Here is a 144179-nt window from a genome sequence, read left to right on the forward strand (position 1 = left end):
TCAGTTGGCCAATCTCACAATCAAGTCTACTACATTCATCAGATCTTTCTTTCAAGGACTGATTAAGATTCTCTTCATTCTTCTTCCTTCCCTCAATTTCCTTAGTCAACCCCATCACTATAGATTCCATCTCATGTTTCAGGACTACACTATCTTTTGCAAGATTCTCGCATTCTTCTGACTTCTCCTTCAAGGCTTGACTCAGGTGATCATCTTCCATGCTTTTTCTTTCTTTCTATTTTAGCTGATCATAGAGTTCGTTTCTCTTTTCCCTAGACTTGTTCAAATGCTCTTTCAACGACTAAATAATTTTTTTAGCATCCTTAAGGTTCGCCTGCAACTCTCAGACTTGAATTTTGGACTGATCAATATCTTCTAGCATAACTAGGATTTTTTGATGAATACCACCAAAATCCATTGAATCACCTTCCCGAATCTTCCTCAAGCTGTTAGACTTCTTTCGAGGATCTAGGCTTTGAAACCAATTGTTGGAATCAAGGAACACTAAGAGGGAGTGGTGAATCAATGTTTTGCAAACTTTGATATTATCAACTTGTTCTCTCAACCACTCAACACATTTAATCAAAAGAAAGATGCAAGAACATAAAATGAACAACCACAACACCATAACACATATTTTATACATAAGGAAACCTAGTTAAGGGAAAAGCCATAGTGGGGATGAACCCACAAAATGAGTATACTCAAATAAAGGTTTTATAATGGGAACACATATGCATTCAGGCACACTGCATAGAGCTCACTTCTCAAAAGGAGGCTCACTGCCTACAAAATCTTTAACAAAAGATAATTGAAATTTCTAAACTGAAGAACAAAATCTACAAATGCCAAAGTACAGTTCCAGTTAAGCACAATACATTGATTTCTTACACTTCATCTCTCACTGCTCTGTTACACTACTTTGTCACAAATCTAGAGCATGGATCTCTAACCTACACATGTGAAACTGCGCACAATCGATAAAAACACCTTTTCTATGCCTAAAATGATTAATTTCATTGATTATATATATCTACAATATGAAATCATATCCATCGCTAGTCAACTCATGAAGACTTAGAACATTATTGAAATGTGTATGAATTGTCGACTGAATTTGAGCACAAATACTAATGCAGACCAAAACAATTGCTCACACGTTACCAAAATTGTCGACTAAACCTCCTGGATCACAAAACCAATCACCAAAATCGCTCCATCAAATCCGCACAACGATCAACTACACAAGTCGGCTTGTTCTTCACTTTCAGACCGGAACCCGGTATTGAGGAGCTTGTAACTTGCACACCAATCATCACCAAAGACCAAAAACTCTAGAATAAGATGTTCCAGACATCCATCTACCTTCGTTCAGATCTGCAACATAAAATGGTAGCCTAAAAAGAAATCTGGACCAAAATACTAAACACTGTTAGATGCTCTATTCTAGGCTTGCCGAACTTGAAGAAATCACCAAACTGACTTCCAGTATGATCAAAACATTTAATACAGATAGGAGAAACAACTTGGATTGCCATCAATGACAACACTTGACTACTTGTGCAGTGTCTCTTGCCAATAGATAATTGTTTGTAGCCAACGTGGGCCTATTTTGTTCTACCTTAGGAAAACAAAAATTTATAGTGTAAGAACCTTTATTTTCTCACTTATCTAATAAATTTTTTTAGAAAGCATTATATAATTTTATAAAAAATAATTGACAAATTTTATACTAGAAATTGTATAAATAACGTCATTTAACAATAGCAAATCTAAATAGCATATTATAACTCTTATGAAATTTTCTGGATTCGATGGGAAAAAAATACACACAATCGAATCCAGAAAATTTCATAAGAATATAACATGGATTGTGGAAATCTCATAGCTTTAATATTATAACTCATTTTAATATCATAACTCATTATAGGATTACAAATTTCTTTCAAAAAATATGCAATAAATATTTTTAATGAAGCTATGATAGTCTCTCCTTGTAAATTATGCACAAATCATACTTATAAAACTTAATGATTTTGAATAACTATAAATAATGAAGAAATGACACTTTTTCTTCCTTTAACATACAAATAATGAATAAATTCTTTTCTTTATTCCTTCAATATATTAATAATAAATAAAGGATTCTCTCAATCCCTTTAACATGTAAAAATAATCTCTACGAGCCAATTATCCTTCAATAAATCCTTGAGCTTATCTTTGTATTTTTATTTGTTGTGCCATTATGATAAATATCAACCTCTAGTTGAAAATGTATAGTGAAGGTGCCCTCTCCAATATACATATTTATTTTTCATTCACAATTTGTTCCATCACAAGTGACATTGATAATCAAAAGCAACCTACTTATTGAAATATGTATAATTTAATATCTCATCAATCTCCTAACATGTGTCAAAAATATCCTTAATACTCAAACACATTGAGACACCCAAATAGAGAGATTATGTTCTTTATTAAATGTATACAAGATAAATATTAATATTTAAAATTAGGTGAGTTTTTTAACATTACATATTATAAGTATACAAAATATAAATATAAATTGATAATTTTAAGATTTCTAATGGGTATTTATAATAGTAAATTCAAATTTTGAATTATATATTATATCGTAGACATTACATATATACAAGACAAATATTTACGCTATAAAATTAGGTGGATTTTTTTTATAGCTTTCTAATTTTTAAATATTTAATTATAAAGTACACATTTTGAGAGGATGGAATGCGTATTTAAATCAGTACTAATAATGGTGTTCAAAAGATATGTATATTTTTATATGTTCTTGTTTTAAAAATATATGTAAAGTAGATACAACAAATTTGAATGTTTTGGTGCAATTATTTCATGAAAGGGGGAAAAGAGAAAGTTATTTTATCCTTCTCATTACTATTTATGGAAAGATAATTTTTCATGTCAAAATGCTTTTTAAATTATTGGTTAAAGAGATACCAATTGATCTTCAAGATGAGTAACTTCTAAAACAGATTATTTATTGATATTTTTTGTTTTTTTAGGGAGATTGGAAGTATTCTTGACAGATATATAAAGTATCAAAATGAAGTTGAAGATGGTTCAACTTTTATATCAGATCTTAATGTATGCCTCGATACCCTCTCTCCTAATAAATTTCTAATTTCTAAATTGCAAATCGTAAGAGAATAAAATGAACTCATGAAATACTTTATTTTAATTTGTAGCATGACTTAATAATACATCATGAACGTCAAGGTAATCTAAAGTGGGTAATCCCAAGGTAGTATAAAGTGGTCAAGTATTGTACCTGTTATTATGGAGACTCGTGTATAAAAATACCTAGAATTATGTTATATGTTCACCTAGAAATTGTAAACTTATAATTACTTAATTTGACATACCCTAATGAGATACCATTATACTAATTAATTAAAAGAGTTTTGAGATCTTATGTAAATAAAATTAAATAGTAATGGGTTTTTATATAATTGAAGTAATTTTTGGTAAAGTAAACAATTATTACACAGAACCCCACCCATTACAAAATGCCAAAAGGTAAGTAAAATGGAGTTTTGTAAATGGTAGAATCTACATATAAACACACAAAAATATATAGAAAATAAATACAATACAAACCACTAAGAGGTGGAGATATTAGTTACCACTATTTAGAGAATTGAGATCCTTGAGGCTAGTAATCACCTCTAATTCGTCCATCATCATGTTTTCCTTCTTTGATAGAAGAGTAGTTTCCATATTATCCATAACCTTATGTTTTTGACCTAAAAGTATTTTATCTTTGAGGCTAATAGGAGGAAATTGGTTAGATTTCTTGATTTTGTCTATCTTTAAGTGAAACATAAAAATGTTGGTAATGGATCTTGGATCATTTATTTGATGAAGATAATAATAGAAGAGATTTAATCTATAATACTATCATGATTACTAATAATATTGTTTATATTAGTTTACAACTTATTGAACTTATTTATTATAATATACTAGGAGTTCTAAATATTAGCAATGCATATATTGTAGTGTATAGAAATAGTCGCACAACTCAATTTAGTACCACCATCTACCTGGTTAGATAAATATTTGGAGGGTGGTTTTCCTATAATCTAAATATAGGGGGAGCGGAGAATTTTTTTTCTTCAAGTTATCCAATAGAGAAACTTGAGTGTTAATATGGATAACAATGATGGATCATGACTTACATAAAGTTGATATTGGTTCATGAGGATAACATTTAAAAGTAGTAAGCTTAATATACATGTTCTGTATTGCCTATTTTATCAAACTAAAATCATATAATAAAATTATATATTCATATTTCAATTAATCATGAATAATCATCAAGGTAATAAAGATATCATATCCATGAATGCTTTGAATAAAGGTGGTGGTATGCCTTGTTCTGGGACTAGAGATTGTAATCAGATAAGAGAGGAAGAAAAGAAAAGAATTCCATTATTGAGAATGTAACTAAAGATTTTGCACACCAGAAGATGGATTATGAAGGCTAGTTAGGAATTTTGGAGGCTAAAATAAAAATAATTTATGACAACCTCATGAACCTAGTGAATATGAGCTACAAAACAATTCACAACACTAAAGGGATTAAAATATTTGTGGATCAGTGGTAGAAAATATTGTCTTTGAGATCTATGGACAATATTTTTATTGATCTTGATAAAGAGGATACGAGTAAGTAGGTCAGTGATAATAATGACCTTTGTACTTAGAACCAAGGGAATCTCATAAAGACCAAGGAGTAGGCTAAGCTCAAACTAGAAGATCTAAGAAACTTGTCTCAGAGTCTAGACTAAATGGAAGCCAAAGTTACTGATGCACTAAAAAAATTGTGTTAATTTTTTGGTGTTCCTTGTTTTAGGCAGACTTTTTGTATTAGAGTTCTATTTTTTTGGTTTTTTGTTGATGTTGAGCTATGGGTTGGCTATGTGTTTCTTGTTGGAAGCTCTTTGTACTTAGGGTTTTAGGGTTCCTTTAAAACCAAAATTTCCCTTAATAAAAAACAAAGTTATTATGTCTAGAGGCATGTTTAAAATATGTTGATTAGATAAAATAAATAAAACAAAAAAAAGTCATTTTCTAAAAAAGGATAAAATTATTGAATACGATGGAAGAAAAATAGTAGTAAAATTAGTGAATTATTTTTAAATAGATACAATTTCAATAAATTTATTAAAAATATTATAGTTCTTAAATAATTATAGTTAATTGATAATAATTTATAATTCGACACTAACAGACACTAAAACAGAGGTAGAAAAACAAAAAAAAATTATGTTCTAATAAACCGATTATTGTTGAAAGAAAACATTCAACCATAAACTCAACCTTCTTGAAGATGTACATAATACCTCTATAAAGATGATACTCTTAATTTTTAAAATATAATAGTTCATTATAAGTTGACCTTTGCTAGTACTATAAGTAATGACCCTAATGTGAATCATATTCTAGTCATTAACTAAAAACTATACTGATTAGGAAAGGTCATATTTGCTCCACAAAATTTATATCAAACCTTATCCTAGATGACTAAAACTAACTTGCATCAATTTATAATTAAGATGTAATTTTATATTTTATATCTTATCATTATAAAACAATATAATGGTATGTATGGATATATAATAATATGTCAAACCTCATATTAAGTTTTTGATATTAAGGAGTAGAAAAATGAGGGTGATGTCCCTATTACATCCACAACCAATCGACGTCAAGAACAAAAACAATAAAATAATACCAAAAATAGCTAGTTAAGCAACAGTTCGTAAGCAGTAATAAACCACAAACCAAAAGGAATAAACCATAGTCTAACAGTGAAATAATACCTAACAAATGACATACTATAAATAACCAGAGTGTTCAAGATGGAAGCCAAACCCCATAAAAGATAAATAAAAAAAATAAAAAAATTTAAAGTAAACCCTAAAAAGACATTACACATGACCATAATGTTTAACTCGATAGCCTACTTCTTGTAGCACATTGTTCTAGTCTTTCAATAGGAACATGAAGGATTCCTTATGAGTGCCTTCCTCCTCAACCACCTCTCCTAGAATATTTTCCTATATAAGAAATGGTAAGGTTTTAGAATCACCTAAAGACTTAACTTGGAGATGCAACCCATCTTCTTTTTGAGGTCGAGAATCTTAGTTGGTGCAGAAGCACCTAGTGAAGCTCATGGAGCACTTCATCAAATTTTGGTTTGAAATGGACTATGTTGGTCTCAATTGAATAATGGAATTTTTGTATTTCCAAAGGGTGTGTTTAGTGTGTTTAAGTTTCCTTTGTGTCTTAGTTTTGTTGTTTGTTGAGTTTTTGGTCTATTTTTGACATTTTATGCTTTGTAAGCTTGGAATGGGCAAAATGTGGAAAAATGGTCAAAATGCCTTATAAAGCCTTGTTAGGCATTGAAATATTTTTTTGTGGTTCTAGTAAACCATTTCACATGGTGGAGTTAAGTCTATTTGGCTCACAAGTAAAACATGCTCAATGTACCAAAAATTGTCAATGTTGTCAAGCAACATTTTGACAATATTTGGAAAATTTGTAAAAATAAGGCAAAAGGTGGTTATTTCTCCATACCTGGGCATGATTTGGGTGGTGAGTGACTATTTAACAACTCACACAACTTTTTATCAGGTTGGCATTCGAAGAAAAGAAGAACTCAATACAAAAACTAAGAATTTTGTCCTTTTTCTTGCATTTTTGCTCCATATGCTATAGCAGTTCGTACTTCCTGAGCATTTGGCCGTACTATTTTCATTTTTGAAGTTATTCAATATTGTGTTGAATATATTTCATCTAGGTTTGTGTGTTGGTGTGGAGTTTTGGCATTGTAGCAAAATTATTTTGTTTAACCCTGTTCTTGGTTGAGTAAGGGTTTGGCTTCAACAATGGAAGCAACTTGATTTTCTTTGGCTCTTTCTCCATGGCTCCTAAGAGTAAAGTTTTTGTACATATCCCTCTTGTATATACAATTTTTTTTTTGATGTAAATGGCAAAAAAAGTGGTTTTTATTTCTTACTAGGCAAGCTCCTATAACCCGACTAGTGAACGACTAGTGAACCTTCATGGTGTAAAACAAAGTTTCTTTGCAAACCCCAACCAAGTGGAACTCATTTTGGTTTCCTAAGGTGGATTGAAGTTTGGAAAAATATTTTATACCAGATGGAAGGATGTTTCAATGAATAGTTAGTTGGAAATGTATTTTGAGTAGCCAAAGTGTTGTAATACAATGGTTTTTTAGCACTTTTCCTCTTGAAACTTGGTTTCACATCAATTGTTTGACTTTATGCTTGCAAGGAAGGAAGTTGGAAGGATTCCTAATATTTTTACATACCTTCTCAAAATATTTTGCGGTGTGAAGAAGAGTTTGGAATGGTGATAAGGTGTTAGAAGACTTAAAACCCTTGAAAACCCTTGTTTTTAGGCACATTTATAGGAAATCAATTGTACAGTCTTGTCAGATGTCCTCATAGAACAAGTTTGAAATATCTCCATAAAGGGTATCGAGATATGAAAAGTTTTCATGGAATTTTTTGGCTATTTATGGAGTTATAAGCATTTTTGTAGTTTTAGAGGGCTAATCGGGGCTCTTTCCTTGTAGCCCTATTTCGAGCTTTTCTTCAAATCGAGTAAGAAGAAAATGGGTAAGAACACCAAACCAAGTTTAAATAAGTCTAGTAGGATGTTAGAAAATTTCCTAGACCTCCTACAACTCTTGGTGAGTGATCTTGGTGTTTGGAGCTAAAGAAGCAAAGTCTCACCTTTGTGAGGTGTGAGAACAAGTTTGAATGAAAACAATAACTAACATGGTAGGGAGATCTCAGGGTTGGTATGAAGCATAGAGAAGGAAAAAATAAAAGGAACCTTACCTAAAAAAGTGACAAAACCTTCAATAATTACCCTTGAGGAAACTTGCAAACTAAAATTGATTACAAACACACAATTTGGGCCAATTTTTTAGTACCTCCCTATCATTAGTCTTCAACGCCCATAATTTAGTTTCTATCACCTTCAACTCCTTGTCAACCATTAAAAAATATATACACCTACATCTAGTAGGAATCACCTTAACATCCTCCTCTTCCATTCTAACTTCATTAGTTGGGTTCACATGCTCCAGCTGCATGCCATTAGAAGCATGGGTGAAGCTGTTGTTAGTTGGTTTCTCAAGGTTATCTTCCAAATCACCCCTACCACCTTCCAAATTTTTCTCCTCATCCTTCTCCTCATTTCATTCCACTGTTCCTCCTCATCACCCTTAGAATCATAATCAACCAGTTTTAGCTATTTACCTTTACTAGTGCTACGAGAGTCTAGACTGTTAGACCTTCATCTACCCTCCTTCTTACTATTACTCTCCCTCATCTCATCCTCCTCCTTGTCTAACTCTTCTAAAATGGTTATTTTTTTATGATGGATGATACTTTTTCCTTTCCTCTTATTGGCCAAAGTTTTTTAATCCTTTGATGGACATAGCTTTGTAATGACCACCGAGACTGAGGGGGTTTTAGGGGAAGCGATAATTGCAGCTATAGGGTGATGAATACATTAATTTTTTTTATAGTCAGGAGTGTTTGTTATGGTAGAAAGAGGGGGAAGCTCAATATTGGGGTTTCCAACACCATTATATTTCTAGGTGCACAAAAATACAAATAGAAGTTATAGAGCCTATAGATAAGACACTGGTGCAAAGGTACATATTTTTTACCCTAATTTTTGGTGGGATCAATACTTTCCTTAATAGAACCTCATTTTATGCTTTTTATAAGGATCAAATGGATTTTGAGGGGACCGGAAACCCCTTATAACAAATTTTGAAGGGACCTAAAACCCTTAGAATTTTCATGGGTCCAAAACCCATAGAAGAATGCTACAACAAGATACAACATAGACAACTTGCAACCCAACCACTACCTAACAACAAAGAATAAACGATGAAGAACTAGCTAAAAGAGAAAAAGGTCTAAGCCATACACAAGAATACTTAGATAAATATGACCTTAGGGTTTTTTAATACTCCCTTAACCATAAGCTTGAACAACGTTGACTTCACTTCGCCCATCGAGATCTCCTCCTCAATAGGAGATAAAGGAAAGAAGTCAAATGGAAGGGCGACAATAGCTCCCTTACATTGAATAAATAGTGCACCATCGCCCCCCACCCCCCATAACACCTCCTACCAACTCCAAAAGTATCCATCTCCACTTTAGTAGGAGATAGATTACCACCAGCCAAATCCATTTCCACATCGATAGGAGATTGGTCCACCTTAATAGGAAATACTATAGGAAACTAAAGAAGCAAAAGCAAGGAGGTCAAAGCCAGATACATCGATCTTAGCACAAAACATGAGGATAAGACCCTTAATGAGAAACAAAAAATACCTACAAAGGCAGGCCCAAAAAGAAAGGAAGGGATCAACAAAGAGAACTCATTAGCATCCCTTCTAGAAGAATCTTTACTATATTCAAACAAAAACTAGGATGAGGCCAAAAAAAATAGTAGACAAAATAGCCGCCATCTAGAGATACTTCCACAACCAAAGAGGCCACCACAAAGAAACCATGAAAAGGCTTCTATATTTGTACCAAACCAAACCAAAAGTGCAAAGTCTGAATGGAAGAAGCAAAGAATACAAAACCCCAACTAAAAGATAAACCACAAAACCTCAAGAAAGGCCTAGATCAGGGCACAACTAGCAAGGCACATTGTTGTGCCATCTCCAACAACATTGCCTTCCCCCATGAACACAAGTAATGAAAAATAGTCCATCTGAATAGGGAAAATAAGAAAGTACGAAAAATAATTTTTTCCCTTGCATCAAGCATTGGAAGAGATGAAGAGGGAACACACTACAAAAGAAAGAAGAGCACACCCACCACCAAAAGGGATAGCTCCAAGGCAGCCAAACACTAGCCACAGGTGGCTAAACAACTAGTAAAGAACTGCCCATCTCCCTCTGCATCAGAACTCCTAGCACCGCTCCCACCACTCCTGCCTCTCTCACTGCTCCAACCTCTGACTCCCATTTTGAATTTATAAATGAGTTAATAAAAATAATCCATATAAATAATCTTATACTATGTTTGACCTTTTTCAAAGTTAATATTCAAGATTTAAAAAATAATAAAAATTATTAGAAATATATGTTTTTATTAGAGATAAATGATAGATTATAATGCAAAAACTTAAGGTAATATGTTAAGATAAAATTCAATAAAATTTTCTAAATCTATGCGGTGTAGTTCCCAGTTTAAGGTATTCAAAATAACTACCAAACTAAAAATCTTGTCAAAATATCTATTTATTGTCATGAAAAAAATACTTTAATAGGGTTCAAAATTATTATAAGGCATTTATAGTTTCTTGCATACATGTCTCGATCTTCAACCTTATCAATGTGAAAGTATTTAAAATAGTAGTCATTCTTAAAATTACTCACATCAAATTTCCTAACTCCCCGTCTTGTAAAATAAATTTTCAGTCCACCTCATGTGTGTAAGCCTAATATAAGTCTCTAAAAATATCTCAATATCTTTCCATGTGTAGTTTTCAATTGTTAGTCATATCCTATTTACATGCTTATCCATATCCTAATATGCTAGGCCATGTGATGACTTCAAAATTACACCCATAATTTCACAACTTGGCCATTAAAACTATCTTTGAAATCCTATTTCTTAGTGTAGCTTTCCTTTCTGGGGGTTCATATGTTCATTAAAACCTTAAATCACTTTATCAAATATTTGAGTCATTGCAAGTACTAATGAAAAATAAATTGAGAGTCTCAATGGGAGAAAAAACTCTAAGACAATGACTAAAATATTCTCTATCATGGATTGAGCTTCATTGAGAACATAAAACATTGTTAGTTGAGGCTCTTATGGATCAATGATCTCCTAAGATCCTTATCTACAAAATCTACCATCTTTATAAGGACCATAGGGGCTTCACTTAGTGAACCTGGGTTATAGCATGTGCATTCATGGAGGCATACTAAAGAATCCCCCTATTTTCAAAAAATATTGCCCTAAAATCCTTTTTTGTCAACCTCTCCCAATACATTACCCAAATTAAAACCCCCCTATTTCCACCAGATATTGCATTTTTTCATAGATTGAATTTAAAAACCCCCTATTTTCATTAGATGGGCAATATATTGAGTTCATTTTTGGGGATATTAAACCCCCCAATATGAATGCACATAATACAATATTGCCTAGATAGTGAAGCCCTCGTGATCAGGACCCAGGTCAAGACCTAGAAATATTGATGGTTTTGATGGTTTATAAAATTATGGAAACCTATAACTCAATTAAAAATACTAGATACTTAATACTTAAGGATTGTGATAAGAACTACAACTAGGTTAAAATATTTTCAGTTCCCAAATGTATTTCTGGAAAAAGACTTAAGTTTTGAAGCCCATTTGTGATTCCACTTGAAATAAGAACTATTAGTGGAAGTAGTAGGAACTGAAACCATCTATGGTTTTGTTTGTTCTTGAAACCATTGAAAGCTCCAATTTGTTCCTAACATGACCCAAGTCTCCAATAGGCCACAACTTTGCCAAATTTGAAATACACATACTTATAAAGCCCCTATTTAAGATAACTCAATTTGTTAGCCTTGAATAAATTGAAATTATTCAAAATAATTTGATTAAGCCATATAAGGAAAAATGAAGAAGAAACACAAAAATAAGCAAGGAAAATACACATTTTTATTTACATTGAATTTGTTTTGGTCCTAAATTCTCTTGCATTAAACACACTGGGTAGGTGAAATGTTCAAATTACATTTTAAATCTAATTGAAATTGACATATCCATTCCACATGTTTCCTCTTCCCTACTATAACCTTGTTAACATGACTCATTTAATGAAATAAATTGGTTTCTCAATACCATTAGTAAAGCTCCTTAGACTTTATAAATATAAGGTAGTTTATTCTTACATAGCTAAAGACAAATGGATCCCATCTTGAACTTTAATCTTCATTCTCTTTAAATGTCCTAAAAGTTCCATCTTTTTTGAGGTTTTATTATTCATAATCATGATCATGCATATATGATTATAATCTCATGAAGCTCATCAATTGTTAAACTAGTTAGATCTTTGGCTTATTCTACTACAAATACCTATGAATCAAAACTAGAGGTAATGGATTTGAATACCTTTTTAAAAATCACTAATTCTTTTACTTCATCATGAAGTCCTTTGATGATATGAGAACTTCCTCAACTTGGAGTAAGTATGAAGGAATATTTTGTTCCTCCATCCTTCTACATTCAAATAGTCCATAGAAGCTATAAAGTTTGTCTTCCTCAACTTTATCATGCCCTTCATAGATATTGTAAGGCTCATGCAAAATCTCTTTTGTAGTCCTATAGTGCAATATAGTTACAAACTCAAAGTTAAATAAATAACATAAAATCTATAATTCCTTGATTTTTTATTTATTTCACATGCTCTCCTTCCTACCTAATTTTTTGGAGAATTTCTAAGAATCTCATTAACCATTCCCAATACTTTCCAAACATCAAGCCCTAAAAATACAAAGTAGGCATATATTCTTACTCTCCAAAAAAAACATAATTGGATCCATTAACCAAAGGTTATTTGTTTTTGAAGAAAGAAATTCTTTAAATATTTTGTGTGCCATCTTGGATCTACCTCAATGATTTAAACTTCTTCCAAGAAAATTATCTCTAATACTAATTGTTAAGGACATGAATCTACTAAAAGGGGGAGAATAAATATATACTAAGATTAACCTTAATTGAATACAAGATTTAAAAAAATTGTCATTTAGGACTAAAGTAGCTATGTGAATTATAAAAATAATCACACATCAACATATGAGAACACTAGATATAAATGTGCGGAAACTCGGTAGGAAAAAACTAGGTGAGAATAACTACTTTGATCTACTGCCCAAATCTAGCCTCATAAATATAATAAAGAACTTACAATATTTTGTATGCACCAACCCAAAATAGTTGAAACCTTAGATGGAGACACAAATTCCCAATCATATTTATAAGCACCAACCTACATGAGACACCAATCCCCTTATTCGAAAATACAACACCAACTCAAATAATGAGGCACCAACAAGACAATATAGATAAGAGAAATTAAATATATTATTTGAGTTTTCACTAATAAAAATTTAATATTTGTCTAATCTACTTAACATCAAAATACTCTAAGTGTGTATAGGATTTGTAATTTTATTTATGCACAAGAATTCATGTTTTCCCTTTATTGAATGTAAAACTTAAACAAATTTTGCCACTTGCACCAAATTTTACACATGGAATGAACCTAGATTAGGATTATATATTATTACAATATTAATTAGATTTACATGTCGTCTTAGTAAATATCTACAAGTCAACCACAAACATATTCCTTATACCAAACATGTAGTTGGATCAATCCTAAATTCAACATGTTATACTAGGAGGAGGGACACAATATGCATTACCCCACATAAACTCAACTAGTCCCAAAGTACCTTTAGAGGTTTCTTCTAGTAGGTACACATTACCAATGTTTGGTGCATCTAGAGAAACATCAACATAGTCAACATGGAGACATGGTGCCCACTTTATTACTAATAAATTTCTATCTTCTTAAGCTTCACATCTAAAACTCTAGAATAAAAAAACTCGTGTCATTCTCCTTTACATTCAAAAGCAAGCCATAATAGATATGTATGGTAGAATGTATTACCAAATACCATATTGATACAAATAGGAGTACATACTATATATGAGAAAAAACCTTAGAAACCTATCATATATACCCTTTTAGACTTGTGTAAATATGATAGACAATCAAGAATAGCTAATGCTGAAATACAATGATAACATCAAGGGAGATAACACAAATACTGGAATATGTCCTTAAAATGATTTTCATGTCATGGAAAATAATTAATTCTTCAATAAGCTCTAGAATTCCTTGACATCAATGACATAAATGACAACACCTTTGACATCAAGGACAACACTTTGTTTAACAATATCATATATATCCAAGAGAGATAAAACATCATTACATGAATCATTGTATTTAATGTATCAATAGTATAGAAGGGTATAGTTGAGTCAATTAAAATATCTTGTAATGAATATAGTTATTATGTATTTTGTGAAAAATAAAGTCAATTCATTGACATATAAGGGAATGTGATAGCAAGTTCTATAAGATGGGAAGTTATAGAAATTGAAACTTGATATATTCATAAACATGGGGTACCATCCTTTTGGTAAAGAACTTAATCAATAATATTAAGAGTCAAGTGACTTGATTAAGTAAATTTTAGAAATCCATTGAGATCATGATAAAAATGTGTGTAGCGATATGGTTGGTTTCAATCAATGGGTGAATTTTAGCAATCAAAATAAATATAGAGATAAACACAAAATATATTAATAGATGCACATAAATAAATTGGCTCTAGAAAAAATATAGATGAATTAAAGGAACCTTAAAATATAACTTTAAATGGTAAATGTATATTTAGAGAGAATCTTTGGTGGGTTCTACAAATTGCCCATTAATATAAAATGTTAAAATAAAATGCCATATATGAATATTTAGACCTAATAAATTAGATAAATCTAAATAAAAACTTAGTATTGATAATTATAAATAAATTAAAAAGATTACAATAAATTTTCATAATTTAATATACACTAAATAATACTTATCAAATTTTATTATACATTTTACTGTTTAATAATCATGATAAATTGCACCACATTTTTCAATTTTTATTATTTAGACTATTTTGTAAATAGGATACTAGTTTAATTCTTATTAAAATTACAAATTCTGAAATTTAATTTCAATATTGATATAGTCATACTTTTATATTTCAACGTTGACATATGATTTGATCAATTTTTTTTATAAATTATAATGAATATAATACATGAAATAAAATTCCAATATCTTAGAAGCATATTCAAGTTGTATATATTTTAAAGATGTTTATCTAATAAATTACCAATTTTATTTATTTTAGTTATTTATGATGATAAACATATTTTAAATGTTTCAGATCAATAAAAATAATATTGAAGAGAAAACACAACCATATATTGATCTCAATCATGCATGGAGGTAAGATAAATTAAATTTTGTATAGAAATTCTTAATTTTACTTTATTCAATCAAAAAAAAATGTATACACATATTATGAATATGTATTTTCATATATTTTTGTTTAGACAAGTGAATGCAGATGACAATGAAGGTATTTCATTAGAAAGATTACATGAGATTGGAGAAACCTTTAACAACGAATCTTGGATAAATCTTTCGAACAATGTAAGTATAATATTTTTTCCTATGTAATTTGAGATTTCTCATTTGGCTTAAATATAAGAAGTGAATTATAAAATCATAAATAAAAATTTAAATGAATAGATATATTTTTAAGCAGAGTAAGATTTCGTTGTGTAAATCTTTATTCTATCAATTTACCTAATTTATATTTTAACTAAACTCTAACTATTTGTATTAATTGACAATTGAAAATGAATAACAAAGATATTTCTATAGATATGAGAAAGTCACATCCTATAAAATATTGACAATACTAAATGAATATTTGAGATTCTCAAAAGTTTTTTTATTTTATACTATTCTTTATAATTAACTAAGAAAAATTTAAATTAGTATTTAAATAAAATTTATGGTGAATAAATTGAAGTAATAGTCCATACACATATGTATTGAGAATTTTTTATTAGAGTAAAACAAGTTTTATAGGGACCTGAAACCTAGATGAAAAAAACTAGTCATGAGGATGAACCAAACACTGAGCCACAACGAACTAGTAGTCAAACAAAAAAACAAAATAGGGTCCAATGACCCAAAAACTACATAATATTGTTCAACATTTTGACAGAATTAACATTTTTTATTTATAAAATTCTTATTAATCTCAGATAAGTCCTCAATAATGTTGGCATTCACCAACCTACCTTTGTTCTTGCTATGGGTGTGATTTGATAGTCCCAGAATGGCCTCAGTTTCATTCTCTTGATTAAGCACCTTTTTCTTCTTTCCTTTACCACATATCTGTTGGCAAATGCACCCTCCAATGAGAAATTGTAGGTGATTGAAGGTATTGTCATTGATGGCAACCTTACAATCATGTTATATCGGCAAGAAAACATAGGCACCAACACTGATAGACTACACCGACATACAGATCACCGATACCGAAAAAGAAGATTACCGACACCCTGGCCGACAAGAATTTTGTATAAATATATTTTGTAATTAATAGTAAAATCTTTTGAAAGATGACATAATGGATTGTAACATGACTCATATATGTATGAGATCATTGTAGATCATTTTAGGAGAGAGAGATATGGAAGGATTAATGCAGACCTAATATGTGAATTGTAAGGCAGATATAGGATAAGGGTTTATGTATGTAGCAGAGCTTAAACTGGTATTGAATCTAGCATAGTAGATGCTGATCTGAAGCACTACAAGACATTGGATTTGTATAATCCAATTTTTGTAAGTTAGTGAGACTTCATTTTGTATTTGAGCAGTGAGCTCTAGGCACTTGGCCTTCCTGCATGTGTAGGCCCCTATTGTAAATAGTAATATTCCCTTATTGGCCAGTAAGTGAATATTGTGGGTCACAAATCCCACCGAGGTTTTTCCCACATCGGGTTTCCTTGTTAAAATATTGTGTGTTATGGTATGCTTTTCATATTGTGGTTTTTGTTCTTATTTGTTGCATTATTTCTGGTTTACCGGTACGCAATTTTAATATGTTTTTCATGTTATAAGTTAAGAAAATTCTTTTACTGGTCAGATATTGATTCACCCCCCCCCCCCCCTCTCAGTATCTCTGGGAATCCTAACAATTGGTATCAGAGCTTTGTCCTCTATTTTCAAAAGCCTAATAGCTTGAGGAAGATCTTGACACTGGTAGAGATGGAAAACTTGAGAAAGAAATTGGAAACAACTCTTTCAGACTATGATGCAGAAAAGGTGAAGAATATCAAACTTGAAGATGATTTGAAGGCTGCATAGGATATCATTCAAGGACTTCAAGAGAATTTCACTATTGCAAGGAATAAGAGAAGAGAACTTTGTAAAAAGATGTAGAATGACAATGATGAAAAGGAAACTCTTAATGATTTGGTAAACAAGCTGAGACAAGAAATCAGTACAACAAAGAATGAGATGCAGGATATGACTATGAGATTTTATAAAGAAATTGAAGATAGAAAGAAGAATGAAGATGACTTGGTTAGAAGACTGAATGATGCTGGAAATGAAAACACAAGACTTAGTCATGAAAATGATATGTGAAAGACAAATTTGATGCATACACAAAATGACACAAATGAACTCATGAGACAGAAAGGAATTTTGGAGAGAGAACTGGCTACTGCAAATCAACACAAAGAAAAATTCAAGAAAAGTTCAGAAGAACTTGTTGACATACTGGACAATCAGAAACCTAAAGGTGATACAAATGGCCTTGGCTTTGAAGTTGGTGAAAGCTTCGGTACTGCAAACAATCATGATCATAGAAAACTGGTAAGACAACCTAATGCTTACAAATTTAATGGGAAATGCTTTAACTATAACAAGTATGGTCATAGAGAAAATCAATGTAGATCCAAAAACTATCAGAACACTAATACACCCACCCGTCAATGTTCTAAATGCAACAAAGTTGGTCATAATTCAGAAAATTGCAGAATGAATGTAAGATGTTATGTTTGTGGAATATTTAGACACTTATCTAATCAATGTAGAATACAAACCGGCATAGGTTATGGGAAAGCTATTCAGAAAAAAAATGTGACTGGTTATGCATGTAACAAGATTGGGCATATTGCAAGATTTTGTAGAAGTAAGGCATCACTGACAAATAACAAAGGTCCTAGCTTGAAAGGTAAAGAAAAAGTTGAAGAGGTAAAGCAAGAATTCTCACAACAATGGATCAGAAAGTCAGATTAGAATGTTGATGGGAATACCCCTCCACCAACAAAACATAGCAATACTCCACCGGCAGGAGAATCTTCATCTAACTGAAGGAAAATCCTTTGGGGGTTTAGCATCAAATTTAAAAACATGCTAATATACCCTTGGTTGATGGTGAGAACCTGAATTACTTCTTTACCAACAAATGAGTTAAGTTGTGACTTAACCGACAAACATTAAATGTGGTAGTTGGAGAAAATAACATTATAAAACAAGTGTTTTGGCTCCTCTTTTATTCACCGAGCATTCAAATCTTCGAGAGCGCGAAAATTCCTGAGCGAAGGCATCCTTAACAAAAAAGTGAAGCAGTTCATCCAAGCACTCATCCTTAAGGTAGATTGAGGTATTTATAATCATGGAATCCTCCTCTACACCTGAATTTATTGCAAACCCTACTGTAATTGAAGTTATCAAGCACCCTAGACCCGTATTCAAGCTTTTTCCTAAAATTGCGAAGAAAGATGATATCATAGGTGCATTTTCAAAAATACCTAAGGGAGTAGTATATGCTGAAGATCCTAGGATATACATACATTGTCATATAGAGGAATTAGGAGATGATGAAATCAAGAACATGTATCAACCTGTGATTTGTGATGAAAATGACAATATCATACCAGAACACAAGGTAGTAGAAACCTTAGATTTTATGGATATTCTTAGCATTCCTGATTTTCCTAAAGATGTGATAAGAATAGTCCTAAGTAGAGTCCATGGTGAATTCTTTTGGTTGGATTCAATTCATAAGATCACCAAAGAAGTGGTTAAGGCAGTAACAGGGTTACCTTCCACCGGTAGCAAACCTGACAGAATTAAAAGGGTCTCCAATGATACAGTAATGGACCTAACCAGAGCAACATTTGACAAAACTACCACTGTTAGATTTGTTAGTATGATTTTAGGATACAAAGCTACCATGCAAGTAGGTTAAACTCAGTATCTAGCCTATGTATTAAAAGTGCATATGACATGGTTAATGATAATGCTAGAATAGATGTATGTGAATGGCTCAGAGATGAATTAATAGACAATATGAAGAAGATCAAAGGGGATAAGAAAGGAACCTTTGGACTTGGAAATTTGCTTGTATGTTTAATGTTGTATATTACTAAGCAAGTACCCGCTATTGGTAGAAAATATTTTGGCTTTATATACCCGTAGGAAAGAAACTATTGGATCTATTAAACAACATGGGAGAAGACAGAGAGAAAAACTTAAATGAACATTTTCAAGCATTGAAGGCTCTAATGAAGACAAGAATAAGACTATCATAGGCAATTGTAGACAATTATAAGAAGGAAATATGCTTTGTAATTAAAAAGGATGAAATCTGGATGGAGGCACTTGTCCCTAGGACTATCTGGGTAACTGAAATGGGATATGAAATAGATGACAACATCATTGAAACTTATGAAAAAGCCCTCCTTGAAGCACCAAAGGAACCATCTGAGAAAGTCTTTGGAAATGCAAAAACAATTGAAAGTGGAATTCAGTCTAGGAAAAGAGTTAAGAAAGATGAACAAATAGTAAGGGAAGGCATTAGACAAGTAAAAGCAATTAAGGAAGATGTATTGAAGAAAACTGGTATCAAGGAAAGTGAGTTGGAAGGACTTCAACTGGAAGCTCATCTTTCACTAGTTGGAACTTCTTCTGAGAGTGATATATTGGTGGTATTCAAAAGGGTATAAAGGAAAAGAAAACCCTCACCGGTACCCTCATCCACACCTAGATGAACAAGACAAAAGCAACAGGCAGTGAGGCCTCCAGTTAAGAAGATGAACCCAAAGAAGAAGAAGGTAAAACAAGATATTGCTCCACTAGATAAACTCCTTAGTGAAATGACAGAAGATGGAAAGTTGAAAAATATTAGCAAACTATATAACACACTTTCAACTGATGAAAAAGAAACCATAGAAAATAGTGTAATTTTACACTTGGATATATACAAGAAATTTTTGATGGAAATTGTTGATGAAATACCCAATGATTTGTATAGAAGACTAGAAGCTAGAAGGGTAGCCATTGTTGAGCTAGATAAGAAAATAAAAAATTGAAAAATTACTTGCAGTATATCCTGTAAACTCACCAGATGAAATAGACCAATTAATCAGTGAGGCTAACCGGACAGTGTTTTCAACCGCTCACTGGCATGTAGCACTAATGACAGGTAGAGTGAATGAAGTTTCTGAAGAAACAACAGATGCATGGGACATATTCTTTATTGAAAAAGAAAAATGGGAAGAACTCAAAAGACCTAAGACCATCAAGGTATATCAAAAGGACAGGGATAAGGGGAAAGGTAAGGTAGGTGGTCCTCCAAGCCTAAAAATAACCAACAACTTACCCCCACCTCTTTCTGATACTCCACCAGCACATACTGCTGACAACCAACCGACTACTGAGAGTATAGAGACTCCTATAGAGGATACAAATCCTGAGTCAGAGATTTTATATACTATGAATATAGACACCCAGGAGGTGAATATTGTGGTAGATAAAGAAACCACTAAGGATAAGAAGAAAAATGTGACTACTGAGTCACTGACTGCAGATGTTGAGGTTGAGGTCAATGATATTGTAAACATAAACACAGAAAAACCTACTTAGATAGAGCAACCGATAGAGGACACAACTGGTAAACCATTAGATGAACCAGTAGATAAAACTAAAAAATAATCAAGAGAACCGGCAATGGACAGTGCAAAGGTACAAACTGAGAAACCAGAACAGAAACAGGCTCAGACACAGGTTCAGACCGATACAGTGCGACCAACAAAAATTGAAAAGCCTAAACCTTTGCTAATAGAAATTCAAACACAAACTGACCTACCAAAGGTCAAAACAAGCAAGGTTATTACTACAACCAGCAACAAGGAAATTGTGAAAATAGTTGGGGAGACATCTAGTACTTCAATATCAGAATTTTGGCCTACAAATGTGACAGAGGTCTTATTGGACTCAATAAAGAAAATCAAAGAGTGTAATGCACAAGCCTGTAAGGCTATTGATGACACAATTCCTATTCTTAAATTGATAGCACTGAAGTGCATTGTGGATAATAAAGATTCTTTAGGTCAACTAGACACATTGTCTAAATTCATCACTGGTAACATCTTGATAGTTGATCAGATAAATGAAGAAATTTAAAGAGAAAATGAATAAGGAGAAAGGAAAATTCTTTGAGGAAATGGTGAAGAAGAATAAGGAGAAAATGGACACCTTATTACCAGAACTAGGAGAGACAATTTTGGATTTCAAGAAACTATATAGAGATACTTGTAACACAAATATTTTGAGAGAAGGCCTAGACAAGGAAATTAGCAAAGCACAAGATGAAATAAACAATATTGCTGATAATTTAATAGGAACATCAGATTCATTCTTGGAAATTGAAAAGAAAATTGCAAATCTTGAAGAGAAAATGGAGAAGTTAGAAAAGGATAAAGAGAAAATAAAGCACAAGGCAAAGAACTTAAAATGTAAACTAGGTCCTAAACTAGATTACCTCACTTCTTTGAGAAAAGAAATTTTTGAGGCTTTGGTTCCCGGACTTAAGACACCGAAAGAGAAAATGCACATACTCACCGATATAGTTAAAGAAAACACAAGCGACATTAACAAATAGCAAGAGATTCTGTGATAGTCAGAATTTGGTATTGGCAGATCTTTTCCAAATTGTAACCCACCAGTTACAAGGATCTAGGCAGAAACCACACTCTACTGACAACGAATGACAATCTTTGCCATTGATTTTAGAGGGGGAGTAGTGGAGATGAGAAAAATGATCAAAACAGGACATCATCTGCTCAGGAGGAGCACTCAATTTTGAAACAACATTTTGAGCACACAGTTTTGGTAAGACAATTTTGGCAAATCATTTTTGGATTTTTCTCATGAGTGTTGCCATCAATGCCAAAGGGGGAGATTGTTGGAAAATGCACATTCCAATGAGAAATTGTAGGCGATTGAAGGTATTTTAATTGATGGCAACCTTACAAACATGTGATACTGGCATGAAGACATAGGCACTGACATTGACAGACTCTACACCGACATACAGATCATCGACACTGAAAAAGAAGATTACCGACACCCTAGCCGACAAGAATTTTGTATAAATGTATTTTGTAATTAATTTTAAAATCTTTTGAAAGCCAACATGGTGAATTGTAACATGACTCATATATGTATGAGATCATTGTATACCATTTTAGGAGAGAGAGATATGGAAGGATTAATGCAGACCTAATATGCGAATTGTAAGGCAGATATAGGATAAGGGTTTATGTATGTAGCAGAGCTTAAACCGGTACTGAATCTAGCATAGTAGATGTTGATCTGAAGCAGTACCAGACATTGGATTTGTATAATCCAATTTTTGTAAGTCAGTGAGACTTCATTTTGTATCTGAGCAGTGAGCTCTAGGCACTTGGCCTTCCTGCATGTGCAGGCCCCTACTGTAAACAGTAATATTCCCTTATTAGCTAGTAAGAGAATATTGTGGGTCACAAATCCCACCATGGTTTTTCCCACACTGGGTTTCCTCATTAAAATATTATGTGTTATGGTGTGCTTTTCATGTTATGGTTGTTCTTATTTGTTGCATTATTTCTGGTTTACCGGTACACAATTTTAATATGCTTTTCATGTTATAAGTTAAGAAAATTATTTTACTAGTCAGATACTGATTCACCCCTCCTCTCAGTATCTCTAGGAATCCTAATAATATCAATATGGAGGGGGATGAATGAGTAGCCAAGGGGGAGACATTGAGGGATTGATCTTTTTCATTAAGTCTCTAAATTCCCTCTGTGTTGTTTGCCATAACTGCCCTACTAACTGCAATACCCATTCTCAGGTTTTCATTAATATTTTCCATTTCCATCTTTAGGTTCTTGATTTTCTCCTCATGGTCAATTTCCATGGCCTTCACATCCATAGCTAACTTCTTATTGAGATCTAGTAGCTCATCTACACTATCTAAAGAAGGGGTATTCATAGTGCTCTATCTAGGAGTCAAATAATTGATTTTACATTTCAGCACCAAAATCTCCAACACCACCCATTTGAAAAAAAAAATTTGTCCATCCAACACTTTTTTCCACATCCCCTGCATCTGTGACCAAGGATCCCATGTCCTTACCCACTGTGGAACCCTTTTCTACATCAATTGGGATTACAATTTGAATGTCCATGTCTTGTTTTTCTCCATCAAACCTTGGTGGGCCACTATTATCTTCTTTATCCTCCCATTTGTTCTTTTTGACAATCATATTATCTTGATTGTGCATTGGAAGGTGGGAGTTGAATTTCATTTTCTCACTCAACACCGAGGTCTTCTCTTTTTTATTTCTTTGATCTAAGGAGATTATGGACACACATTATTTGCCTTTCTCAGTAGAGAAAAGGCTTAAGGAGTTAGGGACAAACTCTACAGATAGGGTATAGTCACAGTTTTCCTTATCTAAATTCTCCTTGTCAGTTTCATGCTCGTTACTGTAGGTCCTTGTTAAAAGTTTGCTTAAAATGAATTATACGATATTTTAAAATTAAAATTATGTCATAATTTAGTTGTATTATGGATCAATCACACTTTTGTTAATTATTTTATAATTTTATTATATTTACATTATAATTTGAGTATATTTCATTATAAGGTAATATAAATTCATTTTATGGTTTGATTGAAACTTTACTAGTATGAATACATAATATTTTGGACTAATAAACATCTCTTTTTATGTTTATATTTAATTAAAAATTTTGAAACTAGGGGATGAATTTAAACATTGGGTGCAAATATATCTTTGATAAAAATCACAACTTGTTTAACTTTCTTCATCAATTTTACCTATCTTAGGATGAAATAGAAAAAAAAAAACTTGTGAAATCAATATAAAGAGAATTTTAGGGACTGTTTTATCATGAAGGAATGAGAACATGGAATTCCCTACAAAGAAAATGTTGGCTTAGAAATTAGGGTATAATGTACAAGTCTATTTTTAGGATCAGATTGAGGAATCCTTGTGTATCTCAATTCTAAGCCAAAACCTATTATTCAAAGATGGTGAAAAAGAAAGACATTTTACAAAGAAACTATTGAAATCTACAAGATCAATCATGATAAATAAGTCTATTTATCATAGTAGAGATTAATTTTTTGTGATAAAATAATAAAATAAACTAATTGTGTACATAACAATGTAGATTAGGAAAAGTGAACCATTGCAAAAGGTGGTCAAACCTCTCAAGGACTCATTAACCTCCTTTAAACTTTGAGAAAACATTGAAGGGCTTGGACCTCTAAGTTAACTCACTATAATATAGATAATAGTACAAAACTAACTACTACAAATAGATAAAAATATTCTAACCAGGGAATGCAAATATGCAGGTTATAGGGACCATTTGGTAGGCTCCACTAGATCTCTATCAAGGACACACACAAGAGTCATAGACAACAACACAACACACTGACATCCTATCTGAATAAATGATAGAAAGTGTACAAAAAATACAACATTAGCAAGGTACAAGTTTTGATTTTTCAGTGTAATAAAAATGACATTGGAAGGCTAACAACTAGTTGAAATGAAATAATAAAAACCTTGGAAAGGGAAAGAGAAGCTTAATTTTTTCAATGATTGTAGCTTCCAATAACACTTATCTTTCAACAAATTGGCATACATATTAGAAAGGACAAAATATTGAGGCTATGATTTAAAGGTCTGTTGTGGTCAGGTCCCCATTTCGATGTTTCTACCTTCATAGACATCCCAGATGGATAAAAAGATAAAATGATAAAAGAGATATGATGAAAGAAGAAAAATAATATAATGATATACTAATAGAGATACATTAATAGAAAAAGACATGAGAGGAAAACACAACTACCCTCCAATAACATGGAGTAGGAAGCTTGCCAAAGTCAAGATGAGTGCCAATACCTCTAATATGCAAAGCTAAAATGGTGATGGAAGTAGTAGATAAAAAATATTGATACAGGTGAGAGAGATGCAAAAAACTAGCAACAAAATATCAATAATATCAATCCTAGAGATTGAGAATATCCAAGAAGAAAAGTGAAGCCCCAAAAGGAAAGGAATATATTCTCAGATAGAATATCGATATTTTTGTGTATCAAAAGAGGCATTAAATTACCAATAACAATAGGTATAACATCTCAATGACCACCTTTGAATTACAAATTTGTGGGATGAGCACATGATGTGTAGACATCTCTGCAGTGTGTAGATGTCCCTAGATAAAAAAATTGACATGGTCAAGAAGATTCATAAGAAGGATGACTAATAAAGAAAAGCATGTGGATGAGGTGGAAGCCAAGGGGATATATCCAAGTTAGGTTATATAGGAGGTGCTATGTGATGTGCAATTGCATGAAGTGAAATTAATGACGTTTCATTTTCTCCCACTGCAATGAGGATATCATTAAGATGATGTGAGCTAAAGTAAAAGAGAAAAGGTTGAGAATTTTTTACCAATATACAAAGGGAAAGAAGAATCCTCTATTTGTGTGGAGTTTCCCCTAGGGAAAATACCTAAACCTTCATGAGATGTTTCTAAGCTTTATATTCACATACATGTAAGCTACATGCAAACATGTTAGATGAAATGGGAAAGTTTTGATAGAAAATTGATTCATGATTAGACATAGATTTCAAGATAGTAATCACTGAGATAAAATATTGTTAGATAGTGATAGTAAGCATAGTAAGAAGTGTTATTGTAGATAGCCATACGATAGGGCAGGATGTGATTGATACAAAATACTTTTTAGAACATGGACATAAAATATTGAAGATTAATTTAGATAGTGATTTGGCACCCATGAAGGGAACATATAAAATAAAAGATCTAAGATATACATGAGATAAATATAATATGAATTCACATATGAAAAATGCAGATATGATAGGCCTCCCTTAAAATGATATGTGTTACAAAAAAGGAAAAAAAGTCGTTCTAAGGAGAAGAGATGTTGTTTAATGTCAACATAGCTAGATGTCTACATAGAATTCCACCTTGTAACAAATGACATATGATACCCACAACATCAACAAGAACACATAGAGATAAGGGGATCCAATTATTCAGTGTTAGAAGAACTCATAATAATGAAATTAGATATTCTGAAGTAAGATATGCCTAGCAGGTGTCATTGGCTACCTAACAATCATTTTTTTAAAAACAATAGAGTTTGGCACCCTCTTGATAGAATTTTTCATCGAAACCATCATCATAGACCTCATGGACCCACATGTGACTTGGAAAAGTATCATGCAGATAAAACAATTGGTAACAAAGTACACATAAAGAGGTTCCATTTCTCGCACTTTAACTAGGTACCATTTCCATATCACAAGGTTTTGAATAGAAATGGACAAAAAATTGTAGACATCTATGAAAGGGATACTTTGTATAACAAATATTTTCTAAATAAACCTTATGAGAAAGAATCAACTTTCTTCCAATGGTCATTATAGGAAGTGGAGGCAGATCTCAAGTCATTCAGGGATATAGACTTCAAATTTGTGCAAGCTAAAGGTCAAGGTCAATTACAACAAGTAAATAAGGGTCATAGGAGTTTGCAAGCTAACAAGACACAATCTGCAAAGTCTGCAGATGTACCAAAATTAAGAGATGCTCCAGAGAAGATGAACCTTGATTTACAAAAGAAAACAATAGGGTTTGAGGCTCTACTTCCCACCATTAAGGGATAGAAACATGGCTCTCCTATAAAGGAAATAGATTGGTGCTCCCTTCAAACAAGAGTCACACAACCCAAAATCCATGCAAAAGAGTTGTAAGGAATAAGCTCAAGCTCAAATTAAGAAAATGACTCAAAAAGAGAAAAAATCAAAAGTCAAAAAGAAGAAGGGATCAAAGGCTAGGGGAGTACATAAGAAAGTTTGGAAACATAAGAAATCAACAAAGGAAGAAAATTCTTCATTTAAAAGGTCCAATCACTAGGAGGCCACAACTCAATCGTCAGCAGATTGAGATGTGCTCAAAATCACCTTTTCAGAAAACATGTTGTAGGTACGACTCCAAGATTTAAGGGATACAACCATAACATGTAAGTTTTGGAACCTAACTTTTCCTTCACCACAATTAAAAGATTTAATTTTAGAATACTAGGAAGGGGCACAACAAGTTTTTTATTTAAACTTTGGAAAGGGAATATTTGTAGTCATATTTGAAAGTAAAATTCAAAAAGATGTTATATTTAGAATCAAATCTTGGGCTTTTCAAGGATCAATGTTAAGCATGCAACCTTGGATCCCAAACTTCAAACTAGAAGAAGATTCATTTAGATTTTTCCCTTTTAGGTTTCAAATGCTAGAGCTACCTCTGGAATACAGGGAACTCAATTTGATTGAGATAATAGCCAATCATGTGGGAATCTTCCTCATGCATAATAAGGATTTCTTTAAAAACCCTTTGAAACCTATTAGAACTTGTGCTCCTTTTTATATCTCCAAGGAATTTCCAAAGCATATCCAATTAATATCAAAGTTTGGTATTTGGCATCAACAGACTCTTTCTGAAACCCCTAAAAAGTCTTGCTCTTATTTTCATATTATGTGTCATCCTACTTCTCAATGCATGTCAGGACTTTCTTCAGAAGAAAATAATCGCATGTTAAATTCTAAGTGTGATTTGCATAAAGTTAGCATAGATCAAGAGGTTAATCCAAAGCCAAGCGCACTTATTCATTGAACAAAAAATGCATGCAATAATACATCCAAGGATTAATGCAAGTAATATCATCATGCATAAGATAAAGCGGGAAGAAGTTTGCATAAACTTGGGGCTTATTGTAAATACAAGAGCAAATGAAAAAGTTACATTCCAACTTAAAGTACCACAAAGAATATGGAGTCTTATGCAAAATTTCTCTACTGTCTCACTTAGAATATACTCTTCGCAAGAAAATCTAAGTTCAGAGAACCATTTAGAGGAAATAGCTAATAAGTTAACGTTTTAAGGCACTAAGGATTATTTAGCTATTTGGATATTAAATGATAATATGCAACAGAGTCAATTAATTACTCAAGAGGTGTTTCCCTCAGATGGAAAAGATAAATGGCTCTCATTGAGAAATACAAAGATGATAAATGGTGCTGACCTTCAATATTTGGTATATAAAATGTTATTTTCAATTGGCACATATTCAATTGATGAAATCACAATGGAAGAGGATTTATAGGAAAGCGTATCTCCATCAAATCTTCAAGGAGATCAACAAGAAACGATTGTTGAACATTGAGTACCATTGAGAGGGGGGGGGGGTGAATCAGTGGTTCCTAAATTTTGACTTTCAAAGCAACTTCAGAATACCAGTTAACCACTTAAGAAGTAAATAATCAAACTGGTAAGGCAAGAAGGAAAGCCAAAGAGATCAATAACACAAATGCAACTCACAACACCAGATGTATGAGGAAAACCCAATGTGGCAAAAAATTCGGTGAGAAAAGCTGCTAAAGACTACTACTGTAATCCAACCTCATAGGTAAAACACTGAATTACAAAGATTTAGGGTACCAACCCAAGGAGAACCAACCCTTTTCTACTTTAGGGCACCAACCCAAGGAGTACCAAGCTCTAACTTGGTGATGTATTTTGAAATACAATTTGGATACTGTTAAGGCTTCTTGTTGCAAATGAATTCTACAACTCTTGATTAAATATCCTACTGCTGGTTGACAGTATTTTCTCCTCCACTAAATCTCACACTATCAGTTGTGAGATCACTCTCTCTGATTCTTGGCCTTTCTTATCTCTCTCTTTCTCTCATAGTCTCACAACACATTGTGTCACACTTGGATGTTGTCTACTCTACCACACTGCCAGTTTTGCTTAACTGTGAAACTACAGTTATACCAGAACTCAGTTATTGTCAGTTAAACCCTTTCATTGGTTTTGTAGCTCACTTACTCCGCAACTTCCTTAGAATGAGTTCTAAGGCTAACAATTCTTCTTTGCACTTAATCTCTCTTTTCTCTTCTTCTTCTCTACAACATAATCTTTCTATATCTCAAGCTCATATCTTTATCCCATGGTTTCCCATCAAAAAATAATTCAAATTCGGTGTGGTTAGGGTTTCCTTTTCATGACACAATTTGTATGAGATCCGATCCAGTCTATCTTGGGTTGATCACCTATACCCCAGGGATGCATCTGTACACGTTTCCCATTATCCAATTCATACTTGCTAAAGATAGCAATCACGTACAATATTTCCTACTTTGAAATCTGTCAACTCATAGAACGCTCAGCTTTTTCCTTTTCAAGGTCTTCTTGTGATTGGATTTCCTTTGCATTGATCCAAGCACCAAATACTCCCTGATCTTCGTCTATCATTCTTTCTTCCTCAAGCCACATTAGTCAGTTACAATCTTGTGATTTGTGGTTGTTTCATTTATGTTGACTAGCTATTTGACCAACCATGTCGATGGTGGATTTGCTGACCTCTGCATATTTTCCACTTCGGCTCCACATGGCATCACCATGATCAATCACTCATCTCACCGACACACAGTCAGTTCATTCTTGAACATTCAAAAAATTCATACCGGTACATGCCTTTACCGGTGAGACCTTCTTCTTCTACTAATTGGAAATTCATACTATATCGGTAACACATCTTCACCTCTGGTGGATTGTGATAACTGTAACATTCTGCCTCTTCATCATAAACATGTAGCCAACCTCCAGACTAGTTTATTTCTCTACTGGTTGTTTCTCAACATGTTAAGACACACACAACCTTCATCCTGGTTTATGCCTTACCGGTAAGCCTTCATTTTGTCTGCTCACTCTCATGTGAATTTCCATCATGTCGGTCACTCCTTCTTTCTTACCAGTTGACATCAATGATAACTTAATGCCAAAATTCCAACAACGATAGGCCAAGAGGATTTGGTAGAATTTTTCAATGTTCATAATTCGATAGAAAAGATAAGCCAATTTCATAAAGAAGAGTTGCTAGGGGATAGTTTTATAGAATCAAAAGGTGTGATACCTGAAGGGGCAGAGTGTATCAAAGCTCTCTTAGTATCACAAACTTGTTATCAGCCCTTTGTGAAGAAATACCCATGTAAAAGAGGTAGAAAATGAAACCTCACAAAGATGAAGGAACAAATAGAGGTAGGAGTATAGAAAACAATCTTTGAATCCATGTCAAGTAAGCGTCCAAGGAGAGAAGGTTTCCCTCCTCGGGCACAATGAGGATATCATCATGGAATGTTAGGGGCATTAATGCCCCTAACAAGTGTGCTTGCATCAAGCAACTAATAGATGCTTGTGGAGTAAACATTTTTCTCTTACAAGAAACAAAGTCTTCAACAGATGTATTTGAATCTTCAATAAAAAAGTGGACCAGATGGGAATCAATGCATTCACTAGCTCAAGGATATTTAGGAGGCCTACTCATCTTGTAGAACCCAAATTTGGTTACGGTTAAATCACATATAAATGAGAATCATTGGCAGCTAGCAGAAGTGTCTAAGTTTGATCTACATGTTTGGCTTATAAATGTCTACAGTCCCATATCTACTCTGGACAAGAAAAATATGTGGGACGATCTAACTAGGAAAATTGGTTTGATTCATAGTGGGAAAGTTAAATTACCAGGAGATTTTAATGCAGAAACATCTCTACAAGAAAAGAGGGGAGGAATATACACAACACCAAAGGTGATGTCTAATTTTAGCCTGTTCATATCATCCAATTCCTTAACGGATATTCAACTAGTTTCAAGTAGTTTCACCTAGACCAATAAAAGGAAAGGTTTTTTCCAAATAGCAGAGAGGCTAGACAGGTTTTTTGTGTCCCCTAACTAGTTTACTTCATCACACAATCTAAGTTCAAAAATTATTCCATATCCTAGTTTGGACCATTATGTAATTTGTTTGAACATAGCAAACATAACTGCTCCTAAAGAAAAGTCCTCTTTTAAATTTGAAGGCATCCTTAGTTTATGGATCTTTTGAAGCAATGGTGGGTTAATGATCCTTATGAACAAAGTACCAAAATATTCCAATTTTATAGAAAGTTAAATTTTGTGAGGCAGCAAATAATAATCTGGGACATACAAATGTTTAAAAATATATTTCAACCTAAAGATATAGTGATTAAAGAATTAACAATAGTTCATGAAAGTATAACTCAAAATGTCTTGAATGCATATCTATATGACAAACATAAAAAATTGCAAGAGGAATGGGAGGAGTTATGTGCGAGAGAAGAAATCTATTGGAGACAAAAGTCCTGGGAATTATGGCTAAAAGAGGGAGACCGTAACACTAAATTTTTTCATGCTTCTGCGCAAATAAAAAAGGCAACAAAATCAATTCATTCAATTCAGGAGTTGTCTTTAGGCAACTGGATCTCAAAGGAAGCAGACATTAATAATGAAGGTGTTATGTTTTTTTTAGAACTTCTATCTTCCCCGCCAAGCATAGATGCCAATAGAATAAATGATCAACATGAATTGTTGAGTACAATTTCACATCTCATCACTAGTGAAGACAATAGTATTCTCATGAGATCCTTTATCATGGAGGAGTTGAAATTTGTAGTTTTCTTACTGCCACTTAATAAGGCTTCTAGTTTGGATGGATTCACAACCTTATTTTTTCATAAATGTTGGAATTTTTTTATGTTTTGAGCTTCTCTGGGCACTTGAAGAGTCTCGAAGAATATGTTACATGTTTAGGAAATTTAATGTAACCAATATTGCAATTTCGCCAAAAGCTAAAGAGCCTAAAACATTTTCTTAATTTAGGCCCATTTCATTATGTAATACTATTTACAAAATATTCACGAAAGAAATATACCTAAGACGCCAACTGCTCATCCCAAGGATTATCTCTCATGAGAAAGGTGTATTCTTTCCTAGAAGAGAGACATATGAAGGAGCAATTGTTTCACTTGAAGTGTTGCACATAATTTTAGCATCAAAGTTGCCATCTTTTATTGTTAAGTTAGATATGATGAAATATTGTGATAAGGTTGATTGTAATATTCTCAATAAGGTTCTGTCTAAATTTGGATTTTGCTCTCAATGGCGTAGGTAGATAATGTCTTGTTTATTTGGAGCCAAGTTTTCAGTGATCATAAATGGTAGTCTGATAGGTTTTCTCAATGCTTCACAAGGGGTTAGACAAAGAGATCCACTTTCACTATTTCTTTTCATCATTATGGTAGAAATTTTAAGTAGATTAATTCTATTGAAGCATAATAAAAACTTATGGCAAGGTGTGCAAATAGAAAACTCAAGCATTTCAGTCACACATTCCCTCTTTGATGATGACACTCTCCTATTCAATAAATCAACATCATTGAAAGCCAAGTAAGTTAAAGAGGTTCTTGACAAGAATTCATCAGCATCAGGAAAAAATCAATCCAGCTAGGTCAAAGATTTATATTTAAAATAATCCTAATTATTTGAAGAAGAAAATAGTAAAACTTTTGGGATTCCAAGAAGCAGAGCTGCCTTGTACCTACTTAGGGATCCCATTCTTTAAAGGCCCCAAAAAAGCTCATTACTAGGATATAGTAATAAATATGCTTAAAGCGATAATTTTGATATAGAAAGTGAGATGGATTTCATTGTCAAGCAGAATTCTTCTAATTATATCAGCTTTAGCTTCGATTCCAAATTATTTCCTTGTTGTCCTTAAAGCTCCTGCATTAGTAATTTCTGAAACTGAAAAGATAATAAGATCTTTCCTTTGGAAAGGTAATATTGATGTGTAGAAGAAAGTACCTCTAATTTCGCTCGAAGGCTTGGAAAAAGAAAAGAAGCAAGGGGGGATAGAGTTCAAAATCTTTCATGGATAAATAAAGCAATTGGGGCAAAGCTTGCATGGAAATTATATACTAATTCAGAGGCTAAATGGTCTAGAATAATGCAAGTCAAATATTTAGATAATGAAAATCCAACAAGAATCTTAATGATGGTGGATCCTCCAAAAGGATTTGCTATTTGGAATTTCATTGTAAATTGTAGAAATCTCATATTGAAATTTTCATCTTGGGAAGTAAATGATGGACAAAGCATCAAATTATGGGTTGACTCATGGAATGGAAAACCTCCATTGGTAGAAAATCGAGAACTTCAAGAGGTAAGAGCAATTCTTTCTGAAGCCTAGGGTGTAAATTTATTAGATTATGTGAAATCATCTAACTCTCTTACTAAGAAAGTAGTGTGGGGAAAACCCCCAAGAAGCCTCATTTCTACACAATAGTCTGATCTTTTTTGTAATTCCATGAAGAAAATAATAGTGTACTTATCCACAAAGCTAGACAAGATAATCTGGGTAGCCTCAAATTTTGGAACATACTCTATCAAAGAATGGTATACACTTTTAAGTCAATCAAAAAACCTCTTTCAAGCCCAATGAGGATTTACCTTATGTTGGAATAACAAAGTCTTACCTAAAGTGGGTAGTTTTGTATGGATTTCCATACATAAAAGAATCCTTACAAGTGATCGTTTGGTCAAATTGAAAATTGCAGATCCTTTTAAGTGCCCTTTATGTGAACAAGTGTTCGAAATTGCTGATCAATTTCTTCTTCAATTTAATTTTGCTAATCTATGTTGGTCTCTCATTAAACACAAGTTATATCTCCATTTCCCTCTCCCAAATACAATTTGGGACCTCTTTCAGAGTTGGCCATTACTTTACCAATCTTCTTTCTTTGCATGTATCTAACATATTGTCCCAACAATTGTGGTTTGGAATATTTGGTGGGAAAGAAAAATGAGAATATTATAGAAAACAAAATCTCTAGTAGAGCTAACAATGGTAAAAATAGAAAAAGAAATACTATTAGAAAGCAGTAAATACTTGTGTTCAGAAAGAGAAATTCACAAATTGGTGCAGGAGAACCTAGCACAAAGTGGCCACCATGGGGCCAAAATTGATGATAAGTTCATTTTTTTGAGTTTTTTCATGAATGAGCTCTTGAAAGACCATATTTGATGTGATAAAGGTCATGAGACCATCAAGAGCTATGTTGAGTCTTATTAGGGTCACATTGCCAAAAGATGTAAAAAATTGTCACTATAATGCAAATATGTCTCAATAGGTCAAATATGATGTTTAATGATATTTAAGGGTCTTTTAGATCCATGTGGACCCATTTAAATTATTTTTGAGTCATGGAGTTTTCAGGTTGAGTCTAGGATCAAATTTTGACAAAGTTGCTAAATATCATCAAAGTTGCCAAGCAACTTTTGCATTTTTTAGAGTGATTAGAAATTGTTTGTCAATTTTTTTTTGAAAAGTGGTTATAATAATTGGTAAGGCTTGGGAAAAATTTAAATAAGCCTCCCCTCAGTCATTCTAAGGTTTGATGTGATGTATGTAGCATTAAAATCAATAAAAACTTGAGGTTTCATGCACGTTTCTACATATTAACACGTGACAGTATGCTCTTGGGAATTTTTATTCATGGTTTCATGTTTTATTGAATTGTAAACTAATTGATGGTGAAAAAGGAATTAATCCTCTCTTATTTGGTTTTTGTCTCATTCAACTTGATTGTATTTTGAAAGAGTTATCTTAATTTTTGTAAAAACTGTTAAAACGCTAGGTAGGGTAAACAATGTCTTTGTAAAATGTAATAAGCCACCATTCCATGATTAACATAGGCCAATACTTGGTGGAATGGAGGGAAATATCATTTAATTTTTATTTTTTTTGGTTTGTAGGGTACCATGTTGACTTTTGCACGTGCAAAATGATGGCAAAATATTGATTTGATAGTGTCATAGTCTGATATAACAATGGTTTAAGGGGGTTTGAGTGGTGAAGGTGCTTCATTGGTCCTTGTGAGACCTAGAGAATGGAGAAAGGGATGTGAGGGAGACTCCTTGGTGTGATTTAAGTGTTATTCCATGGTATAACCACAACAAGAAAGTAATTCTTTTGACTGTCCTTACAAAACCCATGATTGTCACAGTTTGATAGTGTGTTGTGTCATCATACTTTGAAAGGTTAGGAAAGGGGTTTTATGTTGGGTTTGGTGACTAATAGGAAGGTATAAAATCTCTTTACCATAAGATAAAGTGTTGAATACCAAGGATTGATAAATGACTCAATAATCATTGGATGTGCCTGCACTTTGTATGATTGTCCTAAAAATAGTGAATCTGTAATAAACCTGGTTATGACCTCTTGGGTGGTTGGGAGGGTAGAGAACCTTGATTGGGAATGTTGTGAAGTCCTTATAGGGGTTTCAAGAGGTAAATTATTTGTGAGTACCTTCTACTTGATGTGAGTTGAGTAATAGTGGAATTTTGAGATCTATTATGAGATGAAGTTGAGAGAGTGGGGTTTTGTGATTTTGGTGTGAACCAAAGGGTAAAAAGTTCTTAGTTGGCCTTAGGAATTTTGTATAAGCCTAATATAAGGTATGCTAATGGTTGTAGGAGTGTTGAAGAGTATGGGTGTGTCTTTGGGGTGTTTAGGCCTTGTGAGTAACCAATGATCTTGTGAGGGGTTTTGTGAGTGAGTGAAGAGTTACCGCCTAATTTGATAGGTGAGTTGGGAGAAAGATATTCCTAGTTGGTTGAGTTTGTTGGATGATCTGCATCAAAGTGGTATCAGAGAAAAGGGATTAGGTTCCTTGAAGGTTGAGATAAGATATTTTGAGTAATTGAAGACAAGATGCCCATAAGGGGTAGTGCAACTGTTGCTAGGGAGTTGAGAGCTCTAGAAGAGAGGATGAAAGCCATAGAGGCCAGAGATAGAAGGAGAGGAAGAGTTGCTGATGAGGAGAGTGACCAAGAAGGAGGAGAGGATGAGGATGAAGTCCCACATGAGGAAGAGATGAACCCAAAGGATGCAAGGATGTGAAAACTCATTAAGACAGTTAGAGCAAGTGACCACAAAGACAAGGAAGATTTACCAATGCATGGTGGTAAATTAGATGGAGAAGAACTTATTGATTGGATTTGAGCATTGGAAACCTACTTTAAATTGAAGAGGTGGAAGAGAATTAGAAGGTAAAGGTAGATAAGTCAAGGTTGAAAGGACATGCTCTACTTTGGTGGGATTATGTGCAAGTTGACAGGTGGAAGAAGGATAATCCAAACATAACTTCATGGTACAAGATGGTGGAGAAGCTGAAAGGAAAGTTCTTACCCAATGAATACAAGGTCCAATTGTACAAGAGGCTGCAAATTCTAAGACAAAATGACATGGATGTACAAACCTACACACAGGAGCTCCACAAGTTAGGCATAAGGGTAGTACATGAGGAAGATGTTGAGGAGAAAGTTGCAAGATATCTTGGTGGTTTGAGATACAACATATAGGATGAACTTAGTCTCTCTACACCTAGAATAGTAGAGGAGTGCTATAAGTTGGTCATGAAGGCTGAGAAGAAATTGAAGAGAAGACAAGATAAGTCTTTTAGAGGGAGAGGCAACAATACTAGAGGAAAGGGAACTTTTTCTACAAGAAAGCAACCATATGAAGACCAAGAGGAAACCAGAAAAGGCAAGGAACAAAGTGAAAACCAAAGAGGAGGTTTTAGAGGCTTAAGAGGAATATTTGGAGGAGGAAGAGGTTCAACTACATTCACAGGAAGGTGTTACAATTGCAATGAAATTGGTCACATAGCATTCAAGTGTTCAGAAAGACAAGGTTTATCATCAGGAGGTGAAAGTAGAGGTGAGAAGAGGGTTCACCTTGTGCAAGAAGAGAATGAAGGAAGTATTAATTCTCTAGGAGGATGTGAACCAAAAGTTGGAGAAGCATTGATTCTAAGGAGAAAATTCTTGAAGACATCCAAGGACAAGGATATTACATAGAGGAGATCTCTTCAGGACCAATTGCAAGAGTAAAGGTAAAGTATGTAAGATGGTAATAGATTCTGGTTCAATAAACAACATGGTGTCTAAAGAAATGGTGGATAAATTGAACTTGGAAAGGATTCCTCATCAAAATCCTTACAAAGCATCTTGGGTAAGTGATACTCAATCACTTTTGGTAGATGAACAAGCTTATGCTGATTTTTAGATGGGAGAATTTAAGAATAGGGTTTTGTGTGACATTTTTCCCATGGATTGTTGTCACCTACTTCTAGGGAGGCCATGAAAATTTGATAGACAATCTTTGTATGATGGATATTCTAACACATACACCATCAATAAGGATAGAATAACTTTTGTGTTGACACCATTGCAAAAGGATGTTGAAGCAAATAAGGGAGCCAAGATCACCTTGGTGGGTAAGAAAGAGTTTGTGAAGAACAATAAAGAAGAGACAAGCAAAGTTGAAGACACCTCAAGGAGTAAGGTTTCTAAAGATCAGAATTTGAAGGTAGTTTTAGATTGGGATGATGGAGATCAAAAGGTGGTACCTAAGATGGATCAGAATTAGGTCCAAGAGAAGGTCTACAAGAATCCACAAGGTGGTTGGAAAGAAGAAGATGCAATCATAGTGGGGACCTTTATTTGTCCTCTAGAACCAACAAGATTTGGAAAGAAATCACTTTATGTCATTGCAATGGGTCAATGAGAAAAAAATAAGGATTTGAATGTTGGTGTTCAGGCAAAGATGACAACAAGGAAGGACGACAAGCAAAGTCCAGGTCTAGTTGTAAGCACTCACTCATGGAAAAGTGTGAGTAGGGTCTACAATGATAGGCATGAGTTATTGATACCATAGAAGAAATTTGCAATCTAGAGATCATGGGGAAGACATTGAGTAGCAAAGGAGAAAGTGGAGCAAGACAGAGAATCAACTCATGTGGCATGAGTTCTTTTCTAAGAGGGGTGTATGGTGCAGGACCACCTAACAAAAAGTGGCCACCATGAGGCCAAAATTGGTGATAAGTTAATGTTTTTTAGTTTTTTCATGAATAAGGTCTTGAAAGACCATATTTTATGTAATAAAGGTCATTGAGAACATCAAGAGTTGTGTTGAGTCTTATTAGGGTCACATTACCAAAAAGTGCAAAAATTGTCACTATAATGCAAATATGTCTCAATAGGTCAAATATGATGTTTAATAATATGTAAGGGTCTTTTAGATCTATTTGGACCTATTTAAATGAGTTTTGAGTCATGGATTTTTCAGATTGAGTCTAGGATCACATTTTGACAAAGTTGTTAAATGTTGTCAAAGTTGTCAAGCAACTTTTGCATTTTTTAGAGTGATTAGAAATTGTTTGTCAAAAAAAATTTGAAAAATGGTTATAACCATTGGGAAGGCTTGGGAAAAATTTAAATAATTCTCCCCTCAGTCATTTTGAGGTTGTATGCGATGTATGTAGCAAGAAAATCAATAAAAACTTGAAGTTTCCTGCACTTTTATGAGTATTAACACGCGACAGTCTACTCTTGGGTGTTTTTCTTCATGATTTCACATTATATTGCATTGTAAACTCATTTATGGTAAAAAAGGAATGAATCCTCTCTGATTTGGTGTTTGCCTCATTCAACTTGATTGTATTTTGAGAGAGTTATCTTAATTTTTTTTAAATTGTTAAAACCCTAGGTAGGGTAAATAGTGTCTTTGTAAAATGTAATAAGCCCGCATTCCATGATGAACATAGGCCAATACTTGGTGGAATGGAGGAAAATATCATGCACTTTCTTTTTGTTTTGTTTGCAGGGTACCATGCTCTCTTTTGCACGTGCAAAATGGTGGCAAAATACTTATTTGGCAGTGTCAGTCTGATATAACAATGGCCTGAGGGAGTTTGAGTGGTGAAGGTGCTTCATTGGTACTTGGGGACCTAGTGAATGAAGAGAGGGATGAGGGGGAGACTCCTTGGTGTTATTTAAGGGTTATTGAGTGGTAGAGCCACAACAAGCAAGTAATTCTTTTGACTATCCTTACAAAACCCATGCCTGTCACAGTTTGATAGTGTGTTACATGTCATCATACTTTGCAAGGTTGGGAAGGGGGTTTGATGTTGTGTTTGGTGACTAAGAGGAAGGTAGAGAAGCTCTTCACCATAAGATCATGTTGAAGACCAAGGATTGAAAAATGACTCAAGAATCATTAGTTGTCTCTGCAATTTGTATAAGATCTTTCCAAAATCTTCCATTAATTCTCTCATGTGCATGCTCTTAATATCAATGGTTCCCAAATCCTCAATGTGGCAGTGAATGTAAGCTCTGACATCTTTAGCATATACATCTCCTTTCAAGACACAATAAAAAGGACCAACTAAATCATCCAAGGTGGCAATATGTGGACATCATTTGAAAATCAGCCTAGGATGATCCTTGACCTCAACAATAGTAGGATTTGCAATAAAAGTAGGTGCAAAGGATGATCCTACTTCCAAGATGAAAGATAAATAATTGTGAAATAGTTGCCAGTGAAAACCTTAAAGAACTCTTCTGATCACTGGTGAAATCGCTCAAGAAGATATCGATTGCACTGAATTGCCCTAGACTCGTTCTGAATCGCTCTAAATGCAAGGTGATTAGAAATGAAGTAGATTCAGCCTTTTAGCCTCCAAGAAACCCTAATCCATCATTGATATGAATGACTTCTAGTGAAAGATACTGAATCTGAGTCAAACATCTCCATGTTGGATAAGCATTTCCAATGTTTGGAACATCTTCCAGAACCTCTTCCCGAGGCATAAGCAGTATTATGATGAATTTTTCCTACCCGTAAGGCATTTTCCTCGGTTACCGGATGAGCTTCCTGCTAGTGCAGGAGCAACCTCCTATGTCAGTTGAGTAACTGGAGCATTCCCATCTGCTGATTGATCATCTAACTTCTTGACCCATTTCTTGATATGATCTTGCCGGATTTAATTAACCTTCTTTTTTCCTTTATCATTTGATCCATCATTGTTAACCAGTGGATTTTTTCTTCTACAAAACTTAGCTATGTGTCCAACCTTTTAGCATGCATAGCATGTAACATTATTCTTTTGAATTGATTCGCTAAAATCAATATAATTGCTTGACTTGCACTGATTAGCCATATGTCCAAATTTTCCACATGTATAACATTTAACATTCATTCTGCAATCTTCTGTCTTATGACCATACTTATTGCATTTAAAACATTGACCAAGAGTAGAATTATAGTTCTAATTTTCTCCATTTCTACATTGCCTAGCCATGTGACCAAATTTATTACATTCAAAGTATCTACCATTAAATTTATAAGCATTAAGCTGCCTTACACCCCTTCTGATTTTGATCTTCATTTGCATATCGGAGCTCTGACCTTGTTCAAATCCAAGTCCACTGGAATCTCCATTCTATCTTTGACTTTTCAATAATTCATCAAGTTGTGCTGAACTAAACTTGAATTTGTCCTTGTACTCACTTGCAGCAGTCAGATCATCTCTCAAAATTATCATTTATCTTTCAAGTTCTTGTTCATTACTCTAGGATTGCACTAAATTAGTTCTCAACATATCATTTTCATGAACCACCCAGGTGCATTCTTCAAATTTGTCTTTCAGAGATATAGCAAGATTTTCTTCCTTCTTCTTTCAATCTTCAATCTCCTTTGACATCCTCATAGTTAGGGCTTGCATTTCATTCCTCATGACCATGTTCTCTTGACTCAGCTTCTGACATCTTTCATTACGGGCATCTTTCTCATCATTATCTTGATTTTGCAGAAGTTCCTTCCTCCTATCTTGAACATATGACAACCTCACCTGTAGGATAAGAATGAATTCCTGAGAAGAATTAAATTCATCTTGCAACTTCAAGTTCTTCATCCTTTCAATATCATAATCTTCAAGCACTACCCCAGCTTTCTTCTCCAAGCTCATATCCATGCATTCCGGATTCAAGATCTTCCTCAAGTTGCTAAACTTCCTCTGAGGCACAAGGCTCTGATACCAATTGTTGGAATCCAAGAACACTGAGAGGGGGGGTGAATCAGTGTTCTATCAGATTGATCAATTTTAACCTTATTAAAACATTCACTCACCAACCGGTATACCGGTACATATAAGATTGAAAGAAGTAAAGAAATCAATAAGACAATCACACAAATGAATACCATAACATAGAGAATTATACATGGAAAACCTCTAAGAGGAAAAACCATAGTGGGATTTGTTGATGGTATGATGAAATAACAAGGATTTGGTCAACTACTGAGAGGGGGGGGTGTGAATCAGTAGATAGAAAAACTGATAATACTTCACCAATCTCAAAATCAATCTCTCAAAGTAAACTTAGAACTATCAATGCAATATCTCTGTCAAAAAAAAACTATCAAACTAAATCGGTTGACTACTACAACAGATAACAGTAATCAACTTATAACTTACAAACATCCAAATACTTTTACTGATATAAGTAAAACTTCATATCATATTGCTACCAATTATCATGACTTGTCAAAGTGGAATAAGTAGTTAAGAAACACAACCATAAAAACATAACCACAAAAACATTCACCACTTGACACAATATTTTTGATGTGGAAACCCAAATGGGAAAAACCATGGTGAGATGGGACTCACAAGATAACTATTTGAACTCTTCTGAAGTTCACCCTATTAGGAGCCAATCCTGTTAAAGATTTTACAAAAAGTCATGTTAAGAACTGATCCTATTAGGAACCACCCGGTTAAGGGATTGACTATAATGCCTTGTTAAAAGCAATACCCTGTGAGGAGTAACCTTTGTAAAGGATTTAAAATCCAAGCTAATGGATCACCTTGTTAGAGGATTTGAATAACACCAAGCTTGTTAGAGCTTACCCGGTAAGGTTATTTAACTGCTATAATTGTTAGAAAACAACAGGAGTTGTTGATCTATTTGAATAGAACTTCACTTGCTTGTTCAGTTCCTTTTCATGCTCCTATTTTCCTTTACTCATACTGTAGATACAACATTTGGTTTGGAAACCACACTCTCAATTCAACTTTGCCAACACACTATAACTAAAACAACTCATCGACCTTATAAACAAATCAACTAGGTCGATAATACAACAAAAACCTAATTCTCATAGAGATTACAAACAAGTAGGTTCAAGTATAACCATTGGATTACATAACAATCTCTACACATCATTCAAGAAATCCTTGACCGCTCCTTGATCACCGCTTCATTAAACTCAGTAACTCATCATGCACTTTGCATTACATGCAGTATACTTTCACATTCCCAAGACAAAAATCGTTACCTCAATGCACCAAAATCACTTTGAAACTCTCTTCATACAATATGCATACATGTCATAATCATTATCGCTCATCATCAGATCATAAACCAATATAACGAATTCACCAAACTTAATCGATTAGGGTTTAACAGGTAGGGTTTATCGGTTCAACTCTCCAATAATTAGCAATGCCGATTCACTCCACAAACTAACCTACCGGTTACAATTTACTTTCACTATCTCTTTCTACTGGTTACAAAACAACATTACAACAACATCATTACTAGTTAATTGACATCAATGATAATATAACAAATCATTAATGCAATCTTCATACAAATGCCAACATTTGTGACCCACAATATCAATCCACTGGCCATATAAAGAGATATTACAAAAATATAAGGACCTGCACATGTAGAAATTCTTATAGCCTAGAGCACACTGCTCATCATAATAAGAGTCTCACTAACTACATACAAATCCAAACTACAATCTAGAAGAATGAGTGAACTGCAATGATAGCATCTCCTATGCTTGAATACACTTCCGGTTAAGCTATGTCTGTTTCGTTCCTACTACCCTAAACCCTTACCGGAATAACCTCTTACATAATCTTCGCATTACAACCTTCCATATCTCTCCACACATCTTACATATCCTATAATATCACAAAATGATCTAATCAACTGACCTATATACCCTTACAATCTTACATGCCTTATGTCAGCTTACATAGATAATTACAAAATTAATATACATGTCAGCTAATTACATAAATACATGAATATAAAAATCAATTACTGATTGCTTGATCTCTCAAAAATGATGTCGTCCTCCAATACCATTGTCGTGCCTGTGAAGTGTTATACCTGCAGATGCAACACAAAACACTCAATAGATCATTACAAGCATGGTTAGCAAATTTAAAACAAAGAAAGATAAAACCATGGCAAAGAGATATATCACCTCCCAAGAGATGTGAGTATGGATTTTCTCTCAGATATGGATAAGAAAATTCTTGTGACTTGACTACACCTAGATGGAGGATTTGAAATGATAATGATGTAATTAAGCTAGAAAATAGAATGATTAAGCTACATGATTGAACAATTATTCTAGAAAGTGATCAAATTAAGCTAGATCTAAGATGCAATTGCCTATAATAATAATGCTCAAATGATATGCTAAGAGATATTATGCCTATAGTAACAATGCCTAAAATGCAAATGAGATGGGATCCTTATTTCTCCAAAATGGGGGATATTTATAGGATTTCCAAGGCCAAGGGTGAGGTGGTAGGAATCAATGGTTAAGATTGAGTTTGAAGATATCAAGGGTTAAATTAGAGGAGGTTGAAGAAGAGGTTGGAGGAAGAGACACTTGTCATCTCTGTGGTGACAAGTGTCAAGTAGCTTTTCTCATAAAATGGCAAGTGTCCAAGAGAGGAGACATGTGGCTAAAGTGCCATGTGTCTCAAGAAGAAAATATCCACACCATAGGACGTTAGGATAAGGAGGTTAGCATGTGCAAGATAGAATAGGGTTAGTTAAACCCAAGGTTAGGTGGAATGGGTTAGGTTTAGAAGTGGTTAGGTTAGGTGGTTAGAAGTTAGGAGGCATGTGGGTAATTTGAATTTAAAAATTTAAATAATAAGAAAAGACTAATTAACTCTCAACAACTCATAAATTGATTTGTTTTAATTAATTAAGGATTAGAATAATTAATTGAAGATGGGGGAAAGATTAATTAATTTGAATTAATTAATCAAAGGGGATTACTAAAATGAACCTATTAAAAAAATCCTTATATTTATTAATAAGTAGATGAGTGGAAGAATTTAATCAAATTGCTAATGATTTCAATTAAATTGGGGAGGGAGATTAAATAAATAATTGCTTATTTAATTAACTATATTTAGACCATTTTTAGGTGTATACAACCGTTATCATGATGAAGTCATGTCGGCCTACAATGCCGATAGCCAAAGAATTCCTCCTATCAGTGAAGATACCTGCCGGTGCTAGTGTCGATGCTGGTGAAGTGTCTGTCGGTACACAATCAAACCAAAATATGAAGGTGGGATATGTTGCCATCAATGAAAACATATTAAAACCAATCAAATGAGTGTCAATTGCCAACATAAAATGGCTGGGCTCACTTTATTTTGTATAGGGATTAAAAATGTTAGTTGATACTTAATATGGGTTAGATTAGCTCATGGGATTAATGTTTTGGGCAAATGAAATTTTTTATTTAATATGCATGTTCATTCAACTTTTAGGGGTAGATATTTGGATTTTGAAAGCTGAATTTTGAATTTTGAAGAAGAAGTGGAAGAAGAAAGCACACCATAAGGAGAAAAAGAAGAAGAGATTGAATAATTGATAATGGAAAGACTAATCAAGGCTATCAAGAATGATGGTCCTAAGGTGAATCTCTCATGGTGAGGATAACCTTGATCAAAGTTCACAGGGAGAAAGACCCACCACAAATAAAGACACTCTTCAAGACCACATGTAAAAGCCAAGGTAAATATTGTAAAGCTGTTATTGATTCTGGTAGTACTAATAACTTGGTTTTTGTTGAAATGGTAGAGAAGCTACAGCCAAAGAGGATTCCTCATACCACTCCACACAAGGTCTCTTGGTTGAAAAAAGGGAAACAAGTGTTCGTGAATGAACAATCTTGGGTAGAATTCCACATAGGGGGTACAAAGTTAAGGTCCTATGTGATATCATCCCTATGGATATTTTCCATCTACTACTTGGAAGATGATGGCAATATGATAGGAATTCCAAATATGATGGGAGGAAAAACAAATATGCCATAGAAAAGGATGGAGTCTCATACACCCATACACCTTTGAAAGATAAACACAAAACACCAAAAGTAGGGCCTAATGTGATGTTGGTAGGAGAAAAATAGTTTTTGAAGACCATGAAGGAGGAAGAGGTAAGATTTGTACTCATAATAAGACAAAGGACTGTCTTAACAACAACAAAGGTTGATGATTTTCAAATAGAGGTCCAAATATTATTGAACAACTATGATGATGTTGTAGAAGATGAACTCCCAAACTCTCTACCCCCAATGAGGAATATTAGCCATTGTATTGACTTTATACCAGGAGACAATCTAACTAATAAGGTAACCTATAAGATGGCCCCACAATAGAATGAAGAGATTAAGAGACAAGTCCAATAATTTATTGATAAGGGATTGATTGAAGAGAGCCTTAGCCCTTGTACGGTTCCTACTATCTTAGCACTAGAAAATAATGGTGAGTGGAGGATGTGCACTAATTCTAGGGCCATGAATAACATTATAATCAGATATAGGTTCCCAATACCAAGAATTTAAGATCTCATGGATTGATTGAGTGGAGCAACCTACTTTTCCAAGATAGACTTGAAGAGTGGCTACCATCAAATTAGAATTAGGAAAGGGGATAAATGGAAGATGACCTTCAAGAAAAATGAAGGAATTTATGACTGGTTGGTAATGCCTTTTGGCCTCTCTAATGCACCCAGTACATTCATGAGGCTCATGAGTGAGGTCCCAAAGCCTTTCATTGATAAGTTTGTACTAGTCATCTTAATGACATTTTGATTTTCAGTTCTATTAAAGGAGAGCATTTACATCATTTGGATTTTGTTTAGAAAATATTTAATGAAGAGAAACTAATGATAAACCTAAAGAAATGCGAGTTCTTGAAAACTGAGTTTAGTGCAACCATAACCCGGTGAGTCCTCAAAGAGAACAGACCAAATCATGCAGCAAGAGTAACAAAATGGAAGAAACAACAACACATTGAAAAATAATAGAATTAGATTTCCGCATCACCATGTATTCATCATAGAGCATCCAATAATCAACTAGTTACATACAAACTAACAAGCCAAAATACAACCAGTAACCAACTAGTTACAAGCAAGCCATTATACAATCCATTTGGATCTTTGAGAGACCTCCAAATTATAAGTTCCATGTCTAGGAACACATAAACCTCTCTTGCCTATAAAATATCTCATATAACAATATTAATACTCTTCGAAAAATATCTGGGTCGGCCACAAAAGATTACATTTACCAAGATAGGAAAATGAAACATATAAATAGGGCGGCCCCAAAAATGAAAGGAAATCCTTTGAAAAAAAAAACCACCCAGAAGTGTGGATCAATAGGAAGGTTGGCCAAGGACTTAGGAACATCAAGAAAGATGCAAAATAAATCCACATGCCAAGAAACTGCTCCAGAAAAGAAGAAATCTCTAACCTGTAAGCCCAAAACTACTCCAGAACCTAGAAACAGCCAAACTGGAAGCAATATCTTATCTAAAAAGAGTCCAAAACAATCGAGAATCTGGAATTAAGGACATGAACAAGCCTAGAAACCAAAAAAATGATCTGAAATGAAAAACAACTAGCTACTAGAATAACACATAAACTAAATGATGTAGGAGCACCGGTCTAGTTCTTACTGGTTGGGCAGTTTTCAGTGGAGTTGCTTGAGAGTGTGGAATTTCTTCAAGTTTGAGTGTTTAACATTATTGTTTTGGATTTATTCCCTTGTGTTCATGGTCATTGTTGTGTTTGAGTTTCATAGCTTTTGGCTTTGTTTCCGGTAATATGTGGATTCTGGTATTGTCCCAGTTGGTGTGTTCTTATCGGTTAGCCTAGCTATATGTTGAGCGAAGATTATTTCTAGTTGCGGTTGATCTTCATGACTTGCAGATTGTTGGAGGTGTTTCTTTGGGTCCTAGCCAGTATTCTTGGAAGTCTGTGCATCATTTTTATGATTTGGAGATTGTTCTTAGTGATTGAAGCTGACATGTTACCGTTGTACGTTTCATGAACCGATTGGTTTTTGGGTCGACTTGATTGAGTTGTAATTACTTACAGATGGTATAAATGGAAGCTTGTGAATCATTTGAATAAAATAGAGGGAAGTTAGAAGATTGAAGACATAGTATTGAGATTAAGTGAAGATGTAGAACCAATGAGATTCTGATCCAGAAGTACTGAGGGCGGAAGGCTGAGGTCTGGATTAGGATAGAACCGATAAACTGTTATAGGAAGCCGACTTGATGTGTAGATGATATACAGATCTTGTAATTGCATTGTAAGTATTGTTTGTATCCTAGACTGCAATCCAGAATGTGGCATGTACAATTATTCAATTTGTAATAAAATTCATTCATATTGTTTATCGCTTATGTGTTATGTGTTGTTACTATTTGTTCTTCCTGCTGTTTCTGGAACCTTGTTACTAGTTACTGGTATGCTTTGCATGGTTTATGTTTTAAGCTGCAAGGTTGGGCTATCCTTCATTGGACCTCCCTACCTTGAATGCATCACTAAAACACTGAACTTGAACATAACAAAACTGAAAGGAAATATTTTTGGTTGATGCAAGATTGCTCAAAGACTAGGGATGCTCCTGTATCAGATACCCTAGGTAGAAAGACATGTTCCATGAGAGGCAACTCGTGAACATCTAAAAGGACTCAAGATATAGACTCCATACTCATTTATGATCCAAACATCTTCTTTATATGCAAATCTCTTTCTTAGCTCCTCTGGAACCTCAACCAGATTCTCTAACTCCTGACACTCTTTATTTATTTTTTCCTACTTCAGACCTGCACACTATCTCTGATTGATGCTCCCTTTCTTCTATTACTAATTTATTACCACCACAAGACTTCATCTAGCCTACCACCATAACCTTACTACCATCCTGTTTCTTCTTACCATCAAACTTATTTATCAGACCCTTCTGCAAATCCATGCCACCCTCTAGTATAATGTCTTCAACCGATTTATCCTTACTACAACTCTTTTCAAAACTCAAATTCGTCACTTCCTTCTCTTTCTCCTTCAAAAAAGCCAATGTAAAATTCTGCCCATCCTTCTCAATAGTGATCAGGTTTCTTCTATAGTCATAGATAGCTCTATCAAACTTCCAAGGTGTTCCCAACAAGATATTACAAGCACTCATAGGTACACCATCACACAAGACCTCATCCCTAAAAGGTCCAATATTAAAACTCACTAAACATTGCTCCTTTACTTCTAACTTTTGATCATCTTGTAACCAACTTACCTTGTAAGGAAAATAGTGCTTAAGCCTCTTTAATCCAAGCTTCTCTACCATCTCCTCAGATACCAAATTATCAGCTCTTCCACTATCCACAGTAACCTTGCAACACTTACTACTTGATTTGCGCATAGTCTGGAAAAGACTCCTTCTCTGAGTAGGTCTAGTATCTTCACTGCTCTACTCCATCATGACTCTTCTAAACATAAGTGATTCTCCTTGCTCTGGTGCACATTCAGTTCCGGTAACTTCAGCTTCTCGATCCTCATTTTTCACACAACTTCTTGTCATTCCCTCCTTGCATTCATAAAATCTATGTCTTGTTTCTCCACACTTGAAACATTTGCTAAAAAATTCTCTACTGTTATTGCCACTCCCTTTCCTCTGTGTTTTTTGATCCGGTTCTTTATTCCACTTATGTTTTGATTCTTCTTCAATATTTTGCTTCTCTATACTCATCTGCCCCTTAAATATCTCCTTCCCTCTAGGGTTATTCTAATGTCTTCTTCTCACCTTCTCCTCAGCCTTAAAAGTACACTGGTAAGCTTCCTCAACTATGGAAATCTTCAACATAATCATTTCATCCTAAATATTCAATGCAAGTCCATTTATGTACCTCTCCACCTTTTCTCTATCCATCTCTCTATGTCCAGATCTGATCATTACTTTGTAGAACTTCTCGATATACTCTTTCATAGTCATGTTTCTCTTCAAGTTTTGCAACTTCTTGAACAAATCCAACTCATAGTCTCCCAGATTGAACTTAGCCTTCAATCTTGCTACCATCTGTCTCCACCAAGTGATCTCGATTTTACCATTCTCCTCTATGTCTCTTTGCAACTCTTTCCACCATAGGGCATCATGCCCTTTCAATTTAGTTTGTGCTAACCTAACCCTCTGTGGATCCTTAACATCCTCAAATTCAAAGTAGTCTTGCAACTCTCTGATCCAATCAATCAAATCCTCTAGATTCAGTGTCTTAGAAAAGTTTGAAATCTCCTCTTTGTGTATTTAACTTTCTTGTGCTACTACTCTCAGAAATATTTCTTCTCTTCCATCTTTTGGTCCTTCAGCCTCTTCCGCCTCAAGCTCCTCTCCAAATTCTTCATATTCATCCTCAGACTCTGGATTCCTCTACAAACCATCCAATGCATTCCAGATCTCGTTCCTCATCTCATTCTTGAAATCCTTCGTCATCTGTTCTACCCTCTGGGGGATCATCCTTCTAGGCGACATCTCCTCCCTTGCTTCGGTGAACTACCTCAACTCAACAATCTGACTGTCGATTTCAATTTCCTCACACTCGGCAATTTATTGAACACACTCATAGCCTACCTCCACTCGACAATCTGTTCACCCAAAGGAATGCCTCAAGGTTCACAACTAGCTCTTCCACCAACCGGTTCATAACTCGCTCTGATACCACTTAGTGTAGCCATAATCTAGTGAGTCCTGAAAGAGAACATACCAGATTGTGCAGCAAGAGTAACACAATGGAAGCAAAAACAACACATTGAAAAATAACAAAATCAGATTTCTGCATCACCATATATTCATCATAGATCATCCAGTAATCAACCGATTATATGTAGACTAACAAGCCAGAATACAATTGGTTACAAGAAAGCCAAAATACAATCTATTCGAATCTCAAAGAGACCTCTGAATTATCAATTCTATATCTAGGAACTCATAAACCTCTCCTGCCTACAAAAGATCTCATATAATGATATTTAAATACCCTTCAGAACATATCTGGGTCGGCCACAAAAGATTACATTTACTAAGACAAGAAAATGAAACATCTAAATAGGTTGGCCCCAAAAGTGAAATGAAATCCTTTGGAAAAGAACAAACAAGAAGTGTGGATCAACAAGAAGGTCAGCCAAGGACTTAGGAAAATAAAGCAAGACCTAAAATAGATCCACATGCCAATAAACCGCTCCAGAAAAGAAGGAATATCCAACTAGTAAGTCCAAAAATGCTTAGGAACCTAGAAATAGCCAAACCAGAAGCAATATCTTGCCGGAAAAGAATCTAAAAGGATCGAGAATATGGAATTAAGCACATGAACAAGCCTGGAAACCAAAAATATGATCCGCAATGAAAAGTAACCAACTACCGGAAGAACGTACAAACTAAAACACTAAACTTTAACAAAACAAAACTAAAAGGAAATAATTTTGGTTGATGCAATATTTTTGAAAGATTGGGGATGCTCCTGCATCAGACACCCTAGGTAGAAAGAGATGTTCCATGAGAGGAAACTCATGAACATCGAAAAGGACTCAGGGTATAGACTACATGCTCATTTCTGATCCAAACATCTTCTTTATCTGTAAATCTCTTTCTTAGCTCCTTCAGAACCTCATCTAGATTCTCTAGCTCCTGAAACTCTTTATTTTATTTTTTCCTACTTCAGACCTACACACTATCTCTGATTGATGCTCCCTTTCTTTTGTAACTCTAATTTATTAGTGCTAGAAGACTTCATCATGTCTGCCACTATAACCTTACTACCATACGGTTTCTTCTTACCATTAGACTTATCTATCATACCCTTCTGTAATTCCATTGCACCCTTTGCTATAACCTCACAAACTGGTTTCTTCTTACTACAACTCTTTTCAAGACTTAGATCCTTCACTTCCTTCTCTTTATCCTTCAAAGAATCCAATGTGAAATTATGCCCATCCTTCTCAATAGTGATCATGTTTCTTCTATAGTCTTAGATAGCTCCTCTATCAAATTGCCAAGGTCTTCTCAACAAGACATGACAAGGACTCATAGGTACATTATCACACAATACCTCATCCCTAAAAGTTCCAATATTAAAATTCACCAAATACTGCTCCTTTACTTCTAACTTTTGATCATCTTGTAACCAACATACCTTGTAAGGACAAGGGTTCTTAAGCTTCTTCAATCCAAGATTCCCTACCATCTCCTTAGATACCAAATTATCAGCACTTTCACTATCGACAATAACCTTGCAACACTTAACACCTCATTTGCATATAGTCGTGAAAAGACTTCTTCTCTGAGTAGATCTGGTAGCTTCACTTCTCTGCTCCATCAAGACTCTTCTGAACATAAGGGATTCTCCTTGCTCTAGTGCACATGCAGTTCTGGTAACTTCAACTTCTTGATCCTCATTTGCCACACAACTTCTTTCCATTCCCTACTTGCATTCATAAAATCTATGTCCCATTTCTCCATGCTTGAAACATTCGCCCAAATATTCTCTACTTCTACTGCCACTCCCTTTCGTCTGTTTTTTTTGATCTGGTTCTTTATTCCACTTATGTTTTGATTCTTCTTCACCATTCTGCTTCTCTATACTCATCTACCACTTGAATCTCTCATTCCCTCTAGGGTTATTCTATTGTCTTCTTATCACCTCCTCCTCAGCTCTTCAACATACTAATTTAATCCTAAATGTTAAATGCAAGCCCATTTATTTACCTCGCCATCTTTTCTCTATCCATCTCTCTATGTCCAAATCTGATGATTACTTTGTAGAACTCCTCGGTATACTCTTTGGCAATCTTGTTTATCTACTTCAATAACTGCAACTTCTTGAACAACTCAAACTCATAGTCTCTCAGAATGAACTTAACCTTCTATCTCACTACCATCTATCTGCACCGGGTGATCTTCATTTCACCATTCTCCACTCTGTCTCTTTGCAACTCTTTCCATCATAAGGAAGCATGCCCTTTCAATTTAGTTTGTGATAAGCTAACCCTCTGTAGATCCTTAACATCCTCAAATTCAAAGTAGTCCTCCAACTCTCCAATCCAATCAATCAAATCCTTCAGATTCAGCGTCTCAAAAAAGTTTAAAATCTCCACTTTATGTATTTTACTTGCTTGTGCCATTGCTCTTAGAAATGTTTCTTCTCTTCCATCTTCCTATCCTTGAACCTCTTCCACCTCAATCTCTTTTTTAGCTTCTTCATATTCATCCTCAAACTCTGAATTCCTCTCCAAACCATCCAATGCATTCTTGATCTCATTCGTCATCTCATTCTTTAAATCCTCCATCATCTGATCTACCCTCTGAGTGTTCATCCTTTTAGGCGACGTCTCCTCCCTTGCTCCAGTGACCTTCCTCAACTTGATGATTTGACTGTCGATTTTAATTGCCTCACACTCGTAGCCTACCTCCACTCAGTGATTTTTTCACCCAAAGGAATGCATCAAGGTTCGCAACTAGCTCTTCCACCAACTGATTCATAACCCGCTCTAATACCACTAAGTGCAGCCATAATTTGGCGAGTCCTCAAAGAGAACATACCTGATCATGCAGCAAGAGTAACACAATGGAAGCAACAACAACACATTGAAAATAAACAAAATCTAGTTTCTGCATCACCATATATTCATCATAGATCATCTGGTAACCAACTAGTTACATGCAAACTAACAAGCCAGAATACAATTGGTAACCAACTAGTTACAAGCAAGCCATAATATAATCCATCTAGATCTTTGAGAGATCTCTAAATTATCAATTCTATATTTAGGAACTCATAAACCTCTTTTGCCTACAAAAGATCTCATATTACAATATTTATACCCTTTAGAACATATCCGGGTCAGCCACAAAAGATTACATTTACCAAGACAGGAAAATGAAACGTGTAAATAGGTTGACCCCAAAAATGAAAGGAAATCCTCTAGAAAAAAACCACCAAGAAGTGTGGATCAATAGGAAGGTCAACCAAGGATTTAGGAACATCAAGAAAGACCCAAAATAGATCTACATGCCAAGAAACCATTCCAAAAAATAAGGAATCTCCAACCGGTAATCCCAAAACTACTCCAAAACCTAGAAATAGCCAAACTGGAAGAAATATCTTGTCAGGAAAGAATCCAAAAGAACTGAGAATCTAGAATTAAACACATGAACAAGCCTAGAAACCAAAAATCTGATCTGCAATGAAAAGCAACGAGTTACCAGAAGAACACAAAAACTAAAACACTGAACTTGAACAAAACAAAATTGAAAGGAAATATTTCTAGTTGATGCAAGATTGCTCAAAGACCGGGGATGATCCCACATCAGAGTTGGTGTATCTTAGTTTTATGTTCACCAAGGGAACACTCAAGATGGATCCTAGCAAGGTTGAAGCCATATTGAATTGTCCTACTCCAAAATAAGTTTTTGAGGTGAGAAGTTTCCATGGTTTAGCAAGTTTCTATAGGAAATTCAAAAGGGGTTTTAATCATGTATGTGCTCCAATCATAAACACTATAAAGGGGGACAAAAAGAAAAGGTTTGTTTGGACTAATGATGTTGATGCAAATTTTAAGTATTTGAAGAAGAGGGTTGCAGAGCAGCCCATTATTTCTTTTCCTCACTTTAATAAGGTGTTCACCATAGGGTGTGATGCAGGTAGCTATGCCATAGGTGTTGTTCTAAGCCAAGATAACATACCGGATGCCTTTTTTAGTGAAGAAGTCAATGAAGCCAAGAGGAAGTATTCATCCTATGACTTTGAGATGTATGCCATGGTGCAATCATTGAAGAAGTGGAGACATTATCTCCTTCTTAAGGAATTCATTGGTTATACTGACAATCATTCTCATTGGGGAGTACTTGCAAATCTTTACCTTCACAATGAAACATAAGAAGGGGAAGTCCAAATAAGTGGCTGATGCTTTGAGTAGGAGATCATTATGATCCAAGAAGTCCATTTGCAAAGGTGGGTATTGAATCCCTCAAAGGTATGTAATAGATGATGATGATTTCAAGGACATTTATGCTTCTTGTAGTCAATTTGATTTTTTGATCCAAGAGGGTTTGTTGTTCAAAGGGGATCAACTTTGTGTACCTAAATGCTCAATGAGAGGTAATTTGATTAAGGAAAAGCATAGTGGTAGTCTTGCAGGTCATTTTGGTGTAGATAACACCTTGGAGCGGGTAGCAAGGCACTATTATTGGCCAAAGATACAAAATGATGTAAGGAAATTTGTACAAAAATGTGTTATTTGTCAAAGAGAAAAGATATGTAGCACCAATGCAGGGTTATATCAATCTCTTAACATTTCAAATAGGCATTGGGAGTCCATTAGCATGGATTTTTTTATGGGGTTTCCCAAAACATAAAGAGGTTTTGATTCGGTGTTTGTTGTGGTAGAAAGGTTCTCAAAGATGGTACACTTCATTCCATGTAAAAGAACCAATGCTGGCTCTGATATTGTAGGTTTTTTCTTCAAGGAGGTGGTAATAATTCATCATTTACATTTGAATATTATTTCAGATAGGGATAGAAAGTATGTTGGTTATTTTTGGAGAACTTTGTGGAAGACACTTGGTATTAACTCGAGTTCTAGTTCTCCCTATTATCCTCAAACTGATGGGTAGATAGAGGTGGTTAATAGGATCCTTGGGAACCTTCTTAGGTGTCTAACTATAAAGAGAATTCAACCCAATGGGATCTTATTTCTCCATAAGAAAACCTATGCAATGCAATCTCTCACAAATAGAGAAAGGGAGAAAACCTAGTGGGAAAAAACTCACCCCCAAAAGAGAGATGAATGCACAAAAGACTCTCAAAGAAGAAGGACAAAACCTCAAAGAGGAAAAGGTCCCCCCATAAGAGAGGAAAGAGAAGTCAGTTGACCCCCCCTAATGAGACATCCCATACCCCCAAGAGAGCTCACAACTACTGGAACTTACTCTTGGTTAAAGGTTTGGTGAATATGTCTGCAACTTGCTCCGCTATAGGACAATACTGCAAATCAATGACCTACTCCTGAATAATCTCTCGGATGTAGTGCATATGGATCTCAATGTGTTTGGTCCGCTAATGCTAGACTGGGTTCTTCAAGATTGCAATAGCACTATGATTGTCACAATGTAGGATTGTCGGCCATGGAGTGGTGAACCCAAACTTTGTGAGAGTCTATTGAAGCCAAATGGTCTCAATCGCTGCGTTAAGAACTCCTCAATACTCAGCCTTAGTCAAAGAGAGAGCAATAGCATGATGGTTCTTGCTCTGCCAACAAATGGGGGCCAAACAAAGGTGGAAGTTGTAACCTGAAGTAGACTTATGACCATCAAGATCGCCAACCCAATTGAAGTCTGTGTAGCCAACCAAGCGAAGTCCTATGCCTGTTAATAGTGAATCCCATAATGATGTATACCCTGGATGTAATGAAGGATGCATTTGGTGGCTTTCCAATGAATCTCATGTGGTTCCTACATGAAGTGGGGAACCATGTCAACTGCAAATGAAATATCAGGGCATGTGTGAGTCAAGTAGATGAGACTACCCACAAGTTGATAATACAATGTGGCATCAACTGGTAGAGAAGAACACTAAGCCTCAATCTTGACTCCTGAAAGAAAGGGAGTCGATGTAGGCTTACAATCAGCCATATGAAAGTGTGCAAGTATATCAAGAGCATACTTGGGATGCGATAGTATAATATCGAAAGGTGACTATGAAATATTTATCCCGAGGAAGTAGTGCAAAAGACCCAAGTTAGCCATAGCAAATTTTCCATGCAAAGAAGGTTTGACCCTACTAATGATGGATGTGGTGCTCCTTGTAATGATCAAATCATTAACATAGAGCACAAGTATCAAGTGAGAATCATCCTATCGCAAAATGTAGACATTCGGATCGAAATGACACATGGTGAACCCTGCTGAGAGAAGAAAGGAATCCATCTTGGCATACCAATCCATGGGGGCTTGCTTAAGGCCATAGAGAGATTTCCATTATCTACAAACCAAGGAAGAATTCCAGAGGAAACCCTTTGGATGCTCAATATAAATCTCCTCATCAAGATCCCCATGAAGAAAAACACTCTTCACATCCATCTAATGTACAACCCAACCATGAGTTGTGGCAATAGAAAGTGTCAAATGGAGTTCATGTTGGCTATGGGCACAAAGGTCTCAGTATAGTCAACACCTAGAACTTGAGAGAAACCTTTTGTAACAAGCTGAGCCTTATACTTATCCACACTACTATCTGCTACAAACTTGGTTTCATAGATCCACTTACATCAAACCATCTTTCTCCCCTTAGGGAGAGGGACTAACTCCCATTTTTTGTTCCTCATCAAGGAACTATAGTCTTCCTCCATAGCTTGGTCCCACTTAGGATCCCTTGATGCTTCTTGGAAGGTCTGTGGATTGGAAGTGGTAGAAATGTATGCATGTGGAAGGTCCTAATGTTGTGATTGAGTCCTTTGTGTAATTGAAGGATCCCCAACAACAGAACCCGCTGACTCAAATGTCTGTTGAGCCCAACAAGGTCTAGTTGGAGGTGGAGAATGAGGCTCCTCAACTACAAGTTGACCATGTGGAGGTGTAACCCTACAAGTCAGAGTTGAAGGAGTCTCATCATTTGAATCACTGACATCACTATCCACAAAGGAGGAAGGTGGAGGAGGTAGAGAGGCTAATCTCAGAGAGCTTTCCTCAAAATGAACACTCCTCTCAATGAACACCTCATGTGTCTCAGGATCCATCAATCGATATACCTTAACACCCTCAGGATATCCAACAAAAAGACAAGGCTTATTCTAAGGTTCCAATGCCTTATATTTCTGTGGAGGAGTGCGAGCCCATGCTGGACACCCAAAGACTCTGAAATGTCTCACAATCAGTTTCCTACCAGCCCAAGCCTCAAAAGGAGTAACACCTGTCAAAGCTTTGTGAGGAACCCAATTTTGGATGTGTGTGGCACAACTGATAGCCTCTGGCCAAAAGACGGGATCAAGAGAATGTGCATGTATCATACAACTAGCCATTTCTTTGAGAGTTCTATTCTTGTGCTCTGCAACTCCGTTTTGTTGTAGAGTGTAAGAAACAAAACGTTGAAGGTCAATCCCCTCAAATGTACAAAAATCCTCAAGTATTTTGGTCACATATTCCCTTCCATTATCTGTGCAAATAATATTGACCACTTTCCTGATTTATTCACCACATGAGCCTTGAAGTCTAGAAATCTGTCAAACACTTCACTTTTATGAACAATAAAATAGACCCAAGTGAAGTGGGAGTAGTCATCAATGAAGGTGAGGGCATAGTGGAGCTTACTAAATGAAGGTGATGGAAATGGACCTACTACATCACTATGAACAAGTTGAAGAACTTCCAAAACTCTCTAACCTTTCCCCTTATTAAACTTCTCCTTGGGATGCTTGCCCATGGAACATCCTGAACATACACCCTTTGAAAAACTGATTCGAGGTAGACCTGTGACCATGTCTTTAGTACTGAGCTACTGAAGATAGTTGTAGTTGAAATGACCAAACCACTCATGCCATAGCTTACTTTCTAAATTTGAATAAGTAAGCAAGGCCCTAGAAGGATAACTTGGCACAAAGTGGGAGAATGAATAAAACCTTGAGTTGTCATTGACTTGTCCCACTGCTATCAAGGCATCATTATCAAGTTCCTTTACCACAACTGAATCAGGTGTAAAGTCAACCTTTTTCCCATTCCCATAGTGAGTGATTTGGTAGATAGAGAGAAGGTTGGTAGACAATTTAGGAACATAAAGATCATTCTCAAATATTCCATCATCCATGTCAACTGAACCTTTCCCTTCAACCTCAACTTGTGTATCATCACCTTTGTAAATGTGAGGTACCTTTGATGACTCCAATGAAGAAAACTGCTCCTTTGTAGAACCCATGTGATAAAAGGCACCCAAGTCAAGTATCCACTACTGTGAAGATATTGTTGTAGCCACAAATGCTTGCCCTTTTCCCTTAGACTGTGAGGAAGAGGAAGGAGTTGAATCCTTCTTTTTGTAGGTGGACGGCAAGTTGATGTTATTTTTCTTAAGAATATTTATCAACTCATCAACTTTCTTGGTGTGGCATCGATGCTCATCATGACATACTTCTTGCAATAAGCACAAGTTGGTTTATCCTTCTTAGGTGGATTCCCCTTCTTAGAAGAGGATGAAAATTGCCTTGTGATGGAGAGGATGATTGTCCTTTTTCCTTCTGTGGCTTTAACTTAGATTGCTTCTTCTTGTTGTTGGAATGTTTGCCTTGACTCCCTTGACTCCCTTGATTAGCCACCAAGGCCTTGGACATTGAAGACTTGAGAAGCCCCATGTTCAACAACTTAGATTGTTCCAATATCAACATTTATGTGAAAACATCAAATGAAGGCATAGTGTAGGAACTCCCCACTGTCAAACGATGAGTTTGGAAGCTAGAGACATATGTTGCATATTCAGGTGCAAGCTTGTTGAACAAGTTGAATGTTAACTAAGCATCCTTTTTGTCAATTCCACAATCCTTAAGCTTAGCTCTTAGCTCATTTGCTTTGGTGACATAATCTTGGATTGTATCAAAACTTTTGGGATCCAAGTTGGTGAGCTCATTGTCAATCTTGTAACCTCTTATTTCACCAACTTGACCATAATTTTTTTGAAACATTTCCCAAGCCTCTTTGATTGTAGAACACTTCTCAATGCAAAAAATGAGGTCATCTAATACATACTTATGCAAAGTTCCAAGAGCCATGCAGTTCTTAGTGAGCCATTCTAATTGAGCATTAAGATCAGCCTTCGGATTAGGTGGTGTTGTTATTGTTCCATCTATGTAATGCGTGAGTCCTTTTTCCATTAATTTGCTCTATATTTTAATTTTACAAGATGCATAATTATGAGGACTCATAGCAACAAAAATGAAAGAGCACAAGGAAAGAGAGGAAAAATAACACATGACACACCCCCAAATTCACTCAATCAAAGAAACCCCCCCCCCCACAAAAAAAAAAATGATGATTTGGCACTTTATACTTAGTGCGTGTACAATAAGCCACTTGCAAAAAATGGCAAAGTGGAATTTTGATTTCAACTTTACAACTACCTCAATGAGGCCAAAGGAGACTCAAACTAATAATGCAAGAGATCTAAACTAATATCCAAGCAAATTATAAGTACCAAGTAGGCCAAAGAAGACCAACATATGAAAGTACAATATCTACTCAAAATCTTTGAAAAATGATCATAGATTATGAAATTAGACAAAAAAATATGCACTTTCAAAAAAACCGACACCTGAAAAGGAGGTCATATGAGCTCAAACGAAGCCTTTGAAGTTGCAAACTCGAGGATTAGACATGTATAGCTAAGAGAATCTAGAAAATTATGAAAAACCTATGCACCAGAATTAGAAAATAACCACACCATTGCGGAGAGAACGAAAAATTAGACCAAATAAATAAAAAATGCACCCAGAAAGGAGAAAAATTGAGCAAGTTATGAGCCTCCAAAGTTGGCCTAAAAAACCAAACTGCTCAATGGAGAGGGGTCTAAAATTTTCAAAATAATGCTCATGCAGGCTGATGTCAGAAAATCACTATGTTAAATTTGACGGCTATATGACTGTCAAAATGGTCGTCGCACCCCCTAGCTAACCGTATGGACAAGGCTGACTAGGCATCGACATGGCAGCTGACAGGGTGTTGACATGTTAGAGGGTTTCAATGGGGTAGTGGCCTCCTACCACATGGCGGGCGTGGATTCATCGGTTTTACGCTGACTAAGCCTAGTGGTTGGGTGGTAGCCCTTGGGGTTCCCAAAGCCGATGGTCGAAGCTGGTGGCCGACAGGAGGCAATGGCTACCAGAGTAGGGTGAGTGGGTCTGCCAGTGGCTAGACCTGCGACTATGGTGGGAGGCGGGGAGCAGATGGGGTCGTCGAGGCTAGAGGGAGGCGGCAGAGGCAGCTACTTGGAACTGAAGTTGTGGTGGCCGGGAGCTGCACAATGGCCGCAGGAGCCGGTGGGAACCAGAAGTAGTGCGGTGGCTAGAAGGTGGTTAGCATGGTGGTAGTGGATGATGGTCGAGGTAGTACAACTGGCAAAACTGCAACCTGCAACTTGCAATATGGGGGTCATAGGAGGGGTCTACGGACCCGCAAAAATTGTTTTTGTTTTTTTTAAAACTTCCAAAAAAAAATTTTGGCCCCCTTTTTTTTTGAAATAAAAATTTTCTTTGTAATGAAATATATTATTTTTCAGAATTTAAAAAAAAAAAAAAAATCCTGAAAATTCCATATCGTACCGCCCAAAATGGGCAATTTTTTTCTCAAAATTTGACTTTCGCCAAAATAGGTCGAGTTTATACTTGATTTTTATGGAAATGACCTCTCGAACGCAATGGTGAGATAAAAAACGCTCTAGGATGCCTCCAAAATATGTAGTACCTTAGATCCAAAAATAGAAGCCTTCCAAAAATGTCTCCCAAAACCAATCAATGAAGCCCCAATGGCTCTGATACCATGTGAGATTTTTCCAAGATCAAGGGCACAATGAAAAGCACAAAAGAGAGACAATAGTATGACAAGACCAAAATTGTATTCTCATTAATATGCAAATGATCAACTAGATTAACCAATACAATGAATATGGGCGTGCATATATAGGCAAGGCCATATGGATATGTGACCACACAATCATGACGTGTAGCTCAATGAGAAACAAGGGTAGGTAAGAAAAATTAGGGTTAGGTAGGAGAAATAATATAATATTCCATAAGAGGTGGATGACCCACCGAATGTGGAGTGTAACCATAAGATAAGACCACAAAAGGTAAAATTTCTCCTACAAGCTATTTCCCTATGTGCACACTTTCATAAGTGACTCATATCCAAACTATGATGAGATGAATTATCCTAAGTTAACTTAAGTAAAGTGTAATAATATCCAAGATGAATAATTATTTACACCAACAAAGCCTTTGGAATTGGAGGCCATCATTGACAAAAGGGATAAAAAAGATAAGAAAGAAGACCTATTTGGTCAAATGGAAGGGTCTTCCCATGGAGTATGCTACATGGATGTCAAATAATGACATTATTCAACATGGATACATAGTTGCAGGTCTGAACTCAAGTGGAACTTGAGTTTTTATTTCTTAGAAGTGTGGTGCAGGAGCACCTTAGGAGCCTCTCCCTGGTCCACATGGTCAAAATTGAAATCTTGTTTTTTTATTGTTATGTCATGTCAATAAGGCCATTTTGGGCCATTATGTTTTATTTGGACATATTTGTGCAAATTTGGGGTCCATTGGTCTAAAAATGTAAAAGTCGTAAAAGTTGTCAATGTTGTCATGACAATTTACTTGTCAAGTGACAATTTTTTCAAAAGTTTCTTAAGAAATATTAGTGGATAGTTGTAGGATGGTTGTAAAACATACTGGATGAAATAATTATATATTTGAGGCTCCAACTTGAATGAGGGGTTGGTTTTGTAGACAAGACAAGAATTTTGAATAAGAAACCTTGAATTTCATGCAATTTTAATGTTATGCTTTGTTCTTTCATTCTGCATAGATTGTATGGAACTTAGAATGGTCTAAGACCACTTAGAGTTTTTTGGAACTTGAATCTAGTCTTTTTTGTTTGGTTTCATTCAAATCCATTTTGTCTTTTGAAAGTTATTGTCATTTTTCTAAAACTAGTCCAAAACCCTAGTTAGGATAACCAGTGACCTAAAATAAGGTATAATTATCCATTCCACTAGTATAAAATGCTATAAATTGGTGGAATGGTAGATAATTAGATTCATTTTCATATCCCATTCTTGGAGAACTAGAATCTTTAGTTGGCATGTGCATATAATGGATTGTGTGCCTAATATCATCATGTATTAGACCTAAGATGAATAGAAGGCCAAATTTGTGAAGGCTAATGAGTGATTTGGACCTCATCAGGTTAAAATTTTTTTGGGAAGGGTGTGTAAGGGCCATATTTACTTAGTATTAATAAGTATTGGTGAAAACAACAAGTCCTTAGGCCAATGTTCATGACTGTCCTATTGGGACAACATGGAGAGTCTTCGGGAAAACTGTGATTAGTCATAGTTGTTCTTGTTTGGAGATACTTGAAGCCTTTCTAAGGGTGTGTGGTTGTGAGTTAGGAGTTTTCCTAGACTAGCTTTAGGTTAGAGAGTCACTAATGGTCTTGTCACATTTCTCAAGGATTAAAACCTCATACTTACCAAGTCAAAATACTGTAGTTCCAAAGATTGGAAATTTGGTGTTGTATGCCAACAAATGAGAATGACACGTTGTTTCTCAAGGCACAAGAAAAGCCTTGGTCAAGATTTTCCTTTGTCCCAAATCTATGTGTAAAGACTCAATCCATTTTGGTGGCTCTTGGTGGATACTAGTAGATGTCTCTAAATGAGTAGTTTTAATGTTGTGTTGTAGAAGCCCCTACAAGTTAAGAAGGCCATCTTAACCAAACCCCTGCCTCTGCATCACTTGGGAGGCATGGTCAAAGTATCAATTTCCTTCCCATTTTAATTTTCATCTTTTATATTTTTATGGCTTTGAAAAATAGGGGAGATATGTTAAAAGACTTAATTGGTCCCCTTATGATTTTTGGTAGCCTTCATTATAGACAGTAAAGGATATCATCAATTCATCTCTTATTTTATTATTGAAAGAGTATATTCAAATTGTGAATATTTTATCATCAATAAATGTATGGGATTTATACCAAACATAGATGTATTTAGGAAGTCGTCTTAGTGAAAATTGAATCCTAGAAGGCATATAAAAATTTTCTATGAAGTTGAGATTATTTCTAGTGTCTTTTATTTTAATTAAATAAAAACAGGTTTTTGAAAGGAACCCAAACCTTTTACATATTAGGAAATTGAAAAAGAATAAGAGCATAAAAGATTCATGCTTGATCACCCCAACAAAAAAATTGATCCCACCCAAACCAAAAAGGGATCACAAAACACATAGAGCAGCACAAAAACAACAAAAAGATAGCAAAAGGACAACACAAAGACAAAGACAGAGACCGAGACAACTAGATATTTTTCATAATATCTTCTGCATGAACCACCATCTGCTTCATGTTGTTCGCAGAGGTCTTCAAATCATCCAGCTCTTGTCCCTTGATGTCACCTTGATTCCTGGTGTTGGCTCTAGTCCTCTTCTCGTGACCTTTTTTCTCCAACTGGTCCTTGTCACCCTCTTTATCTTTAATGTTATCAAATCTGTTAATCAGAATGTTCATATTGTCCACAGAGGCTTTAAGAATCTGAAAATTTTGTTCAGTTGTCCTCTTCACAGTTAGTTCCATCTTGTCCACTCTATTTCCCAGATTATTCATGGTAATTTCCAGCCCATTCACCTCTCTATTCCCTTCCTTTTCCTTAACCTTCTTTTCAGTTTCAAAAATTTTACCAACCATGTTTTCAATAGCTTCAGCATTGTTGATTGCCAGTGCCAATTCTTTAACATTTTTAGAAAGAGGTTTGTCGCCTATCATGGCATTTTTTATAACATTCATATCATTCTTCAGGTTGCCGGTATCTTTCACAATTCTGCTGATAGTATCACTAAATCCTTTTGTACTATCAATATCCCCAAGACAATAACTAGGATTTCCCCTTTTATTCTCATAGCCATCATTCTGCAATCCTTGAGTATTAAAATCCTCATCACGACCCACATCCGGGATCTCATCCCCCTCCTTACCCTACACATTGTCATTTTTTTCCTCCTCTGCATCCTCATCAGAAAATATCAAAATTTATTTTTTTATCTTTATTAACTCCCCTGCTGGTGTTCTTCTTCCTCTGGGTTTGTTCTCCCATTCCTTTACCTTTCTTGATTTTGATGAATTTTTCCTCAAAGGACTCATCCTCGAAGTCTGAGATATCATAATCAACCACAATCCTCTTTCTCTTCCCCTTATTCCTCCTCTTTTTTCTAATCTCCTCCGACTCACCTTCAGTTTCTGAGTTAAAGTTGAAACCACTATCCTCACTTTCCATTTCCTCATCCCTGGTATTTTTACCTCTAATTGGTTTCTCAATGCATTTCCCTTTCAATAATTTATAAACTAAAACCGTAAGACCCTGATGAAGAGCATGGCCGCCTTGAGGGTCTTTCTGCATTTCTTTAATTGTGTGATCCATGGAACAAGAAAGATAATAGGGCAAGCTTACCTTTTCACCATGGAAAAAGTGGTTGAGCAACACAAAATAGTGCATGTAAGCTCTCATAAATCTCCCATCCAGCGTAATGTAGGTTATGGTAGCAAACAACATGAACCTCCATGGCCTATAGATGCATTTTGGGGAGTGATAGGAGTTATCCACCTTCACCATTTTCTGCTTTTCACCATCTGTGATAGGAAATCTGTCTGTTTCCTTATCAGAGATGCTATGGTCTCTATAGAACTTAATGCCCATTGTCACCATCCCCATGGCTTCTCTAATAATATCTTCATCCACCATCATCATCTGCGTGCCCACGAAAACTTTTCCACTCTTCCAATTCTTTATAAAGTGCTTGGTGACTATTGGGTCTTTACCACAGAGCATCTCCATGAACAAACTTAAGCCCCCCTACTGTATAATCTCCCAAACCTCTTTGTTCTTCTTCCAATCTAAACATGAGGTTGGTTCAAACCTTTTTTTGCTCCCTCCCCTTTTTCCTTCACAATCACTAGAATTCCTAATCGCTGCTCTGATTTTACTTCTCTGGTTTCTATTATTGCTCTGAAAAACAACCCTGAATCCGCGCCCAATTAATATAATAAGACAATTAAATAAACGCTCATCACCTCCACTGTAAGTCTTCATCAAAAAATGTGGGAAAAGCATTAAGAATTATGCTTGATGATGCCACATTTTCTCATCTGGATATGGTCTAGATCGAACAAGGATTTTACCTCACACAAGTTTTCTCTCTCCATTAATAGTAATGATTTCCTCAGTTCGACAGGCCAGGTTGGTTGCCCAGTCAACACACGAGTTAGCTTCCCTGTACACATGTGTGAAAACACACATATCAAAGGAGTCACTTATTTTCTTTTCTTCTTTAATTGCATTATTTATTGACCAAGAAGGCGGGAACACCTTATTCAAACAATTTATGATATTCAAAGAGTCACCTTCGCACCAAACTTTGGTACAATTAGCTTCCTTTGCTAGCACCATCCCATGATAAGCCACCATAGCCTCAGTAACATGATTAGCTTGGTTTCCAATAGGGATACATTTAATAATTTTTCATTTTCCCCTTTCATCCCTTAAAACCACTCCACATACCGCATTGTCAGGGTTACCCTTTGAAGCGCTATCAAAGTTGATTTTCATCTAGCCATGGGGAGGGCTTTCCCATTTCACACCTTCTCTAGGATTATCCTGAAAGAAGTCTCTTCCCTTTAATCTCTAGTTCTTAAAGATAATATGATCATCCTTATCTTGGGGATTGGCTATTCCACCTATGATGTTAATATTCTTCACTAGATTTCATTTGATTTTCTCAAAAGTTATTTGAGCCTTAGAAGCCTTCTCTTTGAACACTCTTTCATTTCTCTCTTTCCATATTCGCCAGCAAATATGGGGTAAATCCAGTCTCCATAACAAAATTATAATCTTATTCCTTCAGGGATGATGCTAAGAATTAAAAACCTCTTAGACTGATTTTGGGAAAACCCAACTGATATTGAAGTAATCCAGACATCTAGCCTAGATATCAACAGAGAAGGGACAATGAAAGAACAAGTGGTTAATAGTTTCCTCATTCTATATACAAAGAAAGCAAATACTAGGTATACATATTCCTCTTTTTCTAAGGTTATCAATAGTCAGAATTTTATCTTGAAGGGCAGTCTCGAAAAAATATTAATTTTAGGAATTAGGCCTTTCACCCAAGCCTTTGCCCAACAAGGACTCTCCATCTTAGAAAATTTTTGATTATAGAGAGAGGCCATAGAGAATTTACCATTTGCTGTAAGTTTCTAGATTAGTTGATCATCATCCACCACCACCACCATGGAGTTCATAATTTTGTTCAGATTACCAAGGGAGGGATCTACTTGGGATAATTCCTTCCACTATCCATCATTCCAGTAGTCACTCACCATAGAGTCATATTTTTCCTTGCACTGATTCTGAAACTGACCCCAATCAGGACTTTCACTCAATGGGGAATCAAGCAACCAAGAATCTTCCTAGAATTTAATGAAGTTTCCTTTCCCCACCTTCCATTTCACACCTTTGGCAATTAGATCTCTTGTTCTTGAAATTTTTTTCCAAATATTAGAGCCAATTGGGATATCTTCAACATTAAGGAAACTTAGAAGGGTAGGATATTGTCTTTTATACTTGTTGTCCCATATCAGTTTCCATTCTCCCTGGGTGTTATAACCTCTCCAAATCTGCTTAGCCATAAGAAACTCATTCATGTCTCTTATTCTTCTAAGGCCAAGACCTCCATTTCTTATAGGTTTACAAACCTTATCCCATGCAATCAGATTCATTCTCTTCTTCTTCTTGACCCCTATCCACAAAAAAGTTCTTTGAATTTTTTCAATAGCTTCCGCAAACTTGGCAGGATTTCTAAAAAGGATGATGGCATAAAGAGGATACTCTGAAGAGTAGATTTCAAAAGTTGAACCTTACCAGCTTGGTTGAGAAGAGATCCTTTCCAACCAGCTAACTTCCTATGAAATTTATCCACAAGAGCTCCCCAAAAAGTATCAGGAGGGACTTGACATAAAGGGAGCCCAAGATAGGAAGCAGGAAGATTCCCCAATTGACACCCCAAAATGTTGCTTATTTTTATCTGTCTTCTTTCCGAAGTGTTGATGAAGTAAATATAGCTTTTAGACCAATCTATCAATTGACCGATAGCTATCCCATAACTATCCAATGCTTTCTTTAAACTCCCAGAATATTTCATTGAAGCCTTCCCCATAATAATAAAGCCATCCACAAATTTCTAATGGGAGCAAACTTGATCTACTGAAGAAGGTTTCAACCCACAAAACTCTCCCTTCTCAACAAGCTTTTCAATGAATTTTCCCAGACATTCCGCCATGATAATGAAAAGAATCGGGGATAGAGGATCCCCTTGTCTAAGACCCCTTGAGGACATGAAGAAGGGGGAAGGAGACCCATTGATTAAGAGAAAAAAAAAGTAGAAGAGACCAGTTTCAGAATAAGATAGATACTTCTAGAGAAGAAACCAAAAGTAGAGAGAACATCTATCATAAATCCCCAGTCCACTCTATCATAGGCTTTAGATAAGTCAAGCTTCAAATGAAAGCCTTCTTTTTTAGCACTAGATAGTGAGTAAATATTTTCATGGACTGATATTATCATCCAAGATTTGTCTCCCAGGGAGAAAGCCACTTTGCTGGGTAGAAATGATAGAGGGGAGCAGACTCAAGATTCTAGAAGTCAAAACCTTAGAGATGATCTTGTACAAAGAATTACAAAGGCTAATAGGTCTACAAAGATCCATGGAATCAACTCCCATCTTTTTGGGAATAAGGGCAATGAAAGTGCCATTCAATTCTTTCAAAATTCCTCTTGCACCAAAAGATTCTTTCACGACACTAGAAACATCACCTCCAACAATATGCTAGTACATTTGCAAAAAGAACATGGGAAAACCATCCAAGCTTGGGGCCTTGTTACCTTCAAAGGAATTGACAACTTTTAGAATCTCCTTGTTGGATGAAATAACAGTAAGATATGAATTTTGATCCGCATCCAAGATAGAGGGGATACAATCCATAAGGTCCTTTTGAGCTTACAAGTCCAAATTTCATTCCTTAGTTAGGAGGTTGGAGAAAAACTCCATGGCTGCCTTCCCCATAGATTCTTTATCTTCAACAGTTCTACCATTAACTTTAAGCTGTGATATCATATTCAAAGTGGACATATGAAAGTATTTAGTATTTCTATCCCCTTCCTTCAGCCAAATATTTCTTGACCTTTTTTTCTAGAAAGTTTCTTCTTTTTCTATTATGTCATGATATTTCATAAGAATCTTGTCTTCTACATATCTCAGCACCTTTGTATAGACATTATTCTGATTCTCATCCTGAATATCTTTCAGATCTAAGAGAATGGTGGCTTTAGAAGCAAAGATATTCCCAAAGGATTCCTTGTTCCATCTTTTAACATTATCTTTCAAAAACTTCAAATTTTTGACCACCTTATACATAGCATTTCCTTCAATCCTAACTTGCCACCATTCCTTGATTTTGCTTTCCATATCTAGGTGTTTTGTCCACATTCTCTCAAATCTATAAGGGAAGTGTCTTCTTCCCTTCTTGGCATCAACTATAAAGGATATAGGATAATGATCTGATCCTACCCTTATATGAGATGATAAAGAACATAAGTAAGAATTAAACCAATCCGGTGAAATTAAAGCTCTATCAAGCCTGACCTAAATTATGTCTTCACCACTCCTTCTATTAGTCCAGGTATATTTAACTCCTTGCAAATCCAGGTCATGGAGAGCATTATTATTGATGAATTCCATTAAATCCAATCTATTGTCTAGATTGGTTTGGCTCCCTCCCTTTTTCTCATTTTCCTTCAAAGGGGTATTGAAGTCCCCCATAATAATCCACCTATCTTCAACAAACTTACTTCTAAACATGGATAAGCTTTTCCAGAAATCACTTCTTCTAGTCTTGGTGTTTGGGGCATACACATTAGTTAAGACCCATGAAGTACCCACTTTCAAATGCTTAAATCTAATACAAGATAGATTGTTGTCTTGAATCAACACTTCACCTTTTACATTATTTTTATTCTAGAAAGTAACAATACCTCCCGATGCTCCTTCTGAACTACCACCACTAACTCCTCCATTACTAAAGATTTTCAAACATTCAATCTTATCCTTATGCTTTTTGGTTTCCTGAATCAAAAAAATATCTGGGTTTTTGTCTCTAATCATACTTTTAATTAAATCACATTTGTGAGGATTATTCAATCCTTGAATATTCCAGGAGATAATCTTCATGGATTTTTATAAATACCTGCCTCAAAGATGGTTCTTTGAGTCCCATCTGCTATATTCTTGCTTGTTTTCATGGTCCTCTTCTTTGCATTTGAATGTATTTTAGGTGAAGTATGCTGAGCTCCCACATCCCCTAGTCTGGTTTTGGTATTTCTGGTGGATGTGTTATTGTTGTTGTTGTCATTTTTCTTTTTTTTTGTTCTTGTTCTTTCTTTTATCCTCCATTACTTCTTCTTCCTCCTGATTTGACTCACTCTTTCCCAATGCCTTTTTTATATCTTCCTCATCTCCCCATCTTGGTTCATTTTCCTCCAGGAAAGTCAATTTGACTTGAGCTGGGGAGGCTAATGAAATCTCCGATAGCCCTTGTTCAAAGATATTGTCAGGTTGTGCATCTTGGATCCAAGTTACTCCATTTTCTGACTTGGATGATTTTGTTATTGAGTTAAAATTGTCTCCCTCTTCCTTATTATTTTATCCATCTAACAACTATTCCTTTTCTTATTTTGAGCTAAATTTTGTTTTGTCTTATCCTTTAGTCATCGTGACCACATCAACCTGGCCTTTCAAATATCATTTTCTCTTAACAAATCCATGGACAACGTCAATGTTCAGTCTCATCCTAAAGAATTTTCCTATTAGAGTAGTTTCCATTCGAGCAATGTTTTGATCTATAATTTGATCTGGAATGGAAATGACAAACTTTCCCTGAGAAGCATTCAAAGTATTTTTAACCAGGGGAAAAGATGACTTACCTTTGGGTTTGATACCAAACAAAGAGGACCATTTACCAATGTGTCCAATCAATTTTGGACCCCCTTCTAGGCCCCCCAATTTCAAAAGGGTCTCAAGATCCTTCCCATTAGATTCTTTTCCCTTCATTGAATCCCCTAAACCACTTTTCGCCTACTGTCCTGAAACTACTTCAGGTTTGCCACCTCCTAGATTTGAATTTTGAACCTAACCATTCACCTTGTCTACTACTATCTGCTGCTCTCGTGATCTAGTACCCCCACCTAAGTCCCCCAAATCCAAATGAGTATTGAATTCCTTACCATTTGAACTCTCCCTTTCCAAACAGCTCCCTGAATCTCCTGTTGCATGTTGTCCTGCTGCTAAACTACTTCTCCCTCCCCAAAAATTTGAATTTTGGGCCTGACCATTCCCCTTCTCCTCCCCACTTCTCTCCATCCCACTAATAGAGATTCAATATTGCTCTCTTCTAGTGTCTTTTGTTAATCAACATGACTATATTTAAATTGTCTTGATTGTATTATGCTTTTTTACTAAGATATATTCATTCAAGAAGAAATGGGCACTACTTTTAAATCTTAAAAAGAAAAAGATTAATATGACTCATAGTTGGATTAAGTTCCTTGGTGTGCCACTAGAATAATGGGTTGATGTTATATAAAAAAATAATATTTTGTAAATAACTTTTATTGATAGATGCAATTACAAATATTAGGAAATAATTATATTATTCTAGATTTAGCATTATGATGGAGGTGGACAATGTTATTTCCTTTTAGATTCATTTAACCTCAAAATCGTGTATCTAAAATAATCTTACTCTATTTGACTAATATTCTCTTCTAGTTTGTAGTGATTTCTTTAAGATTTATTTATATTTGAATTCTATTTTTGGAACTTTTTTTTAGGGAAAGAGATATTATATCTTAACCTCTAAGTAAAGTTCCCAACAAAACCATCTTAAAAAAAAAATGGTATGAGGTTTTTCAGGAGAGGAAAATTATAGAATTTAGGGGTGTTGATGAGACTTGTGAGGCTCCTAACCATTCAAATGCTTAGCAAATTTCACCTAGTAAAAGTAAGGGATAAAGGATGACTGTATTTATTGATAACTTTAGTCCTTTTCAAGAGAGATTATTCAAATTAGTGCTTCATATAGGAAGAAATATGTTGTAGGAATTGATTGAAAGGACACTTTCAATGCTTCTTGAAATATTTTAACTTTAGACTACCTTGATTAGGCCAATCATTTTTGGTCCCTAATCTATTTTCCTTCTGCCTCATGTTGAGCCCACTAGATTTTGATTGTAGCTGATTGCTAATATTTTTATTTCTTTTATTTTCCCATTAATGTTATTAATCATTATTTATTAGACTTTTTAGATCTATCTTATTTCTTTGCATAAAAGAGTAAGGGCCTTTTAAAAACTCCTAATTTTTATTTTTTATACAAAAATAATTATTTAATAGCTTTTTTTTTTATCAAATTACATTACATTCCTACTAAATATATATCTATTTTAGTTTCCTTGACTATGAAGATAAATTATTACTTATTTAATTTAATAATTAATATATACATTAGTTTTAACCTTTTATCTCTTCACACATTTTCCTATTGATATAAATTTAATGAGATAAATAACAGTTATGTGAAGAAATTATTAATATAAACTTCAAAAACTACATTTTTCATTAAAATATTCATAATTTATAAAAAAATATTAATAAATCAACTATTTTAAATATTTTTAATTAAAAAACAATTAAAGTTTCATTATTTTTTCAATAAAAATATATTGGAAGAGTTGTTTTCTCTTTCCATTGTTGAAAGTTATTATTCAATTTAAGTTCAACTAATAATTTCAAAATATAATTGTAAATGTTGCAGATTGATTATACAAGTGAAAGCTTAAGGCAAGAATACCTAGATCTTAGTCGATTAGTCAGGTAAGTAAATTAATTATTTCCTTATATGATTTTCGATTACTAAAGTAAATAAATTAATTATTTTCTTATACGATTTTACATTATTTTAAATGATGAATGAAATACACTTTTATATATTTATATTTAATATTTGTTTTCCTACAATTTTTTCAGACAGATGAATGGTAATGACCTTGAAGGAGAAAGCCTAGAAAGATTAAAAGAACTAGAAGATAAGCTTGAAATAGGAGGAATGCGAGTTCGCTCAAGAAGAGTAATAATATAACTTATTAACATAAATAATGGTAGATGATTTAGATTGAGTGCTTGAATATATTTTGATTAGAATTAAATATATACTAATATTCATCATTTGTTTGTCATAGGAAAAACTATATGAGGAGATAGCAAAAAAAGTAAGCAGTAGAAGTTGAATTAAATAATTTATTTTTTCCTTATATATTATTATTTGGGTAGAATATATTTTTTTTGAATCTCAACTAATTATGGATCTTTTTTTTCTCTAGAATGAAATTCATACAAGAGAAATGGAGATGAAAAAAGTGAAGGTAAGTATTTAATTTATTTTGGCTCTATTATTTTATAATGAGAATAATGCATCAATTATATACATAGATTTATTAATTTTAATTTATTAGTTATTTACAAGTCAATTAATTAATATTTGATAATAAATATAAATTTAAACATTAAATTTTTTATTCATATAGTATATAAAATAATTTGAAGAAAATAAAATAAAATAACTTGAATACTTTTTTGTGATATATTTTAGGTAGATGTATTTGAGATATCATACCACTATAACTACCATTTATATAAAGAATTTATTTTAATGTCGCGATTACGTAATATATTTGTATATTTTTGGAGAAAGGGGTCTATAAAGAGCCAAATCATATAGCACATTAAGAATTTTAAAATATTATTGTAGTACAAAATGACATAGGAGAATCTTTTAATGCTTCTAAGAATAAACATAGTCCAATCAAATATCCTCTTATAATATAGTAAGAAAATGTACCTCCTAGGTCATGTTTATAGTAAATACAAAAAAAGTATATACATGGGTAGTTGAACCTATAGAAAATGGTAATTGTGGTTGCCTTCTTGCTGTAGTAATGGTGAAATTGTATGATGTCTATACTGAGATTGGTTGATCATTCTCTATGGTGGTTGTATGCCTGCTTGTTGTTGATTCTCTTGGCCAAGTGTTGTCACTTGGTGTAGCTGAATAAGGAATTGTTCAAAAAAGACTAAAGATCTAGTATATAGAGTGTCTGATATGTGTTATTATGTAGAGGATTGTTTCAAATTGTGAAGGATCTATAGGATGTGTTGAGTACATGATTTGTGTTTTATGTCCACCATCTTGGTGTTGATATATAGCATAATTTATGACATTGTTACATGTATTAATATTTGAAGAAGATATCAAATATGAAGTGGTATAGAGATGACTAACTCTTGATTAGCATTGTAGTTATTGAGAAATTATCTTTATTGAAATAAGTATCTATATGTATGGGTGATTAGATCACTAAGGATGAGATGACGAGAGGAAAAAATGGATATTGGTTGTGGTTGGTCTATGAATGTCCACCTCCTAAGTGTTTGATGTTTGTACTAAGTTGGTTGTATTGATACTGTTGGTAATGCTAATGGAAATGATAATATGTTGATGTTTAGATAGGTTGAGATATTAAGATTAGGATTAGATACATGACAATATAATGAAGATGATTTATTGAATGATAAGTTATTATTTCGGGGATAGTTTGGTCCATGGAAGCCTTATGTAGAAAGTGGGTATAAGTATGTATCGATGTGTTCCTAGAAGAATGCTCTACATTCCTTTGCATTTTCCAATATGGTCTTATAAAATTGGATATAATGGTTATGCTTTGCAGGCATTGCATGGCTATCTTTTTACATCCTTGGTTTTTAGCTAATATGTTTAGTAATTTCTATCGAGTAATAGTTTGGTTCTCTATCTGAAGTGGCTCGAGAAATGCTTTTTTTTTCTCTACATTGATGTTTTTGGTGTTACAGCTTGGAGGAAATATTTAAAATTTCTTTTTTATGTCTCAATGTAGTTATCAAATCGTGTTGTGGTTTACAATTAACGATTTTATATTTTGTGTTTGACTGGCTCTTTGAAATGAAGTTTTTAGTATTAGTTATGTTGTGCCAGTATGATCTTGATATGAAGTGAAAGAAGGATTTGAGAATATTCTTGGATGTTCATGGAACATGTTAGTGTGCTCTACATAATAATAAAATCTTGTATTGATGATGCATGGTGATTGGAAACTATGTTTTGGGATAACTACTTTGGTTCATCCAAGTGGTGTTGTTTCTTGATGTGTTGTGAATCCATGCATGTCTTTGATTTCTTAGAAGTTTTTATATTTATTTTGGGTCCTACCTTGGTGTGTAGGGATGTGCATTGGATGTTTTCATCTAAAATATATGTTTTGGATTGTCTTGTAGTGTTCTATTTGGGGTATCTACACATTACCCTATTGTTGACCTTTGGGGGATGATTGATAGCATGTGAATTATTCCTACCTTCTTGGAAAGAAGTTTTAAGATGTTGTAGGTCCTTTACATCTCATAGTTTGGATCACTTTTACCATAATTATATTTTGGTGGCCAACTTGATAACACAAATTCTTTTTCCTTGTTTTGAATAACCTAATTGATTTTTTTAATGAAGAAGAATATATATAGAATATCAAATTGATATTGATGGGTTGTGTAATTGGATGAGTGTATATGTGTGTGTGGATCAATGTTAGCATTTCTCCTACATGATAATATTATCTAGAGAAGTTAGTTTTGACGAAGTCAATGTGTTGTGATTGTTGTGGAGTTAGTCACTTAAGAAAGAGATTCAAGGACATCTATATGTTTGGAGATTGTCAGAGGTAGTATTATTGAAGGCCTATTTTTTGTTTATTCATATATTCATTATATCTATCGCTACACACTTGGATCTACAAAGTGTTATCAGGAACAATCAATGCTCAACAAGACAAACACAAACTATAGATACTGCTACACAAAATTTCTCAATATTCTTTAAAACACTCAGAGGACAAAAAACATTCTTCTTGCTGCTACATACAATCTCTAAGAAACTAATCTGATTGATTTGGAGAACATTCTCCTCTTTGGTTTTGGGTTTGTCCACACAAAAATTCTCCCTCAAATTTGAATTCAAAATCGCCTACCAATAATAAATGTTACTAGTTGTTGGTATTGCAACGCCAGGAGCAATTTGGGGATAGAGATCCCAATCTCTACATACAAGTAAATTCCTACAAATATCTTCTAATAGGTAGGTGTGCATGGAGGCTCAAGGGAAATAAATTTTTCAATACTCTCCATTTTTCCTAAGTCAACAAACATGATCATTCTTAATCCAAATCAACTATGCCCAAATTTCTTCTTAGGTGTTCAAAATTGTCCTTACTCAAAGGATTGGTGAAAATGTTTGCTAGCTACTGCTTAGACTTGTAAAAAATTATTTTAATTTCACCATTCTCAATTAATCTTTTGATAAAATGATACCTATTTTAAATTTTCTTGCTTCTTCCATGAAACACAAGATTTTTTGTGAAAGATATTGTTGAAACATTGCCACAATAAATAGTTGTTCCATCCACTTGTTCTTCCTTCAAATATACCAAGATTCTTCTCAAATAGACAACTTGAAATGCTACTCCATTTGTTGATATATACTTTGACTCAACCGTAGATATGTTAATAATTATTTTCTTCTTAAAAGCCCATGAGATTACACCCAAACCCAAATGAAACACATAGCCCAATGTGCTCTTCCTATCATCTATACTTCTTTCTCAATCACTATTCGTATAGCCAACCAACATAAAATCATCTGTTGCATTATACAAAATGCCATATCTCTTGGTTCCATGCACATATCTTAGGATTATCTTACCGACTTTCTAGTGGGAGTCCTTTGGAGGTCATAAATCTAGAAATTAGATTCATTGCATGCATTAAATATTAGACCTAGTTGTTCTCAAATACATTGAAATATTTTAGGAAAACTCTTGTACATGGTTTGATTCACATTGCTATTGCAATCTTCCTTGCTCAATTTAAGACCTACAATTGTTGGTGTTGGTGCAGGTTTCCTACCGTGCATTCTAAATCTCTTCAAGTTCTCATTTGCATACTTTTCCTGAAAGGTAAAAATACCATCATACATTTGTTTTAATTTTATGCCTAGAGAATATCTCAAGAGACCTAAATCTATTATCTCATACTCTCTTTTCATGTCCTCTTTAAAATCAAGAATGAGGAAATCATCATCTTTACTGAAAAATAAATCATCTACATTTAAGACAACAATGAGAATCTTACCATTAGCTAAATTAATGTAAAGAGAGGGCTCACCATCATTTTTGCTAAAGCAATTACCTATCAAATATGAGTCAATCTTGTTGTACCATGCTCATGGAGATTTCTTTAGCCCATAAAGAGTCTTCTTCACCCTATATACCTTGCCTTAAAGACCTGAAACCTTATAACCAAGTGAATGCTCCATATAAATTTCCTCTTTCAACACCCCATTAAGGAAGGTGGAATAAATGTTCATTTGAGACACCTTTGATTTATATTGGGCTACAATTTCTATGACTACCCACAAGGTTTGTATCCTTGCAAGAGGGGAATACATCTCATTATAATCTCTCCCAAACTACTATTTGTACCCGTTGACAACCAATCTTTCCTTATGTTGCTCTATTCTTCCTTCAACATTGCTCTTGGTCTTATAGACCCATTTAAATATAATAAATTGCTTGTTAGGAGGAAAACTAGTTAGATCTCATGTTCTATTCCTCTCTATTAGATCTATTTATCATCCATGGCCTTACACCATTTCTCCTTTTTAATAGCATCCTCAAAATAAATTGGATCACTATGAGAAAATAATGTAAAATTCACATTCTCATCAAATCCATCATCATACCTTTCATTTTGGTAGATCTCCCTTAGAGTCTTGGTCTTCTTTGGCATTAGGGAGGCGAGATTATGGTTTGATTTCTCACTATTGCTACTATTCTATTGTGAAGACTCTAATTGGAGTCATCAAGATCTCTCTATAGATAATTATCTGGTCATCTATGACTACTTTCCTTTCTGCCTGCTCGCATTAGGAGCTGTTTGGAGTTATATGTATCTCTCTCAAACTAAATTATGAGATAGTCTATTCAACTGCCTGTCTATGTCAGGAGCTTTTGGGAGTTTTCTGCAGCTCTCCATATTGGTTGTTGCAACATCTTTCTCCTCTTGATACTCATCATCTTCATCATCAATAGGTACTCCATGTGAGGTGGATGAAGAGGTATCCACCAAGACATCCCATGACTCATTCTCAATGACTAGTAGATTTCTAATAATGATGATAGTCTTGGTGATGGGATTATACAACCCATATGCTTTGGACTTAACACTATAGACCATAAAAATTCACTTCTCACCCTTTTCATCCAAATTTTTCCTCTTCTCCTTTGGCACATCAACATATGCCACACACCCAAACACTCTTAAGTGGTCAATGGTCCACTTGATTTTGACCACACCTCTTGTAGAATCTTGTCATAAACTTCCTTGGTGGACTTCTATTTATCAAATAATAGTTGTTTCTACAACCTCTCCCCAATACTCATTTGTGAGTCCCTCTTCCTTTAGCATACTCCTTTCCATCTCCATGTTGGTTCTATTCTTCCTCTCAGCCACTCCATTTCACCCAAGACTATAAACAGCTATTAGCTCCTTCTTGATGCAATTTTGCTTGCAAAAATGCACAAAAGTGTTGGAGGTATACTCTCCTCCACAATCTAACCTTAGGATATTGATGACATGTCCACTCTCCTTTTTAGCCTAGGCTTTAAAAAATAAAACTTATCAAATGCTTCAAACTTATGCTATAAAAAATAAACCCATGTTCTATGGTTTAAATCATCAACGACGGTTATAAAATATTGGCTCTTGCCAATAGATATGGTTTTCATAAGGCCAACCAAATCAATATGCACCAAATAAAATAGCGTTCTTTCCCTTCTTTAGTTACCCAATTGAAAGGGCTGCCTATTTTTCTTACCCAAAATGCAAGCCTCACACTTTCTACTAGGCTCTACTATCCTTGGAAAACCATCTACCATTCTTTTCTTGGACAATAAACTTAAACTAGCATAGCCTAAATGTCCATACTTGAGATGCCATAGCTTGGAGGGGTCTTTAGTAACTACCTTGTAGGATGATTGTTGTATATTTCCATTCTTGGGAGGTGCAAACATAGATTGAGAAGAGAAACATGTCTCTTTTCTCAATTGAAACATCTAGTTATTTGCCATTTGAACTACTGCAACAACTTTCTACTCCCATTCTTATAAAAAAATATACATTCACCCTTCTCCATTAGAAATTTGTATCCATTCTGGATCAATTGTCCAAGAGGAAGGTCTCTTTGTCTTTCTTAATTGTGTTTGTATGTGGTTGGGTGAGAGGTGAGTTATTCTTTTGGGGTTGGGCCTTTGGCATATAATCGTTCATTCCAATTATACATGGTGGGGTTGAGGTTATTGAACCCACCAATTGAAGGCTATATAGGGGTTGCAAGCCATGCTACGTAATAATCTAATTTGGCATCATGGTATTGGCATGGCAATAGGCTCGATGAGAGAGATACAATTACTCCTTGGAGAGATCATCACTTCTCTAATTAGCTGGACATGGATCTTTCTTCATATGGTGGGAGAGAGAAAATTACTCATTCACTCCATTTTTTTTTTTGGGGGGGGGAATAGATTGTGTAGTTGTAAAATGGGGAACAACAAAGGTTACTTTTCCACTCCTTACTCCCTAGTTCATGACACTCATGATATTGTGCTTTATACCTAGGGTACATTTTTTTTTATATCTATTTTTTCTTACCTTGCTTGGTGCAGATCATGATAGATCATTTTACCACAACAAGAACTATTTCATTGTTCCCCATCTTAGTCTCAGACTTTAAATTTTTTTCAATGAAAGAAAAAATATTCATTACCACTCTTGTGGTTACTATAGCCACTATCCAAATACCAAACATTGGGGCTGCCTTCTTCACCAATGTTGCACATAATGAAGGTCGTGGACTAATTACCTTCAACCACATTTGCACTTTGCTTTGACTGATTATGGTGCTTTTCCACCACTCACTATCATAATAACCAAACTTATGACAATACTAATACTCAATATTAATTTTGGCATACCTCTGATTCAAACTATAGTTCTTCTTGCCTTATCTGGAGATGGTTTGACAAGTGCTTGCTCCCTCATGGTTTTGGGATCATCCTAAGATATCTCTTCTAACACTCTCTTGTTCAGAGTTTCAATGACCTCTTCCTCTTGAGCTCCTCTCATCATTGGTTCTTCTGCCCTACCTCTTGCATTGTCTTAAGCTTTAAAACCTCATTCTTGGATATATGTATCAGCCCTATTTAGGTGTTGCTAATGGGTTTGAAGAGAACCCATTAACTCATCCACTGTTAATGTAGAGAGGTTCTTGTCCTCTTCAATGGAAATGAAGATTGCATCAAACTTAGAGGGAAAAATATGAAGGACCTTCCACACATCATTTGTTCCTCCATGGTTTCTCCACTTGTGATAAACTGGCGAATCTTGTGTAAATGTCTAAAATAGACTCACTATCTTTCATTTGAAGAGTCTCAAAATCTCTTTGAAACATTTGGAGATTCACCAAATGAACTTTATTAATCCCTTAAATAGCTTGTTTGGAGGAATTTTTGGGATTCTTTGGCAAAGCTAGTTGCTGCTATTATGAAAAATACCGCCTACTATCAAGGATAAGTCAATAATAGTAAGGGATTTTTCATATTTTCTCCTTGTCTCTCTCAACCAGGTCTTTTGGTGGTTTGTGTGGGTTGCAAACTGATCTGGGTTAGTTGTATTCACAAATCCATTGACCAAAAGCTCCCACAAATAATTTTCAACAATGATGGTCTTCATCTTCTTTGACCAAAAATCAGATTTTTGTCCATTAAAGAACAATTCCTACTGCTAGCTCTTTCCTTCATTTCCAACCATGTCCCCTACATAATAAAACTCAATATCTAGAAAAAAAACCCAAACTCACAAGTATTTAGGGCTAAATTGCCTTGCTACCAACTTACAAGACTAAAAATGCTCTGATACCAAATTGGAAAACCAAAATGCTCAAATACAGAGGTCTGATACAATGTAAAAAATAAATTTTTGAGATTATAACTCAAATTTTCCAGTCAATAGCAATACACAGTGGAGGCAAAATTATCAAATAAGACAAAACAAAAACTAGAGGCATGCAAGATCTTTCTTTCCTTCAATTAAATGTAAAAACATTTTACAAGATAAATTAGAAACTCAAAAAATAAATTAACTATTTATAGTTACTGATTACAAAATAACTTGCAACATCATGGAGTTTCTCCCAAATGCCAAACAATTTGGAGCTTCACTGAGCTCTCTCACAAACTATAGCGCTTCTCTGATCCCTCTCATTTACTCACACTCTACTCACTTAGAGCTACAAAGTATTATCAGGAGAAATCACTACTCAACAAGACAAACACAAACCATAGTTGTTGTTGCACAAAATTTCTCAATATTCTTTAAAACACTCGAAGAACAAAAAATATTATTCTTGTTTCTGCATACAATCTCTAACTAATTGACCTGACTGATTTGGGGAACATTCTACTTTTTTATCTTGGGGATATCCACGCAAAAAATTCCCACTCAAATTCAAATTCAAAATCACCTACCAACAATAAATTTTACTAGTTGTTGCTACTGCAACATTAAGAGCAATTTGGGGATGGAGATCCCAAGGTATGCAAATAGCTCCTAATAGGCACATGTGCATGAAAGCTCAAGAGAAATAATTTTTCCAAAAAAATCACCTTGCAAATTGAATTGATTGTGGAGGAGCTTGAGGGAAAAATGATTGAAAAATTAATCATGCCTATGAAACAAAATAATAAACATCACAAAAGTTAAATAAAAAGACAATTTTTTGGTGTACAAGAATGCTCTTGCACCTAGATGCTCATCCATCAAACACATTGGGCACTTTAAATAATTTTTAATGACTAAGAACTCATGAAAATTTATCTCATAGTGGAACTCCAAGCTTCTAAAGTTTTGGAGCTACAACCCATGTTGCTTATTCCATTTTCTTTCATTTTAATTTGATTAAATACTCCTTGTACTCCTTTCCCCGTCTCTTCTTTATTGTTATAGAATCTATCACATCATCAAATTCTTCTCTAGTATCCACCACACCCACTACTTTGCATCTTGAAAATATAAGATAATACCATCCTTTCCACTAGTATCTTAATTACATCATTAAAATTATATAAGTTAGCCACATTGAATATTAATGGAATATCCAACTTGAGGGGAAACTCTATTTCGTAAGCATTGGCTAAAAGCTTCTTAATTACATCGCACGATCCAATCTTTTTTCATTTCAATTTGTTATAGGTGCAACGCGGAAAGATTTCCTTCCATAAATGAGCTAGAACCAATTCTCCCACCTAAATTTCCTTCCTTATTTTTAAATCAATGCACTCTTTGTATCATTTAGAGCTTGCTTCCAACTTAGACTCCTTTAATTTCTTGTGTAATTCTTGCAAATACTCTACATAGTCTTAAACTAAAGCACCTATATTTCCCAGATCTACATTGTTTCTTAATTCATGAACTCCTCTTGAGATAACATTATAGAAAATATTAAAGGGAACCTTACTTGTACTTAATTTGTACTTAATTTGAGTTATTGTAAGAAAACTTATCTTGCAATAAAATCACATCTCATTACGTTGGCTTCTGAGCAATCAAACACTTATACAAATTTTTAAGGTTGTAGTTGACCAATTATTTTTCCATCAATTTGAGGATGATAGGATGCACTAAAAATCAATTTTGTGTCCAACCTTTTCCATAGTATATTCCAAAAATGTCCAACAAATTTAGTATCCCTATTTAAAATAATGCTTTTTGGCAAACCATGTATAGTTACAATTGCTTTGAAAAATAAATTTGCAATGTGTGATGCATCATTTGATTTCTTGGATAGAATAAAATGTGCCATTTAAAAAAATGGAATTATCACCTTTTTGAGTCTTTGACAATCCAAGGATTGAATCCATACTCACTTCTTCCCATGGTCTATCTAGGATTGACAAAGGTTGATATAACATCATGTTTTGGTTTAATCCTTTTGCATACTGAAATATTGAACACCCTTGCACAATTTTATTTACATCCCTACTCATTTTTCGGCAATAATATCCTTCACTAAGCTACCCCAAAGTTTTGTCTAGTACAAAGTGTCCTCTAAGTCGCCCACTACATTTTTCTATAATTAGTTTTTTCTCTCATTAAAATCCTCTTGAAATGCATAACCATTGCTCCTTTAACAATAACCCTTGTTGAAGAAATATTCCAACCATTTGGTTAGATATCATTTTCATTTGGATATTTACTAGTTGCTCATGCCTTAGAAAATATAGGATCCTTCCCAGACATCTCCTTCATTGAATCAAAACCCCCAAAAATCACCTTCGTTTCTTTCCATCACAAGCACCTCCTACTCAATGCACCAGCTCCCCGATTTTATTTTTTGCTCCTATGTTCTAGAACAAAGGAATAATTTTGAATAAATTATACCCACATATACCTTTGATTTAACTTACCTTGGCTATTAATCAATTAAAGTGTGTGATGATAAATGTAGAGGACAAACTCCTTGGGCAATAATTAATGTCTCCATTTTATGAGTTCCTACACAATAGCATATATCCTTTGAGCATACGATGACTACTTCATCTTGGCTTAATTTATCTTTTTATTGAAGTAAGCTATAGGTATGCCCTCTTGACTTAAAACTCTTCCTATGGTTGTCCCACTCACATTACAATCAACTTGGAGCACTTTTTTGAAATTATGTAAAGCTAGTATGGGTTGTTCGATCACCTTCCTCTTAAAACTATTAAATCTTCACTCCTCTACAACCATCCACTTGAACTCTCTTCTTTCTCTATTTATTGTTTTAGTGATAGAAGCACATATCCTACTAAAATTTCTAATAAACTTCCTATAGAACCTTTCTAAACCATAAAAATCCTTGCTTCAAATATGCTTCTAGGTGTGTGTCAATATAATATTGCCTTAAACTTTTTCAGGATCCATATGTAAGCCTTCTTTTGAAATAATAAATTATAAATTTACCAGATCCTCCTTCATAATGGTGCATTTATTAATATTAAATAGAAACTTATCTTCTGTTAATCTTTGTAAAACAACACTAACATGTTTTAGATTTTCCTCCTTTTCTTCCTTTTTTAATTTTAAAATAAGAATTATGCTTGCAAAGAAATGGTTTGAGTGTTTGGAAAAATGGTGTCTCAACCTTGCATTTACATGAGGTTACTATTTATAGTAAGTTTTGATTTAAGCACAAAATGTTGTGAAATTATCCCAGAAGCTTCTGGTTGGTTAGATAAGCATGTCGGTAAATCTTCCTCACAAGATCACAACTAGTTTTGAAGATATTAAAGTTTTCATTTTGGAGGGGTGCGATTAAAGGTTTAAACTTAATTTTGGGGACTTTAGACCCTCCTAAATGACTTAAAAAGTGGAAATAAATGGAATAGTATTTTACAAGGTGATAGAGAACTTCACGAGCTTTCCAACACTTCAAACGGTTTTTCAATCAGACACACGGTTCACAAGTTATGGCCTTTAGAAGTTTGTACTCCTGAAATAGGAAATATAATTTGTATTAGACACATAAATGAGTTGTAAAAGGGAGGGACATGTGTTGATGTGTTTTTTAACATTTCATAAGGAATCTATATTGGAGATAAGGTCGGCTATACTTTATTGGGTATTTTTAGCCCATGGTTTTGTAATACCGTTTGACGGTTTCTTGTATTGTATCTCCTATATATGAGGTGCGTGAGATAGAGGTTGTGCATAAGAGTCTTATGGCTATTGAGTTATTTGTGAATATTTGATTAGTGGTACTCCTATGAAGAAATTTCTCTGCAACTATATTGTAATCTATTTTTTGATTGTTGAATAATATATTGGGTGGATTTTGGAGTGTGGGGTTTTTCTCTCAATAGGGTTTTCCCCATGTAAATCATTGTGTTATGGTTTGAATGTTATTATATTTATTTCTATTTTCTATAATTGTTGTGATGATCTATAAAAGTTTTGCATTAATCTCCTCTCAAGGTTAGACTAGGAAGTTGTTATGCTACTTAACTTCCTTACAAGTGGTATCAGAGCCTGATCACCTTTGGTTTTAGTTGTGGGTTGGGTTTTTTGAACTAATCCAAATTTGAGTGGGAGCTTGTGCAAAAGACACTTTTTGATCTTCTTGCAGGAATTTTTAGATGTCAAGTTCATTAGGGAGAATAGAGGTGGAGAAATTTAATAGAACGAATTTTGCGATGTGGAAGCTAAAGATGGAAGATCTGCTAATAGATCAAGATCTATGGGATGTTGTTGATGAGAATGTCCAAAGACCCTCAGATCCTAGTATGGTGGCTCAGTATGATGTTATGGACTAAAAACCCAAGGGTCTAATCAGACTGTGCCTAGCAGACTTTGTTCTGATCAATGTCCACAAAGAAAACTCTGCAAAGAAGCTATGGACTAAGCTTGGTGAAATGTATCAAGCGAAATCTTTATTAAATTAAATTTTCTTAAGGAAGAAATTTTATTCCTTGAAGATGGAAGAGGGTAGATGAATTGTAGACCACCTGAAAGCACTCAATATGTTGGTTGATCAATTGGTATTTGTCAGTGTTAAGAGGGACAAAGAGGAGAAATGCCATATCTTGCTTTTCTCTTTGCCTGATTTATGGGATTTTCTTGTTATGGCTATCAATAGTACTTCTGTTGTTTTGAATTTTGAAGATGCGGTGGGTTCCCTACTTGGTGAAGAGATGCAGATGAAGGTATCCATTAGTTCAAAGGAAGCCCTAACTATTCATGGAAGACCTAAGGAGAAAGGAAAGAAGAATGAGAAGCGCGATAAGTCCAAATCCAGAGGGAGATCGAAATATCCTAGAAAGTCCAAACTCATTTGTTGGAATTATAGTAAACCAAGTCACATCCGTAAGGACTACAAAGAAGCAAAAGAAGAAGAAAAAGAAAAAGTTTGATTCTGATTCTCAGTATAAGAAGGAAGATGGTGATGCATTCATTGCAGTTTTGGCGAATTATGCAAGTAATGATGCCTAGTTAATTGACTCAGGTGCATATTTTCATATGACTTCAAGTAGATTGGTTTTCTAAATATGAAGAATTTAATGGAGGTAATGTGTATCTCGGTGATGATTCACATTTAGACATTATTGGTTAAGGTAAAGTTAGAATCAAGTTTTATGATGATAGAATAAAAAGCATTAATTGTGTGTTGCATATCCCTGGATTAAAATGAAATTTGTTATCTATGCGCAAACTGATATATGCGGGTGTGCAGATAGTCTTTTCTGAAGCAATATGTGAGATGATTAAGGGTGTCATGGTAATTTCTAGAGGTGTCAAGTTCGACACTTTGTATAAGCTAGACACATACACTATTGAGTGTAATAGTACTTCTATAAAAATTAAATATGTGGATACTTCATCAGAAAATTTGAGGGTTTTACCTTCAATAGATGGAAATGGCTTTTGGGTACCTAAGGGTGATCTTTCTTATAAAGAAAAGTTACCTATAGAGAAGACTATGTTATGGTACCAGTGGCTTGGTGACATTGGAGAAAAGGGTCTAAGGAACTTGAAAAATAATAACCTTGTTGAAGGTTTGAATGATTGTAATCTTGACTTTGATTTCTGTGAGCATTGCATTTATGGAAAACAAAACCGTGTTCAGTTATACTTGAATTCTCATAAAACTTATTGTTTTGGATCTTATTCATTTTGATGTGTTTGGTCCTATAGATGTTCCTTCGATTGGAAAATCCACATATTATGTTTCATTTATTGATGATTTTAGTAGAAGGACATGTGTATATTTTCTAAAGAGTAAATATAAAGTTTTTAGTCAATTTAAATGATTTAAAGAAATGGTTGAGTTGCAGACTGGAAAGAAAATTAAATGTTTGAGGACTGATAATGGTGGTGAATTTTTCTCTATTGATTTTGATAGATTTTATAAAGACTGTGGCATTACTAGACATAATAAAACTCCATATTATCCATAGAAGAGTGGAGTTACAAAAAGAATGAACATGACACTAACGGATAAGGCTAGAAGTATGTTGAGTGAGAGAAAAAAAAGTTTTAGGCTGAAGGTGTTTCCATTGCTTGCTACTTGATTATCAGGTCTCCTACATCAGCTCTTGTTGATAAAATGCCTATGGAAGAATGGCCGGGTTACAAGCCTTCATCAAGAAATCTTAGATTTTTTGGTTGTGAGGCATATGCACATGTGCCAAAGGAGAAGAAGAAAAAGTTGGAGAACGAGGTTGTGAAATGTATCTTCATCGAGTACAGTTATTGTGTGAAAGAATACAAGCTTTGGGACCCTGTTGCACAAAAGGTAATTCATAGTAGACGTGTTATTTTTTAGAGAAATTAAGTCTCCTTCTGTTACATTGCAGCCAAAATAGACTAAAAAGGAAGATGTGATTCAATTCCCTTCTACACCTGAATGAGTTGAATCAAGACCCCTAGATAGGCAAGAAGTCAAGGAGAGCTTGTCTAGCTCTGAATCTTCAAAAGAGGAGGAAGAACGTCCAACTTAACTTGTTTGAATGTCTATAAGACATAGACAACCACCAGAAAGGTATTCACCTGATGATTCGAGATGCATTTTTCTTTGAATGGTAATGTGGATGAACCAAAATCTATAGAAGAGGCATTAGGTATGAATGATGCAGAATCCTAGAATATTGCTATGGAAGAAGAAATGACAAATTTGAAAGAGAATGATACATAGGATCTTGTACCATTGCCTAAAGGACAAAAACTTATTGGTTGTAAATGGATGTTCAAGAAAAAATTGGTTCAGATGGAGGCATTGAGAAGTATAAAGCGAGGTTGGTTTCAAAAGGCTACTCTGAGGTTGAGGGTGTTGATTATGGTGAGATATTCTCTCTTGTTGCAAAAATGACATCCATTATATTTTTGCTTTCTATTACTGCTTCTTATGATTTGGAGGTTGAGCCAATGGATGTGAAAACTGCTTTCCTTCATGGTGATTTGGAGGAATATATTAATATAACACAATTAGAGCACTATGTGGTTAAAGGTAAAAGTAATTTGGTTTGTAAATTAAAGAAATCTTTCTATGTCGTCAAACAGAGTCCTGGGATGTGGTACCAGAAATTTGATACATATGTGTTCAGTTTAGGATTTGAATGTTCTAAATCAAATCATTGTGTTTATTATAAATATGATGGTGATCATTTCATGTACATTGCATTATATGTTGATGATATGTTATTCATTGGTAAAGGGAAAGGTATGATTTTAGAATTGTAGTCTCAGTTCCTTGCTAAATTTAAAATGAAATATATTAGTGCAATAAAGCACATTCTTGGGATGAAAATTAAAATAGATAGAGTGAACAAAAAGCTATGGTTGGGCCAGAGTAAGTATGTGAATTCAGTATTAGAGAGGTTCAACATGCAAGATTGTAGACCATTGTGTGTTCCTTTTACAGTTGGAATGAAATTATCTGTTGTAGATTGTCCTACATCCCCATCGGAGATGGAAGACATGTGTAGAGTGCCTTACCAAAGGGCACTTGGAAATTTGATGTATTCTATGGTCTGTACTAGACTAGGCATTGCCCAAGTAGTGAGAGTTTTGTCCAAATATATGTCTAATCTTGGTAGAGTTGATTAGGATGCAATCAAAAGAGTCTTTAGATATTTGAAGGGTACCTGAGAGTATTCTTTGTGTTATCATGACAATTTAGTTGGAGGTGTGATTTCCCTTGATATTCATGGTTATGTGGATTCAGACTAGGAAGGTGATATTGATAGTAGAATATCCACCAGTGCTTATGTGTTTACTTTATTTGGTGGTGCAATTAGTTAGATGAGTAAGAGACAGGTTGTGGTTGCTTTGTCCACTAGTGAAGCAAAGTATATGGCAGCTACTCATACTTGTAAAGAGGCCATTTGTTTTAAGAGACTATGATCAGATATTGGAATAAAATAAGGAGTAGTGACATTATATTGTGATAGTTAGAGTGCGATATTCCTAGCTAAGAAGACGACATTTCATGCTTGGACCAAGCACATTGATGTTCAATATCATTTTGTCAGCGATATGGTCGAAGATGGTAGGGTGAAGTTGGTTAAGGTAGAAACTTTGATGAATGTTGTAGATTCTTTAACTAAGGCTATGTGCATAGAGAAGTTCAGATGGTGTTCAGAGTCTATGGTTCTCATGGCCCCTAGCAATTGATACATTGTGTTGATACTCCCTTTTCTCTTGCAAGGTGTTCCACAAGTGGGAGAATGTTGGGAAAATGGCGTCTCAACCTTGCATTTACATTTACTATTTATAGTAATTTTTTGTTTGAGTACTAAATTGTGTGAAATTCTTCCCGAAGCTTCTAGTTGGCTAGATATGCATTATGTTAAAGTTTCATCACAAGATCACAACTAGTTTTGAAGATATTAAAGTTTTCATTTTGGAAGGGTGCAATTAAAGGTTTAAAATTAATTTTGGGGACCTCAGACCCTCCAAAATGCCCTAAAAAGTGGGCGTAAATAGCATAATAGAATATGAGGTGATAAAGCACTTCACGATCTTCAAATGGTTCATCAATTGAACACATGGTTCATAAGTTATGGGCTCTAGAAGTTTGTCACTAGTACATTCGAAGCTGATTTCCAACGACCATTTGTTGGATTTTTGATGATTTTTTGTTGGAGTTTCAACAAAATCCACTGTCAAAAACTCGGCGTCAGATTGGTCGACGATGCTATGCCCATCGAAAATTCGACAATCCAATGGACTCTGCCGATGGTCAAAGAAGTCGTCGGTCGAAAGCTTGGTATTAATCGTAATTCTGATGATGACCATTTTTATAAAAAAAATTAATAATTATCATCAATATAAAAAAATATAATACCTGAGAAAAGCCCTTTTGGTTTCTAATTTGGCGTTACTATACTATTCACTTAAGCGATGGGTCCATTTATCATAAAAGTGTTCTCCCCTTGTCATTTACCTAGGCGGTCCCTTTAAATATTTAATTCTTGTTCACTTTTAATCTGCCTTTTCTAATGTCCATCGGGCCTTATAAGTATCATGTGATTTTCTGTTGATCTAACGGCCCGCATTGATTCGCGACCAAAAAGTGCTCAAAACTTAGTTCTGCGAAGTAGCGAAAGGCGAAGGTGGACCCAACATATAGGTTTGGACCAAAGCTAAACACCGATCAAGTTTCATCTGATCGGATGAACAACGTGGTTTCATGAGATCAAGCTGAATGTGTTTTAACCTTCGTGAAGTGGCGAAAGGGTTTGGCGGGTCCCAGAGATAAGCGGTCTTCTTTGGTTAAAGAATGATCGGGTTGGAAAAAGATCAATGGCTTCTCATTGTTTGGTGGCCGGGAGATGCATGAGCTATACCTTCAGTGAAATAGCGAAAAGGTAGGGTCTTGCTAAGAGTGGTAGTAAATGTGGTAACCTCGGTTGGCGATGACATGGCGGTGACAAGGCATTGAGTTGGCGGTATGTAGTGGGTCCGGGCAAGGTTGTCATAAAAAGAGTAAACAACGAGCAAGTTCTTGAGATCTAACAGCTCGCGTGAATTCGCGAAGATAAGATGCTAGCAAGTTAGTCATTGTGAAGTAGCAAAAAGGCCGATGGGCCCAAGGGATAGGCATGGCATGAAGTTAAAAGCAGATCAAATCTATTTTGATCTAACGGTTCTTGTGGTTTCGTGGCTGCAAGCCAAACAAAGAATAATGTTCGCGAAGTCGCGAAAGACAGGTAAAAATCACAAGGAGGAGTGACGTGGCATAATAGCTGCCGCTTTTTGTAGAGCATGGAAAAAGATCAATGGCTTCTTGTTGTTTCATGGCTGGGAGATGCACGAGCTATACCTTTAGCGAAATAGCGAAAAGGTGGAGGGTTTCGCTAAGAGTGGTAGTAAATATGGTAACCCCAGTTGGTGATGACATGGTGGTGACAAGGCACTAAGTTGGCGGTATGCAGTGGGTCCGGGAAAGGTTGTCATAGAAAGAGTAAACAACGAGCAAGTTCTTGAGATCTAACAGCTCGTGTGAATTCGCGAAGGTAAGATGCTAGCAAGCTAGTCATTGCAAAGTAGCGAAAAGGCCAATGGGCCCAAGGGACAGGCATGGTATGAAGTTAAAAGCAGATCAGGTATGTTTTGATCTAATGGTTCTCATGGTTTCATGGCTACAAGACAAATGAAGAATAATGTTCATGAAGTCATGAAAGACAGGTGGAAATCACACAAGGAGTGATGTGACACATGGTTTAAAAAAGTGGTTGAGGGCCCGCCTAGGTGTAACCGACAGTTATGTGGGAATAGTAAAAGGGAACACGTGGCGGATTAAGGGTGGAACCAAAAGGAGTTTCCAGGGCTAATGGCTAACTGCCATGTGGCATTTATTAACCAGATAACAAGTGGGGTAAGTAATTCCTGGATAAAGGGCCCACTTAAAAGGCATTCATCTCAAGATTGATCCAATGCTTCTCGTTGTTTCATGACTCGAAGATGCCCGCAGCTTAACCTCAAAAAAATGGTGAAAACCATTAGCCGTCAAGATGAGGCGCGGTTAGTTAAAAGGATTGACGGTCCCGGTTGGAGTTAAAGCCTGGGTGATTTAAGTTTCACCTAACGCTTGGCGCGGCCTCATGAAGGAAAAGTGCACAACTGTTAAACTCCGCAAAGTGACGAAAAGGAGGTAGGGCCCGACACTTAAGCAAAGAGATTAAATGGAGATAAAGATGATGTAAGTTCTCGAGATCCAATAGCCAACATTGTTTCACGAAAGAAAAGAGCATGGGTTTTATGTTTTGTGAAGTAGCGAAAGAGTGAAATAGAGGAAAGACTTAGAGAAATATTGACCCGTTGGAGCCAGTTTTGAATTCAATTAGGTGAATTTAATTCTAAAAAGAAAGCCGAAGCATGCGGAGTTAATTTCTAAAAACTTAAATGCCAACTTGCCCTTTTCAGTTCGCATCAACTTGATTGCTAAGTATTGTTTCATCGAAGTTTGTTGTAGAGCGAATTGTTGCAGAGTGATTTTCTTCAGGCGAATAATCAAGTTTCTTGTGCTTTTCTTGATAACTCTTGGTTTGTTCTCAAATACTGCTGTGTGAATTACTTCATTAGAGGTCTATGCTAGCTTCTAGTGGTATAATTGTTTGACCAGAATGGCACCTAGAAGAGAATTTACAGGGAAAGTGAATTACTAGGACCGAAATATCTATGATGATTTTTTAGAGCAATTAACCATGTCCACCAATGCTGGGGCTAAGGCCAAAGAGCTCGTACATAAGAACCCTCATCTAAAAATTGGAGATGGCCTTTATGATAAAGGTAATTGGTTGAGGGACCCTGAAATAGGATTGTCAGGCTTAGGACTCTTCAAAGTCGGTTTTGGGCAGAGGAATTCCCCAGCTCCTTTGAATGGCATATGGGAGCAGGATGTAGGAAAGCTTGTGGTCCCAGATGTTTTTATGGATGTAGATCCATTAGCCCTGATTATACAGAATTATGACTCTATGGCAAGATGCATCAGGAACATAAAGGGATCAGTCTTGATTGAGATAAATGAAGATGAATTCAGGAAAGTGTTTAAACTTAGTGAGTCCTCCAATTTGTTAGAACCTATTGACTTTGAGTCATTAGCCCAGGTTTACAACACAGAAAGGGATCATCTTAGAAGTGGCCCATTGAAAGAATTCTTTGTAAAGATAGGGGGTTAACAGTTGTAGGCCCTAGCATAATGGAACCATTCTCTCTCAACCTATTCACTCTGAGAGCTAAGGGTATGTATTAGGCATTATGCCAGATTTTTGGAGAGGATGCTGAAAAGAATATGCCAACCCATTATATGTTAATGATTGCACAAATTCTAAACCCCTCCCTAGCAATAACATTTGGTTATGCCTCATAGCTTGCTGATGCAATTCATAAATGGCTAGTAGGAATAAAAAATGGTAAGGTGGATAGGCCATTTGGATAGTACTCCATGTTAATGCATATGTTTCTGTTCAAAGGGGCTGATTATTTTGGAAAGGAGATGGACCTGATTAAGGTCAAGGATAAAGAGGAGATGCTAGTGCAATTGTGGAGTACTATTCTATCTTGGGATAGAGAAGATGCAGGTTATTTAAAGTTTGATAGATGCTTTGCATCTAAAATTAGGATTCTTCTATGCAGAGAAAACCCTAGAATTACTAAGGCTCTTTTGGAGTTTCTCAAACCAAAGGAGTTTGCAGAGGATATCAAGACTGTTCACAATTGGGGAGACATATATTTGTACCCTGTGTCTACTATTTTTAGAGTGTTTGGATTTAGAGGCACCCCCTTTTTACTACCCTATCAGGTCCCATTAAAGATAGGGATTGTAGAAGTCCTGAGACAAATTGGGGGAGTACAAGAAGTAGAGCTAACCAATAGACGTAAAGGGACTATTTTCCCACCTATTACCATGGCTCACCATTTTGTGATCACTAAGGGTGGATGGAGATTTTTTGAAGAATTCTTTAAGCCATATAGCTGTCTATTGTAGTGTCAAGATGTGCAGACCCCAAGGATTTTTTCAATGGCATGTTCAAAAAAAGAGCAGTGTGTAGAGGTAGGCCACATCAATTTCAGTTCCCAGAAGATCTAATTAGAAATGAATTCAGCTTAGATGAGCAAGAACTGAGGAAGGAGAAGTGGGTGGCATATAAGAATGCCCTTGATTTTATCCATCAATTTGACACTGGCTATGACCTACTTTCTAGCTTCAATCCATTTGAGGAGAAAATAAAACTCCTCATTCTTTATTTTGAAGATCTCATGCAGACCTTAAAAGAAAAGAGGAAGGCCATAATGCAAAATGAGCTTGATAAGGCTAAGATGGTATTGGCTAAGCCTACCTTTGCTAGAGATATACCACATGGTGACTATGTAATGCACAAAAGGTCAAAGTACACTGTGATAATGCCAGTGACAGGTGAGCCTTCCACTTCAAAAGGGAAGAGGAAAATTGAAGATGTCATTGACATCCAAGATTCCCCTAAGAAGCAAAGAGTGGGAAAGGAAATTGAAACTGATGAGCCTTAATATTCTCCATCTCAGTCTCCTATCCACATTGGAGATGAACAAGCTGTGGCTGAACAATTATTGCAGTTAGGGAGTCTCAGTGAGATTGCCTATATCTATGAGGAGACCCAAGAGGGGATGCCTGAAGAGCCACCTAATGCTGAAATGGATTTGATTGATGGTGAGTTAAAGGGCCAAGAAATGGACCTTACTATTAAGCAAGCTAGTGAAGAATTCCTAGTTGACAGTAATTTTGTCACATCAGGAGCTTTTAAAAAGTTTCTATGGAAGCAAAATATTGATCAATTCAAGACTAGATGTGAACAAAGGAAAAGTGAATAGCCTCTTAAAATTACAACTCAGGTAGAAGAAGAGGTTAAGCAAGAAATGATGGAGGAGTTCAAAGCAATCACCCCTGAGAAAGGAAGAGAAATGGTAGCAAAGGTTGGTGTGTTGATTCTCCCTAAATGGGATATAGTTGATGCCTTAGTGCTTGATGCAGTGAGGAAAGAAACAAAGCCTATGGAAGGAGTGCAATTCAGCAAAGATAATGATGCTCTTGTCATGTGGTCTTTAAAGAAGGATGAAAACAAAAGAAGGAAGGATGCATCAGATTCTAGCCTCTTAGGAGGCATGATAGTTAAAAGAGTCCATGACATAGGGGTAGTGGAAGCTACAAGCACAGTCCTAGAGACTGCAAAATTCAATGTTGCGGTGGCAGAGAAAGAGGCAAAAGAAAAGGCTAATCTCCAATTGAAGTTGGAGACTATTTTAAAAGCTTACAATGATGCTAAAGAAGGAATAGCCAACATAGATAACATAATTGCTAGACTCCAATGTCAACTGGCAGGTCAATATCATCCTAGTGAATCTTCTACACTCATGATAGCCTCCTCTCCAGCAAGACCCCCTCCTACTAGTCCCATCATTGAATATCCCCCTTCTCCTATGCCTTCTAGTTCCCAATTACCTGAAAATGTCCAACATGAGTTGGAAAAATTGAAACAAGCTCAGACATTGTATGCAAACAAATATGAGGAGAAGGTGAAAGCCACCATCTTGAAGTTTGCTGACTTAGTCAAAACCTCCAATGTATACATAAATATGAAGAGGTTTCTTGAGATTTTGATCAAATTGAGAGAAGAAGAAGCCACTTTGGAACCAATCCTGAATAAGTGGGTGCCTAGAGGTAAAGAGTTAGAGCTCATGTGTTCTTCCCATGCAGATGCAGAACAGAATGACAATCTAAGGTCCACATGTGAGTGTATAAAAGAGATGAATATTCTTTCAGTGGAAGGAGCAGGTATAAAACGAAAATCCCAACTTTATAGGAAAGAATATGCAAATCATAAATTTGAAATGTTTCTAGGAGGTTTCATTGGTCCTGTCCAACTAAAGGAAGAGAAGACTTAGTTAAAGGAGGTGGACCACAATTTGTCCCTAAGGATCAATCAGGTTATTAGTACCGACGACACATCCTTATTTGTCCAAACAATTGAGGAACTTGAAAAAGTGAAATCTCATTATGGTTTCATAGAAATAGAGATTGGGCATGTACGAGTCACTTGAAAGCGGCTAGAAGATATGAAACAGAAAATTGCTAGTTTTACTTGGCCTAGTGATGATGTGTATCAAGAGTGGAAAGATAAGTATATGGGATAGAAAGAAGATAATCAGGAGCAGTTACAGGAGGTTGCAACAAAACAACAAGCAGAGGAAGCCGCAGATGCTGAAAAGGACTTATAACTGCTTCTTGAAAATGACCGGTTATTTGTAACAAACTTTCTTTTGAAGGGTCCAAAGCTTGAATGCTTCCATACTATTATAAATGGTTACCAGGACTCCTAGAAAAATGATCACGAGTAATTGTAAGAAAATGCTACAGAAATTTATCTGAGCTTTTTTCTAGTCTTATGGAGAATACTCTGAGTTTTGTAATATTTTATCCAAATTAATATCAATATACAGACTAAAAATAGTGTATATACATAAATGTGCATAGCAGTCATAGGGAAACTCATGTCAAATGTGCAACTCAATACAATAAATAATCTTAGTTTGTAGCCCTATAGCATCATAATGCAGTCCTTGACCAAGTATGCATACAAGAAACATCTAGTTCTATTAAGGCACAAGCATCAAAGTCAGAGGTTATGACAACTAGTGAAAAACATCAAGAACAAAAAGTTTAGTCTCAAGAATTAGGAGTTGTAATAAAAAAACTTACAAGGATGAGGCATATTCATAACTTTTGCAATCCCACCTTGGATATCAACACTAGAAGCAACTCATATTGTTCGTGTAAAGACAAGACAATATGGGAGTTTATTATACCCAACAACTCGTGGTGTTGTTGTTTGTGTTGGCTCTGTTGGACCCTGCAATTAAGATTCAATATACATTATTCAATAAGATTAACTGTGCAACATAATGAAATATTGAAAAGTGTGTCACCTTGTTGAGCTTTGCTTGGTTTCGAGAATAGTTTAATATTCTCTACTTAACAGGGCCAACCATGTGAAGGTGGAAGCTCATTTGGCCCCTCCCCCCCCCCTAACATCACTCTAAATTCCCCGTTAACATCTTATAACATTCATTCATTAATTCTTTCTACCATTAATAAAATATAGCATTCATTCATTAATATCACATAACGTTCATTAAAACATAACATTGATTAACATTAATTAACACGCAACATTCATCAATATTAATTAACACATATCATCCATAACCATTAATTAGCACATAATTACATTCACTAACACATAAAAAATTAGTCATTATCAAATAAGTTAGATTACAATCATTTCTTTCTTTGCTTTTTCTTTGAAGCTATGAAAAGACTAAGTGGAAAATCGGTGTCTTTATCATTTCCCCCCTCTGCAGATGTTCCGCTAACTGCTCGTGATCTCAATGTATGCCTAGTCCTATACTGAGGATGAGGACACTGAAGCAAAGGGGGGTCCTCTACAATAACAAAGAAATGGGTTAAATTAAAAAAAAATAAAAATTATTGTTACAAGTATTTCATTAATTTAGAGAACATAATTGTTGTGCTCTTTACCTGATGGGGCCACATCATTTTGTGTAGCCTCAACCTCAACATGATGAACACCACGGTTCTCTTCACCTAAGTGGTGAACATCACGTTCTTGAGGTTGTGTACCCAGATCATGCTCCACTTGCTCACCACCGACTACATGCTCTAAAATATTAAAAAGAAAGGTTACATTAATTACTACTCTAATTACAAATTAAGATGTTTAATTGTATTAATAGCTAAATAAATAAATTTGAATAGCAAATGAATACCTCCACTACTAGGATGCACATCCGGACGTTCATGTGCAGGTGGTGTTTCACAATTAGCAGGCTTCATTCCAATGACATGCACATTGTTATCATTGCTTGCTTATTTAAAACAAATATAGTCACTTTATGTTGGAACTCAACATCAATTAGATTATTGGTAAAGTATTCAATTTGAAACAACTTCCATTTACCATATTTACCTGTGTGACGGATGCACTCGAATGTTGTGTATGCCCACTCAATTCTCGTAGCTGATCAACCACGACTGAATAGCCTTGCTGGTAGGCAATTCTCTTGTCATCTTCTGTGGGTGCTCTATTGAATTTAGAGCCCTGCATTTTTGCTTGGTACTATGAATTTTTCTTGCATTGTTTGATAAAAAAAATTGTTTGCAATTTATTAATATTTTGAGACAATATGGGAGTTTACATGAGATACTTACAATTTGTGCAGCAAGTTTCATGTAACCACCAGAGCCGAGTTTGTGTTGCCCATGCTTTTCTTGCCTTGCCATGGTTGCCTTTGACATGTCACTCAGTCTATAAAAAGTTTGAAATATGTGAGATTATATAAATATAAAGAGTAATTAATTAGTACATAATTACATTCTTAATAGTATCCCGTACCTTCTTCTGGCATCTACTGGTGTATTTCCTTTTTTTCTTTCAATTCTCTCCTTAGCATCCAAAATCAGGTCCTTCCACTCCCTCTCTAGAATCATGGGGGGACGCTCGTACTTTAGGTTCCTCTCCAAATGGGTCCTGTATTGGTTCCTCACATACTTTAGACATGTGCCAGCTTTTTCAAGGAGCTTGGTTTTGTCAAAGGTGTCATTTCCAAACCACTCAACCATTTGGTTTGTCAATTCATCTTTTAACCTTTTTTCTTGGTCATTCCACCTTTTAAAGCAAAAACAAACCTGTTAGATTCAAAAATGAACTAAAGCTACATTTATTACACTTCAAGAAATGGATCAAAGGAAAAGTATTCTAGCAATGATATGAAATCAAAAGTGGATAAGGGTTAGTTCACATATGATGTACCACCTTTTACATATGGTGGGCCCAAATATCTGCAATGCAATGTCACTAAGATGTTTATAGAAAATATCATTGCCTGCAAAAAATTCATGGGATCAATATTAGTCCAAAATGAGTGATCATAAAGTAAATTACAATTAGAGTATATATAATAATAATTTTAAAGTACCTGGAACCTTTTGTATCTTTAAGGGAAGCATTTCTTCATTGCTCACCATGAATGTGGCCTGCAATGTTCCTGTACTAGCAATACGAGAAGATCCAGGAAAGGATGTATCAGCAGTAGTCACCTGTGGCACATCCTCATGTTCATCTCCTCCTGCAAAAAATGAATCCACTATGAAATGGCATTAGAATTCAAGAAATAATGCTTGAAGGGAAATAAACACATGACAGAAGATAGAGAAAAAGAGGGATCTACCAATAGTGGGTGGGCCAATATGATGTGCACTAGAGGATGTCTGCATGCTACGTGTTGTCGAGATTGCAGTCGGCAATACAGGTGAGGGTGACCTCTGATGAGGCAACATCGGCATTTGCATAGTAACATTGACAACACCTAAAGAATAATACATTAAATATATCAAATATTAAATATACGAAAAGTGCAAGAATTGTAAACAAGGATGAACCTTTATTTTGAAAATTGACAGTATCAAGTATGATGTGTTCTGGGTACTCAGAATGATAAGCCAAGCAAGTGATAATACAAGAAAATCTTCATCACCTGATCCTGCAACACCCTAATCATAGGAACGACTTTCATGAGGGCGGATAAATTGCTGTAAAAACAATATGTACATATTTTAGTTAACGACATAAAAAGAGAATAAAATATAAACCATTATTGAACTTTTGTTATAATTAAATCTTTCATTACTGCTTACTTGCAAGTTTTTTGTTGTATTATGCAATAATTCCACCCTCTGTCCTATCTCATCAGTGGTAGGATGCACGGCTACCAAAGCAACAATCTCTTTTCTAATTTTTATAAGAGGCATTTTAAAGAATTTCACAAGGTCTGTGGGATCTTCAGGGTCATCATTTCTTAACCCTAATGATTCCACATCCATAAAAAGGTGCTTAGGTACTGCAACTCCCTTTTCCTTTCCCCGAACATCCATCTATGTCAAGAATATCATTAACAATTACAAAATTAGTATAAATCACTAAAAAAAGAACATAATAATGTAACAGTTTGCTTCTACCTAATTTGTACAATTACAATGAGGTTTACCTACTTGGTAGAAGTGTCGCAAGGTACATCTCTGTCTGCGATATGTGATGGATCCATGTCGGCCTGTGACAAAGAAAAAATATAAAAAACATTAGCGAAATTACATCATACACAACATGAACAACATGAACTTTGTAGACAAAAAGAGTATTAAATAATACAAAGATGTTGTCATCAAAATCATTGTAAATTTTGTAATTCCTGACCTTTACTTTATGTAGACTATGCAGGATCCTCAACTAAATGGTCACATAAATAGTCACATACTAAATAAACAATCCAATTTCCATAAATAAACACAGTTTAAAAATTGTCACATAAATAGTCACACCCCCTATCTCCATCTTCATATTAAAAGGTGCATCATGAATTAATTATGTAATGGCATTAGAATTCAAAACAAAATGAATTAATTCTGTAAAAAAAATTCTATCAAGAAGCCAATATTCAATAGATAATATACTAATCGCATTCCTCATACATTTCATTCCTCATCATCATGAACATCAAGGTCATCATCGCCATCATCATCATCATCATCATCATCATCATCATCATCATCATCATCATCCTCATGATCGTCATCATCATCATCATCATCAACGTCTTCACCATCTCATCACCATCATCACCATCACCGTCATCATCATCATCATCATCATCATCATCATCATCATCATCTTCTTCTTCTTCTTCTTCTTCTTCTTGTTCTTCTTGTTCTTCTTCATCGTCATTGTGAAACTGTTGATCATGATCATTATCCACTTCATCTTCTACTTCTTCGATATCTTCTTCTTCCATCACATTATACTTTATCGGCCTTCCTCTTGGATCATGTATAACAACAAATGACCAACTTGGTTTATGTGGAACCTCAGAGTAAAATACTTGCTCACATTGGCTTGGAAGAACATAGGGCTCATCCCCAACTAGTTCAAATGACCTTGTATTTAGCATTATCAAATCATTATCATGTTCAATAATAGTTCTATCAGGATCATTTTTATTCAATCATAGCCTGTACCATTTGATGATGAACAAAACTAATTTGAAGGAATTAAAGTCACACTCAAGTATATCATCCAAAATACCATAGTATCAATTTTGAGACTGTTGAGGATGAATGTCATTTCTTGATGAAATATTTGTCACCTCAAAGACTGCAGTGATGCCAGAATCACAAGTTTTCTTCGTGTCATCCAACTTTTTTATGCGAAATTTATGACCATTGTAGCACATAGCATTGTGGTGTTTGACCTGCGATATGTCAAACATGTAAAATTTATTGCATTGTGAGTTGATAAACATATGGGTGATTAATAAATTTATACATACCTATTTATCTCTTAAACCATATGCTAAATCAATTTCCCTTTGTGTAACATTGGAATCTCCATTACGATGTGCTTCTTTAACCAATGAAGCCACACCTTCCCATGTTAATGTGCATCTAGAATGTTGACAACGTTCAATCCATACCATCATCCAATCAAGATTGTTTGCAATATACAAATGTAGTGCATCCCACTCTCATCCAACTATACAAAAAATAAATAGACGTCTTACAGTTGATTTATTTTGAAGATTAAGAATTAATTAACTACAATAACATCTTATAATTACCTCTCACTTTCCTCAATCTACCTTTCCCCATCAAGTACTCCCCTTTGAATTTGTTAATGGTGTTGGGATCCCAAATGCGATCCACGTGGATCTTTGCTGCAAACTTAGGAAGATATTCAGAATTGTACACCATAGTCTGGTATACCATATATCCCTCCACCATAGAACCCTTAGGATGTGCTCTTTGTCAAACCAAAGCCTTCAAAAATTTCAAGTGCCTCTCAACCATCCACATTGACCTAGTGTATAAAGGTCCACACAATTCAATCTCCTCAACTTGGTGTATGAGGTAGTGTTCTTGTGCATTGAAAAAAGCTAGAGGTAGACACTTTTGCATTTTACACATTAAATGAGGAATTTTTCTCTTCCAATATTTTATATCATCTTTATGGATTTCTTTACATGACAACCACCTACAAGGTATTCAAGACGCAAAAAAATATATTACATAAGAAGTAAAGCAAATCACAAATATAATATCTATACAACGAACTAAACAAATATCACTACTTACCTTATGTATTTTCCAAGATCATATATGACTTGCTTGACATTATTGTCGAAGTCATCTGGGAGAGATAGAGGTAGAACGTACTGCAACAATTATAAAATTATCTTTTCATTTTTTTGTAACATAATGAAAAGTACACATACGCTTAGTACTTAAATACGTACTAAAAACACAAGAACATGAATTACCTTAATGAAGGTATGCCAATCATGCGTTTTCATCCTTGGCCCAAATTCACTTTTCTTTGATATGAGATTGTTTATGTTCACAGCAAATCCTATGGGAAATTGAATTTTTCGTATGACTTCTTTTATAGCATTGCTTTGCTGGTCTGTTAATAACCAAGGAAGCTCACTTATATTAATTTGGTCTCCATGGCTATTTGATTGAATGACATTTATCATTGCATGATTGGAATCCTGAATGTAACTACTTATTTTGACAATTTTTTCTTTATCACGCCTTCCATCCAATATTTTCCATAATGTCTCTGTTATATTCTTTCCAATATGCATACTATCAAATAAATGAACAATTTGTAACTTCTCGTAGTAGGGCAACCTACTAAATTGTCAGGGATAACTTTTTATTCCCTTAGGAAGGTGGTCATTTATGCCTTCACGACCATCATGATCATCAATCACATCACCAGTAAACAAAACAAAATAGAAAAGATGTTTTATGACAAACCAATAGATGGAATGGCATTACCTTGACGATTAATTCTATTATATTCCAACTTCCACAGGTGAGGTGTCATTCTTTGGACCACAAACAGGACATGCAAATTTTCCCTTTGTTTGAAGACCTACAAGATAATGTATAATTGGAATAAATATGATAATTTTTTGAATTATAATGTTCATGCACAACTTAAACACTATAACATACCACAAAAATGTGTTAGCCCCAGGGCATCGTGTATTGTCCGTGGAAGCATTGCATGGAATTGAAATTTTCTTTGTCCTATTGGTCTAGAGACGTCATACATAGTGACACCATTCCATAACTCCAACAACTTGTCAATAAGAGGCTCGATATATACATTCATATCTTTAACTTGGTACTTACCTAATCGAATGAACAAAAACATTACATAATTATTATGACCATTTTACTGTAATATTTATAATTAAATTTAGACGACTATATTTAAATGATAAAATACTTGGAACAATCATTGCCAACATTATGTGCTCCCCCTTTATTGACATCCATGGAGGAATGTTATTGTTGATAACAAAAATAGGCCACATTGAGTAAACAGATCTCATCTCTCCAAATGAATTGACACTATCCGCTGCCAATGAAAGCCTGAGATTATGAGGTTCTTCTTTAAAGTGTGGTCACTTTTCCTCTATGTCCATAAATGTTGAACCATCTGCAAGCATTCGAATAATGTCATCTTGACTTCTATTGCGTGCATGGTAATCCATAAATTGTGCCAAGGTAGTGCACCTGAATAATTGTTGCATACGTGGAATAATGGGAATATAGCGAAGAACCTTGCGAGGAACCCCTTTTGTTATTTGATCTGTTCGATATCTACTGATATGAAATTCAGGGCATTTAGTTCAAAATTCATGTTGTTTGTGATATATAATATGATCATTGGGACAAGCATCTATTGCTTGATACTCCATTCCAATATCTTTCATAACGGCAGATAATTCTCGATATGAGCGAGGTAGAATATTTGATGGTGGTAACAAAAACTCACCTATCAATCTACAACACCAAAATATAATTTGTTATAATAAAGAATATTAATTTTACATCATGAGTCATAGTTTATTATGACATATATGACATGCCTTAACATACGTGACATTGTTATGTTGGATAAACCATTCATAACCTTCAAGTTCACCAACAACAATACAACGGAGAGAAGAGTTGCCTGCGAGCCTTCATAAAGGGCCTCATATGCCTTCTCAAGTAGAGGGACATCATGAACAACATCAAGGTCATCTTCATAATCATGATTAGCTGCGCGAGTACTAAATGAGTCATGGATCAATGTATTTGCACCATCATCTTCAATTGTGTTTTCTGGCTCATGATCATCATCTTCCACAGGATCATTATCTATAGCTTCGATATTCACACCTCCATGTTCATCCACTTCGAAAATCATATTCTCAGGGTTGTGTTGATCCATACCATGTGCTCCAAGGTGCTCGACCTATATAAAATTGATATACATAAATAAACCGTGATCATGATCTCATCATCACGTGATTTATTATGTATATAAATTGTCAAAATGATATAATGAAAAAATTACAAATGGATGATAACCATGTCCACCTTCAATGTGACCATGTAGCCTACAATGTTTCTTCGCTATTTTGATTAGAAGTCTTCTAGTCTTTAACCCCTTACAAATTTTGCACGGACAATAACATTTTCCATCACCTTTTCTTTTCAAGTTAGACCACAATCTAGCAATTGTCTCCTTATTTTGTTGTTCGTTGATATTGTCTGACATGGTCTTTCTTCACAAGCAAGAAAATAGAAATTATTGTCTGACATGGTCTTTCCCTCAAGAGCTAGCAGATCCTACTTCCATACTTTAATTCTATTTTCTCAAAGGACAATCCTAAAAATCCATGCATTGCAAACAACTTTTTACACCTTTGTTGGTTGTGGTGGCATCACAGAGATTTTACATCAATAAATGAAGAACATGCCAATGCTTTTAATGCAGCAGTAGAAGTCTATCTCTTATTCAATATCTCTAGTGAAACCCCCATGATCTTTTGTTGGAGTAGAATTTGTTATATTCTAGAAAGTGTCTTGTCCTTTGTTGATGGGATATTCATCTACCTCAAGAAATAACTGTTCTTATCTCCAACAAGAAGTGGAACTAAATGAAGATCTAGCACCATGAAATTAATCCTCAAAAGGATTACTATAGTTAGTTTTGGTAGATAATGATCTAGGTAAAATACTAATGTGGCTTTACGAAACATTATGTACTAGCTTAGCATACTCTAACAACTTTGGTGCGACATTCTACATCCAATTAAGTCTCCATCAGTATCTCTATTGTGTTTATGGATTGGGATTCAATGTACTCTTTTTATACATAGATTTTACTTTCAACTGAGGAGGTTTGTATGTACTTACTTGTCTTTCAATTGTATCCCTATTTCAAGAATTTCTTCTATCAACAAATCATTTGTTGTAAGTTGTACAAGTGGAAGCTTGAACACGCCTTCCATGCTAGCCTTGTTGATACGTTCAACACCATCTTGTGCAACAAATCTTTGGATCTCCATTTTTCTGAATTGAAGAGTGAGTAGTAGGGACAATCTAGGACACTTACAGAGGTTTTGTAAGAGAGATAAATAGACCTAAATATTATGGCTTAATAATGATCAATAGCTAAATAGATAAGAAACTCTCAATATCAAAATGACTTTCTCAATTGTCTTTACTAGAAATGGATAGATCTGCTAATAATGGCTTTATGACTCTATGTCAACTTTAGACTCAATCCAAGAAGAGCTATAACTAATATGCGATATCTATATTTATGATCTCTATAATATAACAATCCAATAATTATGTTTCCATGCATCTATACCACAACACAAATATCATGCTAGTGTTCAGCCATAGCAGTTGATATCCTAATTATAGAATGTGAAATATGCACATAACTATGAATAAAGATTAAGAAAAACAAAGAAAGATGCTTATTGCAAACATAAATGACTAATGGACAAGAATTGAATTCATTGTAGATAGTTTTGAATATCAAATTCACTTATTTGTGTGCATTTGGTAACTCATGTACTTGTGGCCAACCATTTATCTCTTTCATAAATTAAACACTTATTAACAACATTAAATGGTTGAGTAATTATGTTTTAGTAGAAATTGAAAATAAAATATTTTATTTTAGGACAACTCACACTATTCCCTATCATATTTTAGACTCTCAGTTTTGTTAGTAGTGGTTTGATGTCTTTGGAGCTGATCATTGCATTTCTTTAGTTACGTTTGTCAGCCTACTCCCAGCCTATGCCAAAATGGGAGCTTTGGAATAGGGTATGGACATCCATCAAAGCATAAAAGATAGAGGAATTTTCTCAAATGTAGTTGCAACTGCACAAAATGGATTTGTTGAGAAGGCTTTAGAAACTTTCAAACAAATGCAATTGGTAGGTGTAAAGCCAAATTCCATGACCATTGCTACTATCCTCCTTGCTTGTGCCAAAATGGGAGATTTGGAACAGGGTATGGACATTCATCGAAGCATAAAGGATAGAGAAATTTTGTCAGATGTTGTAGTTGTAACTGCCTTGGTAGACATGTATGCAAAATGTGGAAGCATAGACAAGGAACATGAACTATTTGATAGAATGCCTGAAAGAAATGTTGTCTCGTGGACTGCAATGATTGCTGGATATGCACAAAATGGATTTGTCAAAAAGGCTTTAGACACTTTCAAGAAAATGAAATTGGAAGGCATAAAGCCAAATTCCACAACCTTTGCCAGCATCCTCCCTGCCTGTGCAAAAATGGGAGCTTTGGAACAGGGTATGGACATCCATCAAAGCATAACAGATAGAGGAATTTTGTTAGGTGTTGTACTTGCAAATGCCCTGCTTGACATGAATGCAAAATGTGGAAACATGGACAAGGCTCGTGAATTGTTTGATACGATGTCGCAAAGAGATGTGATCTCATGTGAACAATCAACATGTGCGTATACGGGAGGAAGGGATTGCTGATACAAAATTGAACGCTCACTCCTTAATCACAGTTCTATGGTTTTACGAGATTAAACTAGGACAATTAACCACCACATGTATATTTTTTGCAACATGAAATTAAAAACTAGGGCAATTTGAATCTACCTCCTGCGTGGGATTGCCTTCGACGTGGGTTTGATGTTCTTGGGGGTTGAAGTCACCACGGACGCCTACGCGGGATTGCAATTCACAAATGAATTCCCCGCCTGTTTTTTTATTTTTGTAATGGCTGCTATCTTCGGAATTACGATGAAATCGAGCACTTTTTTGGAAAAAAGAAAATTCTCATTGCTAATGCCTTCTTCGTCGAAACCAAATGGATAATTTCCATCGGAATTATGACGAATGTGGGCATTTTTTCAAAAAAAAAATCAAATTTGGCAACAATATACCTTCTCCATCGGAAACCTCAGTCAAAAATCTAATCCAAATGTATTAGTGTGTACTCCTGAAATAGGAAATATAATTTGTATAGGACACATAGATGATCTTGAGCTGTAAAAGGGAGGTACGCGTGTTAATGTTTGTTTTAACATGTCATAGGGAATCTAGATTGGAGATAAGGTCAACTATACTTTATTGGGTATTTTCAGCCCATGGTTTTATAATACCATTTGATGGTTTCTTGTATTATATCTCCTATATATGAGGTGTGTGAGATAGAGGTTGTGTGTAAGAATCTTATGGCTATTGAGTTACCTCTGAATCTTTGATAAGTGGTCCTCCCGTGAAGAGCTTTCTTTACAAGCATATTGTAATCTTTTTTTTGATTGTTGAATAATATATTGGGTGACTTTTGGAGTGTGGGGTTTTTCTCCCGAAAGGGTTCTCCCCACATAAATCATTGTGTTATGGTTTGAATGTTATTATGTCTATTTATGTTTTATGTAACTGTTGTGATGATCTATAAAAGTTTTGCATTACCCTCCTCTCAAGATTACTGTAGGAAGTTGTTCTGCTACTTAACTTCCTTACATTGAGAACCTCATTCATCAACCTCCTAAATGTGTTTGGAGAACCTTTTAGACCAAGTGACCTAACAAGCCTCTCTTATAGCCCTCCCATTTTATTGGAATGCAATCTTCAATTTATCTACTTTTTTTTTCCTTATTTGATGATACCCACTCTTCATGTCAATTTTCATAAAGTGCTTTTCTCCACACAAGCAATCCATCAAGTCATCCATATAAGACAATGAGATCCTATAATTCATTGTTATTTTATTCATAGCTCTAAAATCCATGGACATACATTGTTCTCCATCATTCTTGGATGCCAAAACTATCGGTACTGCACATGGAATTAAACTTTCTCTTATTAAACCTTTATCAAATAATTGCTGCACTTTTTTATTTATCTCTTAGTTCTTCTTGGAGATCATCCTATACATTTTTCTTTTATAAACTTACTCCTGGTATCAAATCCATGCAATGGCTCACATTCCTCATTGCTGGAAACCCATTTGGATGATCCCTCAAAAAAATGATACTATATTATTACAATATTTTCTTGATTTCCTCAGATATTTCTTATTCTTCATTCATTGTCCCAAATTCTTGCAACTAGGAAAGTAAAGCATAACACATTTATTCCTCTCCTAATTTTTTTTTCAGCGATCATGCATATCTTCGTATCATTGTCCACTCCCTTATGCTTCTGTTTCAGTGGGTTCATAGCATAATATTTCTTATCTTGTGTGATTGTATATGTTTTGGCTTCACCATCATGGATAGATTTTTCATAATATTTTTATGGTCTCCCTGAAAGGATATGACAAGTATCCATTGGCATAACATGCCACAAGTTCTGATCCTTGTAATTTCTAATCTAAAACTTCACTAAGAATTGTTCATTCACAAAAAAATGAGATGCCCCTTTTGTAACCAAGAGACCCAACATGGATTTGGTTTTTCCAAATTTAGCTACTCCATCATCTCTTGAGATAATAAATTATTTGTGCTATGACTGTTTATAAATATGGTGCAATGTTTTCGTTGTGATTTGTAAATTGTATTACAAAATTTATTTCTTTATGTTGGCTCTTGTTGCTATTTTTTATGGTTTTAAAAGCACTCTCTTCAACATAAAAATCTCTACATCTTCCTGATCTACTAAATCCTTTTCATTTTTAGCTTCTGTGGTGAATTCTTTTTAACTACTGTCTTTTGAACCTCTTGTAATCAAGGGAAATCAAAGTTATTATAACCTATCTCTCAACAATTAAAAAATAACCCTAAAAATGCCCTCCCTCTTCAATATTCTCCTCTACTCTTTGAAGTTTCACCTCTTCCCCTTGGAAGGTTTCTTCTTCCACTTGTGTTGGGTTTATAATTTGTTTGAGACCATCTTGTCTCCTCTTCCTTTGACGGTTTTCCACTTCCACTTACAGCTTTTCCTTTACGTTGGGAAGGTTTATGTTTCCCTCAAAAGTTTCCTTATTGTCCTCTTGATAATTTTTCTTCAGCTTTAAGAGCATATTGGTTGACTTCTTCTACTGTTCTTATCATGACCATACTAATCTGATTTTGGTTTGAGATTCACAATCCATTCACAAATAATACTACTTAATCTTCACCATCTTCAACATGTCTAGAATGAATACCCAATCTATATAATTCTTCTATGTATTTCATAACACTCAAATCCTTGTGCTTTAAATTTTTTTAAATAGATTGATGTGATAATCTATAAGCAATTTTCTTTTAACATATTTACTATCTTGTCCTATGATTTAATCTTTTCCTTCCCTTCCTTTGTCTCTCAATATATGGTTGATTTGTGGCCAACACCAGGACTTGGCTTAGAAGAAAACTTATTATTTAATATAGCTGCTTATTGTCCACTAGATTTTATGGACCTAGATTTTAAGGGTCCATAGTATGTGTTCACGACCTACACTAGGATTTGGTCCAGAATGGACCTTATTTTTCACTATAACTACTAATTTTCTAATAGATAAGTCATAGGTCCAGAATGTATATGCTCATGGCCCACTCTGGGACTTGGACCAGAAGTGAGTTTACTCTTGAATACAATGGCTTTCTTAGGTGCTGGCTTATTCATCTCTCTTAATAATGGTAGTCTCAGCTGAACATTTTCTATGTTATTTTCCTCTCTCTTAATAATGGTAGGCTCAGCTGAACATTTTCCTTGCATGGAAATTCTATTGAGGGTTCTCCATGTATTGGCGCACCATCTTCAATCAATGTGAGGGAAATGAGCAGCAGCAACAGCAAGGTCATCTTCTTTAGGGTTTCAAAATGATTGTACCCTAGTATAACACAGGTGTTTGAATATAGCGATCTCGTTTTGATATCTTCACATCGAGAAAAAATGTGGTGCACACAAATTAGCTCTGTGGTGATTAGAAGCCAAAGCCCTCGTATAGGTTTACCAATAATAATAGTGAGTTTCTATCTCATAGAAGATTTGACTATGCAGGAGTAGGTAAAGGAAGAAGATGCGCAACATGCTTACAATGAATTGAAGCTTCATATTACATTTTGTCTTTTTTATTGCGTTGTTGTTTCCTTTCCTCATGACATTTATAGCTTTTCGAGAGAGCATTTCCCATGCCTGAAAGGCTGGTGCAGGGAACAACAGTTTTATTTGGACATTCAAGTGTCACAACTAGCAGAGGAGCCACGACCACCCTGTGGCTGGGCGTGCCTTCACAATGACTCAACCTCCCTTGTTTATATTGTTATCATTTAATAGCCAAATAATGCATATGTATCCTTATCAATATTATTATAAGTTCACATTTCCTTTTATTTTAGATGGATTGTACCTCAATGCTATATTATTATTATTAGCTATTTATTCTAATAGTAAATTATAGGCATGTGTATATCTTGATATGATATATATATATATATATATATATATATATATATATATATATATATATATATATATATATATATATATATATATATATATATATATATATAAACTTATAAATATTTTTTTGATATGAAGTTATACATCAACTTGGGTCTTTCAACTTTCTTTTAATAATAAGAATGTGTTTGTTTTTATTTTATGTCTTAAAATGGTCTACTTCATTTCTTAATACCCATTTCAAACAATAGATATAAGTGAATTTAGTTATTAGTTAATCTTGTGTGTATTAGTAATTTCATTGTGAAGTATGTATCACAAGGCTTGTAATCATATAATAATATACTCTTAAACCTATGCTTATTTGTTTTGTATGTAATCCTTAGAAAAAAATATTCTTATTCTTTATTATCTAGATATCAATATAAAGGGACAAAATTGTTCGTATATTACATTATGGAGAAAACAAGAATCATTCTTCCACAAGATGTAAACTTGTATGAAAGTATTTATTTCATAAAATTGGAAAATTAATTGCCTATTTAGTTCCCTTCAAGTGCAAGGAGAGGTTGCTAAAATAATCCACTAAATCACAAGGAACATTTAGAAAAAAAAAGTCTCAATATAGCCCCTAACTTTGAAACCTCTTCCAACATTTTTTATTAAGGTAAAATTGGTTTATAAGGGGCCCCCAAAACCTTTACAACATCAAAATGCTGCCACAAATAAAAATATAGAAAAGACCTGATAGCCAACCAACAACATCAACGAAACCATAGGAAAATGACAAGGACCAAAATAGGCACACAACCCCAACCCAGCCTACTTTATTTTCTTAATAATTTTAATAGATCCTAGATAATGTGATCATGTAGATCCATCACCTCTTATATGAACTAAGATTTTTCACCCATACCTTTGGCATGGCGTTGAGTCTTCGTAGAAGGACCCTATGCCTTAGTTGACACCTTATTTACCTCAATCAAAAACATTGCCAAGAGCACCCACAATAGTCCCACCAAAATCCTCCCATTCCTCAATATTTATGCCACCTATCCTTAGGGCCTAGTATTTCTTAGTAATAATGTAGAGACCCATAGCACTATTCAACACAACAGACTAGTTAACACTAACTATATTGTTAATATTTTTATGAACCTTGTTTATAGTGTCTTCCAGAAGTATGATCCATTTTCATGGCCTTGACATCCCTAGTCATCTCTTCATCTAAATTCAACATTTTCATTTTGTCCTTATTGCCCATACCCTAACTACCATCACTTTGTGAACCATCAAACATGTCATAAAGGGGTTTCATGATCTCTTTAATAAGGTTGACTTTCTAGAAACAAACCAATTGGCCTAATTGACCTTCCCCTTAGAGAGTGCTTAACCAACACTCTAATATTCTCAAGGTCTCCATGGGGTTAGCATCATGACATGCCTCCTTAGAACCCTATAAAACCTCATTACTCATCAAAAGGTGTCTATAGATGCTTAGATCACCTTTGGTAGTGACAACCTCTTCAATGCTCAAATCATCTGTCTTAGTTTAGTTCTCTTTATCCGCAACTCCAATCTTCCCCGACACATTTATTTTCATAGGTTTCTTCCCTACCTTTCATTTCTTATCAATGCTAGGTCTCAAAGACTCCAACACCTTCATCTATCTAATCATCCCTAATCTCCTTCCCTTTCCCCTAAGGCCCAAAAATAACCATTATATAATGATTAAGCTTTTGAGCCAAAATAGAGGCATACTCCTCACCAGCATCGTCATTTGTTGAAAATGTATTAGACCATGTAAAAATTTATATTTGGGACATTTCTTCATATATTTCTTAAAGAACAACTTACCTTTATCACCTAAACCAAATCACTCTTCCTCCCCCCTCTGGTTCCATGTCATTTATATCTATAGACATGTCAAAGGCTAATTGAATATTTTATTTGGATTGAGTAGGCTTTAGGGTAATAGAGATAGATTTTGCATATTCCATATGAAGAAAAAAAAATCCCTCATGAAGCACAAGAGAGGTGGGGCTCTTATTATGATCATTAATGTCAATAGTAAGAGAAGATAAGAGAAAAAATGAAATAAAACAAGCCATTCATAATAGAAATGATCAAGCACAAAGAAGTGGTGGCAATACAAACTAGTAAAATGCCCATGTATGATGACAAAACTAGTTAAAACCTCAATAATTTCAGCCCACAATGGTTTGATAGTACCTTCATCATAGACACCAGACTTGGTCCTCTTCACCTTGTCAATTTTATCATCTTTGAAAAATAGGACAATGACATCTTTAGATGCTTTTTGATGTCTAAAAGTATTTCTACTAGCAGCTAAGAGGCTAGTAACACGTGCAATTAGGTCCTTAGAGATAACCAAATCAACTTTGAATACTAACCAAGTCCCATTCCTCCATCCTTTAATAAAGTCTTTAGTAGAAAGTAGGGCACAACCATGGATCTTCTACATGTAAGGGGTAATGCCACTGGCAAAGAGTTTACCCCACATTTTAGCGTCCTTTTGTCATTTATCCCAAGAAGTAGGTTCCATCCTATTTTATATCCCCACCATTTATCTTAAAATAACCACCCAAAATTGTGGTTGGGCAAGAAAACTATTTGAAAAAGGTTCGAATAAAAAAGGGAAATTCCAAAATTAACTAGAGAACAATGGATAAGAAGGTTAACACAACCAAAACTACCCATAATGTGTGCATATTCAATATTGAAGTGACAAGGTGTAATAATGATAGCTTAAGACAATGCCACCTCATCAAGAAATAATTTCAAAATCTTAGTACATAAAGGGCAAGAGGTCATAAAAACCCTAACTACCTCTTCCAATATTAATGTATACCTAAAGTATTTATTATACCAAGGTCAAGGACTTGCTCTCCACCCTACCATAAATGAGATCATCAAGACTATAAGGGCCCTATTCATTACCCTCAACAAGTTAAACCATCTTAGATCTTCAATTTTAATTTTCACAACTCAATCTTACATAAACAAAAAAACAACAAGGCCTACCAACACCTTGCTTCCACAAACACAAGAAAATGGGAAAATAAAACTCTTCAAAAAAAACTACTCAACATCTGCAAGGGAAAAGGAGACTTATCTCTTTACTTTTTTGTAGGGATAATTTTGCTTTCGCTAATACCATTCAAGGATTGCAAATTCCTCTCCATGATGCTTGAGTTCCTTCCTTCCCTTTTTCTCACAACCTCTACTCCAATAGTCATCTAGAGAAAAAAAACTAAATATGAATGGCTTATCTTCAAACCTCTCAACTCATGAAGTATACATAAGAATTCCAACTTGAATAAAATGGAATGGGGAGGTGACACTTATCACCCACCCATTCCTTCCACCAGACACACTCTCCTACGAATTCCCACACATGTGCAAGACTTTCAGAGGTCTAGAATTTAGTTGTACACTCTTTTTAGCACCTCTTACAAGGTGTATCACTTATTGGATCCTTGTTGCCAATCCCAAGTTTATTAGTAAACCCATAGGAGTGGGAGTTGGAGAGTGGCAAGTCATCATACAAAAGACTAATTTTGTAACATGTTTTAGTGTGAAATTTTGAAGTATTAGAATATTCCCCCCAAAAAATATCACATGTCCTAAAGATGACCAACTGAAAGGTATACACCCTAGGGGCCTATTTTTGCAAAAATATAAATAAAATTGACTAAATAACATCTTTTTAAAACTCATACAATGACACTTCCAAAATTTAAACTCAATTAATGTCTTTGAACCCTAATCACCAAATAAAAATTTAAATCACATGGTTTAACACATAATATTCCAATAAAAAATCATTACACTAAACCACAATATTATCACCTCTAAGAACAATTACTCAAAAAAAAAAAACAACAAACTCTAATTGCCTTCTAGGTGAAAATGGTCTACAAAACATAACTTAATTAGGAGGTGTTTACTTTAGGTTTATATGTTTCTCCATTTACTTGGCATAATTTCCCTACACATTAGTCATCCCAATAATATGTGAATACAATATAAAAATATGGCTAGACCTTAATAATCAAAATCCTTATTTGTTAGTCTAAATTATTTGATTATGCTTATGGATAAATCACTTAAGTGATTGAAGATATTTAACTTAGCTTTGTTACTCACCTACTTTTCATCTTTAGCACGATGAGGGTAACACCCATGTGCACCTAATTATTATTATAAATCTTCTTTTAAAATCAAATTAGAAGCAAGCCTCTATGGGTAGGTGAGTTAGCTTGGGCGGTGGGTTTGCTCCCCATCGGTCTCGGATTCAGCTCCCTCTTGGATTTAAGAGGGAGGACTGGTTGTGGGCTCTGGATTCTCTCCCAAGGGGACTAGTCTCGCCTCAGTTCACCCCTTCCTGGCCCCAACTTGGCAATAAAAGTAAGCCCAAGGTAAGGCAAGTTGGGTCACTAGACTGGGTCGCGGGTATACCCTTGGCATATTGAAAAAAAAATTAAATTAAAAGCTATCTCTAATTCTTACCACCTTTACTATTAGTATCCACCATCGAACATGTCCATAGAACACATTAGTCATTTGTCAAATTAAATATAAAGATAACATCCTTCCTTACATATTATTAAATTGTCTTGGTTTGTTGTGTAGTGTCTCATGAATTGAAATGAAACTCTTCATAACACTTTAACTGTAGCTAGACTAGATGTTTACTATTCCTATTTTAAAAATGCAAGATAACTCATTTTAGATTTAAAATACTTATTTGAAGAGATGGGGAATTATGACATATTCATTTTAACTATATAACAATATTAGGGTACAAAATGTGTGATAAGATGTAAGAATTAGCAATGCCTTAATTGGGACCACTCATGCTACAATATCCAATTCATTTCATTATTTGGATGCATTTGTATCACGATGCTTAGAGAGGGGGAGAGAATTTACCTAAAGGTTTATCAATGTAACTAGTAATACCTTTATCCCGACAACTCATAATTACCTCATATATTATTTTTAAATTATCTAAATAGTAATTAATGGAATGCACGTAAGCAATTAGGATTGTATTAGCCACTAAAAAGGCAGGTCCATAAACACAAACACATATCTATATATTTAAAATAGTTCTTATGATAGGTAAACTCTATCTATCTATACATATACCCACACATATAAATAATACATACACCCACTCAGATATATTTGTGTCTCTGTGTGTATACATATACGTACATTATAATTGGAAAAGATATAGTTCAAAAATATATTTTAACAAAATAGTCCATGACAATTTTTACACTACAATTTTAAAATATTTATATAAAATATGTAATTCAAAAAATATGTTAACATTTTTTTTTCTACGCATGTTAACAAAATTGTTTTTGGAAAGATTTAATTTTTTAAATATTTTACTAAAGAACCAACGAAATTTTTCACATTACAACTCAAAAAGATTTTTATTAAATATTTTATGCTTTAATAAATTTAGGAATACTAATGAGCTATGAAATTATTATAGAGTTTTCATGAACAAAATTATTTGTCTTTCTTAATTAATATTTATTCTACTTATAATAAATGGTTTTTTATTATTTACCCTACCAGATATTGCAACTAGAGGAAGAAAATAGTAGGCTTCAACGAGAGGTATGTTGTTCCTTACCATTTTCCAACCTATTTTTTTGGATATAGCATTTCTTTTTTATATTATTATGATTGAATTTTATAATTCTTAAACCTACTTACTTCCCTTTATTTCTTAACAGAGGAATCTAGTAGCTAATCAAGATCTCATTCATCATGGAGAATTTAACTATCCACTCCCTAGGATTGAACAACCAAGCAATGAAGTGCAATCTCATGAGAGTACATGTATTCCTACAAACCAACAGATGCACAATGGAAATTTTCTATACTACGGTGAACATGATATCTCTCTAAATTTGAGGTATGCACGTATGTATAGTTAAATTTTTCAATATTCAATATAGTAATTTGTAGACTTTTGAAACAATTATCATGTAAGATTTTGGTTGACAATTGGATCTCTCTAATGAGTATCATGTAATATTTCTATTTATGGCTATTCTTCATACAATTACTAGGTTTTATTGTCCTTTGGGATGTTTTGGTTTATGAATACATTCCTATTGTTAGGACTAAAATTTTGTTTAATAGTGATTGTTATATCTTTAATTGTTCTAGTGTGATCCATTATGTAACTACACACCCATGATTGTGATGCATCAAGTAATATTTACAAATGTTACAAAGGATCCATATGAAATTCGAATAGATGATTAGACTCATGTGATTTGTGACGTATACTATTTTATGTTCATTATATTTTATTTAAGTTTTAAAAATGTTATTATTAAAGGTAAACTAAATACACCTTATTATTATTTTAATATTTATAATAAAATTAAGAGAAATTTGAATCTATATTCAATAAGAGTTGAGATGGTGAATATAATAGAAAATTAGAAGATTGTTAGTTCCATGTCTAATTTAAAATGTTGATAAGAATATTATGTTGTGTACTATATTGGTGACTAAGGTAAGGGTTTTCTTGAAATTGATATATTTGTAATGAATGAGGAATATGGATTTATGTCTATTTATAAAAAGGTAGTTTCTATAATTTAGAATTTGGATAACTTTTTTATATGAGCGTTCATGTTTTGACTAATTATTTCAATTTTTTCAACTATTTTTTAATACTTGTGCTTTAGATAAGATAGCCCTGTGCTAAAAAAGACCTTGATAACTTATTATAATGGTAAATTAAAGTATCGTTGATTGTAGTTAAAACCCTTTACATATTTCAAAATGATTAAAAAATAACACTAGTCAAAACGTAAATTATGTAAAAGATTGTTATATTTATAGTATAATAATATAGATTATTCTCTTTAACTCATTAATACTAAGTGATTGTTGATCTTTACATTATGATTTTTATTAATATATTTTAATGAAAACTAATGTTATACATATTATATTCAAATACACTATCCTATGTGCTCAACTAAAGATAATTACCATGTAAGTAGGTAGTGTTAGCCAATTTCATACCTCATCCAAAGTCATCACACAAGATAGAAAAAAAGGTGGGGGGGGGGTCAATAAAAGGTAATGGTCTTGTAAAAGATTTGCTCCTTATCTAGGAAAAATTAAGGTCTTTACTTTTACATAGGAGACTCCATTATTGCAAAAAGAGGATAGGCTTAGTTTTGTTACTAAGGCACTAAATAAAATAAATGTTTGAGCTTCATAAATCACCATAGAACCTTTGAGCTCACATTGATTCTTTTGAGAGGGAATTTTTTCTATTGAAGTATCTTCTTTGACTAGATAAAGGTAGATTGGTTTGGTGGAAGAGTTAATCACCTTGAGTTAAGAACTATCGACCATAGTTCAACCTTCACATAAAGAGGAGGAAACCTAGTTGTCCTTCATTTATTTTGGTAGATATTTTGAGCTACAATTGTGGCTGGGTTTTTAATGAGATATTTTATGAACCAATTAACAGTTGTAGCATTCAAGAGGGCCTTGAATAAATCAGAGATAGGATTTCACGCTCGTGGAAAGATAATGAATGTCAAAGTGGTGAGTTTTGTTGTATCATTTCACCATGTTTATTATTGAGAAGAATGCGTATGAAATTCTAAATAAGTTTATGTAAGGGAAAATATCAAAGTGTAGGTTTTCTTTTTTAAGAAGTTTCACTATTATATAATTGCCCATGCATTGTTACATGTTCATTTTTAAAGAGTATCAATGAGGTATAGATTATTATTTATTTTTTTCTCTATTTATGATATTATGAATGTCAAAGTGGAGCCTTCCAAGTGTACATGTATGTTTGTCATTGAGTTATTATCATAACCCTGTTCAAAGATCAAGGCAAGTGCAATGTTTCATCAAGGTGGTATCTAGGACAAAGTGCATGGGGGAGGGACTCTATGCCTACGCAAGAAATCAATGTAGCAGTCTAGGGATCGTGGTGCAAAGGCACCTAAGCACACAAGTATACCGAGAGGTCAAAAGTCATAATATGATCAATTTGATTGTATTGGAGTCATTCATAATATATTAGGGTCATTTGAGTCCATTGAATCATAATATGTAAGGCTAAATGAGTCATTTTATCCAAAGTTGCTCAAGTTGTGTATTAAGGTCCTAATTGGTCTATATGGTCAAATTTGTATAAAAAAGTCATGAAAGGTGTCTCTAACAAAGTTCTAGGTTGAATGGGTCAGTGAGCACCGTAGAATTGGAACTTCATGGTTATTTTGGGTTTCTTGGTTGGTTTTCCATGATGCTCTACATCAAATTGGTATTAGAGCCTAGAAAAAGATCTGGGCTGAGAGAGATGTTTGTGTTTTGTGTTATTGATGAGTTTTGGTTGCAGGTGCTTGTCCATCTAGCTATAAGAGGAAGTTGGTGTTATGTGTGGGAAGACAAGGAAGGTCTGTCAAGGGCCAAAGGGATGGTCCAAGGCCAAGGGATGGTCCATTGGTTGCCAAGAGACTAGGGAGAGAGGTAAAGAGGAGAACTCCTAGGTGAGGCATAGAGGTTGTTGGTGAGGTGATGCAACATGGAGAGGTGGACTTATAGTTGGTAAAAGTACTTGGATGACAGCCACTACAAACTCCATTGGTAGGAGTCACAAAGAGATTGTTTGAGAAGGAAGAAGCATCATAAAGAGGCATAAAGAGGTAAAGATGAAGACAAAGGTGAAAATTTCACTCAAATTTTTTCTTGCAGGTCATTGTACCCATGTTTTGAAGGGGCTTGGAAAATTTTCAAGGCAAGGAGTATGGTGCAGAGACACCTAAGCACACAAGTATACCATGAGGGCCTTGCTCTCTCAATAATCTCAACTACCAAGGGAGTTGCAACACCAGATGCAGATGCCATTTTAAAATTAGGGTATGAAAAGATAGCTTGCAAATAGATAAATACCTTTTCAATCTCAACCAGATGCAAGTAATCACTGACTAATTGCTTCAAGCACTAGGTATCACTACTTGATCTCATTTGCCTTGTTCTTCTACTCTTACTCTTCATTTGCAATGTGAAGAATGAATGATAAAAATGCCTTTTTATCTACCAAAAACCTAACTTTAAGTTGTAATAAATGGACATCCCTAAACGCTTCTTGGATACCTTGCATTTTCTTGAATTCATCACCGAATACTTAGATAGGCATGAATTCTTCCTAATATCATCTGCATAGCTAATATCTACCATCTACAACCATCCTCAACTGGTTACAGATCTCTGAAAGGGGGTTCTAAAGATCTGCATGAAAAGATTCCCCCTAAAGCATTGAGCCTTAGTTACCGAATGAGATTCCAACACTGAAATTGAGTGTGGAGCCATTCTACACATTTGAATCTTCTTTCTTAACCCACATCTTCTTATGTTGATATCCGATCTCTTCCACTTTATCTTTTCCCTTTTCATCTAATTTATTCTTGTTCACCAAACCATTGTTGCTTATGTTCTTGCTTCTGCAATATTTTGCAATGTGACCAGATTTGTTGCATGCATAGAAAACAACAATTCTTTGCATAGGCCTAAAATTCTTCTGATTTGGTCTCACCCTGCATTGGTTAGAAATGTGTCCAAACATTCCACAAGAATAACATCTCTTATTCTAAAAATTATTCATTATTATTCTATATATGTTTGACTTATGACCAAAGTTGTTGCATATGAAACACTGACCGGTAAAGGTAGAACCATTGTTCATGTTATTCATCATTCCATTCCTATTTCTGCATTGACTTTCCATATGAAAAAATTTACCACAAACAAAATATTTACCATTGAATTTATAGGCATTAGGTTGTCTTACCAAAGGTTTCTTTTTCTTGTGATAATTGCTTTGTCTAGAATCAGAGGATTCTCCTTTCTCATATCCAAGTCCTCACAAGTATTTCTGATGTCTCTGACTTTCCAGCATCTTATCCAACTGAGCTGACATAGCTTTGAATTTTTATTTGTACTCATTAGAAGTAGAAAGCCCATCTCTCAGAATTATCATCTCCCTTTCAAGTTCTTGTCCACCATTCTTGCATTGCACCAATTCAAGCCTTAATTAATCATTCTTATAGGTCAATTTGCAACATTCATCAAATATATCCTTCAATGACTGAGTCAAATTTTCTTCATTCTTCTTCATGTCTTCAATCTCCTTGATCAACTTCATCAAAATGCATTGCATCTCATTCTTCAAGACCACATCCTCTCTTGCAAGCTTCTCACATTCATCTATCTTGTCTTATAGGGATTGATTGTCAATGCTTTGTTCTTCTTTCTCCTTCAGTTTATCCATCAGTTCCTTTCTCTTCTCTCTAGAAGTTCTCACTTGTTCTTTCAATGTCTCAATGAAAATTTTAATTGCTTATAGACTTATCCTTAGGCTACTCTTCTTTTTCATAATTGTGTCAAGATCTTCAAGTGCCACAGTAAGTTTTCTCTGCAAACTGGAGTCCATTGATTCAATCTTTTAGATCTTCCTCAAGATGTTTTATTTCGAGGAACTAAACTTTGATACCAATTGTTTAAATTAATGAACATTGAGAGGGGGTGAATCAGTGTTTTGCAATTTGTAAAATTATTAAGTTGATTCTTAAACCACTGGATGCATAAGAAAGGAAGCAAAGTGCAGAACATAAAAAAAACAACCACAAGACCATAACACCAAGATTTTTACGTGCCAACCCAAAAAGGGAAAAACCATGGTGGGATTTGAACTCACAATATTATTATACTATGGCTAGAAGTATGATAATACTACATAAGGGGAATGCACTTGCATTCGGGCACATTGCCTAGAGCTCACTACTCAATTACAAAAGGGCTACAACCTAGAGGAAGGCTCACTTCCTTATAAATGATTACAAAGCTGAATGAACTGAAGTATAACATCTACATATGCCAAAAAGTAGTTTCGATTTGGCTCAGATTTACTTCTGCAACTATTTTGTCTCTCTACTCTATTTTCCTGCACTGACTTACACCGCATACCAAAATCTTTAATAACATTCACCAACCTACGTGAATTATCTCATATAGATTTCTTTCACTCTTGTCTTATTTCAACATTCTCAAATGAATTAGTTTATTCACATCAACAAAATGAATCATTTAGCATGTCAACTTCCAAAAAAACGCATAATATGCAACATGAAACGTGTAACCTTAAGTCAGGTCAATCCATACACAAATCCAAATGTAGACCTAAACAGAATGATAACAAGATTCATATGAGTTGGCCCAATCAACTCAAACATGAAACCAATCACTGAAATCAATCCTAAGATTTTGCAACATATGTTACACCAAAATAGCTCTGCACTAACTGAATTATTGGATACCGGACCATTAATCTTTCTCATTAATCAACACCGGATACTGGGATCATGAAATAAGCTACCTCAAACCTCTAATCATCTATCTTGATCACCATAACAAAAATTACGCCACCAAAATTTATATATGTACAATAATCTTATACTCTACCGGTTACTGAGTTCTATCTTCTAGACTTATGCCTTATGAACAATATGACTTCTGGTAAATAGAATCTATGTACACCGGATGTGATTTCTGAACTAGGTTTCTATCAATGACAACTCTTAAGCATCAATCATGCACCAATCTTTACTAGAATAATGTCTCTTGCCAACACAAAGGACATAAGGGTAGATGAACAACATGAGTAGACTGGAAGGAGAAAGAAAAAGAAAATAAAAGGATAAGGTGAAGTAGAAGAAAAATGAGAAATAATAATAAGTTGAGGTAATGAAAATAGATATCTCCATCCCTTTACAAGATTCTGAGAGAAATTCTCAAAATAATAAAGCTCTTCCTTCTTTTCCTTTCAACTTGAAAAATGTAATAAAAAATCCACCATTGAAAAGGGCTCATCAACTTTCTCATGATTCTTTGTCAAATGTTTTGGGGCCTACTTCTTCCCCATCTTGGTTGGAGAAAACATTGACCAAGATAAGAGAAACTTTACCACTTAACCTATCAAAAGAAAAAATAGTGGGACAACTTCTTCAAAGGTCCCCCAAGCCTAAAATTATTAAAGATAGCTCTTATTTAATGGAGGATGATAATGAAACTTTTTTTGTGGATATTTCACATCCCTTAGTATAAAAAGAGCCTAATCAAGGTACCACGACTGACTACAATATGACTAAATTTGATCTTGGCCCTCCATGTAGAGGTGGAGATGATCGTAACTTCTAGGTAACTACTACTTCATTGGTGAGAAGAATGGAAAGAGATAAGCTAGATAAAGATAATGTTTAAAGAAATTAGTTGAATTGCTCACCAGTTGTTTGAAATCACTACTTAAACCATTTGCACAACATATTTAGTTCATTAGAGGCTTCCTTTTATCCAAATTTTGAGGATGGGAATGAAATTGTGGGATTAGTACAAAAAGAGAGCCAATTTGGTATGACCACCTAGGAAAGGATTAAGAATTGAAAGGCCAAAGGGCCTCCTTTCATTGAAAATTAAGAAAGGTATATTGATAATTTGATCTTGATAATTAATTGTGTGAACATGGAGATAACTAATACCAAGTAGAAATTGACCACATGGATGCAAATAGATCACCAACTCAAAGAAATTGTGGACATGCGTAGTGACAAGCCTGTACAACTAAGAGTATTCTTCAAGATATGAGTAACACTAGATGTGTGATGACTGATGTGGAGAGAGAGCATCAAGTGGAAGGATTCCTTACTCAAAAAAATATATTATGGATCAAAATAAGATAGTAAGGGATTACAATCGAATGCAAAGAAACATCTCTAATGAGTTCATAGACATTGGTTGTTGCCTTAATAGGAAAGACAATTCTAGAGATGTCACTATAGATGAGTTCAAATATAGGTTCAAAAAGTGATTAATGCATTCCTAAATGAGAAATATTTTAACAAAAAGACTCTAAAGAAGATGGAAAGAAAATATTTCTCTTTGTCCTAGTATGATGGCCATTCTAACAATTTCACCACCAAATTGGATGTGCTTTTACAAATCTCTATGGAGGCTCAAGACTCACAATGTGCTTATCCCTTAGCATACAAAAATCTCAACAGCCATTCAAGCTTTGAAGGATTATAAAATGTGAGTTGCAACACAATAGCAAACTCCAAAAGATGGAACCAATGTGGGTCCACAACAACATCCACCACGACCTTAGTCATCTTTTTCTATTTCAAAAGTTTAATAGTTTTATAAAGTGCAATGTATTAAAAGTTTATTTTTAAATTATTCTCTTAAAAGAATCATTTTTAAAGACTATTGGGTAGTTACAATTTGCAACATTAAAATTTTGGTCCTCATAGTATTGTAGTACAAGAGTGAGACACAATCATAAAGGTGTTGGCCCAATTTATCGTTGCGTCAAAAGATTGATCTGTCAACACTCGATACAAACTGTAGAGATATGGATCTCACGGCTAGCGGTTAGTCCCTTGTATGAAGATATGGATCTCATGGGTGGCGGTTAGTCCCTTGTCACAAATCTTGAGGGGAGCACTAACCATTTTGCCAACAATCTCCCCCTTGGCATTACTCGAGAGGATTCAAACCCATGACCCAACGCTTTGATACCATTTGTTGGCACAGTTTGTCGTTGCGTCAAAAGATCGATCTATCAACACTCGATACAAACTGTAGAGATATGGATCACATGGGAGGTAGTTAGTCCCTTGTCACGAATCCCGAGGGGAGTGCTGACCATTTTGCCAACAAAAGGATCAATAAATTTTGTTGGTGCTCTGAAAAAAATCTTTGATTGTGTGCAATTAAATTAGATATTTTCTTTGATGTTTGTTTTAAATTTGTGAGCTTAATAAGTATTAGGATGTCATGTTCCTTTGTGAATCTTGGTGCTCACATAAGTAACACCTATCTTCTTTTGAGATTCAATAAATTCTAAAATATGGAGTTGTTTATTCATTCATTGGCATTTCAATCTTTTTGTTGAATGCTAGTGGTGTTAGGTTTCTAAATCTTGCTATCTTGTGTTTTTAGAGTTGATATTTAAAAATTATTCCATTTGTTTCAAATATTTTCATTGATCACAATTGCAACATGGCTATATGCAAATGTTAATTTGTCTTTACTAAATTTTAGTTAAATATATGTCCCTCTTTTAAATATTTAAAAATCAAATTTTTATCATATGTGAGGGTTGTACCATATTCAAAACTTGTAGGGAAGTTAATCAATAACTTACCGATCTATTTTTCACATTTTTGTCTTCAAATCTGGGCATATAGAGTCAAAATAATATTTTTTCAAGGAAAAGAAATATGTCTGTTAACTAACAAATATCACAACACATAGTATTTTTATTGTTTAATTAATAGTAGATGTGATAATAAATGCACATTAAACTTTCAAATAAAGAAACACTTACCAATATGTATATCATAGAAAAAAATACAATTTTATGAACTCAGAACTATATGTACAACAAAAAAGTTGTACATAAATTTTACAACTAAATTTCAAAAAACTAAATATAAACACGAGATTACCCTTTAAACATTAATATATTTCAATCTATTATTAGTTTTTTTTTCTAGAATTATTCAAAAAGTAAAAAAATAAAAAATTATATTTTATTAATAAAACTTTTAAATGTTTACTTATGCTTGCAAAATACAACCTAAAATGAACTTAATCAAAAGTCTCTAATGGGGTTTGTTTCACCATTAGGTATACATATAAAAACCAAATACATGAATGGAAATTTATTTTATATAATAAATTTCAATATTAGAATCAATCTCAAAGTTCCTCACTAGTTCATAAACATTCAATAGAGTAAACTCCTCTATAAATATTTTTTCAACCTATTAACCCATTGATTACTTATTTTTAATATTAATTAAAAATCAATAAAACTTCAAAGAATATCTTCTGATGATATTATTAATTAAATATAAATTAAACATTGAATTGAAATGACAAAATTAACAACCATCTTATTAGTATATCACCGAAAGATATAAAGACACGAAGTACGTTGTCATTTCTCACTGAAAATTAATTTTAGGTATCGCATCACCTCTCATGATGGGAAAATCTCAGTTCAGATATTATAGATCACTAAGGAAAACCTAGATGACATACATGTAGAAGCATGGGCTTTCCATGAATAATAGGAATGAGGACAAAAAAATTAATCAAGAATTTTTCATATCCTCAAATAACTTTCGATTTCTTCCTTCCATTCAAATTTAATGTGTTTATTTAGCATCCAATATCATGAATTATTCTTTAAAGGATGTGAAGTTGTAACATGTTAGTACTTGCATCAATATTATTAAAATCCACCTAAATATCTGATTGAGATATCTAACAAGCAACCATTGCCAACACCAAAGACATATTTTTCTTTTTGTTAGAATTATGTAGCCTGGTATAGATTTTAAATCACTATCATAAAAGATTTCCAGCTGCACATAGGCTCCATCATCATTACTTTTTCACATACAATTATAATTCAATATCTAAAAGTGGTAAAGAAAGGTGGATAGATAGAGGGAAATGAATTGTTTAAAATAGCAAGATGTATAATACACTAATATAATAGAAATTAAGGAAGATAAAGTACATGAAAATATTATTTTGTCTATGTATCAACAATAAAGACAATATTAAGTTTGAAGTGAGGACTAAACTACATTAATACTATTTATACTATTTTATTAGTGTAAAACAAGTTTTACATGGACCCAAAACCCATACAAAAAGAAACAATCTTTAAAGACACAATAGAAGTGAAGCCACAACAAGCCAGTAGAAAAAAAAACAACAGACAATGGGGTCTAAAAACCTAGAGCTTAAACAATTTTGTTCAGCATTTGAATAGTCTTAAAAATTTTCTCAACAAAATCCCTATTGATATCAACTAACTCCTCCATATTTGTGGCTTTAACCTTCTTACCTTTATCCCTACTTTCGGTGTGAGTTGAAGGTCCCTAATTAGTCTAGGTCTTGCCTTCCTAGATGGGCTCCTTTAACTTGCCTTTGTTGCATACCGAGATTGAAGGCAAGGAATGAGTGGCCGAAGGGGAAACAGTAAGAAATTGAGCCTTTAAATTTAGCCTCTGAAGGCCCTCCATGCTATTGGTCATGGTAGTTCTTCTCACTGCAATTACCAATCTCAACTTATCATTAAACCTATCCATGGCACCTCCAAATTCATTATTTTTTCTTCATGATCATTCTTCATGGCTTTAACATTTGTTACCGGTTTTTGACTTAGCTCAAGCAAGTTATTTGTGTTTCCTGAAGAAGGGGAGGAATTATATCCGGTAATAAGGTAATTGATCTTTCTTTTCAAACCCGATATCTATGCAACCAACCAATTCAAAAAAATAGTTTGACTTTTCATAGTCATTTTCACCACAACATCTCTAGCCCCATAATCCATCATAGAGGAGCTCATATCTTTACCCACAAGGGTTGCCTTATCTTGCTCAACTAGGATTTCAATGTAAAAATCCAAATTATGTTGATCCCCAACAATCCTACTGATACTTTCAGTCACTTATATTGTGGGCATTTTAATTCATTGAGGATTCACTAGGGAGAGGGTTTCTTTTCATGCCAAAGGCAGAGCCCAACTGAAAAATCCTGTTATTTCCTTCTGAGGTAGGAGGCCTTGGTGTTGGCATATGTGCAGAGCATGATGACATGATGATATTGTATGTTGTCATTGATGTCAATATGTTGAAGTATGAACCGGTATGTTGTAGTAAGCAAACTGGCAAGAGAATCGATATGATGATGTAAACCAGTATTTGTGAAAAAGTGAAGCGGTATGTTTGTTCAAGGTGAACCGGTATGCTGGAATGAGAACCGGTAAATGGAAGTTTTATATCGGGGTTGCATTTGGCGTGACTACCAGTTGGTAGTCTCAGCTTCAAGGTTTATGGTTGATGCATTCCAAGATTGTGTGATTCAACCGATGACATCTTGTGATGAGTTAGCATTGTAATGAAGACCGAATAAGTATTGCCACGTCATCCTTGTGCGCGTGAAGGATTTCCTTGAGGATCTTGCATGGAGATTGATCCTATCTACCTCAGGAATGTGCGAAGTCTCTGTAAATGGTGGAGAGTGCATGATGAGTTATTAGCTTCCTGAAGCGGCAAAGAATGAACGTTGGAGAATGTCTTGAGATCTGTTCAAGACTGTTGTATTCGATGCAGTGTGATTAACGGTCAGGATTGAACCAACTAGATTTTAAAACCTAAATGTTTAGGGTTTAGGGTTTATGCTGCCGACCTATCTGTTTCCTATAAGGTCGATGATGTTTTTCATTTTGAAGTTGTTGGCAAATGTTATGTGTGTATCCTAGTGAGTGATACTTGATTCTTGCCAGACCAAAGAAGTGTGTTGATACCTGCAGAGTGTGATTGCAGAAGAAAAGGAGCTAAAGTGGATCTGCCTTGGCATTGAGTGTTGTTATCAAATCAGTGTATTACTTGTTGACTTCTAACCATTTTAGCAGTTGGAAAATCCCTTAACTGGGTAGCTTTAACAAGCTTTTGTGTAAATCCTTTAACAGGGTGCCTCAATTCAATGAGTTCTTCAAATCCTCTTGCGAGGTAACCTTTAACAGGGTTCTAACCTTTAACCGGGTGATCCCTAGTAGGATCGGTTCCTAGCATAACCTATTGTAATAGTCTTTAACTGGACTAGGCTCCTAACAGAGCGGACTTCAAAAGAGTTCAAGTACAACTTGTGGTTAGTCATCCCCACCGTGGTTTTTCCCAGTTGGGTTTCCACATGAAAAATCAGTGTGTCATGTGCGATGCCTTTCATGTGATGGTTTAGTGCTTTATGTCAAACTGGTAAAATATGTTGAACTAGAAGTCATTATATTTTTGATGATAGATTACTTGTTTATGCATAAGGGTGAAGTGGAGATGAGGTATTAGATTGTATGGAAAGCTAAGGGTTACCACTTTATGTCTTTCACATTCTCACTGTGTTCTACCAGTAGTAATCTGGTTTAGACCGGTGTGAGTGCTTGACACTCAAAGTACAGTGTTTGTAGTCAAACCGGTTCAGGAAAAGTATTTTTGCCTGTACTGATTCACCCCCCCCCTCTCAGCACTGGTTTGGTACTAACTGTTCATCATTTATTCATCAATTGGTATCAGACCATCATCCAGGTCCTCTGTGTTGTAAGCTTAACTGCTTGAGGAAAAGATCCTACTCTAATGATGAAGAGGGAAGGTCCAAAGTTAAATAGAGAAAACTTTAAAATATGGAAGGACAGAATGAAGATATACATTAGAAGCATGGGTGCTCAACACTGGAGCTATGTTGAGAATGCTTATGTTATCCCTACCGGTACTCTCACCGATGATCAAAAGAGAGGGATCCAGGAGAATGGGCAAGTCATGGAATCCCTAATCAGCAGTCTATTTGACATTGAGTTTATTGATGTTTGAAATAAAGACAATTCCAAAGAAGTATGGGATGCTCTTGAGAATATCTATGATGGTGATGAAGATGTGAAACAAGCTAAGGAAGAGAGCCTTAGGGGAAAGTTTGCAGACATGCAGATGGTTGAAGGATAGACCATTCAACAATATGGAAAAAGAATCAAAACTGTTGTTGGAGACATCAAGAGTGCAGGTGGTATAATAGATGATTCCATTGTCATTAGAAAAGTCTTGAGATCCTTATTACCGACCTGTGCAATAAGGGTTGCTGCTATTCAGGAGTTGAGGTTTACAGATAAGACAAAGGTATCCCTAGACTCCATCATTGCTAAGTTGACCGCATATGAGCTAAATAATAATGATGGCAGTATTCAAAAGATTGAATCAGCCTTTAGAGGATCTACTACACCATCTAGAAAGGGCAAAGAAGCTAGTACCAGTGGTGAACCAAGACAAAGCAGAGAAATGGATGATGAGGAGATCCTGATGGAATTTGAAGCTCTTCTTGCCAAGAGACTTCCTAAGGGAACTAGTAAATACAGAGGTAAGCTCCTTTTGAAATGCTTTTCTTGCAATAGGATAGGACACATTGCTATAAACTGTCCTAATGGTGATAACAAGGACAAACTGGAGAAGTTCAAGAAGTTCAAAGGAGGAAATAGGAGAAACTGTTTTATAGTAGTTGATGAAGGTGTCACTGATGAGGAATCAAAAGATGAAGAAAGTGAAGACATTGTGTTTGTAGCAGTTAAGGAAGATGTGTCAGAAAAGAAGGCTCTTGTCTCCCGCTTTGATAATTCCAATGAGTGGATTATCGATAGTGGCTGTTCTCACCATATGATTGGTGACCAGAGTAAGTTTCTATCTCTGGAAGAGTATGATGGTGGTGTGGTTCATTCTGGTAATGATGCACCATGTATGGTAAAAGGCAGAGGGTCCATCTCTCTGAATGGAAAAAGTAGTGCTGACAATGTGTATTGGGTAGAAGGTCTCAGACACAACCTTTTGAGTGTTTCCCATTTGAATGATAATGGATTCACTCTGGAATTCAAAGATGGAGTGTGTAAAATAAAAGGTAAGAGTGGTGAATTGATGGCCACTGGTATGCAGACCAAAGGTAACCTATTTCAGTTGAATGCAAACATCAGTACATGTCTAATGGCTAAGTTTGATGATAGTTGGATATGGCATAGGAGACTCTACCATGTAAACTTTGATAATATTGTGAAGGCCAGTAAGATCAAGGTAGTTAGAGGATTGCTTATGTTGAGCTAACCAGAGAATCCTTTGTGTAGAGAGTGTCAACTAGGGAAAATTTCTTCCTCAACCTTCAAAGGTAAATCTTTCACTGCAGACAATTTACTTGATCTTGTGCACACTGATTTGTGTGGTCCTATGAAAACTAGCAGTGTGCAGGGAGATAGGTATTTTATGATTCTTACTGATGATTGCTCAAGAATGATGTGGGTCACATTCTTGAAGGACAAGTCTGAAGCCTTTGGAAAGTTCAAAGCCTTCAGAACACTGGTTGAAAAAGAAAATGGTAAGAGGATTAAGTGCCTAAGAACTGATCAAGGAGGAGAATTAACTTCTGGTGAATTCAACAAGTACTATGAAGAGAAAGACATCAAGAGGCAACTATTTGCCCCCGGAATCCATAGCAGAATGGCCTAGCAGAGAGAAACAACTGGATTGCAGTTGAAGCAGCCAGAACAATGTTGATCCAAGGAAACATTGCTCACACCTTTTGGAGAGAAGCGGTGAGCACTGCAATCTACACAATGAACTGGGTACTCATCAAGAAAGGTAAGGATAAAACTCCTTATGAGTATAGGACTGGTAAGACACCTGTAGTAAGCTACTTTAGAGTGTTTGGTAGCAAATGTTATATCAAGAGGAGTGAACATCAGAGCAAGTTTGATGCAAAATGTGATGAAGGAATATTCCTAGGATATTCCACCAAGAGTAAAGCTCTTAAGTGTATCAACAATAGGACTCGGAAAATTGTTGAAAGCATCAATGTTAGAGTTGATGAAACCTCTGAGAAACCTGAGGAAACTGGCAGTGAGCAAGTAGGAGAGGAACCGGTAGTAACCTTCTGGGAACCAGTTGCAAAATAGCCTAGCACCAATAATAGTGCTCCTAAACTGGTAGATGTTGATGCTAATGAAGATGAGGATGAAGAAGAAAAGCAAGATGAAACAACTAAAATCATTCCTAGGTACGTAAAGTTGAGTCATGATCCAAAGCAAATCATAGGAGACAAGGATGCAGGAATTCTTACAAGAAGAAAGGTAAGAGAAGACTCTTGCATGATCTCTAAATTTGAGCCTAAAACATTCAAAGAGGCACATAAAGATGAAGAATGGATCAAGGCAATGGAAGAGGAACTTGACCAGATAGAAAAGAATGGTACATGGTCTTTGGTACCCAGACCTAAGCATAAAAATGTCATAGGCACCAAATAGGGTTTTAGAAATAAGCTGAATGAAGATGGCACAGTGGTAAGAAACAAAGCCAGACTGGTGTGTAAAGGATATGCTTAAGAAGTAGGAGAAGACTATGGAGAAACCTTTGCTCCAATAGCCTTATTGGAAGGAGTTCGTATGCTTCTTGCATATACAGCCTTCAAGGGATTCAAAGTATATCAAATGGATGTAAAATCTACATTCTTGAATGGAATACTAGAAGACGAGGTGTATATAGAGAAACCAGATGGGTTTTCCCTATCAGAAGACAATGACATGGTGTGTAGGCTACATAAAGCCTTGTATGGACTAAAGTAGGCACCTAGAGCATGGTATGAATGCTTGCACTCCCATCTTGTGAAGATTGGATTTGAGAGAACAAGTGAAGATAGCAATATCTATCTGAAGTTAGAAGGAGATCAGATTCTAATCTGTGAGGTATTTGTTGATGACATAATTTTTGGTCGAGATGACAAGATGAGTGATGACTTTGCAGATGAGATGAAGAAGGAATTTGAGATGTCACTTATAGGGGAGATTAAGTTCTTCATTGGACTACAGATTCAACAAATGAAAGATGGAACCTTTATCACTCAGTCCAAGTATGTCAAAGAGGTGTTGAAGACCTTTGGCATGGAAGACAGCAAACCAGTTGGTACACCGATGGTGACCGGTTGTAAATTATCAAAAGAAGATGACTTAGAGTTGGTAAATGAGAAGGAATACTGATCAATGATTGGTAAATTGCACTATGTAGTACATAGAAGACCGGACATTGCACATGCAATGGGCATTACTGCATGGTTCTAGAAAATCCCAAGAGAATCCCACTTGGTAGCACTCAAGCGAATTCTTAGATATCTGAAGGGAACTATTAACTATGGATTATGGTATCCATACAGTAATGATTTCAACTTGAAAGTGTTTACAGATGTTGATTGGGCTGGTAATGTAGACGACCGAAAGAGCACAACTGGTGGTGCATTCTTTCTTGGTGGTAGACTAGTCTCATGGATGAGTAAGAAGCAGAGTTGTATCTCTCAGTCTACAACAGAAGCAAAGTATGTTGCAGCATTTATGAACTACACCCAGGCAATCTGGATGAAGCATGTATTAAATGGCTTCAAAGTTCTTGTATCTGAATCGGTAAGTATATTTTGTGACGACACAAGTGCAATTAACATCTCCAAGAATCCAGTTTTACATGCTAGAACCAAGCACTTCGAGCTCAAGTATCATTTCTTGAGGGAGAAGGTTCAGAACAAAGAGGTTGTACTGGAACATGTTTCCAGTAAGGAGTAGTTAGCAGACATATTCACCAAGCCTCTACCAAAGGATACCTTTACCTATTTGAGAGGTAAATTAGGGGTGTTTCCCCTTCAAGAGGTGAACTAAAGGTGTGTGCTCCACATTAGTCAGGTCTTACATTAATATATATTTTTTGGAATTGGTGTGTTGAAGGATGCTACTCCTTAGGGGGAGTAGCATAGTGGAACATAGATGTGTATGCCTCCACTTTTCCATTGTTGTCAAAGGGGGAGAAGATGTGAAGCGGAGAACATATCTGTAGTATTGGGGAGAAGATGTGAAGTAGAAACAGAAAGATATATTTGTATATTGCCATCAATGCCAAAGGGGGAGATTGTTGGTATATGTGCAGAGCATGATGACATGATGATATTGTATGTTGTCATTGATGTCAATATGCTGAAGTATGAACTGGTATGTTGTAGTAAGAAAACTAGCAAGAGAACCAGTATGATGATGTAAACTGGTATTTGTGAAAAAGTGAAGCGGTATGTTTGTTCAAGGTGAACCGGTATGCTGGAATGAGAACTGGCAAATGGAAGTTTTGTATCGAGGTTTCATTTGGCATGACTACCGGTTCGTAGTCTCAGCTTCATGGTTTCTGGTTGATGCATTCCAAGATTGTGAGATTCAACTGATGACATCTTGTGATGAGTTAGCATTTTAATGAAGACCAGATAAGTATTGTCACGTTAGCCTTGTGTGCGTGAAGGATTTCCTTGAGGATCTTGCATGGAGATTGATCCTATCTACCTCAAGAATGTGCAAAGTCTCTATAAATGGTGGAGAGCGCGTGATGAGTTATCAGCTTCCTGAAGCGGCAAAGAATGAACGTTGGAGAACGGCTTGAGATCTGTTCAAGGCTATTGTATTCGATGCAGTGTGCTTAACGGTCAGGATTGAACCGACTGGATTGTAAAACCTAAATGTTTAGGGTTTAGGGTTTATGCTACTGACCTGTCTATTTCCTATAAGGTCAATGATGTTTTTCATTTTGAAGTTATTGGCAAATGTTATGTGTGTATCCCAGTGAGTGATACTTGATTCTTGCCAAACCAAAGAAGTGTGTTGATACTTGTAGAGCGTGATTGTAGAAGAAAAGGAGCTAAAGTGGATCTGCCTTGGCATTGAGTGTTGTTATCAGATCAATGTATTACCTATTGACTTCTAACTATTTATGTAGTTGGAAAATCCCTTAACTGGGTAGCTTTAACAGGCTTTTGTGTAAATCCTTTAATAGGGTGACTCAATTCAATGAGTTCTTCAAATCCTCTTCTGAGGTAAACTTTAACCGGGTATTTAGCCATCCCTTAACTGGGTGATCCCTAGCAGGATCAGTTCCTAGCAGAACCTATTGTAATAGTCTTTAACCGGACTAGGCTCGTAACATGGCGGACTTCAAAAGAGTTCAAGAACAGCTTGTGGGTATTCATCCCCACCGTGGTTTTTCCCAGTTGGATTTCCACGTGAAAAATCAGTGTGTCATGTGTGATGCCTTTCATGTGATGGTTTAGTGCTTTATGTCAAACTGGTAAAATATTTTGAAGTAGTAGTCATTATATTTTTTATGATAGATTACTTGTTTATGCATAAGGGTGAAGTGGAGATGAGGTATTAGATTGTATGGAAAGCTAAGGGTTACCGATTTATGTCTTTCACATTCTCACTATGTTCTACCGATAGTAATCTGGTTTAGACCAGTGTTAGTGCTTGACAGTCAAAGTGTAGTGTTTGCAGTCAAACTGGTTTAGGGAAAGTATTTTTGCCTGTACTAATTCACCCCCCCCCTCTCAGTACAGGTTTGGTACTAACTGTTCATCATTTGTTCATCACTTGGTGATTTACCCTTTTTTATGGAGCCCGGGATGTAGGAATCAAAAAGAAACTCATCCAAGGGGGCATAGTCAGAATCATCCTTACTAGACACATGTTTTTCAAGAACAAAACCCTTACCCTTAGAAGAAGATTTATTTTTACGGGTTCCTAGGTGGAAGGAATCTTCATTAGAGGTTTCAAATTCCAATGACTCATCAATGTAGTGTCAACAATCATTGTCAGGGATAGTGAATATTTTTCTTTCTAGAGGCAGATGGATGGGGCTTAATCTCAAGGGGTTTGGCATGTTCAACAATCAAAAGAAACAAACCCTACTGGAGAACAAGGGAACTCTAATTCTCGAGGTGGGAATTAACATAACTAGAGAAAAATTACATAAGATAAAATGGAATCGAAATGCACCTATCATGTCTAAAATGATTGAGAATAGTGAAGTGATAGGTAAAAATACTTTTGTAGTGACCATTCAAAGTAATGTACCTCAAAATAACTTCGGCCACATATGCCCACAAGGTTTTTAGGTCCTCACAATTGTAGCCACCATCAATCGTGCAATGGAATTTTTCTCTCTTGTTCTTCTTGAAGAGGATGTCAAGGGCTTCCTTCAAAGCTTTCTTATCTCTACAAATTCCCCTTCCTGCCATGAGCATCCCTATAAGCTTAGCAATGAGGTTTTCATCCACCACAAATTCATCCCTGAACATTCGAATGGTGCCATTATTCCAGCATTTTATGAAGATTTGAGTAGCCCTAGGGTCATGTCCATGGAGATTCTCAATTTAGGGCATAATTCCACCCGTAGACACTTCATCCCAAACCTCTTCCTTGTTCCTCCATTTTTCATATGACGTGGGCTCCAATCTATTTCTATCACCACCCATTATGGACCTACAATTTTATCTGAAACTTCCCAATCACAAGCCATTGGACCATAGGAAACAACACAAAAGAACAAAAAATATTCTAGACTTGGCTAAAAAATAAACTTCGCCTTTTCTAAGAATATAATGAAAAGGACATTGGAGCCCAATTCCCCACATAAATGAAAAGTACACCAAATAATCCAGACAACATCCCCCATATCAACATGATCTATAATCATCATAGCTAAGACTTTAATATCCATGAGGATGGCATCCTGGGTCCCCAACCATTTAATATTATTAATCTTAAACCAATATTGGCCAAACCATTGACCACTTTGTTTCTTTCTCGAAATACATGGGTGATAGTGAAATTATCCATAGAACTTAGCATAGCTTGAGTTTATAGTGATCTATAAACTATTTATAAATTGATGTTGACAACCACTTGTTTTAAATCTTAGTGTAAAACCAAATTTAAGCAATGGATAAGTGCACAAAGATGGTGGTCAAAAAGGGGGGTATAAGTGGACACTTTTATTCTGAAATTAGGTGAACCTAAACTTGGAGGCAAAATTTGAAAGTCATCCACTCAAGATATGAAGTTAATCAAAGAATAAATATTGTATTACTCTGAATCTAGTTTCCAAACTACTAAATGTTTTCAAAATTGGATAAGATTAAGGGGGTCAAATCATCCGCGCATGAAAAATAAACACTATTTTTTCTGAAAAACATAACATAGTGTTTGACGTGCACATAAAAAATGTCATAGTTAGATTTAGTATTTTGACAAATCCTTTGGTAGAAAGATAGCTAAGAGTGAGGAATAAAATATGTGTATTTTTTTGTAATTTTTTGCTGAGTATTTGTTTTTTTATGATTTTTACAATCGAGTGCATCTTGAAAATTAGGTACCTATTCATGCGCAAAGCATAAGTTGTACTAAACAAATCGAAAATACAATTTTTTTTTTTTATTGTAAAGAATCAAGTGCACTACAATAATATATAAAAAAATTTAAATTTGGATAAGTACATCAAAATTTATTAAAAAAATGGTGCACCTATGTCTGTGAGAACTATGGAGACACTAGTAAAAGAAATTCAATAATAATATGTTATTGTTGTTCAAATTTAAAAAAAATTATATGGTTAGAAAGCTCAGAAGATGGGTAAAAATATGGTGGAAATTATAGAAATACCCACTTGATGAATTGTAAACCTAATGATGACAAAGTTGATAAACCAAGTTCATAAAATAAAACACGTCAAAAATTAGAGAAATGGAAGGAAATCAAACTTCCAAATCGTAGCTTTGTCATCCAGGCCTATTTCCAAGCCTAAACAGTCAAAAGCGCGTACGAAGTACTTATGGTGTAAGAAGCGCGTTCACGCTAAGTTTGTTTAAATTTTGCGTGTGTGTATAATATGATATTATATATATAATATGTGTATATACATATAATATATAATATTTATATATATATGTATATATATAATATATTAAGTATATATATACACATATAAGTGTATTGTCTCCCCCTCTCAATCACATACAAGGTGCCTCTCTCTCTCTCTCTCTCTCTCTCTCTCTCTCTCTCTCTCTCTCTCTCTCCATACCCCATCCTTTTCTCTCTCTCTCCGTCTCTCCCCTTCTCCCTTCCTCCATACCCCATCCCTCTCTCTCTCCCTCTCTCCCCTTCTCCCTTCCTCCATACACCATCCCTCTCTCTCTCCCTCTCTCCCCTCTCTCCCCTTCTCCCTTCCTCCATAGCCCATCCCTCTCTCTCTTCTTCTCTCCCTCCCTCCCTCCATACCCCACTGCAACTGTGTCTGCACTTCTATAGAAGTATGTGAATTTATTACTTGTCTACAACTTCCTCTTTGATTTTTATCATGTATGCTCTCCTAAGAAAATTTACTGATGGATTTGTGTGTGTATATTGAATAGGACGAATGGGGTTTGAAATTGAACCACGGGTGCATTATCTTGACAAACAAGGAAACCTGCAGCAATATTCTTCTTGAATGTGTTTTTAATGAGCTGAGTAGATGTGGAAAATAGTGTCAACAAAGAAAAATGATGAGTCAGAGTATCTGCAATATGTTTTTCAGAAGGAAACAACCGATAGGAAGAGAAAGAGGGAGAGTAACACAGATGATGTCCTGGATAATGATAGTGGTGGGTATGCAGGAGTTCCCATGTTGTTACATAACGCCTGTCACCTAAAGAAATTAAAGTTTGATGTAAGCGTGGCAGTGGTAGTTTATGATGATCATCACTTGTCACACTAGTACATTTGGGCCTAATTTTCGACGGCCAATTGTCAAAAGTCCAACGACACCACATCAGACTTCTGACCAGTTTAACTGTCAAAAACTCATCACCGGTCTTCCCACAGATGCCATTTGTGTTGAACGTCTGATGATGTTATGAACTCTTCTGACGACGGATATATTTGCTCCCCCAGCCATAAATTTAGACGCATTATGGTCGGAATTCTGATGGATTCTATGTTTGCTCTTGAACGACTGTCCGACATGGAAGTGACATCGGATATAAAGCATCCTTGTTGGATGTTTCTTTAGTTGTCATCAGAATTCTGACGGTATTAGATGATGTGGGTCAGACAGCTTTGTCGTTGGTGCATGAAAGCATTGAACGAGTTCTACTTTTAAAAATTGCATAAAATATTTATTATTTATTTGATTCAATGTTATTTGCAAAAAATTCTTATCAGTGATGTTTCCTTTCTCCAAGAATTATCTTGGATCTTTCCGTCAGATAATATGTAACATCTAATGACTAAATATTTTCTTTACAAATGCTTATTTTATTTAGTTATCATCTAAGTGTGAATTATAATTTATATCTGTGCGGAAGCAGAAGATACAAGCTGAAGACTCGTGCACAAGTAAATTTGTAAAAGAAAGCAAGCAAGCATTATCTTGAGTGACATGGAAACAAGCTCATTAGCTTCCTAGAAGAGAGCAATTGGAGAAAAGTAGAGGAAAGTGTTAAAGGGTGATAAATACATAGAGAGTATGCAATCAAACAAACAATGTCTGGAGTGTGTGATGTGATGTCTCTAATTTATGTCCGGAGGGATTAATTGGCTTTGGAGTTCCTACAAAACCTATTGGGCCACGCTTGGAGGAAACCAATGTGTTCATGCAAGGAGAACCTGTTTTCTATTATGAGAATGATTATTTTGCACCGAAGGATATTTGGAAGGAAATATCCAAAAATTTCTATAGTGTGGAACCAGAGTTGGCAGACTTGAAGTAATTTTCAGCTTTCAGAAGACCAAGAGGTTATGTGAACAATCTCCCAATAGAAGGGAAATTTCAAGCATTACCTCTCCCCCCCATGACTATTCAGGAAGCACTTCCTCAGACAAAGGACTATTGGCCTCCATGGGATCAAAGAAAAAAATTGAAGCATAGACTCTAGACGATGTGGTGGTGTCCTTCGTGAAGAACTCTGCACTATAATTGAAAATTCATGAGAGAAACTGCAAGATAGTTAATAGAAATACATTCTTGAAAAGTGGGAAGAATGGATCTTGGTTTGGGTGGGGCCAGGTCAGGTGGCTCCTCTAGAGGTTGATGAGATAGAAATCATATTAAGATTTGAAAAACATCACACTCGTGGAACTTTGTGTGCGACTAATTGATTGTGCTATTTGGGTAATGCATTCCAAATAAATACAATTGCATACCATTTATCTGTCTTGATTAAAGCCTTTTATCCCAATGGCATTAAATTAAAGTTCTTTCTCTATTTTCTGGTGATCTCTAGAGCAGAGGTTTCTTTGCATCGACCTGAGATACATTTAACTTGTGTTGTATCTGCGGAAATATGTATTTTAGGTCAATGCAATGCAACCTCTTCTCCACCAATAGTAGATAGAAGAGAAAGTAATTTAATTTAATGTCGTCAAGATAAAAGGCTTTAATCAAGACAGATAAATGGTATGCAACTGTATCTATTTGGAATGCATTAGCCAAACAGCGCAATCGGTCAGTCGCACATGAAGTTCCATGAGTGTGATCTTTTTCAAATGATAATATTATTTCTATCTCGTCAGCCTCTAGAGGATCCACCTAACCTAGCCCCACCCAAACCAAGTTCCATTCTTTGCACTTTTCAAGAATGTATTTCTGTTCACTATCTTGCAGTTTCCCTTGTGAATTTTCAATTATAGTGCAGAGTTATTCACAAAGGACACCACCACATCGTCTAGAGTCTATGCTTCAATTTTTTTCTTTGATCCCATGGAGGCCAATAGTCTTTTGTCTGAGAAAGTGCTTCCTGAATAGTCATGGGGGGGAGAGGTAATGCTTGGGAGAGGTAATGTTTGAAATATCCCTTCTATTGGGAGATTGTGTACATAGCCTCTTGGTCTCCTGGAAGCCAAAAAGTACTTCGAATCCACCAACTCTAGTTCCACACTATAGAAATTTTTGGATATTGTCTTCCAAATATCCTTCGGGAATCATTCTCATAATAGAAAAAAGGTGGCCCTTGCATGAACACATTGATTTCCTCCAAGCGTGGACCAATAGGTTTCCCAGGAATTCCAAAACTAGTTAGTCCCTCCGGACATAAATTAGAGATGTCACATCACATACTCCAGACATTGTTTGTATTGCATACTCTCTATGTATTTATCACCTCTTAACACTTTCCTCTGCTTTTCTCCAATTTCTCTCTTCTAGGTAGCTGATGAGCTTGTTTCCATGTCATTCAAGATAATGCATGCTTGCTTTCTTTTACAAAATTTACTTGCACATAAGTCTTCAGCTTGTATGTTCTGCTTCCATATAGATATAAATTTTAATTCACGCTTAGATGATAATTAAATAAAATAAGCATTTGTAAAGAAAATATTTAGTCATTGGATGTTACATATTATCTGACAGAAAGATCCTAGATCCAATTCTTGGAGAAAGGAAACATTATTGATAAACTTTTTTTCAAATAACACTGAATAAAATAAATTAAAAATGTTTCATGTAATTTTTAAAAGTAGAACTCATGCAATGCTTTCATGCACCGATGACAAAGCCGTCTGACCCACACCATTATCCATAATAGAACAAATCAATATAATAGGCTATTATAAAGAATATATACAAAAATATGAAAGAACATTAAATTACCATTACAAACCCATAAACCATTAAATAGTGAAAATAGATATAAATTTGTAAATGTCTTCCTACAAACACCACAACCATAACCAAAACGAAAAAAATTCTTACCCACAAAAACTAAGTAGCTGGTGAGTTGCAAGTCTACAACATCTCTCAGAAGATCGAACCGTTTCTTGATTTTGTTCTTCTGATTAGTCAATGGATTTAGTTGCATGTACAAGTTTTCTATTTGAAGCCTTTCATTTCCTTTTGCATCATTCTTCATGCCTATAGTATTGGATAGTTGTACAATTTGTGATGCTATAATATCAATGTGACCCTTAATATCCTTAGTATATTTAGGCCATTACCTTTAAAGCATGTATGCCACCACTACATCCTTTACACTTTTCTAAAAAAACAATTATGCTTTCTTGTAGTTGGATATGTGTTGTTGCACATCTAATCACCAAAACTTCTAGTCTTTTCTCTTCCACCTTCTTCTCTACATCCTTCAAAAATTTGGCTTCCAATTTGAAAGAATGTTCCTTAAATCCATTAAGCATCAATTTTTTTTTCTTTGCACTTGAAAAAGACTCATCCAAAAATACTTTTAGAAGTCCTTCATGAAGGACTTTCACTGCATCATTAATAAGTTATGATCTCTGTATTTGAGACTTAATAAAATTCTTGTGAGTAGAATGGTGAAGTTTATCACCCAAACAAATCATATGCAAGGGAGACAATCACTTAAGGTCCATCTGATCTTGAGACATTGATGCTCACTTTAGCATGCCACATCCTAAATTGACAAGACTCGTGATTGGGACCCAAAATATGACCCCTCATTTCTTGCCTCATGTGTGAGAAAAAAATCAAATACTTTATGTATGATTAGTTATAAAAGGAAGCACACCCTGTCATTTGAAGGGGTCTACCTACAATTCAAGTGATCTTTTAATTATAAAATCAATTAAATTCCAAGTGAACAAGCAATCAAGCATTCATCAACTATTGAAGGAGAATTCAAGTTAAAGAACAACATTCATGATCAACAGTCTGCATGACATCCTAAAACCTTGTGTGAGGATTCAAGAAAGATTCATCAAGGTATCATGTTGAATTTTAAGCATTTTGAGATTAGATCTAAAAGGATTGTTTTAAAGAGGGAGGAAGAGATCTTTTCCTAAAGATGTCTACCTCCAAAAATAGAGGAGATATTTAATAAAGATATATCTTTTAAATTAAGAAATGGGCAGAAGATTAAGAATACTAATCTTCCATATTGCACACTTAAAGGTATATTCAAACCTATTTGACCTAGGAAAGCCCCCATCAACAAACCTATTTTTCGTCATTTTGTGTGTAATAAATTGATTCAGGAGTTACGTGTGAAGAATTTGGCATTAAATTAAAGTTATTTCTCTATTTTCTGGTGATCTCTGGAGCAAAGGTTGCTTTGCATCAACCTGGGATACATTTAAATTATTTTGTATCTACGTAAATATGTATCATAGGTCACTGCAATGCAACCTCTGCTCCACCAATACCAGATAGAAGAGAAAATACTTTAATTTAATGCCATCAGGATAAAATGCTTTCAAGACATATTAGGTATAAAAAGAAGCCTACCCTATCATTTGAAAAGGTCCACCTACAATTCAAGTGATCTCTTAATTATAAAATCAATTCAATTCCAAGTGAACAAGCAATCAAGCATTCATCAAGCATTGAAGGAGAATTCAAGTTGGTGCAGGTGCATTTGGAAGACCAAAGGACTCCATGAAGCCATTAAAGACTTTTGAAGGTCTTAGGAGTGAAAAGCCAATCAATTATGATGTCTTAAGGTCCATTATGGCCTTTAATGATGAAAATTGTAATAAGTTTGCAATTTGTCCTAAAGGGCCTAGTAAGGACCTTAGGACCAACAAAAAGATGTAATAGGAATTTATGGCTTAGGGAGTATAGAAGAGTTTAGGCAAGTTCAATAAATCATTTCATGAACTTGTGTGTCAGCAATTAATATTTTTTGATCAAATGGTTGATGTAATGCTTTGTACGGTAGAGAATGCTAGTGTATGGACTGGGACAAGCAATAACAACAAATTTTTTTTTTCTTGCAATTTTTTGGTGTTTTGGCTAATGGTAACTTTGTCTTGAGTGTGTATTTGAATTCCTAATGCATTGAAGAGACCTTGAACATCTTATTTTCAGGGAAGATGCACTGATAATCCATTTGTCTCAGACTTTAGACTAGTTGCATTTACTGTTCTAACATATTTGTGCAATTTGGCATTTGATTTCGTTGATTTACAATGAGAATGGCCATTCCATGAATGTAAAAGGCCTAATATTCATGTGATGGAACTCCTATAACATGTAAAATAAATTACTAACATGTTGATGTGTAGATTGGGTGGAGAGCCGGGGTGATCACCAAAATAACGAATGTAAGAGTGGAGAAATTGCTTGCTAAGGAGCAGCAGTAGCAAATCCGCCTTAAGGAGGGGCACATTTTATGATTGATACTATTTATACATTTCAAATGAAAGGTGAATCCATCATCATTTGGATTTTATAGTGTTTGGAAGAGGGGCATATGAGAAACCCTACTTTTAAGGGTGTGTGAGAGGCTAAATAAGGGATTTTGCATCTAAGAAGGTTAAACCTTGTAAATAGTTACATTTTCCTTAGTTTTGAATCATATTGGATGAATTTTGATAGTATGGGAGTCAGGGAGTTAAAACATTATATACTTCCTTTGTAAAATTGCCATTTTTGGAGTCCAAAAACAGTGCATAGTTACAAGATAGCATATACTTTCCAAAGAAAACATATGCAATCTTCTGGTATGTTGAAGAGAAGACAAATGGGTGTCTTAATATCCAAATTTTTTGTTTATTTTTTTGGTAAAGTTGAGAGAAAACAATTCATTTTCCTCGGTGGAGGGCTAATTAGGCAACTACGCCTAGAAGGCTAAAAAGAGGGTTTTGCACTTAAACAAGTTCTTGGAATGACAAAACCAATTAAAATAAATTATTTGGAGGTAGTACAAACATTCCATACCTTTGGAATTATTAAAAAAAAGTGTTGGTTTGCATTTGACCTATTTGAGCCATTTGGGTGCTAGTAGGCCTAAGGGTTTGGACCTTGTATTTCCCTTATAAATATTAAAGGTTCATTTATCGCACCCTTCCTTTGCATCACAAGTTAAGGCACAATATTCATGATCAACAGTCTGCATGACATCCTAAAACCTTGTGTGAGGATTCAAGAAAGATTCATCAAGGTATCATGTTCAATTTTAAGCATTTTTAGATTAGATCTATCCTTTCCCTCAAAAGGAAAACATTATACTTCAAGGTTAATTCACAACCTGAGGTTTGACCTAGGAAATCCCCCATCAAAAAACCTATTTTTCATCATTTTATGTGTAGGAAATTCTTTTAGGAGTTACATGTGAATAATTTGGCAAAGTAAATGATGACAATCAAACTCAAATTTTGATGGCATGAAAAGCATAAGAGTAGGCCATTTCACACCTCCTAGTCCCAAGTATTTTTGACAAACTTTTGATAGTAGATTTTGTGTACCATCCTAATCCAAAAAGAATTCATTTTGTCTACATCTGATAGTCATTGCTAAAATCATTTTAAAGTGTATTCATTTAGGGACCTTTCAATATTCTCAACTTACACATCATAAAAGGATCTTAAAATATTCATTGTTTATAATGATAAGAATTTGGCTGTTCCATACACCTTCCTTTACTATTTTAAAAATATCATCGACCAAAATATTGTGCAGCAGTAGTATGGAGTGCATTTCATCTATTTTATGCCCAAAGATTTCATCATACCACTTTCTTTTCAAGGTGACTGATCGATTGTGTTGTTTGGGTAATGCATTCCAAATAGATACAATTGCATACCATTTATCTGTCTTGAAAGCCTTTTATCCTGATGGCATTAAATTAAAATTCTTTCTCTATTTTTTGGTGATCTTTGGAGTAGAGGTTGCTTTGCATCGACTTGGGATACATTTAACTTGTGTTGTATCTGCGGAAATATGTATCCTAGGTCAATGCAATGCAACCTCTGCCCCACCAATACCAGATATACAAGAGAAAGTACTTTAATTTAATGCCATCTGGATAAAATGCTTTCAAGACATATATTAGGTATAAAAGGAACCCTACCCTATCATTTGAAGGGTTCTACCTATAATTCAAGATATATATTAGGTATAGCTTGAAGTCTTCATCATATTTTATCGATAGGATAGATGATTGAAGAGACTTAATTTATCTCTCATTCAATCATTTATCTTATCGAGGCTATCATGCATTAACAGGATAGAGGGACCTTATATCAAATTAAGGAAGGGATGAGAGTGATATATGTATTAGTGTAATTATTATACTTTTTGAATATTTATCCTTAGTATCACCTAACAGCCAATCTTCAAACAATGGATGAGGAACAAGTTCATACAAGAGTGAGAGAGAGA

General features: G+C 34.8%; 1 protein-coding gene across 1 annotated transcript; it reads left to right on the plus strand.

Moving 5' to 3' along the window:
• Window positions 1-3050: 3050 nt before the first annotated feature.
• LOC131046702 (uncharacterized) lies at window positions 3051-115624 on the plus strand. Its single transcript, XM_057980483.1, has 9 exons — window positions 3051-3126; window positions 15124-15185; window positions 15293-15392; window positions 71774-71832; window positions 71986-72085; window positions 72198-72227; window positions 72339-72380; window positions 115147-115188; window positions 115308-115624. Exons 5-9 carry the CDS (start codon window positions 71990-71992, stop codon window positions 115509-115511), a joined length of 414 nt encoding a protein of 137 aa, XP_057836466.1. The 5' UTR covers window positions 3051-3126; window positions 15124-15185; window positions 15293-15392; window positions 71774-71832; window positions 71986-71989; the 3' UTR covers window positions 115512-115624.
• Window positions 115625-144179: the final 28555 nt, after the last annotated feature.

Source organism: Cryptomeria japonica, chromosome 7, assembly GCF_030272615.1.
Source record: "Cryptomeria japonica chromosome 7, Sugi_1.0, whole genome shotgun sequence".
Taxonomy (NCBI): domain Eukaryota; kingdom Viridiplantae; phylum Streptophyta; class Pinopsida; order Cupressales; family Cupressaceae; genus Cryptomeria; species Cryptomeria japonica.

What these genes read in the sequence shown, in the direction of transcription:
- LOC131046702 (XM_057980483.1), top strand. Translation starts at nt 71,990, where the DNA reads ATGAATGGTAATGACCTTGAAGGAGAAAGCCTAGAAAGATTAAAAGAA. An exon ending in TGGAGATGAAAAAAGTGAAG is followed by an intron (nt 72,381 to 115,146) that starts GTAAGTATTTAA and finishes TTACCCTACCAG; the next exon opens with ATATTGCAACTAGAGGAAGA. An exon ending in ATAGTAGGCTTCAACGAGAG is followed by an intron (nt 115,189 to 115,307) that starts GTATGTTGTTCC and finishes ATTTCTTAACAG; the next exon opens with AGGAATCTAGTAGCTAATCA.